At 43.7% G+C, this 144,179-nt stretch overlaps 4 protein-coding genes, 1 long non-coding RNA gene and 1 pseudogene across 7 annotated transcripts; 2 read left to right on the top strand and 4 right to left on the bottom strand.

Moving 5' to 3' along the window:
- Positions 1–2,301, bottom strand: part of LOC101598804 — an 8,165-nt pseudogene extending 5,864 nt beyond the window's left edge.
- Positions 2,302–34,687: 32,386 nt separating this feature from the next.
- C1H16orf87 (chromosome 1 C16orf87 homolog) lies at positions 34,688–72,526 on the top strand. 3 transcript variants are annotated; one of them, XM_045142198.1, is made up of 4 exons: positions 34,688–34,857; positions 48,678–48,774; positions 61,874–62,056; positions 70,628–72,526. In XM_045142198.1, exons 1-4 carry the CDS (start codon positions 34,792–34,794, stop codon positions 70,744–70,746), a joined length of 465 nt encoding a protein of 154 aa, XP_044998133.1. In that variant the 5' UTR covers positions 34,688–34,791; the 3' UTR covers positions 70,747–72,526. The 3 variants fall into 3 exon arrangements, with proteins under 3 accessions (XP_044998133.1, XP_044998134.1, XP_044998135.1); XM_045142199.1 differs by lacking the exon at positions 70,628–72,526 and adding an exon at positions 63,130–63,273; XM_045142200.1 differs by lacking the exon at positions 61,874–62,056.
- Positions 72,527–99,896: 27,370 nt separating this feature from the next.
- LOC101598210 (intraflagellar transport-associated protein-like) lies at positions 99,897–100,688 on the bottom strand. The gene is made up of 2 exons (XM_045142557.1): positions 100,684–100,688; positions 99,897–100,437 (listed from the first exon to the last, which is right to left on the bottom strand). Exons 1-2 carry the CDS (start codon positions 100,686–100,688, stop codon positions 99,897–99,899), a joined length of 546 nt encoding a protein of 181 aa, XP_044998492.1.
- Positions 100,689–100,870: 182 nt separating this feature from the next.
- On the top strand, positions 100,871–104,857 carry LOC123457754. Its single transcript, XR_006635138.1, has 4 exons — positions 100,871–100,930; positions 102,301–102,395; positions 103,301–103,396; positions 104,439–104,857. It is a non-coding gene; the product is annotated as an uncharacterized LOC123457754 (long non-coding RNA).
- A 30,467-nt stretch (positions 104,858–135,324) lies between these two features.
- LOC123453663 (heterogeneous nuclear ribonucleoprotein C-like) lies at positions 135,325–136,130 on the bottom strand. The gene has a single exon (XM_045131256.1). The coding sequence runs from the start codon at positions 136,007–136,009 to the stop codon at positions 135,335–135,337; it is 675 nt and encodes a 224-aa protein (XP_044987191.1). The 5' UTR covers positions 136,010–136,130; the 3' UTR covers positions 135,325–135,334.
- A 3,012-nt stretch (positions 136,131–139,142) lies between these two features.
- LOC123456463 (protein FAM126B-like) lies at positions 139,143–140,966 on the bottom strand. The gene is given in 3 exon segments (XM_045139733.1): positions 139,143–140,544; positions 140,547–140,697; positions 140,699–140,966. Coding segments are annotated over 3 exon segments (1,587 nt in total). The 5' UTR covers positions 140,798–140,966; the 3' UTR covers positions 139,143–139,207.
- Between the last annotated feature and the right edge of the window lie 3,213 nt (positions 140,967–144,179).

Raw genomic sequence — 144,179 nt, 5'->3', positions numbered from 1 at the left:
GGGCGCGCCAGGGCTTCCAGCCTCTGCAAACGAACTCCAGACGCGTGCGCCCCCTTGTGCATCTGGCTAACGTGGGACCTGGGGAACCGAGCCTCGAACCGGGGTCCTTAGGCTTCACAGGCAAGCGCTTAACCGCTAAGCCATCTCTCCAGCCCCTGTTTGTTATTTTTTGATGCCAGGCTGACTTTGCCCCATGCTCAACAAACTGATCCCTAACCCTCTCTGCCAAGCTGAGGCAGCATTTCAAATCCTTTCAACATTAACTTAAGTGTAATTATTAAAGTGAGTAGTTTTGAAGGATTATCTGTGCTGTTGCTGTCCTTTTTACAAAAAAAAAAAAAAACGCTTAAGAATGGCTGAGAATTTCAGAAACATGTTCCTGCCTCTGTCTCTATACAGCCCTTGAGTCCTAGTTTTGTCTTTGATCACAGATCTGCCTGCTACATTAAAGAATTACAAGTGACTTTTTGGCTTGGCTTTTATTAGGCTCTTGAGATCATTTTGATTTGGATGCATTATGACTCAAATGACAGGGGATGGAGACATGGCTCAGTGGTTAAAAGCACTTACTTACAAAACCTGCCAGCTGGGGTTCGATTCCCCAGTCATCATGTAAAGCCGGATGTACATCATGTGTCTGGAGTTTGCTTGCATTAGCAGGAGGCCCATACTCTCTTCTTCTCTCCTGTAAACAAATAAATAATTATGATTCAAATGACACAAAAACTGTATTATTGGCTTTTAAAAGCCATATATTGAGCCAAGTGTGGTGGCACATGCCTTTAATCCCAGCACTCGGGAGGCAGAGGTAGGGGGATCACCATGAGTTCAAGGCCACCCTGAGAATACAGAGTGAAATCCAGGTCAGCCTGGACTAGAGGGAGAACCTACCTTGAAAAAACAAAACAAACAAACAAAAAAAAACTGACCAGGTGTTGGTGGTCCATGCCTACTATCATTCCTGCTACGAGGGAGACTGAGCAGAGGAATGACACATTTCAGATCAGTCTCAGCACAGAAAGACCTTCTTAAAATTCAACAAGCAAGGACTAGAGATGTCAGATGGGTGGTAGGTCATGTGTCTAGCACGACTGAGACCCTGGGTTCACTCCCTGATACTACTAAGAGCAAACAACAACAAAGCCGGGCATGGTGGCACACGCCTTTAGTCCCAGCACTCGGGAGGAGAGCTTGGAGAAGTGCCATGAATGTGAGGCCGCCCTGAGGCCCTGAGAGGACATAGTGAATTCCAGGCCAGCCTACCTCAAAAAACAAAAATCAAAACAATAAATAAATAAACAATCGCAGCCCTTGGGATGCAAAGGCAAGAAAACTGCTGCAATTCAAGGGCAGTCTAGGCTACGTAGTGAAACAGCCTCCCCCCCCCCCCCCAAAGAGTGGTTAAGAGTTATACTGTAAGGTTCAGGAGTGACCAAGACCATGCTGAGGCAAAGATGGACGCTTTCATTCAGGAAAAACATGAGCTGCCAGGACTGACTCTCAAGAGCAGAACAGTCAACTTGGGGTTACAGATAGTGGGCTTTATAGAGCTCTTTAGTTGGGGGAAGGTGAGGAAGGGGGAAGTAAGGAAAAGATTTTTTTTAAAAATATTTTATTTATTTTTTTATTAATTTATTTATTTGAGAGTGACAGGCATAGAGAGAAAGACAGATAAAGGGAGAGAGAGAGAGAATGGGCACGCCAGGGCCTCCAGCCACTGCAAACGAACTCCAGACGCGTGCGCCCCCTTGTGCATCTGGCTAACGTGGGACCTGGGGAACCGAGCCTTGAACCGGGGTCCTTAGGCTTCACAGGCAAGCGCTTAACCGCTAAGCCATCTCTCCAGCCCAAGGAAAAGATTTCTTTAGGGGAGGTCCAAGATAGCCAGGGTGTGACACCAGAACAGTAACCTAGTGTCCTGAGACATAAGGGGGCAGGACACCTAGACCTGGGGCATTGTTAGGCAAGGAAGGGATACTGGCTGGGTGGTTCCTTGAAGAATGTAGATGACCCACTCCCTGGTATCTGTCGCCCTCCTGCTGTCCTTGATGATTCCATTTTGTCCTGACCCAACATTCCGTCCTTTTGATAATGATAAGAGATGAAGGTTGGTTCTTTCATGCTGACCATAAAGGCGATGAGTTCTTATGGGAGAGGCAGTCGATGGACCTCTCTTCCGGGCAGGTGACGAGGAGGCCGTTTCACGGTGGCTAGAGGTGGCAGAGTGGTGAGATGGACAGCGCCAGTGTAGCACGTTGTTACGACTTGGTCTGAGTGTAGCAGAGACTTCTCTCGTACCATCCCGGTATTGAGCTGGCTTCAGGGCAGTCACTGGCAGACACCTGCTATAGAGAAGGTGAGGGAGATGGGCTCGGTGCACTCTGTGAGAAGACAAGGGACAACAAAGGAGCTTGTTACTTTTGTCAAAATGCCAGGTGTAAAGGGAGGATAAACATTCAGAGGCGAGAGGTAGAGGGCTTGGGGCAAGAGGAGGCAGAGGGGCATTTTGGGATCAGAGGAAGAGTAGGAACACAAGAGAGTTTAAGTTTGAGAGTGCCCATTGGGCTGGCAGTGTACTTATCCCTGGATGAGATACGTTAAGGGCTGAGGAAGGAGGGGGCCCGAGGAAGAGCTCTGATTCTGGCTAAGGCAAATGGGAGGAGCTGGGGTCAGGGTAGGTGAAGTTAATCTGGGACAGGCAGAAGACTTGAGTTAATATTAGAGTCTACTATTGTAAGTCAGCAGTAAACAGGGGAGCCTATTTGTCTGAATCACTGTTTATATTGTAGTTATATTTTTCTTACTGGGTAAGGCTGCCAGAATTGACTATATATTTTGGAGGTCAATAATGGTGCTGTAGGAGAGACTTCCAGGGACCTGTTAGTTCTTTGACTCTCAGCATTGTCATGTGCTAGAATAAGGTTAGGCTGTGCTGACCAAGTGGCCCTCCCTCTTTTGGGAAGTTTGGAGGATTGATTTTCCTTTGATGTGACTCTCCTGTTGCAGATACGCTGACTTGGAACTTGTTTCTGGGTCTCCACAGCCTCTCCAATCAAGAAAACAGATAATTTACCAGAGGCTAGAAGTTCAAGTGTCCCATCATCTCCTGTGGCCTTCTGACCCAGGAACAGGAGCCAAAATATTGGTTAGTCTTTTAACTCCAATGTTTTCAATTGATTTTGGCTTCTACATATGGTTATTATTCACTCAGAGAGACTGTACGTATCTGATTAGATTAGTTAAAAAGGTGCAGAACATACCTGGTTAGCAAAGCAGATCTGGTTAGAGAATGACACTAAAATCATTCTTATTAGCATTTAAGTTTAGTTGTCAGGTGACAGTGTGAGCTACATCTGGGACATAGAGAGCATATGCATTCTATTTTTTAAGTATCTGTCAGTTATAAGTATAGGCATAACATTTTAGTAGCCCTGAAAACAATATTTTATCAATAACTTTAAGGCAATTGATTTAATCTAGAAATTGTGTACCAGGAAATAGACAAGACAGTATAAAAACTTGGCATCTGTGTTTAAAAACAACTTTGGTTAGTCTGTATGCCAATATAAGTACCAATTACCCCCCAAACTGTAAGCAGAACAGCAATTTAAGATTATTTTTCTAGGGCAGGAAACATGTTTTAAGAATAAATATCTCTATAAGCAATGAATTTAAGATATCAGAAATGAGACAATTAATTAAGTGAAACCTTGACTGAGACTGATTATACATAGCTCAAGAATAAAACAAAACTTGGTCATTGTTGAGTTAAGCAAGCCTGCATTAGAGAAAATATGACAGACACAAAACAATTTCTTAAATAAGTACCTTTTACCATTGAACAATTTTAAAGCTTAACTAAAGAAATATTTATGACTGTTACATGAAGCTTAGACAAACTATTAACATTGTGTACAGTAGGTTTTTCTAAGACATGGGGAACTTTTTTAGTTTTTCTAAGAACAAAATCACAATAAGTCATTTTTTTTTCGGGGAGGGTGGTTGAAGTACGGTCTCACTCTAGCCCAGGCTGACCTGGAATTTACTATGGAGTCTCAGGGTGGCCTTGAACTCATGGCAATCCTCCTACCTCTGCCTCCCAAGTGCTGAGATTAAAGGCGTGAGCCACCACGTCCAGTAAGTCACTTTTTATAAGACTTAGAAACCTATATTATGAAATTAGAAATCTATATTATGGGCTGGAGAGATGGCTTAGCGGTTAAGTGCTTGCCTGTGAAGCCTAAGGACCCCGGTTCGAGGCTCGGTTCCCCAGGTCCCACGTTAGCCAGATGCACAAGGGGGCACACGCATCTGGAGTTCGTTTGCAGAGGCTGGAAGCCCTGGCGCGCCCATTCTCTCTCTCTCTCCCTCTATCTGTCTTTCTCTGTGTGTCTGTCGCTCTCAAATAAATAAATAAAAATTAAAAAAAAAAAAAGAAATCTATATTATGTAGTAACATTTTTGGTTTAAATATGAAGACATAAAGTTATTTTTAAGTTTAGAGGTGGGATACCTTTATATAATATATACATGCATATATATTGAGGAGACTTGGCACTTTAAAAAGCTTAATAAGATGTCCATCCAATCTATAAGTCAGTTTCTGAAATTCATTTAGCTATATTTAACATACCCAAAGAACAGAGGAACTGGATTAAACTGACATGATCTAATGAAAAAGGAGACAAGTCTCATGGAAAAAGAGGGCATGGGCATGCCAGGGACACTTGCCACTGCAAACAATTTCCAAATGTATATTTCACTATGCGCATCTGGCTTTGCAAATAAGCATCTTTAACTGCTGAGCCAAAATGAAATATTTTTAATCTCTTAACATACACAAAATTTTATGACATAATCTTTAACCATTTGAACCTTAATCAATTCTATAATTCTGCCTGTGATAATTTGGTAAACTTGTTCAGTAATGACATAAGTTAAAATTAAAGTATTAAGACTGATTGTTGGAAGAATTGAGGAATTATGTCTTAAATCACAACATAACTTTATTTAGAATTTCTTTTTACTGTTCACTATGAAGTAAATAGTTTTCAAGTGTGTGGCAGATAAATACTGTTTAATGTTTTAAATGTGGTCTATTTACCTTAAAAAATAGGGGAAAAAAAGAATAAATAGTTCCTCTGTGATTTTTTTTTTTTTTTGAGGCAGGGTTTTAGATATAATAACCTTAGGAGAGAATTAAAAATTAATGAGTCAATTTTAACCTTCACATTTAGTTAAAAGGTTGACAAATAAAGGAACCTAGTTAACTTGGTTGGGTACTCTAAATTCAGTCTTTCATAACCATTATTATGACCAGATTAACATAAATGAGTTAAAGTTAAATTTACAATCTAAATTCCATAGCATCCCGCTACCATCCAGGATCATACTTTGTTAGTCTGATGCAAGCCCTGAACTAAGTCATTTTGTATCTCAAAAAGTCTGTAATCTGCGGGAGGCAGAGGTAGGAGGATCGCCAGGAGTTCAAGGCCACCCTGAGACTACAGACTGAATTCCAGGTCAGGCTGAGCTAGAGTGAAAAGGGAGTGGGGTGGAGGGGGTGGGGTCTGTAATCTGAAAAAATTCTTTGTCTTTAACCTGTTTAAACTAACTCATACCTTCATCTACATACTTTTACCTTTCAATCCATGTAGCCACTCTGTAACAATCTTTTCATCAAACATTTAACATCCAACATATAAAGTTTTCTCTCCAGTTTATCTTTTTCAGTTAGTTCATCTCATAACTACCTATGACCATTTTTTCCCTCAAAAGGCCTTTTGAAATAACTTTTTTAAAGAAAGAGTAGATCAGATTTGACTAATGCTAGCTACCCAGAATAAACATACAGATTTTGAAACCCTGTTTCTTATAACTTTCCTGAAATGCATTTTTAAAAATATGAATTTTTTTTACAAATTTAGTATCAAGTCCTTTTAAATTTAAACGTAAATCTCGAGGCTATTGTCAGTAGTTCCATATAAGCATAGAAAGATAAAGTAAACATGAAGCAGTTACAAATTTCTTTTAAGAAGTCCCCATAGCGACTTGGCGTTCATTCATCACCATGCTGGGGCCAGGATCCTGGGATTCCCTGCAAGGCAGGGAAGCTAATAAAGAGCCCTTGTATCCCCCTAAGTTCCATGGAGAGGTCCCTCAGTGCTATAGGCTGCTTTCCATCCTGCCATTTTACAACTCTTTAAGAGTAGGAGAATCTTGTATTTTTTTCTATGATCTTAATTACCTTTAGTGTTCCTTATGGGGAACACTCAATAAAAACTGGCTATGCTGTCTCATACAGTGGGCTTGGTGGAAAACATCCCCACAATGACATGGCACTGCTCAGAACAGAAATCATTCTACTGCCTTAGGGCTGCGAGCCACATACGTACTCTCTCTCTCTCTCTCTCTCTCTCTCTCACACACACACACACACACACACATACACACACACATTCATTTCAAGTGCACTTTTCATATAGACTCTAGACAACCATTCCCCCTTCATATATTCATTCATTCATTTATTCAGAAGTTATGCATTCCATTTAAAATTTCTATTCTATTAAAATCAAAGCTTGTTACCAGGCAGGTGTCAGGAGAGGCTGAGGGAGCTGGAGGGAGCCGGAGGAGCTGTTGGGGTCAGGTCCTCTGTGGCGTCCGGGTCAAAAGCAGAGGGTGAGGATGAATATGGGGGAGGGGTTGAGTGAGAGCGTATTCCTGAGACCTTGGCTAGAAGGGCCTCGTGAGAATGGCAGGTAGAGCAGAGACAAGGCCTTGCATACAGAGCGAAAAATAGGTTATTTCGGACCATTTGCCTGTACATTGGCAGAAGTATTTTTAAATCAGTGAGAATTTGGAAATCAAAAGCACCATTCCCAGGCTATTTGGACCCATTGTCCAGTTTATGGATGTGGCCAAGCAGAGTTGCAGAGAAAGAGTCATAGAGGCTTTAAGTTCTTAAGGAGACAGGGACAGACCAAAACAAGGGTGAGAGGAAAATAAACCAGGGCTCAAGCTGGGTTTACACAGAACACCAATATGACCCCCTGGCCCGTTAGGGTGAACGGGGCCTGCACCTCCCACGTGGGCAGAGGCCGTACAGGTCACAACTGTTGGCTGTTTAGCCTGTTAGTGGGCAAGGAGGGTGACTGTGCTCCCAATGGCGAAAGCGGCTGGCATGGAAGATGAAAGTTGGTGATGGTGCACCAAAAGGTGCCCCTTAGGGTACAGTAGACCAGAGAGAGAGAGAGAGAGAGGGAGGGAGGGAGGGAGAGAGACCTGAGATGCATCTCTGTGGAGACTTGGGGTTGGGACCTAGTGGCTGAGGGGTGCAGCCTGGCATGCTGGCATGGCTTCCACAAGGAGGGGTGAAACCTGAGCACAGGCCAACCCGAGAGAGAGGGACACTTACCAAGAAAGAGGAGGAGACAGAAGAGCAGTGAGGCCAAATCGTTGTGGGTGTGAGAGCCTGTATCAGGCAGAAATGGTCCAAGGCCTTCAGAGGGTCGAATGGCAGCTTGGTGATCTGGTCAGGGGAAAAGGAGGGCTGGCCATCCAAGGGGGCAACAGGGAGCCTCATCAGAGTCACGGCACCAGATGTAAGGTTCAGGAGTGACCAAGACCATGCAGACCACTCTGAGGCAAAGATGGACGCTTTCATGAGCTGCCAGGACTGACTCTCAAGAGCAGAACAGTCAACTTGGGGTTATACAGATAGTGGGCTTTATAGAGCTCTTCAGTTGGGGGAAGGTGAAGAAGGGGGAAATAAGGAAAAGATTTCTTTAGGGGAGGTCCAAGATAGCCAGGGTATGACACCAGAACAGTAACCTAGTGTCCTGAGACATAAGGGGGCAGGACACCTAGACCTGGGGCATTGTTAGGCAAGGAAGGGATACTGGCTGGGTGGTTCCTTGAAGAATGTAGATGACCCACTCCCTGGTATCTGTCTCCCTCCTGCTGTCCGCAGTGACTCCATTTTGTCCTGACCTAACACATACATAAAAAGAAGGATTTGGAGGGAGGGTCCTCATGTACTTTGTTCAGCCCAATCTCAGGGGGCCCTACACTCCAGAAATCACGTGTTGAGGGCCCTGCTACAGAACCTGCGTCCTTCTCTCTGTTCTGCATTTCCACGCATTTTGGCTCCCCAGGGTAGTCTCCCCTCACAGCTGTAGAGGGCTACTCCTCATGGCACCCAAGCCAGGGAAGATGAGAACTTGTTTCCTCTGGAAGCCCAGGAAACTGCTCCTTCATAGCTTGCTGACCTTTATTGCATCACAGTCCCAGCCAGAGCCAATCACAGAGCCCAGGGGAAGGCTCATGTGCTGATCGGCTCAGGTCTGGCCGGGGCTTCACTGCCACTGTGAGCAGTGGAGAATGTAGCTCCGCTTGAAGGAGGAGGGGAGGACTACCAGGTATGGTGCTGTTAATGGCTTTTCCTCCAGACACAACATGAAACCATCTTGGAATAGAGAATGGCTTTGCCTGGTAGCCATGACGACCGCTGGAGTGACAGCCAGGTTAATAGTAATAGGATTATTGATGCTCCCTAGTAGCTGGTGGAGGGGAAGGTCATATATGGGATTCCAGAGATTGTTCCCTCCTTCCCACTTCCCAGCTGCAAGTGACCTTGGCAGAAGCTCAAAGTTTAACTAGAAGTGGGACTCCATGATTCAGCTCCTTATCAACCAGGGTGGGGTGGAACTGTAGGGCCATGCAGTCACCCACGTTCCTGTAAGTAACCTCAATAAACTCATTGGTTCACCAACTTGGACTTCAATGTCATCGCGCTTTTGTCTATCATCTGAACCCTATCTAGAGTGAATAGCCCTGTTTGCTTCTCCCTAGGGGGAAAAAGACACACAACACATGGTTATCTGGGAAGACCTGTGACAGTCAGGCCTTGGCTCCGTGTAGATGGCGCCCTCTCTTAAGAAGCAGGATATCCCAGTGCTTGAGAGACTATGGAGTCGAATACTGACTGCTATATAAGGATGTGTGACCTCAGGTACATTACCAAACCTCTTTGTATCTCTGCTTCCTCACCTGTAAAATGGGAGCTATTACCTTTCTCCCTTGACATTATTGAGACACAAAGTTGACTTAATGTGCCCAGAATATTTATTGGCATGAGACAAAATCTGGGTCTTTGCCATTGTTGATACTGAGCAAACCCTAGGAGGGATCAGGAGAAATTCTCAATTCATGGGAGTTCAGTGAAGGACTGGCCTGAGGCTATGACGGAGGACTGAAAATGACACCTCTCTTCACCTGCATTTTTTTTTTTTTTTTTCCCCTAGAATCAGTAGCTTCTACGTACAAGCCATTTTGCAGGCTGGGGTGTGGTTTATTTTGAGGCTAGCCTAGAGTTGAAAGCAGCTGATGAATGAATACCTTTAAGAACAGTTCACTGTGATGTTGACTCACAAGCACTGTTCTTGAACTTAAGACTGATTCAGTGTTGCTGTCAGCCTGTGCTGTGCGATACAACACGCTGATAACCATTTATAGCTTTCCTTGCCAAGCAGCCCAGCTCTTCTACAAACCCAACTCACAGCTGGAGGACAACTTTGGGATTGCTCTATATTTAAGTGTAAATTGTCCTTTTTAAACAATCCCAAGTCTCAAACGTAATAATTAACCTTGAAAAACAAGAGACTTGTGTTCCAGGTCTTCATTTTAAAACCCATTTGAATTCTCTTTGCCTGTGTCCTGGCTTGGCATCTTATTTCCCTCAACCCTCCTCCCATACCATTCCCTCAGATCCTGGCTTGTGACCCTGGGTGTATTTTTGTTCTACACAGGCAGGGTTATATAAAGCTTCCTGTTTCAAGTCATTTCTTTTGCCCTTTACTTCTTTTATGTATTATTAGGAAAGGAATCCCTATTTAGTTACATCCTTGGTTAGATTTGGTCTCTGTTTTAAGCAACACATGCTGCTTTTTATTCAGGCATTCACATATTTACAGAGGACCTATTATGTAATAATCATCCTATCAGGCACTGATAAAATCACAATGCCAGGGGTGGGGACTGGGACAGAAATTTCACTGTCAGTCTTTCTCCATCTGAGCCCTTTTGTCCCTCTCCCTGTAACTGGGAAGTTCTTTCTAAGACACCCCCACCCAGGTGAATCCCCAAGGTTAATGCTAAGAGAAATTTTAGGGCAGAATTGGTAACTTTAAAAGAAGTATTTTGGACTGGACAGATGGCTTAGCAGTTAAGGTGCTTGTTTACAAAGCCAAAGAACCCAGATTTGATTCCCCAGGACCCATATAAGACAGATGCTCAAGGTGGCACATGTGTCTGGAGTTTGTTTGTAGCACCTGGAGGCCCTGGTGCCCATTCTCTCCCTCCTTTTCTCAAATAATAAAAAAAATTATTTATAAGGAGAGAAAGAATGAGAAAGAGAGAATGAGAATGATCCCAGGACCTCTAGCCACTACAAAAGAGCAACAGAAGCTGAAAGACCCAGAAACTAAATTAACGCCATGAAGGGATTCAGTAAGGTGCTGCCCTGGCTGGGCCTAACTTTCAGGTTTTCCATTTAGGCAGAAGGCAACCCCCCTGACATATGGTTAGGGAAGGTGCCCACCCCCAAGGCTGGAGTCTCCCCTAGCCTAGACATGCCCAGGACATGCCTGAGGCCTGTCTTCTCCGCTCTTTCTGCCCCAGCCAATCACAGTGAAGACTACCTCATCTGCCTGGGGTTCCCCTAGCTCCCACCTCCGCCCTGCCCCCAACCTTGCCCACCAAAATCTTCCTGCCTCCATCCTGCCCCCAATTTTGCCCCCCGAAATCCCAAGCCAATCAGGAGAATACTGTTTTAGTCAACCAATCATGTACCCATCCCCTTCTTCTATGTTCAAATCCCTATACAAACCCTACCCTCCCACTACTCGGGGCTCTTGCACGGATCCACTGTGTTGGTGAAGTCAAGGGACCGAGCTTAAGCCCGAATTAAAGCTCCTTGCCCTTGCATACATGTTTGGTTCTCCTTGGTGGTCACTGGGGGTGCTGAGAACTGGGCATAACAATGCATGCTCCACTTTGTGCATCTGGCCCTACGTGGGTTATAGAGAATCAAACCCAGGTCATTAGGCTTTGTAAGCAAGCACCTTTAACTGATGAACCATCTTTCCAGTCCCTTATTTCTATCTTTTAATAACAATTGGGCTGGAGGGATGGCTTAACGGTCAAGGTGTTTGCCTGCAAGGCCAAAGGACCCAGGTTCGATTCCCCAGGACCCACGCTAGCCAGATGCACAAAGGGGCGCACATGTCTGGAGTTCATGCAGTGGCTGGAGGCCCTAGCGTGCCTATTCTCTTACTCTCTCTCCCACTTTCTCTGTCAAATAAACAAATAAATAAAAATATGGTTTAAAAGATTGGGGCTGGAGAGAGGCCCAGTGGTTAAATATACCTGTTTGAAAGCCTGCCTGCCTATGTTCAATTCCCCAGCATCCACATGAAGTCAGATGCAAAGTGGCACATACTGCTTGCATTAGTTTGCAGCAGCGACACCCTGGCATGCTCATACACACGTATGTGTATACAGTGCTCCCAGGAAAGGGAAGGTAAACAGGTGAAGGCTTGTCTAAGAAAGAATGGCCTAAGAAAAGGAAATGGTACAATGGGAGCATGAGTATGGGATTCTCAGGGGAGGACTGTAATTAACTTTCTTTGTAATGTGTGTTGATGCAAAACACACAGCTCTCACTTCAAAGGGAGTAAGATTATTCTGGAGCCAAATAGGAGTGACCCTGGCCTGGGAACACAGATTCATGTTACCCCAAATTCCATGTTCCAGCATATTAACTATCTTATGAAAGTTTCATGATTATAGAATAATAGAGTCATAAATCAAGGCACTTTTCAAATCCATCAATGGACCATCAACTGAAGGGTTATAGCAAAGTGGGAAATCTCTGTTAAAGGCTTTAGATGTTATCTGATGACATTCTTAGCCTTTGGGTTGGTTGAAGCTTGTGGTCTGTTAGTACATTCCACAAAGGTTTCATCTGATCACCTGATAGGCACAAGGATGTTAGTTAGGTAAGACACAGTGGTGGTCAATGGCTATTAAGGGACTAAAGGTAGCCCAAGGTAATGTGACTGACCGTGCAACATGTCATCTCTCTGTGACCACAGAAGTTCTATCAGTCCATTAAGCCTTGTTCCAAGTAGATGCACAGCTAGCCTTTCAGGAACTTGGGTTCACCTGGGAAGTCACAAGTCTTCTGTTTGGGTGGGGATTATTGTAGGAGACGTGGGAGAAAGCTAGCTTCTTTCAAGAAGTTTCAGTTAGGAGCAGAAGTCCAAAAGAGAGAACCAGGAGATGCCACCCCACATGCCAACCCACCTTGGCAGGAATGAAACTCATGTCTGATCCAGTGCCTCCTGCTGCCCACAGTCTAACATACTACCTAGTTGGGCTGATCTCTGGGGCCTGCCCTTTAAATCTACAAACCAGCCAGGTGTGGTGGTGCATGCCTTTATCCCAGCACTTGGGAGGTAGAGGTAGGAGGATCACCATGAGTTTGAGGCCACTCTAAGACTACAGAGTAAATTCCCGCTAGAGTGAGACCCTACCTCGAAAAAACAAAACCAAACCTAACAAATCTACAAACCAATCGGGTCTTCCCTTACATACCTGAATTTGATGAAAGAATCTATTTTCAATTGACATGAAGGCTTGTCCATCCTCTTTGCCCTCTCTGCTTCTTCTTGCTCTGCCCTGTGATCTCTGGGTACATGTGAGTCTGGCTCTCCCCATACCAGCTTGGCTGGGTTGGAGGAGAGCAGAGCAGAGCAGAACAGTTTCTTGGCCTAGTTTAATTTTTTGTTTCCGTTTTATGCTTTGGAGTACCTTCTCACTTTAATTACATGTATGATTTTCCTCCCAACTCTGAATCTTCCATGAGTGCATTTTCCTTACATGCTAGATCCACTAGGTATGTAGGTATCTTCTCTAAACTCAGGGTAACCATGGGTGTAACTAGCTCTCTTTACTGTTTGCTACTCATTTCTCATCTGAACTTCTTGGTCTTTGCTTTGATATTTTCCCTCTGCAACTCTTCCTTCAGTCACCACCATTTGCTCTTTAAGCGTTCCTCCATGGGCAGCTCTGTTCACTCTATTGCTGCTGTTTTCCACCTGATGTACCGGAAGTGATGTCCAGCCTCTGCTCATGCCATGCTCTCCCCTGCCATCATGTAGCTTCCATTTAAGACTTCAAGACAAATAAAACACTTTTCTCCCAGCCTGGCATGGTAGTGCATGCCTTTAATCCCAGCATGTGAACTCCAGGTCAGGCTGGACTAGAGTGAAACTCTACTTCCCAAAACAAGCAAACACACAATAAAAACTTTCCTCCCATCAGCTGCTTTTGGTCAGGTTACTACAACAGAAATAAATTTTGTGTCCTCAAGGAACAATTTGCTTCAGTGTCCTCTTGAACCTGATCTTATAGCCAGCAAGCCCCAGGGACCCTCTTGTCTCTGCCTCTCCAATGCTGGGATTATAGGCACACACCACCCTGTCCAGTTTCTATGTAGATGCTGAGAAACTTTCCTAGAACCCTTCAATTGTGACATTCCTAGAACCCTTCAATTGTGACATTCCTTCCCCAGGCTCCCTTGAGCACACCCTTCTTACAGAAGTATTGCAGCTGGACTGTGACCATTGGTACTGTTTACATTGGTGTCTGTCTCCCTCTCTAGGAGAGAAGTCAGGAAAGGACAATGCCTCATTAGATTTTTACCTGCATTAGTCATTTTTCTTATTGTTGTAACAAAACACATAACAACTTAAGAAAGGAAAGGTTTATTTTGTTTCACAGTTGGAGGTGGGGAAATCATGGCAGCAGAAGCACTAGGCAGTTGGTTACACTGCATCTGTGGTCAGGAAGCAGAGTCATAAATGCATATGTTCAGCTCATTTTCTCTGTCTTGCTCTGCTTGTTCATTCTTTTGTTCTTTCTTTCTTTCTTTTTCTTGAGGTAGGCTCTCAATCTAGCCCAGGCTGACCTGGAACTCATTCTATAGTTCCAGGCTAGCTTTGAACTCACAGTGATCCTCCTACCTCTGCCTCCCAAGTGCTAGAATGAAAAGCATGAGACAACGCACCTGGCTATTTTCTCTTTCTTTCTACCTTCCTTCCTTCCTTCCTTCCTTCCTTCCTTCCTTCCTTCCTTCCTTCCTTCCTTCCTTCCTTCCTTCCTTCCTTTCTTTCTTTCTTTCTTTCTTTCTTTCTTTCTGGGACCCCAATCCAAGTGATGGTGCCACCTACAGTTAGGGTGGGTCTTTCCACCTTAATTAACCCAATCTAGAAACTTCCTCACAGATATGCCCAGATGTTTATCTTCTAGGTAATTTTAGATCCTTTCAAATTGACAATTCATATTAACCACCACAAGCCTACTCTGGGTGAACATGACACCCAAATATATCACTCTTAAGCCATAATTTTCCACCACTTGTCCTCATGAAGGAGGATAGGAGATAGCCAGCTTCTTTTAGGCAGTTTCAGTTAGAGATTGGGGCCCAGAGATAACCAGGAGATGCTACCCTACATGCCACCTTGCCCTGCCACAAGAACGGAACTCTTGGCAGAAATGGAACTTGTATCTGATCAAGACTGATCTACAGCACCCTTGCTGTCCACAGTCTAACACACTACCTAGGTGGGCTGGCTCTATCTGTGATCTGCCCTCCAAATCTACTAACCAATTGGCTCCTCCCCTTGCCTATAAAGGCTGCTGTCTTCTCCCTGTCACTAGCTCAGCCCCACTCTGCTCAGCTCCCCTCTGCTTTTCTGGCTCTGCTGTGCCTAGCTCTCTTTGATCAGCCACAGGGACACACGTGAGTCTAGGAGGGGAGCATAACACAGTTTTTTCAAAAAAAAATTTTTTTTGAGAGAATGAGAGAGCAAAAGAGAGAGAGAGAGAGAGAGAGAGAGAGAGAGAGAGAGAGAGAGAGAATTGGTGTGCCAGGGTATCAGCCACTACAGGCACACTCCAGAAGCTTGCACCACCTAGTGGGCATATGTAACCTTGTGCTTGCCTCACCTTTGTGTGTCTGGCTTATGTGGGATCTGGAGAGTCAAACATGGGTCTTTAAACCTTGCAGGCAAGTGCCTTAGCCACTAAGCTATCTTTCCAGCCTGCATAATACAGTTTCTTGCTCTGGAGGAACTTTTCTGTTTGCCTCTGCTTTATAGCTTGAGGTAACTTCTCACTTTGATTGTGTGTATGAATTTCCTCTGGCCTCTGAATCTACCACATGTGCATACCCCACATCTACCACTTGGGGGCTTTCACTAACTCTAGGTCTGCTACCTGTGTGATTTCCTTAAACTCAGGGTAACCACGAGTGTCACTTTCTTCATTACTCATTTCTTCTCTGGATTTCTTGGGCTCTGCTTTGATTATTTTCTCTCTTATTTTTTCTTGAACATAACCATTTGTCCTCTTAATTTCCCTCCACAGGGGAGCACAGGGCAGATGCCGTGCATGTTGTAAGTCTCCCTACATACACATCTAAGGTCCATCCTCCATGTGCTTGCAGCTCTACACCAGTATAAACCAAAAAACAAAAAAATTTCTCTTAAATGAACCTTATAAACTATGAAGTGTTTCCACATGAGAACATGTTTCCTAAAGCCCATAATTTGTGATTTCCCCCTAAATAAACTTAGTAATTCATAATTTATCTTTCTTGAGTCCATCTTTATTAATTCTTTATTAAAGGTAAGACAGAACCCAGAACTTGGGGTTCCTAAATTCTGGTGGACCCCTCCTGAACCCCTCCCCAATCCTGTATCACCCTAGGCTCATATCCATCTCATAATGCAAAATGCATTCATTCCCACTTCAAAAAAGTACCATATAGCAGATCGGGATTGCACACATCTTAAAGTAGGAGAGCTGGGCTGGAAAGATGGCTTTAGCAGTTAAGGCGTGTACCTGTGAAGCCTAAGGACCCAGGTTTGATTTTCCAGGTCCCATGTAAGCCAGATGCACAAGGGGGCACAGGAATCTGGAATTTGTTTGCAGTGGCTGGAGGCCCTGGTGTGCCCATTCTCTTTATTTCTCTCCCTCTCTCTCTCTGTCTCAAACTAAAGAAAAATAAAAATAAAGTGTGAGAGCTGAAGAAAGAGAGGAGCGTGAGGGTTTTTAAGCCCTTTAGAGGAAGGAATGGGAGAGGGAGATTGTACTGCATGGGGTGTGGGGAAGGAACCATGTTATAGCCACCCTGGCTGGATCCTCTGCTGAACTCTTTAGGGAAAGTGAGACTCTAGTGCCAAGGAGTGATGGCCGGGAGATTGTTTTCCTCCCAGCTCAGCCGCAGAAAAGCCAACTTACCATAATAGTAGGTAGAGATTCTAAGATCTAAGACCTAGTCTGTGCAGACAGGGAAGGAGGACAAGTTAACTGTCTTTGAAGTCTCAATTACCCTAATAGGAGGCAGTTCCAGACTGGCCTAGATAGGGATTGAGCTGGTGGGAGAAGGGCAGAGGCATTCTGGGAATTTTACAGGGACAAGCCTCCATGACCTCCTCACTTTTGCATCTATCACACCTATAAAACCAGTACCCCCCGGGTGCTGCTGCTAAGATATGCTGTTGGCTAAAGGTGTAGCCTGACCTCCCTTGGACCAGTTATATCCACCTCTCTGCTAACCCTAGGGAAGTACTTCCTTAGGCAACTTCCCACATCTAGGAGGCAAACCCTCCAGTAGCACTCTCAGTTCAGGCTCTCTTTCAAATGAATTTATTTACCTTTTTAAAAGATGCAAACTTCAGCATGGCCTGGTGGCACATACCTTTAATCCAGCACTTGGGAGGCAGAGGGAGGAGGATCGCCTTGAGTTCAAGGCCACCCTGAGACTACATAGTGAATTTCAGCTCAGCCTGGGCTAGAGAGAGACCCTACCTCAAAAATAAATAAATAAATAAATAAATAATAAAACAACAATAACAAAAAGATGGAAATTTCGATAGAGTGGGGTCTTGCCCTCAGGCACCTTTTTTATTGTCCCAGTTCAGGGAGCTAGATGTCTCTATAGTGTTGCTAATTTCTAACATTTATAGCTGCTTTCTCAGCACCTGTCTGGTCTGCAACTTTAAGCACATCCATGCTCCTTTCCACAGCAAACTGCACATTTTCCCCCTCTACTGGCTCTTTCTCACTTTTTACCTGGAGAATAGGAATGAGCATTAACTATTCCATGACCCAAATGCTATTCTGTCTTGAGATTTCCTATACCGAACAAGTTAGTTACTTTTGAATTCCGGTTTATTCAAGGTCTCAAAATAGGTACAAGGCAGCTAGTTTCTCTGCCTGTTACAAATAAAGTCTTGTTCTCCTCTGAAAGCTCATGAGCCAGGCCTCCTCAGTTGGCATTTCTGCCAGAATTCTGGTCTTCCAAACTATTAGAAAGGACCATTAAGCTGTGCTTACACAATTTTAGGGCTTTTCTAGCCTAAAATTATGACTTCTCCCACCTTCTTCTAACAAACTACTTCCAAAGAGCTACAAACCACTTGGTCAGATTCATCACAGCAACCACTCCTTGGCAGCAATTTTCTGTATTAGTTACTTTCCTTCTTGTAAGAAGATATCTAAATACAATTTAAAAGCTGGGCATGGTGATGCACACCTTTAATCCAAGTACTGGGGAGACCGAGGCGGGAGGATTGCTGTGAATTCAAGGCCAGTTTGGGACTGCAGAATGAGTTCCAGGTCAGCCTGGGCTACAGTGAGGCTCTACGTTGAAAACGCCAAAATAAAATTTAAAAAGAAACTTGCCAGGCATGGTGGAGCACATCTTTAATCCCAGCTGGTCATGTTGTGTCCACAGTCAGGAAGCAGAGAAAGATGAATACTGGTGTTTGTCTTGTTTCACTTGTATTTTTCAGTCCAGCACCCAAGCCCATGGAATGGTGCTACCAGCAGTTAGGGGGAACCTTCCAACCTCAGTTCATCTAATACAGAAACTCCCTTACATACACGTCAGAAGTTTGTCCTCTAAGTAAGTGATTCTAGATTCGGTCAAGTTGCCAATATGAATCATTATACTTATTGTTAGGGTCTAATTTATAATTATCTAATGAATAAATGTTATTTCTCAGTACCTTCTTTGTGCCAGTTGCTATAATAGGCTCAGAAGACATTGGGTCTTTGTCCCTTTGAATATTATAATCTAGCAAAAAGATGCAGGGCTGGAGAAATGGCTTAGCGGTTAAGGCTCTTGACTGTGAAGCCCAAGGACTTAGGTACAACTTCTCCAGAACCCATGTAAGGCAGATGCACAATGTGGCACATACATCAGGAGTTCATTTGCAGAGGCACACCCATTCTTTCTCTCTCCATCTCTCTCTCATAAGCAAATAAGTGAAAAATTTAAAAAGATGCATACTAGGTTAATAATCAACAATTGCCATACATCATTATATAATCCTGAACTACTCAGTACTTTACAGACAAAGGACAGGTTTTTAGGAGGCTATATGGTAGGAAGACCCAGAGATTAGATTAGCAAAACTTTTATCTGGAGAGAAAGCAAGAGGGAGGGCTCCCAGTGCTTTCAGATAAGTTATCCCTAGGTGTACTGAATAAATAAATAGATGAGTGAGTGGAGAAGGAACTAGCTGGCTGGCTATTGTGGACTTTTGCTAACTTACATCTCTTCACATGACAATATTTTTGCCTTTTCTGGTTTGTTTTGAGGCAAGGTCTCACACTAGCCCAGGATGACCTAGAACTCACTCTGTAGCCCAGGCTGGCTTCAAGTTCACTGCTATCCACCTATCTCAGCCTCCAAAGTGCTGAGATAAAAGGCATGCACCACTATAGGCAGCTTTATTATTTATTTTCTTGTATTTCTCATCCTGATCTCTATAACAATGGGCACCTGACCTAGTGAAGTTGGATGTGTTACTACCTAGACCTCCCCTGCCAGGGTTAATTTAGTAACGAGCTTGAACTTGAGTGAAGTCTGGTACTTTGGGCAGAGCAATGAAGAAAATCATGTCTTTCTTGGGAGACTGTGTTTGAAAGGAAAGGGTAGAAATGGATGGAGATGGATTGCTTATAATATTTCTTGAGCACCTGGATGCAGAGATGTCTGAAACTCATGTGGAAACAGCTTTACCTGAATATACATATGTGTAGCTCTTAAAGCTATTGACTACTTGGTAGTACAAGTCTGATCCCACCACTTGGGAAACTTGCAGGAGGCCAGCCTAGGCAACAGAGTGAGACCCTGTCTCCCCCTGCAAAAAAAAACCATGTATTAACCAAATAATTTTCCTATATTTTCATTTGGCTTAATATAGTTTACACAGGCTGGAGAGATGGATCAGTGTTTAAAGGCACTTGCTTGCAAAGTCTGATAGCCTGGGTTCAATTCCCTATTACTCAGGGAAAGTCAGATGCACAAAGTGGCACACACATCTGGAGTTCATTCACAGTGGCAGGAGGCCCTGGTATGCCCATACTCACTTTTTCTTTCTCTGTCTCTGTATCTGCTTCTCTCTCTCTTTCTCTCTCTCTTTTTTGGTGGTGGTGGTGGGGGTTTGGTCTAGGTAGGGTCTCACTCTAGCCCAAGCTGACCTGGAATTCACTATGTAGTCTCAGGGTGGCCTTGAACTCATGGCAATCCTCCTACCTCTGCCTCCCGAGTGCTGGGATTAAAGATGTGCACTACCATGCTCTGCTTCTCTTTCTCAAATAATTTTTTTTTGTTTTCAAGGTAGGGGCTCGCTCTAACCTAGACTGACCTAGAATTCACTATGTAGTCTCAGGGTGGCCTCAACCTTGCCGTGATCCTCCTATTTCTTCCCCACGCCCCTGATTGCTGGGATTAAAGGTGTGTGTCATGATACCTGGCTTAAAAATATATTTTTTAAAAAAGATATCTTATGGGGTCTGGAGATGGCTCAGCAGTTAAGGCACTTGTCTGCAAAGCCTAATGACCTGGATTTGATTCCCCAGTACCCATGTAAAGCCAGATGCACAAAGTGGTGCATGCGTCTAGAGTTCCTTTGCAGTGGCTGGAGGCCCTAGGGGGAGTGCACATTCTCTCTTGCTCTCTCTCCCTCTCTGCTTACAGATATATAAATACAAATATTTTTAAAAAATTAGTTTAGGGCTGGAGAGGTGGCTTAGCAGTTAAAGGCACTTGCCTGTGAAGACTGTAGACTCATGTTCAACTCTCCAGGTCCCATGTAGACTAAACAAACAATGATGCAAGCATGCAAAGTCACACATGTGCATGAGGGGGGTGCACGCATCTGGAGTTTGGTCACAGTGGCTGGAAGCCACGTGCCAATTCTCTCTCTCACTCTCTCTCTCTTTCTCTCTCACTCTCTCACCTTCATTAAAAAAAAAATTTTTTTTAAAAAGCAATCTGTTGGGCTTGTCTTAAAAAAAAAATTTTAACATCCCTGATACTGAAAACTTAAAACAGGGATAGTCATGAGCCCTAGGGGTGTAACATCTGCTGATGTCTGGAAAAATGTATATACTATGCTTATCAAATTGCCCAGTAAACACTTCTCTTAATATTTATACCCTTATATTAATGCCACTCTGATTTTGAGTAGAGAATCTTCTCTTTTCAGATGGCAGTGACTTTGGGATGACTCAGAAGTAATCATAGTGCTGGAAAGAAGTGACTGGAGTACTGAGTAACATCTCGATCACACCTTCCAAGGCTCAGGGTCTAATGCGGAAGAGGTGGCAAAAAGAATGTAAGAGCCAAAGGAAGGGCAGGACTCCTTACAACGTGCTCCCTCCAGACATAAAATGGCTTGGATATCCATGACCTCATAGTACCTGACACTACCTACACGAGACCATCATAAGAGGAGGAAAAGGTCATGACATCAAAATAAAAGAGAGACTGATTGAGATGGGGAGGGGATATGATGGAGAATGGAATTTCAAAGGGGAAAGTGGGTGAGGGGAGAGGGAGGGTATTACCATGGAATACTTTTTATAATCATGGAAAATGTTAATAAAAATTGAGAACAAAAAAAGAAAAATAGTAAATATAAAAAATAAAATTTTAAAAATTAATTTGCGGGCTGGAGAGATGGCTTAGCGGTTAAGCGCTTGCCTGTGAAGCCTAAGGACCCCGGTTCGAGGCTCGGTTCCCCAGGTCCCACGTTAGCCAGATGCACAAGGGGGCGCACGCGTCTGGAGTTTGTTTGCAGTGGCTGGAAGCCCTGGCGCGCCCATTCTCTCTCTCTCTGTCCCTCTATCTGTCTTTCTCTCTGTGTCTGTCACTCTCAAATAAATAAATTTAAAAAAATTAATTTGCACAAGGCTTCAGTTCAAAATTCCCCCACTCAAGCTGGGCGTGGTGGCACGCACCTTTAATCCCAGCACTTGGGAGGCAGAGGTAGCAGGATTGCCATGAGTTCGAGACCACCCTGAGATCCCATAGTGAATTCCAGGTCAGTCTGGGCTAGAGTGAGACCTTACCTAGAAAAACAAAAACAAAAGCAAAAACAAAAACAAAAAATTTCCCCCACCCTTACAAGGGTCTCACTCTGGAACCAGGCTAGCCTCCACTTGGGGCAATTCTGCCTCAGTTTCCCAAGTGCTGGGATTAACAGGTACAAGTCACCACACCTGGTTCAGAAGGGTGAATAGTGTACAGCTCTTTCCCTAGAGACCTAGAGCTCTGGGTTTCCATGGACGCTTTAGGAGTTCTCGTCATGGATGTCACTGAAGGAGGCAGATGGGGAGAGATGTGAACAGGAATCTTCCCAGGCCCTAGCAGGACTGTGAGGCCTAGGCCCTCAAGATGCTGAGAAAGTACAAACGGCTTCCACATTAAAAGAATGTGGAATAACCCCGACTGGGGGGTCAGAGCTCCGAGGAGAGCTGGCCTTTGTTGGATTGTGAACAGTGAACATGCAGAGAGCCTGGTGACCTGGGATTATCAAAAGTTTTTCTAAGCAATCATACTGGTGGGTCACAGTTGCCATCTAGCGCCAGATGTCGGTCTTTGCAAGTTATTTACTGACCAGCTGAAAGGACCTCTCAAGGCCATTTGAGGGGGAGGAGAGCTGTGTCGTTATTTCTACCAACAAAAAGGGAACTTTTAGGACTGGAGAGATGGCTCAGCAGTTAAGAGCACTTTCTATGCAAGCATCAGGGCCTGAGGAAGCTTGAGAGTCTGCTCAGATGCCATCCCCAGTAAACAGCTGAGCATGGCCATGCACATCTACGACCCCAGTCCTGTAGGGGAGCAGAGACTCTAGAATTGCCAGAGCTTGCAAAACCAACAAGAACCATGCACAACCCAGCAAGCTCAAGGATCATTAAGAGACTCTGGCTCAAGGAAGAATAGATGAAAACGAGGGAGTGGGACACCAAACATTCTGCTCTGGCCACTGCTCGCCAGTGCACCCCACTGCAGGCAAGTGCATGGGCACCACAGGAGCATATACCCACGCATACACCATACTTATCAGGGGCTGGGGAGATGGCTCAGTGGTTAAGGCACTTGCAAAGCCTAATGACCCAGGTTTGATTCCCCAGTACTCACATAAAGCCAGATGCACAAAGTGGCACATGCATCTGGAATTCATTTGCAGTGGCTAGAGGCTCTGGTGTGCCCATTCTTTGTCTCTCTCTCTCTCTCTCTTTTTTTTTCGAGGTAGGGTCTCATTCTAGCTCAAGCTGACCTGGAATTCACTATGTAGTCTCAGGGTGGCCTCGAACTCATGGCGATCCTCCTACCTCTGCCTCCCGAGTGCTGGGATTAAAGGTGTCTGCCATCATGCCCAGCCCTGTATCTCTCTTTTAAAAAATATTTTATTTATTTGTTTTTATTTGAGCAAAAGAAAGAGGGAGAGAGAGCGCATGTGGAATTCATTTGCAGTGGCTAAAAGCTCAGGCATGCCAATCCTCTCTATGTCTCTCTCTCTCTCTCTCTTTTTTGAGGTAGGGTCTCACTCTAGCTCAGGCTGACCTGGAATTTACTATGTAGTCTCAGGGTGGCCTGTAACTCATGGCGATCCTCCTCCCTCTGCCTCCCGAGTGCTGGGATTAAAGGTGTGCGCCACCACGCATGCCCGGCTATGTGTCTCTCTTTTAAAAAATATGTTATTTGTTTATTTATTTTTATTTGAGTGAAAGAAAGAGGGAGAAAGAGAAAGAGAGAGACAGAGAGAGAAAATGGGCACACCAGGGCCTCTAGCCACTGCAAGTGAACTCATGACTTACATGCCACATTGTGCATCTGGTTTTAATGGGTACTAGGGATTTGAACCTGGGTCCTTAGGTTTTGCAGGCAAGTACCTTAACTGCTGAGGCATCTCTCCAGCCCTTTCTGTCTCTCTCTGCTTGCAAATAAATAAATAAATTTTAAAGAAGAAAAATGACATCATACTTACCATACATATACATATACACATACCTCACACACATATACAACACATTTATATACAGAAGCAAAAAAAAAAAAAAAAAAAAAGAATTGGGCTGGAGAGATTGCTCAGGGGTTTAGGCACTTGCCTGCATAGCCTAAGTACGATGGTTCAATTCCCCAGCACTCACATAGTGCCAGATGTACAAGATGGCACATGTGTTTGAAGTTCATTTGCAGTAGCTAGAGATCTTGGCATACCCTCTCTCTTTCTATCTGCCTCTTTCTCTTGCAAATAAATAAATAATAAATAAAAATAAACTATAACCCTCCCCCAAAAGCATCATTTATAGCTGGAGAGATAGCTCAGTTTGCAAACTGTGTGCCATACAAGCATGAAAACCTGAGTTCAGTCTTCACACCCACATTAAAAAAAAGTCTGGAGCCACGTGTGGTGGCTCACACCTTTAATGCCAGCACTGGAGAAACTGAGATAGTAGAATTTTTGTGGGCTCAAGTCTAGCCTAAGGTACAGAGAGAGTGTGACTTCCAGGTCAGCCTGGACCAGGGAGAGGTCCTGCCTCAAAAAAAAAAAAAAAAAATCTAGGCATGGTGGCACATCTTGTAATTCCACCACTGTGCAGACCGAGACAGGAAGGTCCTTGGGACTCACTGACCAGCCAGTCTACCCTACTTGGCATTCGTGAGTAATGACACTTAACGTTGTCCTATGGCCTCTACCCACACATACACATGCACATACATTAACACACACACAATAAACAAAGCTCATTTATAGAGACTTTGTTCTGAATGTTAAAATCTTCTTGGTTTAGCAGTTAAGGCATTTGCCTGTGAAGCCTAAGGACCCATATTTAACTTTCCGGGTCCCACGTAAGCCAGTCGCACAAGGTGATGCAAGGCACAAGGTGCACATGTGCACAGGGTGGCACATGTGCTTGGAGTTTGATTACAGTGGCTGGAGTCCCTGGCACGCTAATTCTGTCTCTTTTGCTCTCATCTCGCTCTTGCTCTCTCACATCAAAAAAAAAAAAAAAAAAAGCATACGTAAGTACAATGACTGAGATGGGGAGGTAATATGATGGAGAATGGAATTTAAAGGGGAAAGTGTCGGTTGGGGGGAGGGAGGGAATTACCATGGGATTTTTTTATAATCATGGAAAATGTTAATTAAAATTTTTAAAAATTCAAAAAAAAAGAAAAACCAAAAACAAAAACAAAAGCAAGAACAGAGAGGGGAGCTGCGGCATCTCCTTTATCCTGGTCTCCTTGAAGAAGCCTGTATTCTAATTGGCACAGTGACTTTGGCCATTTTGGTTCATCAAGTACTGAATGCCTATCATTAAAGACACCTGACCCTCTAGTCTAACTGCAATTTGGGAGGCCAGAGCACCTACATCCACTTAAGCAAAACGCCCATGAGAGATCTTGAGCAGAATTAGAAATAGCCTCAAAATACAATGCTTCCCAACCGGGGGTCTCACCTTCTATCTTCAAGTCAAGGGCAAGGGTATGGTATCCCAAAAGCCCATTTCTTTTGTCATTTACTCTGTGGAACATTCATCATCATGCCCTGAAAAAATTAGTTATTGCTCTTCATCCTTTGGTTCTTTTTTTTTCTTTTTCTTCTTCTTTCTAACTATTTCGAGATAGGGTCTTGTTCTAGCCCAGGCTGACCTGGAATTCACTATGTAGTCTCAGGCTAGCCTCAAACTCACAGCGATCCAACTACCTCTGCCTCCTAAGTGTTGAGATTAAAGGTGTGCACCAGCACACCTGGCTATTTTGGGTGTTTTTATTTGTGGCATCCATGTTTATCTCAAGTGACTCAATTGTTAGAAACAGACCCTTAATTAATCCCCTCCTATACTAAATGAGCCTAAAGAGGATAAATACAGAAGTGATAGAATGTGGCTTCTGAAGTTAGATCATAAAAGACATTGTGGGGGTTGGAAAGATGGTTCTGTGGTTAAGGCGCTTGCCTGCAAAGCCTAATGACGTAGGTTTGATACCCTAGTACGCATGTAGAGACAGATGCACAAAGTGGTGCATGCGTCAGGAATTCCTTCACAGCCATAGAGGCCCTAGTGCACTCATTCTCTCTGTCTGTCTCTCTTCTATCTCTCTCTGCTTGCAAATAAATAAAAATTAAAAAACATATATTTTTTTGGTTTTTTGAGGTAGGATCTCACTCTATCCCAGGCTGACCTGGAATTCACTATGGAGTCTCAGGGTGGCCTTGAATTCATAGCAATCCTCCTACCTCTGTCCTGAGTGCTGGGATTAAAGGCGTGTGCCACCATGCCTGGCTTATAAAAATATTTAATAAGTAAATAAATAATGGCTGAAGAGATGGATTAGTGGTTAAGGCACTTGCCTGCAAACCCTAAGAACCCATGTTTGACTCTCCAGATCCCATGTAAGCCAGATGCACAAAGGTGAAGCAAGTGCAAGGTTGCACATGTCCACTAGGTGGCGCAAGCATCTAGAGTTGGATTTCAGTGGCTGAGGCCCTGGCATGTCCATTCTCTCCCTTCCTCTCCCTTTTTCTAGAAGAAAAAAAACCTAAAAACTTAAAGAAATAAAAATAAAAACCATGTGGACACTTTGTTCTTGCCTGGCTCATAATGCTCTGTAGAAAGCCAACTACTAAGTGATAATGGCAACGAAGTAGTCCTGTGGAAGCTCCCGTGGTAAAAAACTGAGAACTCCTGGCATCAGCCAATGTAGGGACTTTATTAATTATTAACAATTATTAATATAATTTTTTAAATTTTTGGTCATTTTAAGGTAGGCTCCCACTCTAGTTCAGACTGACCTGGGACTCACTCTGTAGCTCCAGGCTGTCTTTAAACTCATAGTGATCCTTCTACCTCAGCCTCCCAAGTGCTGGGATTAAAGGCATGTGCCACCACACCTGGCTAATTTCGTTTTTTATTTATGCTTTTTTGTTTGGTTGGTTTTGGTTTTTCGAGGTAGGGTCTCACTCTAGCCCAGGCTGTCCTGGAATTCACTATGTAGTCTCAGGCTGGCCTTGAACTCACAATGATCCTCCTACCTCTGCCTCCTGAGCGCTGGGATTAAAGGTGTGAACTACCACATCCAGCTTTTATTTCTTTTTAAAAATATTTTTATTAATTTATTTTCAAGCAGAGAGAGTCAGAAAGAGAGAGAATGAACAATGGGTGTCACAGAGCCTCCTCCCCCTGCAAGCGAACTCCAGACACATGTGCCACTTTGTGTATCTGGCTTTACGTGGATATTGGGGAATTGAACCCAGGCCTTCAGGTTTTGCAAATAAGTACCTTTAACCACTGAGCAATCTCTCTAGCCCCCCTATTTTTAAATTTCTTATCCCCGTGTGTGAGTACAGCACACACATGCCATGGCACACATGTGGGAGGCAGAGAACCACCTTGGGTGTTTGTCCTCACCTTCCACTTTATTACAGGCAGGTTGTCTTATTATTACGTGTGGCAGGATATCTAGCTCACGATTTCAGTGATTCCTCTGGTTTTGCCACTCATCGTTCTGTATGTTCATTACCCTGTCTGGCTTTACATAGGTTCTGAACTCAGGTCATCACACTGTTCCATGTGTGGCCTTGTATGTCTGGCTTATGTGGGTCCACAGGAATCAAACCCGGGTCCTTAGATTTCACAGGCAAGTGCCTTAACTGCTAAGCCATCTTCCCAGAGCCTTTTAAATTTATTTTTAAATTATATTCATTTATGTATTTACTTTTGGTTTTTCTAGTTAGGGTCTCAAACTAGCCCAGGCTGACCTGGAATTCACTGTGTAACCTCAGGGTGGCCTCAAACTCACAGTGATCCTCCTACACACCCAGCTCACCCTTGTCATTTTTTTTTTTTTTAATTTAGCCAAATGTGGTAGCACACTCCTTTAATCCCAGCACTCAAGAGGCAGCGATAGGAGGATCACTGTGAGTTTGAGGCCACCCTGAGACTACATAGTGAATTCCAGGTCAACCTGGGCTACAGTACTAAGAAGGCTGTTGCTAGAGGCCTCAGGTCAGCAAACCTGTAGCTCTGATGTCCCAGCTATTGAGGAGATGCCAATTTGCATTCTGGGTTTACTGGATGAACCTGCTTACATTGTGAGAAGGGTTTCCTAACTTAGTTTATGCAGACTCACATGCTAACTGTGTATGTTAACCCCACAGACATACCCCAAAATTATGCTTCTCTACTCTATTATTATACTTTCTTCTCCTTCTCCTTCTCCTTCTCCTTCTCCTTCTCCTTCTCCTTCTCCTTCTCCTTCTCCTTCTCCTTCTCCTTCTTCTTCTTCTTCTTCTTCTTTTGGCTTTTTGAGGTAGGCTCTCACTCTAGCTCAGGCTGACCTGGAATTCACTATGTAATCTCAGGGTGGCCTTGAACTCACAGCGATCCTCCTACCTCTGCTCCCAAGTGCTGGGATTAAAGGTATGCACCACCACTATGATCTCTCTGTAGCTCACATTGACCTGGAATTTATTATGTAGTCTCAGGGTGGTCTCAAATTCATGGTAATCCTCCTACCACTGCCTTCTGAGTGATGAGATTAAAGGCGTGTCCCCAATGCCCTGCTATAGTATTTAAAAAAATATTTTTGTTTATCTGTAAGCAAAGAGACAGGCAGAGAGAGAGAGAGAGAGAGAGGGAGAGAGGAGGGAGGGAATGCAAGGGTCTTCCACCACTGAAACCAAACAGCCGATGATGCATGTGCCACTCTGTGCATCTGGCTTTATGTGGGTAGGTATTGGGGAATTGAACTTGGGCCACAGGTTTATAAGCAAGCACCCTTAATCCCTGAGCCATTTCCCCATCCCAGTATTCTTTAATCTAGTGGAGTTGCCACAATTATGTGTGGTGTGTATGTATAATGTGGACACATGTGTGTGCCCCATGTGCATGTGTATGGACAGCAGTGGACAGTGTCAGGTGTTCTTCTGTACGGCCCTTCAGGTTTTTTTCTGAGGTAGGCTCTCACTCGAGCCCAGGCTGATCTGGATCTCACTCTGTAGTCCCATGCTGGCCTCGAACTCATGGCAGTCCTCCTATCTCCGCTTCCCTAGTTGCTGGGATTGAAGGTGTGCATTACTATGCCAAGTTCATTCTTCAAAAAAATTTTTTTAAGTTGGGCATGGTGGCACATGCCTTTAATCCCAGCACTAGCGAGGCAGAGGTAGGAGGACTGCTGTGAGTTCGAGGCCACCCTAAGATTACATCGTGAATTCCTGGTCAGCTTGGGCCAGAGTGTGACCCTACTTTGAAAAACCAAAAATAAATAAATAAATAAAAACAAAAACAAAAAAAATATTTATTTGGAGAGAGAGATGAGAGATCACATGTGCATGCACACCAGGGCCTCTTGCCACTGCTAGCAAACTCCAGACACATGTGACACTTTATGCATCTGTCTTTATGTGGGCACTAAGGAATTGAACATGGGCCAGGCAGGTTTTGCAAACAAGTGCCTTTAATCACTGAACCATCTCCCCAATCCCTGTCATTTTTTTTTTTTGAGACAGAGTCTTTCATTGAACCCAGAACTGCTTTTTTTTAAAAAAAAAAATTATTTTTAAATTTTTATTAACATTTTCCATGATTATAAAAAAATCCCATGTTAATTCCCTCCCTCCCCCCTCACTTTCCCCTTTGAAAATCCATTCTCCATCATATTACTTCCTCATCTCAATCATTGTACTTACATATATACAATATCAACCTATTAAATACCCTCCTCCCTTCCTTTCTCTTCCCTTTACATCTCCTTTTTAACTTACTGGTCTCTGCTACTAAGTATTTTCCTTCTCACGCAGAAGCCCAATCATCTGTAGCTAGGATCCACATATGAGAGAGAACATGTGGCCCTTGGCTTTCTGGGCCTGGGTTACCTCACTTAGTATAATCCTTTCCAGGTCCATCCATTTTTCTGCAAATTTCATAACTTCATTTTTCTTTACCGCTGAGTAGAACTCCATTGTATAAATATGCCACATCTTCATTATCCACTCATCAGTTGAGGGACATCTAGGCTGGTTCCATTTCCCAGCTATTATAAATTGAGCAGCAATAAACATGGTTGAGCACATACTTCTAAGAAAATGAGATGACTCATTTGGATATATGCCTAGGAGTGCTATAGCAGGGTCATATGGTAGATCAATCTTTAGCTGTTTTAGGAAACTCCACACTGATTTCCACAATGGCTGGACCAGATTGCATTCCCACCAGCAGTGTAGAAGGGTTCCTCTTTTTCCACATCCCCGCCAACATTTATGATCATTTGTTTTCATGATGGTGGCCAATCTGACAGGAGTGAGATGGAATCTCAATGTAGTTTTAATCTGCATTTCCCTGATGACTAGTGACGTAAAACATTTTTTTAGACACTTATATGCCATTTGTATTTCTTCTTTTGAGAATGCTCTATTTAGCTCCATAGCCCATTTTTTGATTGGCTTGTTTGATTCCTTATTATTTAACTTTTTGAGTTCTTTGTATATCCTAGATATTAATCCTCTATCAGATATATAGATGGCGAAGATTTTTTTCCCATTCTGTAGGTTGCCTCTTTGCTTTTTTTTTTTTTTCTCTTTGCTTTTTTGAATGTGTCCTTTGCAGTGCAAAATGTTTGTAATTTCGTGAGGTCCCAGTGATTAATCTGTGGTTTTATTGCCTGAGCAATTGGGGTTATATTCAGAAAGTCTTTGCCAAGACCAATATGTTGAAGGGAGAACTGCCATTTTTGATAAGATGGGTTGATCAGTGAGCCCTACTGATTCTTCTGTCTTCATTCTTTATAGGACTGGGGTTACAGATGGGCATGGTCACACCCAGCTTTTCTTTTTACAAATATTGTATTAGTTTATTTGAGAGAGAGAGAGTGAGAGAGAGCAAGTGCATACCAGGGCCTCTAGCCACTGCAAACGAACTCCAGAAGCATGTGCCACCTTGTATATCTGGCTTACGTGGGTCCTGGGGAATTGAACCAGGCTTCACAGGCAAACACCTTAACTGCTAAGCCATTTCCCCAGCCCTCACACCCAGCTTTAAAAAAAAAAACAAAACAAAAAAAACTTTTATTTTTATTTATTTATTTGAGAGGAAGAGAAGAGGGAGAAAGAGAGTGAGTGAGCACCAGAGCCTCCAGCCACTGCAAAGCAACTCCAGATGCATGTGCTCCCTTGTGCATCTGGCTTGTGTGGGTTCTGGGGAATTGAACTGAGGACCTTTGGCCTCGCAGGCAAATGCCTTAACTGCTAAACCAACTCTCCAGCCCCCACACTGAGCTTTTTTTTTTTTATTATTAATTATTTATTTATTTGAGAGCAACAGACACAGAGAGAAAGACAGATAGAGGAAGAGAGAGAGAATGGGCGCGCCAGGGCTTCCAGCCTCTGCAAACGAATTCCAGATGCGTGCACCCCCTTTGTGCATCTGGCTAACGTGGGACCTGGGGAACCGAGCCTCGAACCGGGGTCTTTAGGCTTCACAGGCAAGCGCTTAACCACTAAGCCATCTCTCCAGCCCCACATTGAGCTTTTTAAATGAGTGTTGGAGATCAAACTCAAGCCCTCATGCTCTTATGCTTTTGAGGGAAGAGCTCTTACCAGCTGTGGTGGTTTGATTCAGGAGTCCCTAATAAACTCGTGTGTTGTGAATGCCAGCTGGTGGCAGTTTGGGAACTGGAGCCTCCTTGAGGCAGTGTATTGTTGGGGGCGGGCTTATGGGTGTTATAGCCAGCTTCCCCTTGCCAGTGTTTGGCATACTTTCCTGCTGCTGTTTTCCATCTCATGTTGACCAGTAGGTGATGTCCACCTTCTGCTCATGCCATTGTTTTCCCCTACCATCATGGAACTCCGCCACCCCCGAAACTGTAAACCAAAATAAACTCCTCCCACAAGCTGCTCTTGGTTGGGTGTTTAATTTCAGCAATGAAACTGACTGTGACAGTAAATTGGTACCAAGAAGTGGGGTTGTTACTGCTGGAAAACTGATTTTGTGTCTTTTGGCCTTTTGTGAATGATATGAGGGAGGAATGTGGAAGGATTTGAAACCTTGGCCTAAGGGACACTTTACAGTGCAATAAATACAGTGCTATAAGGACTATTCTGGTCAAAGTTGAGAGATCTGAATGCAGTAAGAACGATGGGCTATGAGGTTTGCCTGATAAGGGGAAAAAATGCTTTGCCTGGACTGGGCTAGAAGCAGTTTGTGTGAGAGGTTTGCTGCAGTGCCTGTGTCCTGAGAACTTGTAAAGGGTTGCACTGTAGAAATGGACTCGTGTGAGTAGATGGACATGGCACAGAAAAAATGAAATCTTCAAACAATAACAACAATAAAAAAGAAAACAACAGGCTGGGTGTGGTGGCACACACCTTTAATCCCAGTACTCAAGAGAAAGAGGTAGGAGGATCACTGTGAGTTTGAGGTCACTCTGAGACTACATAGTAAATTTCAGGTCAGCCTGGACTAGAGTGAGACCCTACCTGAAAAAACAGAACAAAACAAAAAGAAATGAAAAGTTTGGGCTAAAACTGCTGTCCATTCAGATGCAATTCTTTGAGAGATTACAATCACTGAGATTGGGCCAGCTGATGTGCACTGGGGCAGCATAAAGAATGTGGACTCTTAGGTGGGTGTGGTGGTGCACGCCTTTAATCCCCAGCACTCGGGAGGTGGAGGCAGGAGGATTGCCGAGAATTCGAGGCCAGCTGAGAGTGCATAGTGAATTCCAGGTCAGCTTGGGCCAGTGAAACCTACCTTGAAAAAAAAAAGAATGTGGACTCTTTTGAAGGGGCCTGAATGCTGAAGGAGTGTCCTGCTCTTCAAAATTGGATTTATTTCCCCCTGGATTAACAATTTCATAGCCCACCTGGTACTATGGAGTATAACAAATGCTAAAAAGAGAGTCATAGAATTTGCAACACAGTTTTTTTTTTGGAAGTGGCCATGGGCAGTGTGAAGCAGGCTTGTTGGATTACCTGCATAGAGACTTGATGGAGCCATGAGGATGAACCGTGGGTTGCAGTGGAGACTCAACAGAGATGCCAGGACCATGGGATGGCTGCCAAGGAGAATTGTTGGCACTGGATGAAGTTTTTATTTTTTGGTTTATTTTTATTTATTTATTTGAGAACGACAGACAGAGAAAGAGGCAGAGAGGTGGGGGGAGAGGGAGAGAGAGAGAGAGAGAGGGAGAGACAGAATGGGCATGCCAGGGCTTCCAGCCACTGCAGACGAATCCCAGATGTGTGTGCCACCTTGTGCATCTGGCTAATGTGGGTCCTGGAGAATCGAGCCAGGGTCCTTAGGCTTCACAGGCAAGCACTTAACCGCTAAGCCATCTCTCCAGCCCTGGATGAAGTTTTTCCAGATTGTGAGTAGCCTAGCTGGAGGAGAGGAATTGGAGTACCAGAGACTCTGACAGTGGTTAGACTTATCAGACTTGGATACTTGTTACCGGTTAGAGTTGTCAGACTTGGAGCTACAGAATTTGATGTTTGCTCTATTTGTTTTAAATCTCTTATTGCTTCAATTTTTCCTTGTTATGTCCAATGCCATCTTTTGCAGTGTGAATGTTTATTCTGTGCCACCATTATTATTATTATTATTGGTATTACAGCTCAGTTAAAAGACCTTGGACTATGAGGATGTTTGAACATCATTGGCATTGACAAAAAACTACTTGGGACTTTTAAAGTTGGACTGAATTTTACATTTTACATCATGGATGGTTATCAGTTTATGGGGGCTAAGGGCAGAATGTGGTGGTTTGATTCAAGTGTCCCCCATAAACTTAGGTGTTCTGAATGCTAGGGTCACAGCTAGTGGCAATTTGGGAATTGAAGCCTCCTGGAGGTGATGTATTGTTGGGTGTAGGTTCATGTGTATTATAGCCAGCTTCCCCTTGCTAGTGTTTGTCACACTCTCCTGTTGCTATTGTCCACCTGATGTTGGCCAGGAGGTGATGTCCACCCTCTGATCATGCCATTGTTTTTCCCTGCCATCATGGAGCTTCCCCTTGAGCCTGTAAGCCAAAATAAACTTTTTCCTCCAACAAGCTGCTTTTGGTTGCAACATGAAGCTGAATGCAACACCAGCTATCTCCCTAGCCCTCTACTTTTTATTGTTTTTGCAGTGGGGCCTATATATGTAGCCCAGGGTAGCTTTGAACTCCTGATCCTCCTTCTGCCTCCCAAGTACCAAGATTACAGGTATACACCATGTCTGATATTTTGTTTTTTCAGTAATTTACTTTTAACTTAGTCAACATCAGTGATATTCAAAACCCACTACCACCACAAGAAAAACAATGAACAAGCACATTGTGAATAGTGAAGGGGTTGCATTGCTCTGTATAGAATGCTCCTTGAAGGTAGACATTTCTTAGTCAATGTGTCTGGTTATGGACCCATAGGCCGTTATTTATTGGGGTAATCAATGAACTTTTGTTATTATTTTGGGACAGGTTCTTACTCTAGTCCAGGCTGAATTCCCACTGTTGCTGCAGACTAGCTTTGAACTCTTGAACTCCTATCTTAGCCTTACTAGCACTTGGCTTAAAGGCGTGCACCACTTTGTGCTTCTGGCTTTATGTGGGTACTGAGGACTCGAACCCAGGTAGTCGGTAGTCAGGCTTTGCAAGCAAGTACTTTTAACCACTGATCCATCTCTCCAGCCCTTGAAAGAAGTGTTAACCCCTGATTCTGGGCAGTTAGGGCTTTCATCAACAGTGTCATCGTTCAGGCTGGAGCGGTTGCCTGCGAAGCCTAAGGACCCAGGTTCGATTCCCCAGAACCCACGGAAACCAGCTGCACAAGGGTGCCACATGCGTCTGGAATTCCTTTGCGGTGGCTGGAGGTCCTGTGCTCCCATTCTCTCAGCACATAAATGAAAGTATCACAGTTCCTCACTGGTTAGCATTGGTGACATGTACTGGAGGACTAAGGGTCCGCATCTGCGCTAAGTCCTTTCACCACGAAATTTTACAGAGAATTTTCACTCGTATTCTTTGGCTGAGGAGGCCAATCGGGTACCACGTGCCCAGTGCCAAGGCCCCGACCTACCTGTCAGTGCTTGCGTGGCCGTGCGCCCGCCCCCGCCCCCGCCCCGGCCCCCCGCGGCCCGCGCGGCCGGTCTCGTCTCGTGAGACTCCACGGCGAGTGGCGGTGGGAACGAGCAGCGGAGACGCCCCCGCCCGAGCGAGGCCGCGCACGCACGCGCGCACGCACGCGCACGCATGCCCGCCCGCCCGCACCCGCGCCCGCGCTCCGCCGCCGTGTGTGAGTGTGTGGGGCGGAGGCTGGAGCCGCGAGGTGCGGGTGGAGTTAACCCGGAGCGGCGGCTGCCGAGGGAGGCGAGAGCGAGAGCATGTCTGCAACTCGTGCCAAGAAAGTGAAGATGGCCACCAAGTCGTGTCCTGAGTGTGACCAACAGGTGGGGGGCCCCGGGGGCCCGGCGCGCGAGCCCGCGGGGCGGGCGCGGGGGCGCGCACGGGCGGCGGGGGCTCGGCGGCGGTTGGCTGGGGAGCCGGAGAGGAGGCCGAGGGTCCCCCCCGCCGGAGCCGCGGAGGGTCGCGGGCTCTGAGCTGCTCTGTCCGCGGCCGGGCCGGGGGCGGGGGGGGTTCGTGGGCCCGCGCGGAGCCGATCCGGGGTTCCCCGCGGCGTCGCCTGGCGGTGCCCCCCGCCCCCGGGGCTGCGGGCCGTGCCCGGGGTGCGGGACCCGGCGTCCGGGCCCCCGCCTGGCCTCCTGCCGCGCGGGGCTGCTTTGTTCCCCGCGCCGCGGCTGCCCCGGAGCTGTGGCCGCCTGGATTCGTTCGGGGCGGACGCTTAGGCGAGACAAAAGGAGCCGGCGGCGAGATGATGCTGGGGTGGTGCGGGCTTGTCGGCCGCCCCCTCCTCGCCGCTGCCCGGGAGGCGGTGTGGTTTTCCGGTCGTGTGACCTCGAGTCCTCCCTCTCTCGACGCGGTCGCTGGTGGAATGTGATCGGATAGAGTCCACGTTGAAGCCCTTCCTCTCTGGACGCTCCCCATCCCTCAATTTGGGGTATTGGTTGTAGATTTGACGTGTCTGCTTCCAGATTTTTTTTTGGGGGGGGGGAAAAACACGCCATGTGGGTTCGCGAATTTGCCATCAGGGTTGTGATTTTTTAAAATTGCACGTTTCCTCGTTCCTTTTTACAATGCAGTCAGTTCAAACTCCTGTTAAAACCTCTCTGAAGGCTCTTCGTCTTATGCCAACATACAGATGTGTGTATACCATTTCCTTTTTCACTGAGCAAATCTTTTCAAGATGACTACCCCTCTCTCCTTCTCTTCTTTTGTAAGTCAGGAGTAATTTGTAATGCAGGAAACAGTAAGCCAGTTTTGTTATTTCAGGAGCATTCTTGTAAGTTTATCAAATCTTGTAACAGAACAGGAAACGTGTGTGTATATATTTATATACGAAATATATAAATATTTTATTTATTTATTGAGAGACAGAATGAGTGCACCAGGGCCTTCAGCCACTGCAAAATCTAGATGCATGTGCCACTTTGTGCATTTGGCTCATGTGAGTACTGGAGAATCGAATCCAGGTCCAGAGGCTTTGCAGGCAAGCACCTTAACGGCTGAGCCATCTCTCCAGCCCCCTCCCAACTTATTTATTTATTTTTTCCGAGGCAGGGTCTCTTCCAGCCCAGACTGACCTGGAATTCACTCTGTATTTCCAGGCTAGCCTCAAACTCATGGCAGTCCTCCTCCTCAGCCTCCTAAGTGCCACGGTTGAAGGTGTGTACCAACATGCCCAGTCTACTTATTTTTTAAAGTTCCTGTGTGTGTGTGTGAGCGTATTTATGTGTGTAGGTGTACATGCACGTGTGCGGAGGCCAGTGGGACCTTAGGGCGGTGGTCACGAATGCAATCTCTCTTGTTTTAAAATATTTAAAAATTGTTTATTTATTTATTTGAGAGAGAGAGAGATATAGAGAAATAGGCAGGTAAAGAGAGAGAGAGAGAGAGAGAGAGAGAGAGAGAGAGAGAGAGAGAGGGAGGGAGGGAGGGAGGGAGGGAGGAGGATATGAATGGGCCCTCCAGGGCCTCCAGCCACTGCAAGTGAGCTCGACATGGGGAGTCGAACTTGGGTCCTTTGGCTTTGCAGGAAAATGCCTTAACCGCTAAACCATCTCTCCAGCCCCCCAATCTCTCTTTTTTTGAGACATGGGCCTGAAGCTCACCAATTGGGCTCTAGAAGCTGGATAGTGAGCCCCAGGTTTTTTCCTGTCTACATCTCCCTAGTGCTGGAATTATAGGCTTCTGCTAACACAACCAGCATTTTAAAAAAATACGTATTTGGGGTTGGAGAGATGGCTTAGCAGTTAAGCGCTTGCCTGTGAAGCCTAAGGACCCTGGTTCGAGGCTCAACTCCCCAGGACCCACCTTAGCCAGATGTACAAGGGGGCGCACCCGTCTGGAGTTCGTTTGCAGTGGCTGGAGGCCCTGGCACGCCCATTCTCTTATCTCCATTTGCCTCTTTCTCTCTCTGTCTGTTGCTGTCAAATAAATAAATACGTAATTTAAAAAAAATACGTGTGTGTGTGTATGGATGTATGTATGGGCACACCAGGGTCTTTTGCCACCGCAAATGAACACTAGATGTATTGCCACTTTTTGTGGCTTTACGTGGATGCTGGGGAATTGAACTTGGGCTGGAAGGCTTTGCATGCAAGTGCCTTTAGCCACTGAACTATCTCAAGTCCACAATCGTCTTTTTTTTTTTTTTAATTTATTTTTTGTTTTTCAAGGTAGGGTTTCACTCTAACTCAGGCTGACCTGGTATTCACTATGTAGTCGCACTGTGGCCTCAAACTCTGTGATCTTCCTACCTCTGCCTCCCAAGTGTTGAGATTAAAGGCTCATGCCCCCATGCCTAGCTCATAATCATCTTTTTTTTAAATAAATATTTTATTTTCATTTACTTATTTATTTGACAGAGAAAGAGGGAGAGAGAGAGAGAATGAAAATGGGCGCAGCAGAGCCTCCAGCCACTGCAAACGAACTCTAGATGCATGCGCCCCCTTGGTGCATCTGACTAACGTGGGTCCTTGAGAATTGAACCTGGGTCCTTTGGCTTCGTAGGCAAACGCCTCAACTGCTAAGCCATCCCTCCAGCCCCACAATCATTATTTTTTATGAGTTCTGGAGATTTGACTCAGAGTTCCTCATTCTTGGGATGTAAGCACACAACTGACTGAGCTATTACTCCAGCCCATACCCCATGTTACATGTTCATATAGATGATTTATGGGCAGCAGTAAAATGTTGATCAGGGAAAGGTTGTACAAAAGTTGATAGAGCTTTATCAGCATGCACTAGAAAAACAATTTAGTCATATTTTCCAAAGTATAAAGTTAGATTCATTCTTTCCACTAAACTAAATTCTAACAAAATTAGACTGTGATATATCTGTTGACAAATTACTTAATGTTTAAATCATTCTCAATTAGTCTAGGTTTACATGGATATGAATTAGGCATTCCAGGTTCTATAGGCCACAAGTCATTGCAAATCCTTGTCCTCTTTTACTTGGCATAATCTTTTGGGGAAAAACAAGTCTGATTTTACTATCTTGTTTGTTTTTCTTTTGTTATTATTTTGAGATAGGGTATGTCTCTAACCCAGGCTGACCTGGAATTCACTATGTAGTTTCAGGCTGGCCTTGAACTCCTACCTCTGCCTCCCAAGTGCTGGGTTAAAGGTGTGTACCACCACACCTGGCTTGAAGGATCTTTATATACAGTCCACTACCTGAAAGAAAAGTCAGTAGCTCGGGGGTGAGTCTTCCTCTGTCAATCCTTCCTGGAAACCTCCTCATAGACCCACTGAAGAAGTGGGTATCTTAACTGGACTCTTGACCTTTCAGACAGCTGGCAAAGATTTGCTCCCATTGCTTATCCTGTGTCTCCACTCAGTTAACTTTCCTTTGCTATACAGAACCATTTGAAAATTTCATGAGGTCCCATTTGTCCATTTTTGACCATATTTTTTGGACAATGGGAGTCATATTCAGAAAGTTCTTACCCATTCCTATATCCTAGAATTTTCCCCAACTTTTTTTCTCTAGCAAGTTTTGAGTTTCAGGTCTTTAAGGTCTTTGATTCATTTGGAGCTATTTTTGTATGCAAGGTGACAAATAAGCATCAAGTTTTATTCTTCTACAGAAAGATCACCAGTTTTCCTGGCACCATTTGTTAAAGAGGCTCTCTCTCTCTCTCTTTTTTTTTTTCTAGTGGGTATTTTGGCTTTTTTTTTTTTGTCAAAAATCAGGTGGCTGTAGCAGCATGGGTTTATATTTGGATCTTCTATTCCATTGATCTTGTGTCTGTTTTTGTGCTAGTAACAGTCTATTTTTGTTGCTGCGGTACTGTAATTCAGCTTCAAATCAAGTGTGGTGAATTGTACAATATTTTTCTTTTCTTTTGCTCAGGATTGCTTTGCCTATAGGTATTTTTTTTTAAGTTTGATTTATTTGAGAGAGCCAGAGAGAGAGAGAGAGAGAGAGACAGACAGACAGACAGACACACACACACACACACACACACACGCACACACACACACACACGGGGGATGGGGGGAATGGGCGCGCCAGGGCCTCTAGCCACTGCAGACAAATTCCAGACACATGCACCACCTTGTGCATCTGGCTTATGTGGGTCCTGGGGAATAGAACCAGGGTTCTTTGGCTTTGTTGGCAAATGTGTATTTATTTATTTTTTTTGCCTCCAAGTGAATTTTAAGATTTTTTTTTCCTGTTTCTGTGAAGAATGATGTTGGGATTTTGATGTGGATGACGTTGATTCTGTAAATTGCTTTTGGTAAAATAGCCATTTACACTGTATTCTCCCAATCCATAGCATGGAATCTGGAATATCTTTCCTCCTCCTCGTTTTTTCTAGGTAGGGTCTCACTCTAGCTCAAGCTGGCCTGGAATTCACTTAGTCTCTCAGGGTGGCCTCACACTCACAGCAGTCCTCCTACCCCTGCCTTCCAAGTGCTGGGATTAAAGATGTGTAGCACCACGCCCAGCTTCCATCTTGTGAGTGCATGCGTGCATGCATATGTGTAGGTGTGCCAGGTTCTCTTGCCACTGCAGAGTGCCCGTCCAGCTTTACATGGGTGGCTGGGGAATTGAAGCCCAGGCTGGCAGGCTTTGCAGACAAGTGCTGTAACTGCTGAGCCCTCTCCCTAGCCCTTCTTTCCTGATGTCTTTAGTTTCTCTCTTGCATGCTTTAAAGTTGTCATTAGAGGGTTGTTTGTTTTAGGCAGTTGTGAATATGCTGCTTCCCTGATTTCAGTCTTGCTACTTGTGACAGATCTGTTTAAACTATGTGTCTCTTGTTAGTTTAGTTCCAGGAATTTATATGCATCTTCACATTTACCCATTTCTTAAAGATTTTTCCAATTTAGTAGACTGTAATTTTGTTTTGTTTTTCGAGGTAGGGTTTCACTCTAGTCCAGGCTGACCTAGATTAAATTATGTAGTCTCAGCCGGCCTTGAACTCATGGTGATCCTCCTACCTCTGTTTCCTGAGTGCTGGGATTAAAGGCGTGCACCACACGCCTGGTGGAGTATAAGTTTTTAAGATGTCCTTATGATTTTTGGAATTTCAGTAATGTCTATCTTTTTTATTTTACTTATTTATTTATTTATTTGAGAGCGACAGACACAGAGAGAAAGACAGATAGAGGGAGAGAGAGAGAATGGGCGCGCCAGGGCTTCCAGCCTCTGTAAACGAACTCCAGAATCATGCGCCCCCTTGTGCATCTGGTTAACGTGGGACCTGGGGAACCGAGCCTCGAACCAGGGTCCTTAGGCTTCACAGGCAAGCGCTTAACTGCTAAGCCATCTCTCCAGCCCAGTAATGTCTATCTTAATTACCCCCATTTCATCTCTAATTCTATATAGTTGGGTCTTCTCTTTCTCTTGGTTTGGTTAAGGGTTCATCCATCTTACTTATCCTTTCAAAGAACCAAATCTTTGTATAGTCTTTTTGTTTTCCATTTCATTAATTTCTGCCTTGATCTTTATTTCTTCCTACTTATATTCAATTTGGCTTTTATTTTTCCACAACCCTAAGATGAACTATTAAGTTATTGGAGCAGTTCTTTTCTTTTCTTTCTTTCTTTCTTTCTTTTTTTTTTTTTTTGGTTTTTTGAGGGAGGATCTCACTCTAGCCCAGGCTGACCTGGAATTCACTATGGAGTCTCAGGGTGGCCTCGAACTCAGGGCGATCCTCCTACCTCTGCCTCCCGAGTGCTGGGATTAAAGGTGTGCACCACCATACCTGGCTTGGATCAGTTATTTTCTGTTCCTGGGACAAAATACCTGACCAGAAACAATTTATGGAAGGGACAAAAAAGGGTTTATTCAGCTTATAGTTTCAAGGGGAAGTTTGATCATGGCGGGGAAAGCCTTGCAGGCGGTAGTAAGAACCAGCATCTCATGGCTACATTGGCAGACATAAAGTACAAAGAGGGGAGCAAGTGGGCCTGACTAAAAACCTCAAGGCTCATCTCCAGTGACATATTTCCTCTAGCAAGGCTCCACCTTCTGAAGGTTCCACAACCTTACCCAATAGCTGGAGACCAAGTACCCAAACACACAAGCCTATGGAGAATGACATTTTACATTCAAATGACATCAGGTTTTTTTTGAGATCTCAGCTCTATTCTTTATTTATTTTTCTTTTTGAAGTATGGTCCCACTTTAGCTCAGGCCGACCTGGAACTCATTCTGTAGTCCCAGGCTGGCCTCAAACTCACAGTGATCATCCTATCTCTGCCTTGCCAGTGTTGGGATTCAAGGCATGTGCAATCATGCCCCATGAGATCACAGACTTTTTTTTTTCTTTTTATGTTTTTATTTATTTATTTATTTTGGGTTTTTGAGGTAGGGTTTCACTTTACCCCAGGCTGTCCTGGAATTCACTGTGTAGTCTTAGAGTGGCCTTGGACTCTTGGCATCCTCCTACTTTTGCCTCCTGAGTGCTAGCTTTATTTTTAAGTTTTTATTCTTATTTATTAGAGAGAGAGGGGTGAGGGAGAATGAGCATGCCAGGGCCTGTAGCCACTGCACATGAACTCCAGACATATGTGCCATGTTGTGCATCTGGCTTATATGGGTTCTGGGGAATTGAACCTAGGTTCTTTGGCTTCACAGGCAAGTGCCTTAGCAGCTAAGCCACCTCTCTAGCCCCTGTTTTTTTTTTTTTTTTTTTTTTGAGGTAGGGTCTTGCTCTAGCCAAGCTGACATGGATTCACTATGTAGCATTAGGGTGGACTGAACTCACAGTATTCCTCCTGTCTCTGCCTCCTGATGCCTGGCTCTTTTTTTCCCTTTTTTTAAAAATTATAAATTTGAGAGAGAGAAAAGAGGCAAGTAAAAAGAGAGAATAGGCATGCCAGAATCTCTAGCCACGCAAATGAACTCTAGATGCATTGCATCACCTTGTGTATCTGCCTTTACATAGGTACTCAGGATTTGAACCTGGGTCCTTTGGCTTTGCTGGCAAGTACCTTAACTGCTAAGCTATCTCTCCATCCCCAGCTTTTTTTAAATTATTTTTTATTTCTTTTTTTTTTATTTGAGAGCGACAGAGAGGAGGGCAGAGAGAGAGAGAGAAAGAGAGAGAGAGAGAGAATGGGCGCGCCAGAGCTTCCCGCTTCTGTAAATGAACTCCAGATGCGTGCGCCCCCTTGTGCATCTGGCTAACGTGGGTCCTGGGGAATTGAGCCTCGAACCAGGTTCCTGAGGCTTCACAGGCAAGCGCTTAACCGCTAGGCCATCTCTCCAGCCCAGCTCTATGGTTTTGATGTAGGAGAAAAGTTGCTTTCTTTTTTTCTTTTTCTCCTCCCCTATTTCAGATTTTTTCTTTTCTTTTCTTTCCTTTTCTTTTCTTTTCTTTTCTTTTCTTTTCTTTTCTTTTCTTTCCTTTTCTTTCCCTCCCTCCCTCCCTCCCTCCCTCCCTCCCTCCCTCCCTCCCTGCCTTCCTTCCTTTTGAGGTAGGGTCTTATTCTGGTCCAGGCTGGCCTGGAATTCACTATGTAGTCTCAGACTAGCCTCGAACTCAGGGCAATCCTCCTACCTCTGCCTCCCAAGTGCTGGGATTAAAGGCTTGTGCCACCACTCCCAGCCTTAGTTTTTTAAAAAAAATTTTAAAAGATTTTATTTTTATTTATTACAGTCGGTGGTGGGAGAGAATGGACCCACCAGGGCTTCTAGCCTCTGCACACAAACTCCAGATGCATGTGCCCCCTTGTGTATCTGGCTAAAGTGGGTCCTGGGGGATCGAACCTGGGTCCTTAGGCTTTTTAGGCCAAGGTCTTAGCCACTAAGACATCTCTCCAGGCCATTTTGGGTTTTTTAATATTAGCCTTAGTGTGTGTGTGCACATGCCAGAGTCTCTTGCCACTGCAGATGAACTCTAGATGCATGTGCTGCATTGTGTCTGTCTTTACATGAGTGCTGGGGAATCACACCTAGGCAGGCAGGCTTTGTAAGGAAGTGCCTTTAAGTGCTGAGCCATCTCTCAAGACCCCTCTCCAACTTTTTTTTTGTTTTTTTTAGGTAGAGTTCCATGCTAGCCCAGGCTGACCTGGAATTCACTGTGTAGTCTTAGGGTGGCTTAGAACTCATGGCATTCCTCCTACCTTTGCTTCTCGAGGGCTGGGATTAAAGGCATGAGCCACTGTGTCCAGCTCCTTCCACTTTTTTTTTTTTTCTTTTTTGAGGCAGGTTCTCACTGTAGCTGGTCTTGAATTCATGGCAGTCCTCCTACCCACCCAGCACTCGGGAGGTAGAGGTAGGAGGATTGCCATGAGTTGGGGGCCACCTGAGACTACATAGTTAATTCCAGGTCAACCTGGGCCAGAGTGAGACACTACCTTGAACCCCTCCCCCCCAAAAAAAGTGTACCACCATGCTTGGCCTTGATTTCTAGTTTTATTACCTTGTGGTCCATGTAACACAAGGGACTCTTTCAATTTTCCTATATTAAGACTTGCTTTGGGGCTGGGGAGATGGCTTGGCAGTTGAGGTGCTTGCCTGCAAAGCCTAGGGACCCAGTTTTGACTCCCCAGAACCCACGTAAGCCAGGTGCACATGGAGCACATGTGTCTGGAGTTCATTTGTGGTGGCTGGAGGCCCTGGCGTGCCCATTCTCTCTCTCTCTCTCTCTCTCTCTCTCTCTGCCTCTCTCATTTTTTTTCTCTCTTAAATAAACAAGTAATATTTTTAAAAAGTCTTGCTTTATGTCCTAATAGGTGATCTATTTTAGAGAAAATTACATGGGTAATTGAGAAGAATGTGTATTCTGCAGTGTTTGTGTGAAATGTTCTGGAGATGTCTGTTAAGTCCAGTTGGTCATTGTTACTCAATTCAGATGTTTCTCTATTTTTTTTGCCTGGTCGATCTATTAATTGGTGAAAGTAGGTTACTGCACTATTACTATGCTAGGGTTAACTTCTCTTCTAATAGTGTAGTATTTGTTTTATGAAATTGGATGCCCTGTCGTTATATGCTTAGAATTATAATGTCCTCGTGGTGGACTGTGCCCTTCTTCAATATGAAGGGGCCCTCTTAATCTCTCTTGAGTAGTTTTAGTTTAAAGTTGATTTTGTCAGATATTAAAATAGTAACACCTTCTTGTTTTCTTTTCTGATTTGTGTGAAAATGTTTTTTTACCCTTTCACCCCAAAGTAGCATCTGTCTTATTGTGAGGTAGTTTTCTTAGAGACAACAGCTATCGGTGAATCCTGCCCTTAATTCAGTAAGCTAGCCTGTGTCTTTTGAATTGGGAATAGTAGGTTTGGGGTTTTCATAGTCCTCTCTTTCTTTAGTATTGCTCAGTCATAATGTGACCTAATGGATGTGTTTGTCTTCCCAGGCCAGGTAACTCCTTAGAGTATCTTCTGTAGCTGGCTTAATGCTCATAAATTCCTTGGTTCTTAGTTCTGTTTTGATTATGGGAAGTTTCCCTTTCTCTACTTATGATGGGCAGCTTTACTCAATATTGGAGACTAGGTTAACAGTTGTCATCTTTCAGAACTTGAAATGGACATTTTAAGTCCTCCTAGCTTTGAAAGTTTCTGTTCAAAAATATGCTGCTGTTCTTCTGATGGTCATGCCTTTATATGTGACTTGGTGTTTCTCTCGCTTTCAATATACTTTCTTTGTTCTGAATACTTAGTGGTTTAATCATGGCATGACAAAGGCATGCTCTTTTCTGGTCTGGTCTTTTTGATGTTCTTTACCTTATTTAGGGAACTTTACTACTATGATTTCATTGAGATATTTTCTATTCCTTTATAATGTAACTTGTTTTGTTTTGTTTTATTTGTCAAGGTAGGGTTTCACTGTAGCCCAGGCTGACATTCGCTATGTAGCCTCAGGGTGGTCTTGAACTCATGATGATCCGATCCTACTTCTGCCTCCTGAGTGCTGGGATTACAGGCATGCACCACCACACCTGGCCCCCCCCCTTTTTTTTAAATGTAGGGTTGCATGCTAGCCCAGGTGACCTGGAACTCACTCTGTAAGTCTGTATTCCCGGGCTTGCCTCAAACTCATAGCATTCCTCCTTCCTCTGCCTCCTCAGTGCTGGGATTAAAGTCATGCACCACCACACCTGACCAATATAATGTAACTTTTAATTTTCTTTTATGCCCAAGATTTTTAAATTTAATTATTCCATAGTGTCCCAAATATCTTGAAAGTTCTACTCACACCCTTTTATTAATTATCTTTGTCCATTATAGAATGTTCCAGTTATTCCACCTTGCCCATCTGCTTAGGTAGTAGGTCCTCATCTTAATTCATTAAGTCAGTACAACTTTCCACAGAGCTTTTCATCTGACATGCTATGTTTTTCCACTTCCATTACCAGGTTTTTTTCTTCATTATTTCTATCCCTTCCCCGAATCCCTCTGTCACATCTTTATCCCTTTCCTCATTTCAATCAGCAGTCTGTATTCTTGTGAGCCTTTTCCAGGAGTGTATCTCTAATGGTTCTTATAAATTCTGTTCTGGGATTTCTTTCTCTATAGTCTCAGTGGATGTCGTAACTGAAGTATTATTATTATTTTTTCCATGACAAGGTTTCACTGTAGCCTTAGGCTGTCCTTGAACTCAAGGCAGTCCTCTTATCTTAGCCTCCAGAGTATTGAGACTAAAGGTGTGCTCCACCATGCACAGCCATGTATAGAGACTTATGTGTGACATTGAAATGTGTGTGCTGCTGGGCATGGTGGTGCATACCTTTAATTTCAGGACTCGGGAGGTAGAGGTAGGAGGATCACTTGAGTGAGTTCAAGGCCAGCCTGAGACTATATACTGAATTCTAGGTCAGCCTGAGCTAGAGCAAGACCTTACTTCAAAAAAACCAATAAATAAATAAATTAATTAATTAAAAAAAGAAAAAAGAGAGAACATGTGTGTGCTGTAGGTAACTGTTTCTCTTAGTAGTAAAGAGTCCTAAACCAGGTATGGTGGTGCATACCTTTAATCCCAACACTCAGGAGGCAGAGAGAAGAGGATCACTGTGAGTTCAAGGCCACCCTGAGACTAGTGAAGTCCAGGTCAGCTTGAGCTAGAGCAAGTCCCTACCTCAAAAAAAAAGAAAAAATATATATATATGGTGAGAGAGAGAGAGAGAAAGAGAGGGGGAGAGAGAGAGAATCCTCATAGTTTTCTTTTACTTGTTGCAGATAAAAGGTCTATAGTGGGCCACACATAGTTATAGTGGTGCCTGCCTTTAATCCCAGCTTTTGGGAGACCAATGTAGGAGGATTGCTATGAGTTTGAGGCTACCCTGAGACTACAGAGTAAATTCTAGGTCAGCCTGGGCTAGAATAAAACCCTACTTTGAAAACAAAAAAATCTATATTGTAGTACCAAACCCTATTTTATGTGGTATTGTGTTTACTCTTTTCTTTTTTTTGAGGTAAGGTTTTACTCTAGCTCAGGGTGACCTGGAATTCATTATGTAGTCTCAGAGTGGCCTCGAACTGTTGGCGATCCTCCTACCTCTGCCTCCTGAGTGCTGGGATTAAAGGTGTGTGGGACCACGGTCAGCTTGTGTTTACTCTTCTTGTTGACCTGGAAGTAACTAACTGGAGCTTCAGAAAGTGAAATTTATAGTACAGGCCTCATGTAAAGGAGTTTTCTGTAATATGATTATATTAGAGAATTTTTAAAAAATCAATGAAATAATTTAGAACCAAAATAATTTTGTAGCATTTTAAAAAGTTTTACTCTTCAAACAATGCAGCCTAAAATCACTTTTTAAAAAATATTTTTTAATATTTTATTTATGTATTTATTTTTCTCTCTTGCTCTCTCTCTCCTGGGCGTGGTGGTGCATGCCTTTAATCTCAGCACTAGAAGCAGAGGTAAGATTGCTGTGAGTTTGTGGCCAGCATGACACTACATAGTGAATCCTAGGTGAATCCTGGGCTAGAATGAGATAGTACTTTGAAAAACCAATAAGTAAATAAGTAAAAAAGGGAAAGGGAAAAAAGAAACTTGAAGGACTTAAGTGTGAGCCTTTTGTGGAGTTGTGTCTGTGGTCTTATGTTTCAACTCCTACATTTTGTTGCTGTTGTTATTTATACTATACTTGCCCTTCACAAGTATTCCTTTGTCAGGGAGTAATACTGTCTTCCCCTAATGCTTCTACCCACTTTATAACCAGTTGTAGTCAGTTTGGCCCAAGTCTTGTTTTTCCTGTCTGAAACATACCTTTTTTCCATTGCCATTCCCAGTATTCCATTTAGGTCCTAATAATCTTATGCTGGCATTACTTCACCACTCTCCTTTTTCCAGTTTCTTACAAATTGCATCAAGGTAATATTTTCAGAAATATTACTGTTTTATTTTTAATTTTTAAATATTATTTTTATTTATTTGCAAGCAGAAAGAGTTAGAATGAAGAGAGAAAGGGGGAGAGGGGGAGGGAGGGAGAGAATGGGCATGCACCAGGGCCATCAGCTGCCTCAAATGAACTTCAGATGCATGCACTACTTTGTGCATCTTGTCTTATGTGGGTACTGGGGAATCAAACCTGGGTTGTTCGGCTTTGCAGGCGAGTACCTTAACACTGAGCAGTCTCTCCAGCACCAGTTTTTTATTTTTAATTTAAAAATTGTTTATGTGTGTTCATGTGGTATAACGTGGTGTGTGTGGTGTTTGCAGGATGTGTGTATGTTATATGCCTATATGTGTGCCCTTTTGGCACCCCATATGCTCACCTGCAGTGGGGTTACTTGTTGCAGTGGCCAGAGTGGAATATCAGATGTCCTGCTTCATCTTTCTGATTCTGGAGCTTGCTGGGCTCTGAAGATTGTGGGCTCTCTGCTCCCCTGTAGAACTGGGGTTACAGGTATGCATGGCCTCACCCTGCTGTTTGACATAGGCTCTGAAAATTTTTATTGTGTTTTGTTTTTTTGAGGTAGGGTCTCATTTTAGCCCAGGCTGACCTGGAATTTCCTATGTAGTCTCAGTGTGGCTTGAATTCACAGCTATCCTCCTATTTCTGCCTTCTGCCTCCTGAGTGGTGGGATTAAAGACGTGCACCACCACACCTGGCCTGAAGATTTTTAAAAATTATTTATTTGTGTGACTGTGCACACACCAAGGCTTCTTGCTACTGCAATTGAATGCCAGGTACATGTACCACTTTTGTGGTCTGGCTTTACATGTGTACTTGGGAACCAGTTGTAGGCTGGCAGGCTTTGCACACAAGCAATCAAATCCCTTTAGCCAGCTGAGCCATCTTCAGAGCCCAGGTTCTGGAGATTTGAACTCAGGTAGTCTCAAACTCCCGTCAGGACCCCATGCTTGTTCAGGAAGTGCACTTCACTGCTGAGCCATCTTTTCAGTCTGAAAATGTTACCTTTTATCCTATGTATTTCCCCTCATCCTTATCCTGTTAGCTAAGGCAAATGCCTTAACTGCTAAACCATCTCTCCAGCCCAGTTCTTTTTTTTTTTTTGGAGGGGCAAAGTCTCAGTCTAGCCCAGGCTGACCTGGAATTCAGTATGTTGTCTCAGGGTGGCCTTGAACTCAGGGTGATCTTCCTACCTCTGCTTCCCAAGTGCTGGGATTAAATAAAGGCGTGCACCACCATACCCGGCTTTTAGCCAGTTCTTATTTCTCAATTTGAGGAGGAGAAATTTAACAATGGAAAAAGTAATACATTTTTTCCTTTTTTTTTTCTTGCAGGTTCCTGTTGCATGTAAATCATGTCCTTGTGGTTACATATTTATTAGCAGAAAACTTTTAAATGCAAAACATTCAGAGAAATCAACACCTTCTGCAGGTAATTGTGAAAGTTTTAACATTTGTAGATTTTTGATGTAGAAATTTCAGTTGCTTAGTTCTTTGAAGCTGTGGGTTTTACCCCTGTAATCATCATCAACAACAACACACACACACTAAAGCCATAATGCAAACCCAAAACAACAAAAAAAAAATAGCTCTTGAAAATCAGCTTGTGATGTTGGTTCATTTCATTTAATGTTGACTCCCTTAAAAGTTGATAAAGTTTGTAATGATTAAAAAATTTTTTTTTTTTTTTTTTCGAGATAAGGTCTCACTCTAGCACAGGCTGACCTGGAGTTCACTATGATGACCTTGAACTCACAGTAATCCTCCTACCTCTACCTCTTGAGTGCTGGGATTAAAGGCTTGTGTCACCACGCCTGGCAGTTTTTAAAAATTTTTATCTATTTAAAATTTTCTTTAAAACATTAGAATGGCTTAATAATAATTATGATAGTTAACATTAAGTAAATTTCAAATTTTTTAAATGTACATATTATTAAGCTATATTTGTGGGTTTAAAAAATTATTTATTAACATATCTGTACATATGAATATTCCCTCTCCACCCTTCCTTCTCCCCCTCCTGAATCCCACTCCTACTGAATGCCTTCTTTCCAACTAGGCTTTCTTCGATTTTGATGTCATCATTTTTCTCCTCCTTTTATCTAGATATGTATAGGGTAGTGTTAGCCATTGTTAAGTCATGAATACTGCAGCCCCTTTGTGGAAGATTATATTGCAAAGCACTCTGTCCCTTCTTTTGGCTCTTGCATATTTCTACCACCTCTCCTGCAAGCACCACCTTTTCTACAAGGTCCTTGAGCCTTGGCAGGTGTGATAGAGATGTCTCATTTAGAGCTGAACATGCACAGTCTTTTTTTATGTTTTTTGAGACAGGATCTAACTTGAGTCCAGGTTGACCTGGAACTCACTCTGTAGTCTGGGTTGGCCTCCAGCTCATGGTGATCCTACCTCAGCTTGCTGGGATTATAAGCATGAGCCACCATGTCTAGCTCCAGATTGTTAAATTTTGGTGTATAGATATGCTAACCAATCACCAGACTTCACCTTATTTCCCACTATTGTTTTTTGTTATTATTTGTTTAAGTGAAATCATGCATGTAGTATGTGAGATGCTCCTTTTGCCTGGCTTCTTTCACTGAGCACAATTATTTCTTAAAAATTTTTTGTTTATGATTTTTATTTATTTGAGAGTGACAGACAGAGAAAGAGGCAGATACAGAGGGAGAATGGGCGCGCCAGGGCCTCCAGCTGCTACAGATGAACTCTAGATGGATGTGCCCCCTTGTGCATCTGGCTAACATGGGTCCTGGGGAATGGAGCCTTGCACCGGGGTCCTTAGGCCTCACAGGCAAGTGCTTAACCACTAAGCCATCACTCCAGCCCATCACTGAGCACAATTATTTAAGATTCAGTTCATTCCTTTATTTTTCTTTTTTTTCTTCGAGGCAGGGTCTCACTAGTCCAGGCTGACCTGGAATTCACTATGTAGTCACAGGTTGGCCTCAAACTCAATGAACCGCCTACCTCTGCCTCCCAAGTGCTGGGATTAAAGCCGTGTGCCACCGTGGCCTGCTCAGTTCTTCCTTTTTATTGCTTAATAATTTTTTTTTGTGTGGCTATATTGGCTGGTAGATAATTGTTTTCATATTTTTGATCCCTTTCACAATATTAGTGAAGTTTTTAATAACTTAAAGTTTTTTGGTTCTCTGAGGTAGGGTCTCACTCTAGTTCAGGGTGGCCTTGAACTCATGGCGATCCTTCTACCTCTGCCTCCCGAGTGCTAGAATTAAAGGTGTGTGCCACCATGCCTGGCTAAAGTTTTTGTTTCAAACTAATAACTGGAGAACTATAACTTGATTTGATATTAACACAATGTCTTTTAAAAAATTATTTATTTGCAAGGAGGAAGGGAGGATGAGAGAGAGAGAAGGAGAGAGATTGGTGCTCTGGGGCCTCTAGCTGCAGCAAACAAACTCCAGATGCATGCTCCATTTTGTGCATCCAGTTTTATGTGGGTACTGAGGAATCAAACCCAGATCATTGGCTTTGTAAGTACCTTAAATGCTTAGCCATCTCTCCAGCCCCTAATACAATTTTTTCTTTTCTTTCTTTGTTTTTAAAATATTTTATTTTTATTTATTTATTTGACAGAGAAAGAGGAGGAGAGAGAGAATGAATGGGTGCTCCAGGGCCTCAGCCACTGCAAACAAACTCCAGATGCGTGCGCCCCCTTGTGCATCTGGCTAACGGGGTTCCTGGGGAATCGAACCTGGGTCCTTTGGCTTTTAAGGCAAATGCCTTAACCTTTAAGCTATCCCTCCAGCACTTTCTTTTATTTTTTTATTCATTATTTTTTAAAGTATTTTTATTTTTTATTGTTTATTTTAATTAATTTGTTTGAGAGCGACAGACAGAGAAAGAGAGAGAGAGAATGGGTGCACCAGGGTCTCCAGCCACTGCAAACAAACTCCAGATGTGTGTGCCCCCTTGTGCATCTGGCTAACATGGGTCCTGGGGAATCGAGCCTCGAACTGAGGTCCTTAGACTTCACAGGCAGGCGCTTAACCGCTAAGCCATCTCTCCAGCCCTCTTTTATTTTATATTGACAACTTCCATAATTATAGACAATAAACCATGGCACTCCCTCCCCTACTTTACTCTTTGCAACTCAACTGTCCATCATATCCCCTTTTCCCTCTCAATCACTCTCTCTTTTATTTTGATGTCATTATCCTTTCCTCCAATTTGATGGTCTTGTGTAGGTAGTGCCAGGTACTGTGAAGTCATGGATATCCAGGCCATTTTGTGTCTGGAGGAGCATATTGTAAGGATTCCTACAGAAGTCTGGCTTTTACATTCTTTCCGCCGCCTCTTCCACAATGGACCCTGAGCTTTGGAAGGTGTGATAGAGATGTTTGAATGCTGAGAACTCCTCTGTCACTTCTTTTCATGTTGCCTTTCCAGTCATCCCAAGGTCATTGCCATCTTAAAAGAGAAGCTCCCTAATGGAATTTTAAAAAAATGTTTATTTCTGTGTGTATGTATGTATATATTTGCATGTGTATGCACATGCATTCTCGTTCCAGGGCCTCTTGATGCTGCAAATGAACACTAGACACTTGCCCTACTTTTTGTGTCCGGCTTACATGTATGGCTTGGAAATTGAACCTGAGCCTGCAAGCTTTATAAGCAAGTGTCTTAAGTGCTGAGCTATCTTCCCAGCCTCTAATGCAATGTTTTTATATTTAATTTATTAGAGAGAGAGAGAGAGACTAGGAGTGCCAGGGCCTCTAGATTCTGCAAATGAATTCCAGACTTATGCACCACCTTATGCATCTGGCTTTACGTGGCCATTGGGGACTAGAACCTGGGTCTTTTGCCTTTGCAGGCATGTGCCTTAACTGCTGAGTCATCGCTCCAGCTCCCTAATGCAATTTTTATTGGATATCTCACAATTCTCTGCTTGAGAATATTCAAAAAATAATTTTGCTTGGGCTTGTTTCTTTTCTTTTAATGTAGACAAATTGGATTTATTCAGTAGTTATGCTTATTAGAAGATAAAATTTTGCTGGGTGTGGTAGTGCACACCTTTAAAAAAAAATATTTTATGTATTTATTTAAGAGAGAGAGAGAGAGAGAGAGAGAAGAGAGAGACAGACAGAGACATACAGTGGGTGCACCAGGGCCTCCAGCCACTGCAAACAAACTCCAGATGCATGCACCCCCTTGTGCATCTGGCATACGTTGGTCCTGGAGAATCGAACTAAGCCATCTCTCCAGCTCCCTATTTCACGCCTTTAATCCCAGCTCTGGGGAGGCAGATGTAGGAGGATCGCTGTGAAATCGAGGCCAGCCTGAGACTATGTAGTGAATTCCAGGTCAGCTTGAGCTATAGTAAAACCCCACCTTGTAAAACAACAAATCAAAAAATTAAGTTACTTGTTATTTGATAAAAGCAGATCTTTGTACAGTGAGTTAAAAATGAAAGGTTGATTACAAGTCTTAATATTGAGTACCTACTATAAGCTGTGCACCTTGGACATAAAGCAATGAATCTCTTGTCAAGCAGGTTCACTGCTATGAAGTTTACACTCACAAGCATGTGAGGTGCACTGTGAACAGATAGGGAAAATAGTCACTTGATAATAAATGCTTTGTAGGAAATGAAAAGAAGGTATAATCCTAGCATGTGACTGGAGGCTGCTATGGATTCCAGAATCTAAGGACATGGCATTTAAGCCCAGTCTGACTAGGAAGAAGGAGATGGCTATGAGAAGATCAGGGAACAGAACATAATTATTTTTTCCTTTAGGAAAAAAATTCAAAAAACGTTATTGTAATACAATTTATATTCCATAAAATTTATCCTGTTAAAGTGTATCATTGTCTTTAGTTTGCTCACAGAAAGCTAGAAACAGGAACTGAATATTATTGACAGATAAAAATAGTGAATGAGGGCTGGAGAGATGGCTTAGCGGTTAAGCGCTTGCCTGTGAAGCCTAAGGACCCCGGTTTGAGGCTCGGTTCCCCAGGTCCCACGTTAGCCAGATGCACAAGGGGGTGCACGCATCTGGAGTTCGTTTGCAGAGGCTGGAAGCCCTGGCACGCCCATTCTCTCTCTCTCCCTCTATCTGTCCTTCTCTCTGTGTCTGTCGCTCTCAAATAAATAAATAAATAAAAATTTAAAAAAAATAGTAGATGAAAGAAGGCTGAAGCTTATGTATATTAAGATTTTAAGTCAGTTGTGATATGCACTTCAATAATCTCAATACTCAGTTGGTAGAGCCAGGAGGTTACCCTAGGCTAAATAGTGAGACTTTGTCTCAAAACAGTTTCTTGCTTTTTGGAGCATAAATGACCAGTGTGGTGGTTGTTGATAGTTAAGAGGAAGAGAGTGAAAAATGAGTTTCCAGGCACAGACCACATTATGTAGACTTGTAACCTAGAGTATAGATTTTGCTTATAAAATAAGAGGAGAAGCTATTCTTGAATGTCATTTATAATTAAATTTATTAAAAATTTTTTAAAAGTCAGTTACTTTGGAAATCCTTAGTTTATAGATAATTTAAGAGTATATATTTTAAAAATGTAAGTGATAGTGGTTGTAAATGTTTTTGAGTTGCAGCATAATTTGCATTTTGTGTGAGACATATGACCATGTTTATTGGCATTTACATTTCCATAGACATTTATCATTTCTGTTTTAAAAATCTTCATACTCATAGTCATGTTGACATAGATTATAAATTATTATAGGCTGTAGTTACTATATGTTGTAGAACATTAGAATTAAATTCTTCTATCAAAGTATATTTTGGTACTCATTAGCTATCCTCTTTCTATCCTTCTATACTATCTTTTCATGGCCACAGTAGGAGCAGCCACCTGATTTTTTAATACTCTATTTATTTGAGACAGAGACAGAAAGAGGCAGACAAGGGGAGTATGGGTGTGCCCAGGGACTTCTGCTACTGTAAATGAACTTCAGATGCATGTATCACTGTGTATATGCCTTTATATGGGTACTGGGGAATTGAACCTGGGCCATCAGGCTTTGTAAGCAAGTTCCTTTAACCACAAACCCACCTTTCTAACCCCTACCTGATGGTAATTACCATGCCTTCCCCACTGTAATAGATTGTATCCCTTCTTTTTTTTTTTTTTTTTTTGTGGTGGCGATGTGGGGAGGGTTCGAGGTAGGATCTCATTCTAGCCCATGCTGACCTGGAATTCATTATTGTAGTCTCAGGGTGGCCTTGAACTGAAGAATGATCCTCCTACCTCTGCCTCTTGTGCCCCCCCCAAGGTGCTGGGACTAAAGGCATGTACCACCATGCCCAGCTGTATTCCTTCTTGAGCTATGAGCCCTTCCCTCATTAAGATATTTTGTCACAGCAACAAGAAAATAAACATATACCCCCCAGTTTTATCACACTGCTACAAATAATAGGAGATCATTTTATTTACTTATTTGAGAGAGAGAAAGAGAGAAGAAGAGAATGGGCACACCAGGGCCTCCAGCCACTGCAAACACACACCAGACACATGAGCCCTCTTGTGCATCTGGCTTATGTGGTTGTGGAGAATTGAACTGGGATCCTTTGGCTTTGCAGGCAAATGCCTTAACCGCTAAGCCATCTCTCTAGCCCAGGAGATCATTTTTTAATGCATGAATATTCCATTACACATACCACATTTTATCAGTTTATCTATTGGACATCTGGGTTGATTACAAGATATTTTTATTCTCTATTATCTTAGTACTTCAATAAACTGGGCATACAAACAACTTGTTAATTGATATATTGACTTCATTTGCTTTGGATATGCACCCAGTAATGGGGTTGCTGGATCATATATGGTAGAGACCTCCATAGTATTTTACATAGTGGCTATACAGGTTTTCAGTCCACCATCAGCTTATGAGTTCTTTTCTTCTTCCCAGCATTTGTTACTTTTTTTGTTCTTACACTAGTCATTCTCACTAGGTGTTTTTGAGGATTAGTGATATTGATCATTTTTCATTCTGTTGTGGGATGGGGTCTCATGTTGCTCCTTGAACTTAGTATGTGTTTGAAGTGAGTCTTTTTTTTTTTTTTTTTTTTTTTTTAGGATTTTGGTTTTTCTGAGGTAGGGTCTCACACTAGCCCAGGCTGACCTGGAATTCACTATGTAGTCTTAGGGTGGTGTTGAACTCACAGCAATGCTCCTACCTGTCTCCTGAGTGCTAGGTGAAGTAAGTCTTGAACTAACTAGTTCTTATGTCTCTACCTCCCAGGTACTAGGTTTCCAGGCATGTTCTAGTATGCCTGGCTCATTTATAGGTCTTCTTTGGAGAAATGTCTATTCAGAGCATTTGCTTGTTTTTAAAAGTCAGTTGTTGCTATTGAATAGTTTGAGTATATATCCCTTTTGGGGTATGTTGTAAATATTTTACTACTTGCTATAGGTTTTCTTTTCACTCTGTTGATGATTTTCTTTGTTATGAAGAAGTAATTTTAGTTTGATTCAATCCCATTTACCTAATTTTGCTTTAGTTACCTTTGTTTTTGGGATCTTATATTAAAAAATATTATTGCCGAGATCAGTATACTGAAATGCTTCCCCTATTTCTTCTAGTAGTTTCAGAGTTGTATGTATGTATGTATGTATGTATATTTATTTATTTTTTTTTGGTTTTTCGAGGTGTAGGGTCTCAGTGTAGCTCAGGCTGACCTGGAATTCACTATGGAGTCTCAAGGTAGCCATCCTCCTACCTCTGCCTCCCGAGTGCTGGGATTAAAGGCGTTCACCACCATACCTGACTGAGTTTTATATCTTTTTCTTTGATCTATTTTGAGTTATTCTTTTGGATGTCTCCTGTTTCCCCAGCACCATTCATTGAAATGTGAACTAAAGTTCTTAGAAAGAAGCCATGCCTGTGCTAAGCATTCAAGGCTGATGGGAACACCAGTGATTATTGGGAGGTGGAATGTTGCAGGTCCAGAGCCAGTTTATCTTGGACTAAACATTTTAGCTCTTTAAGTAGCCAGTCATTGCCCATCTTTGTGTATGACCTAACATCCTGTGACTCTTAGGTAAAACCTTTGGAATGTACAAATAGCCCCTATCTTCCACCAACCCAAAAGCTAAGAGCATGATCAGATAGCATCTTAAGTCTATATCAGATACTTCCCCACCCTGCATCACTTGCTTGCCTGACCAGTATATATATTTTTCAAAGTTTTTATTTAATTTTAATTTAGTTTATTTATTTATATGTATATGAGAGAGGGGGGAGGGAGGGAGGGGGAGAGGGAGAGAGAGGAGGGAGGGAGAGAGAGATGGATACAGCAGGGTCTTCAGTTTCACTGCAAATGAACTCCAGACACATGCACCACTTTGTGCATCTGGCTTATGTGGCTACTGGGAAATTGAACCTGAGTCCTTAGGCTTCACAGGCAAGGACCTTAACCACTAAGTCGTTCCACCAATCCTAGACCAGTATATTTGAAAAATGTTTGAATTTATGATTTTCTTTGTTCTGTTACTATAAAAACTGTTGCCACTTTGGAACATGGACTTTGGGGTAACCTAAATCTGGGTTCCTGTGCCATGGCTACTCATATTTGCCTCTAGAATAAACTCTTTTTTCCTTTGTGGTGAGAGCTTTGTTTTTTGTTTTTTTTGTGTGTGTGTTTGTTCACTCAAGAGATTGCCCTTCCTACCATTTATGTTTGTGTACTGTGTTGAAAATTAATTTGGCTATCTGAATTTTATGATTTTTTTTTTTTTTTTTTTTTGAGGCAGAGTATTACTTTAGCTCAGCCTGACCTAGAGCCCACTCTGTAGCCCCAGGCTGTCCTCAAACTCTCTCTATGGTTTGGTTACCTCAGCTTCTTGAGGGCATGCTCCACCATACCTGACCAGGTTTTTTTTTTTTTTTTTTTTTTTTTTGGTGAAGAATGTCATACTGGTATTTGATTGAGATTGCATTGAGCTTGTAGATCATTCTAAGTAGTAAGGGCTACATTTTCAGATGAGCAATATCATTTTCAGTTCCTTTTTGCTTTTTGTATTTTTAAATATTTTATTTATTTGAGAGAAAGAGGCACATAGAGAAAGAGCAAGAGAGAACAGGCTTCTAGTTGCTGCAGACTCCAGACACATGTACCACCTTGTGGATCTGGCTTATGTAGGTACTGGGGAACTGAACCTAGGTCCTTAGGCTTCTCAGGCAAGCGCCTTAACCACTAAGCCATCTCTCCAGTCCTTTTTTGTTTTGTTTTGTTTTTTGTTTTTTGAGATAGGGTCTCACTTTAGCCCAGGAGGACCAAGAACTCACTCTGTAGTCCCAGACTGGCCATGAGCTCACAGTGATCCTCCTAACTCTGCCTCCCTAGTTCTGGGATTAAAGGCATATGCCACTATGCCTGGCTAGTTCTATTTTATTTATTCTTTATTTTTGTTTCTGTTTCTTTTTTTGCCCTTTACATGTTATACATTGAAAAAACTGCCTTATTTGATCCTTTGTTTCTATTGTATCCTTATCCTGTAGGTTGACACTTTACTTAAGTGACCTGTTTTTTTATTTAATTTATTCATGTAAGTTGATGAGACAATTCTTTAGCTTTTTATGACTGCTTAATAGGTAGTTGATAAATACTTATGTCAGTAGGCACTTAAAGTCTGCTTAATCAGTTTTTTCTCTTTCATTGTAGGTTAAAAAGTGATGGTATTCTGACTTAATCATTCCTTCTTTATTAGCTTTAGTTGTCTTTTCTGTGTGTGTACATACGGAGATAAGAGGACAACTTGGGTCATTCTTCAAGAATGTTTGGGTTTTTGTTTTTTGTTTTATTTTATTTTTTCTGAGGTAGGGTTTTGCTCTAGCCCAGGCTGACCTGGAATTCATTATGTAGTATCAGGGTGGCCTTGAACTCATGGCAATCCTTCTACCTCTGCCTCCCGAGTGCTGGGGTTAAAGGCATTTTTTTTTTTCTTTTGAGATAGGGTCTCCCTCTAGCCCAGGCTGACCTGTAATTCACTATATAGTCTCAGGGTAGCTTTGAATTCATGGCGATCCTCCTATTTGTGCCTCCTGAGTTCTGGGACTAAAGGTGTGTGCCACCACACCCGGCTCTGTTCTCCTTTTTCTGAATGTCTAGTTGGCCCGAAGCTCTCTAATTAGGGCTCTAGCTGGCTAGTAAGCCCAACGACCCACCTGTCTCTGGCTTTCCAGCTGTGAGAGTACAGTATGTTATGTAGATTTGAATTTTGCTGAATTTTCTGCTTTTCCCGTATGGGTATAGGGAACATATAGCCATAGTTTTACAAAATATGCTAGGAAGCATACACTAGTATTATTTAGAAAGTTTTGCTAAGCCTTAGAGTATATCACTTTTATTCATCCATACAGAAATCAAATATGAGGCCAAGAAGAAGTGAACAGAGTTAAGAGTTAGGAGAAAGAAGTATATGCTGCCATACCTGGCTTTTTTTTTTTTTTTTTTTTTTTTGGTTTTTGTGGTAGGGTCTTGCTCTAGCCCAGGCTGATCTGGAATTTACTTTGTAGACTCAGGGTGGCCTTGAACTCGTGACAATCCTCCTCCCTCTGCCTCCCGAGTTCTGGGATTAAAGGTGTGCATCACCATTCCCAGCTTTTAAAAATATTTTTATTTGACAGAGAAAGAGGGAGAGAGAGAATTGGTATGCCAGGGCCTTTGGCCACTGTACACGAACTCCAGATGTGTGCGCCCCCTTGTGCATCTGGCTAATGTGGGTTCTGGGGAATTGAAACTAGCTCCTTTGGCTTTGTAGGCAAACGCCTTAACCACTAAACCATTCCTCCAGCCCAACCTCTCTTCATCTCCTCTTCAGATACTAAGTGTGGTATAGTTTGAATAGGGGAAAAATAGATAGGTATAGAAAAATAAATTGGTATAGTTGCCAAATAGTTTGAGATTTTAAATGTCATGTTGAGACTTTAAAGATATTGGATGTATTTCAGTTTATTATAGTTACTGTTTTTTTTTTTTTAATTTTTACTTTTTGATATAGGAACTCATTCTAGCCTAGGCTGACCACATCCCGCTGTTTTTTTGTTTTTTTTTTTAATTTTTTTTAAAAAATTTTTAATTTATTTATTTGAGAGCGACAGACACAGAGAGAAAGACAGATAGAGGGAGAGAGAGAATGGGCGCGCCCGGGCTTCCAGCCTCTGCAAACGAACTCCAGATGTGTGCGCCCCCTTGTGCATCTGGCTAACGTGGGACCTGGGGAACCAAGCCTCGAACCGGGGTCCTTAGGCTTCACAGACAAGCGCTTAACCGTTAAGCCATCATCTCTCCAGCCCTTTGTTTTTTTTTAATTGTTTGTTCATTTTTTATTTATTTATTTGAGAGCGACAGACACAGAGAGAAAGACAGATACAGAGAGAGAGAGAGAGAGAGGGAGAGAGGGAGGGAGAGAATGGGCGCACCAGGGCCTCCAGCCACTACAAATGAACTCCAGACGCGAGTGCCCCCTTGCGCGTCTGGCTAACGTGGGTCCTGGGGAATCAAGCCTCGAACCGGGGTCCTGAGGCTTCATAGGTAAGCACTTAACAGCTAAGCCATCTTTCCAGCCTTTTTATTTTGAGGTAGAGTCTTGCTCTAGCTTAGGCTGACCTGGAATTCACTACTATGTAGTCTCAGGGTGGCCTTGAACTCTCAGTTATTTATTTATCTGAGTGTGTGTGTGTTTGTGTGTGTATACACCTGTGTATGGGCACATAGGGGCTCTTGCTGCTGTTTGCCTTTATATGATTGGTGACTGGGGAATTGAACCCTGGGTCAGCAGGCTTTGCAAGGAAGCACCTTTAACCACTGAACCATCTGCCCAGCCCATAGTTAATTGTTTTTATTGGTGTTCAGATTGTCTTATGTCATTGTTCTTGGTGCTACTATTACTATTTTGGCTTTTCAAGATAGGGTCTTGCTGTAGCCCAGGCGGATCTGGAATTCACTGTGTAGTCTCAGAGTGGCCTTTAACTCATGGCGATCCTCCTACCTCTGCCTCCTGAGTGCTGGGAGTAAAGGCGTGCGCCACCATGCCTAGAGGTACTCTTTTGAATTAGACTCTATCTAGGTCATCTCATAAGTCCCTGATTGTCTTGCATTATGGAACAATTTAATGTTCTTGTATCGTCCAGTGTATATGGAGTCTCAGGCTTCAAATTAATTATCTTCTATTTGAACTGTTTTGAGATCTGGTCTCACCAGTGGAGCTCACGTTGACCCTGAACTCTGTACTCTCTGCTTCAGCTACTCCACCCAGCGACTGTGTTGCCTTTTTTTTTTGTTTGTTTTTGCCTTAAGCATTTGGGGAAATAGCTTTCTGGCATTTGAATTCAGATATGTATTAAAGTATATGTTGTTTGTATATTATGCTAGCAATTTGATTTGTTTGGGATGAAAGGAGTGGCTTCATGGAGTAATTAGATTGCATTTAGCAAAGTTACTTATTGTCATTCCATTTATGGAACAATATCTCTCTCTCTTTTTTTTAAAATTTTTATTTATTTATTTGAGAGCGACAGACACAGAGAGAAAGACAGATAGAGGGAGAGAGAATGGGCGCACCAGGGCTTCCAGCCTCTGCAAACGAACTCCAGACGCATGCGCCCCCTTGTGCATCTGGCTAACGTGGGACCTGGGGAACCGAGCCTCGAACTGGGGTCCTTAGGCTTCACAGGCAAGCGCTTAACCGCTAAGCCATCTCTCCAGCCCCCCCCTTTTTTTTTTTTTTAAAGATTTTTGAGGTAGGCTCTCACTATAGCCCAGGCTGACCTGGAATTCACTATGTAGCCTCAGGGTGGCCTCAAACTCATGGCAATCCTCCTACCTCCTACCTTTGATCCCTAGTGCTGGGATCAAAGGCATGTGCCACCACGCCCCACATAATTTTTTTTTCTCTTTGAGATAGGGTTTTGCTGTAGCCCAGGCTGACCTGGAATTTACTTTGTAGTCTCATGCTGGCCTCAAACTCACAGCAGTCCTCCTATCTCTGCCTCCTGAGTGCTGGGATTAAAGGCGTGCACTACTACGCCTGACTTATTTTTTGTTTTTAAATATATTTTCGATGGATGCTCTACGGTTGATTGGTCTTAATATGTTCTGCCTAAGATCAATTTTGCTTCATTATATTTGACATACTTCAACCTATAATGTTGAGGTAGAGAGCAAAAAGGAATGAAACATTTTCCTCTTTTTGTATATTTCACCATTTAAGTTGGAAATAGGATGAAAAGTGTAGAAAGGTTGCTGTGGAATTGTTTAAACTTACAGAAGGTGAAATCAGAGCTGTTAAATGAAGAATTTTTTTTTCTTTTTCCCTTTCAAGATTCTTCTTACCTTGTGTGTTATGTAGATTTAAATTCTGGTGAGTTTCCTGTTTTTCCTATATGGGTGTGGGGAACATATGGCCATAGTTTAAAAATATGCCAGGAAGCATACTTAGTATTACTTAGAAAGTAAAAGGAAGACATGAGAACTTGGGCAGACAGTTTTTTCTAAAGCCCTAAAATCTATCACTTTTATTCATCCATACAGAAAACAAGCATGAGGCCAAGAGGAGGCGAACAGAGAGAGTTAGGAGAGAGAAGATAAACTCTACAGTAAATAAAGATTTAGAAAACAGAAAGAGGTCTCGAAGTAACAGCCATTCAGATCATATCAGACGAGGACGAGGAAGACCTAAAAGTACATCTGCCAAAAAACATGAGGAAGAAAGAGGTATGAATAATCCCAGCAGCTATTTGCAAGTATTAAATTGATCAGAGATCATAATTAGATAGTAATAAGGATAGTGGAGGTCTTAAGATCCTGGAGTTATAATCAGAATTCATACTTTACTTTAAAAGCACTTTTCCCTTATGGTAGAACCTTAGTCTTAAGGATTTTTCTTTGTTTGTTTGTTTGCTTTGATTTGCTGGATATTGAAACTAGGGCTTCACTGAGCTACATCCCCAACCCTTAGCTTACTTAAAAATTGAAATAAAATACAGAAAATTTTATGGGAAACCTAGAGGCTCGATTTAGGTAGAATTCACTTTGCTATAAACTGATGATGATAACAGTTCAGAGATAATTGTTAAACCTTTGAGATATCTTCAAAATTTATTATATTTTTGTTTTTAAAATTAAGATCTGAGCCCAGTGTGGTGGTGCACATGTTTAATCCCAGCACTCGGGAGGCAGAGGTAGAGGATCACTGTGAGCTCAAGGCCAGTCTGGGACTACAGAGTGAGTTTCCAGGTCAGCCTGAGCTAGAGTGAGACCTTACCTTGAGAAAACTAAAACCTTAAAAAAAGAAAAAGAAAAGAAAGGTTGTTTTTCATGGAAAACTTAAATATATAAGAGAACAGGAATAATAATATAATGAACTCCTATAATACCCATGGTTGTCTTTTTTAAAATTGAGGCTTTTAAGCCAGTAATTGATAGAAAAAAAGAGTTAGTTGCTCTTTTATAATTTAGTACCTTCAATGAAACACATTCAGGTTTTTAGTTAATTGTGAGTTATGCCTTGCCTTTCTTCAGATATTCAGTCTCACCTTCTATGTAAATGAACATTTGTTATTGAGGCACATGGTATTCTCCCTGTTCACCATTTCTCTGTGCTTTTATTTTAATAAAGTTAGTGGTGTTAGAGAAAATAGCTTGATTATTGCAGCTGTTCCTAGTTTTTATGAAAATTAAAGGTATCTTAATATTGTAAGACTAAAGGAATAAGAAGTTAACTATGTACTCCTTAGTTCTTTGGGTAATTTTACCTTTTTTTTTCCTCTTCTATTTTGCTCTTCCAGTGAGTTTGGGTTATTTACTTAATTTGAATGTGCTTCTTAACAATGGGATCATCAGAAAATCTTATGTCAAAGACTATTTTGGAAGGGAAACTGGGTAAAGAAAAGTAAACAGAAGAAAGAAAAGAAGAAGGCATGCTTCTGAGTGTAAGAACTTAGAAAACAGATAAGGATGGTGTTTTTCATTGGGGAAGAAAAGGCTGTATTGTGTATATGCTTTTCTATATGCAGTGTCAATCTTTTATTTCATTATCTTTTCAGTTTATTCTGGAATAATTTTTTCCCTCCCAGAGGTAGGGTCTCATTCTGTAGTGTAGGCTGGCCTAGAACTCAGAGTAAATCCTCCCACTTCAGCCTCCCAAGTGCTATAGTTAAAGGCATGTACCACCATGCCTGGCTTTATTCTTAAAACTTTTAAAAAAAAAATTTTTTTTTATGTATTTATTTGAGAGCGACAGACACAGAGAGAAGGACAGATAGAGGGAGAGAGAGAGAATGGACGCTCCAGGGCTTCCAGCCTCTGCAAACGAACTCCAGACGTGTGCGCCCCCTTGTGCATCTGGCTAACGTGGGACCTGGGGAACCGAGCCTCAAACCGGGGTCCTTAGGCTTCACAGGCAAGCGCTTAACCACTAAGCCATCTCTCCAGCCCTCTTAAAACTTTTTTGTTTTGTGTTTTTCAAGGTAGGATCTCACTTTAGTACAAGCTGACCTGGAACTCTGTAGTCCCAGGCTGGTCTCGAACTTACAGTAATCCTCCTATACCTGTGCCTCCTGATTGCTGTGATTAAAGGTGTGTGCCACCACGTCCAGCTGGAATATCAAGAAAGCTATTTTTAGAAAAAGATATGCTTTTTCCCCCTGTCCAGTTCTGAAAATTGAACCCAGAGTTCTGTACATGCTAGTCAACTGCTCTCCCATTCAGCTACATCCTAAAAAGCCTACTTTAAAAAAAAAAAGCTTTTGCTTTTGGTATAAATTATAAGAAATGGAAAAGTATAAACTGTATTTTTTCTTTTCTTTTTTTATTTTTGAAAGAGAGAGAAAGAGGGAGAGAGAAAGAGTGGGTGCTCCAGGACCTTCGCAGCCTGCTACGAATTGAACTTCACACGCCTGCACCTCTGTGTGCACATGTGCGACATTGATCACTTGCATCACTGTGCATGTGGCTACATGGGATCTGGAGATTCGAACATGAGTTCTTAGGCTTTGCAGGCAAGCGCCTTAACTACTAAGCCATCTCTCCAGCCCAAGATTTTTTAAAAAATTTATTCAAGAGTGAGAGAATTTGAGAATGAATGTGAATGATATGAATGGGTATGTCAGGGCCTTCCACCACTGCAAGTGAACCCCGGACATGTGCACCATTCTGGTTTTACATGGGTACTGAAGAGTCAAACCCAGGCCTTTAGGCTTTGAAAGCAGGCAATTTTAACTGCTGGGCCATATCTTTAGTCCTGAAATAGAATCATTTTTTAAAAATAATTTATTTATTTACAATGGGGGAGAGAGAAAGGAAGGAAGGGAGGGAGGAAAGGAAAGGAAGGATGGAAGAAAAAAAAAAAAAGGAAAGAGCCGGGCATGGTGGCGCACGCCTTTAATCCCAGCACTCGGGAGGCAGAGGTAAGAGGATTGCTTTGAGTTCGAGGCCACCCTGAGACTCCATAGTGAATTCCAGGTCAGCCTGGACTAGAGTGAGACCCTACCAAAAAAAAAAAAAAAAAAAGGAAAGCAAAGGAAAGGAAAAGACAAGACAGACCGTGCCAGGGCCTCTTGCCATTGCATATGAACTCCAGACACATGTGTCACTTTATTCATCTGGCTTTACGTGAGTACTGGGGAATTGAATCCAAGCTGTCAGGCTTTGTAAGCAAGTGCCTTAACCACTGAGACATCTCTCCAGTGCCCCTGAAGTAGAATCTTATTACTGTAGACTGGGGCCTTAGCAAACAGTAGTAAATATTTTATGTTTTGTGGACCATAAGTTCTCTGTCTCTACTATTCAACTCTGTCTTTTAGCTGGAAAGCAGCCATAAACATGATCATAGCTGAATTTCAGTAAGATTTTATAAAAACAGAAGGTGGGTAAGATTTGGCATCCCCAACTGTAGTTACCATTGCTTGATAGATGATTGTTCTGTAAATGTAGTCAGGATTGAAACTCTGAGAGTTTGAAATGTCTGAAGATAGAGGAGAGGGCTCACAGGTTGAAGGCTCTCGCTTCCAAAGCCTGATGGTCTGGGTTCCATTCTCCAGTACCCATGCAAAGCCAGATGAACAAAGTGAAATATCTTTGTATTTTACAGTAGACTTACTTGTAATGCTTCTTAGGTCTAAATATTTATTCTTGGCTTTTAGGAGGGTTCTTGCTGTTTAAGGCACTTAAAATTTTTTGGTTTTGAAAAAATAGGAAAAAGGGTAATGGAAAAGTGAAGTCCCTTGACCCCCAAATTGATCTTTTGTAAGGGATAAGATAAAATAATCTTGGGATTGAGCATGGTAGTACACATCTTTAATCCCAGCACTCAGGAGGCAGATATAGGAGGATGGTTGTGAATTTGAGGTCAGCCTGGGACTGAGACCCTACCTCAAAAAAACAAAACAAACAACCCCCAAAAACAGCAACAAAGCTGGGTGTATGCCTTTAATCCCAGCACTTGGAAGGCAGAGGTAGGAGGATCATCATGAGTTCAAGACTACCCTGAAAGCACATAGTGAATTCCAGGTTAGCCTGGGCTAGAGTGAGACCCTATCTTGAAAAACCAAAAAACAAACAAACAACAACAACAAAACCCCCCCAAAAGTTTTGGTCTAAGGGATGGTAAGGTACTGTTGAAGGCTAGGCTTGGTAAATACTAATGGTAAATAAATACTAAGTTCTTTGGCTAGGTGTATGCCTTTCAGGTAGAAAAGAAAGGATATAATTTTTAGAGAATGTGAAAAAGCCTACAGTAAACATATTATCATTAGTGAGTTCTCAAAAAAAAAAAATGACCTGATAATCCTTATAACTATAGTTAGGCTCCACATATGTGCACATACCTCTAACTCATCTTTTTTGTTCACACTTTTATTTATTTATTTTTTGGCTTTTCTAGGTAGGGTGTCACTCTAGCCCAGGCTGACCTGGAATTCACTCTGGAGTCTCAGGGTGGCCTTGAACTCATGGCAATCCTCCTACCTCTGCCTCCTGAGTGCTGGGATTAAAGGCGTGCGCTATTGTTCACACTTTTAAACATGAACATATTAATAGGAGTTACCCAAATCTCTGGAAGAAAGCATCTAATATAAAAGGCTGAGACTAAATCAAGAGAGAAAATTGGAGTTTTTTTAGGTTTTTGTAGGGCAGAGAAACAAAGTGATTATTATTATCCTTAACAAAAGAAGACATGATAATCCTGACACAAGAACAAGATAATATTTGAAAGGCAGTGCAGAGGTCAGAAAAACACCAGAAAAATGATCTTCAAAGTACAAACTTTTTAAGTCGGAAGCCAGGCATGGTGGCACATGCCTTTAATCCCAGAGGCAGAGGTAGGAGGATTGCTGTGAGTTTGAGGCCACCCTGAGACTACATAGTGAATTCCAGGTCAGCCTGAGCTAGAATGAAACCCTGCCTCGAAAAACAAACAAACAAACAAAAAAATTAAGCTTGGCGTGGTAGTGCACGCTTTTAATCCCAGCACTCAGGAGGCTTGCTGTCAGTTCAAGTCCAGCCTGAAGTTACAGAGTGCATTCCAAGTTAGCCCAAGCTCAAGTAAGATCCTATTTCAAAAATAAAGAACAAAAATTAAGTTTAAAACTAGATCAGAGTTGAGGATATGGCTCAGCAGTTAAAGGCTTTGCTTGCAAAGCCTGCCAGCCTGGGTTCAGCTTTACAGCACCCATGTAAAGTTGGATAGACATTTGCTTGCAGTAGCAAGACACACATGCACATACATACACGTACGCAGTCAAATTATAAAAAATAAGAGTTAGTTTATCATTGTTTTTTTATCTATTTATTTGCAAGGAGAGAGGGAGTGTGTGCACACGTGTGCATATGCCCATGCATCAGGGCCTCCAGCCACTGCAAATGAACTCCAGATGCATGCACCACTTTGTGTACCTGACTTTACATGGGTACTGAGGAACCAAACCTTTACAGGCAAGTGCCTTAACCACTGAGTCACCTCTCAAGCCCACAAGTGCAGAGATAATGTTATTTTTTTCTTTTTTCTAGTTTTTCAAGGTAGAGTCTTGCTGTAGCCCATGCTGACCTGGAATTCACTATGTAGTGTTAGGGTGGCCTGGAACTCATGGCAGTCCTCCTTAACCTCTGCCTCCTGAATGCTGGGATTAAAGGTGTGTGCCACCACGTCAGCCTTAAAAATTTTTTTTTTCAAATGTATTTTATTTATTTGCAACCAGAGAGATATAGAAGAGAGACCTGCAGCCTGTGCTGATGAACTGCAGGTGCATGCACCACTTTGTGCACCTGGCTTTATGTGGGTACTGGGGAATCAGACCCAGGTTGTTAGGCTTTGTAGGCAAACACCTTAATCACTGAGCCATCTCTCCAACCCTATTTTTTAAAATTTATTTATTCATTTGCAAGGAGAGGGAGAGAATGAGTGCTCTAGGGCCTCTAGCCGCCACAAACGAACTACAGATGCATATGCCACTTTGTGTTTCTGGCTTTACATCGATACTGGGGAATCGAACCTAGGCCCTTAGGCTTTGCAGGCAAGTGCCTTAACCACTAAGCCATGTCTCTAACCTTGTATTTTATTTTAGTGTTTTTATTTTTCAAGGCAGGATCTCACTGACCTGAGTCCCAGGCTGTAGTTCCAGGCTGGCCTTGAACTCAGTGATCCTCCTTCCTGTGCCTCCCAGTGCTGGATTAAAGGTGTATGGTACTTTACCCATTTTATATCAGTCAAAGAAAAAAAAATCATTTTAGATTTTCAGAAAAAGAATCAAATAAAAATGGTGTTTGAATGGATAAAGTATAACATCTAGCTCTCCCCGCTAAAAAAGAATACTGCCATGGGCTGGGAAGATTGCTCAGTGGTTAAAAGTGCTTGCCAGCATGGGTTTGATTCCCCAGTACCCACATAAGGCCAAATGCATAATGTGGTGCATGCATCTGGAGTTTGTTTGCAGTGGCAAAGAGGTCCTGTCACATTCAAGACATACTCTCCTCTCGAACAAACAAACAGACAAATAAAATAAAATAAAATAAAGAATATTCTATAGCCAAAAACAGACTATTACTATAAGAACACTGTTGATAAATATTGCCTTCTCGTTGCTGAGACAAAACACCCAATCAAAAGCAGCTAATGTGAGAGGAAAGCATTTTCTTTGGCTTATAATCCTGAGGGGAAGTTTCATCAAAGTGGAGAAAGCATGGCAGAACAGAGACTGATCATTATATCACAGCAGCTGGGAGGGATTAGCAAGATTGAGTTGGCTAGCTAATGCCCAGTGAATTTGAATACTGAGGAGTAACCCTCAGTAACATACCTCCTTCAGCAAGGCTCCATCTCCCAAATTGTCACCAGGTGGGGATTGAGTATAAGGCTTAATCATAAACACATGAGGCTGTGGAGGACGCTTCACATTCAGACCTCCACAACCACAATGAATTTTTAAAACGTTGATCCAGAAACATTGCCCTCCCTCATAATGACTGCTGCTTTTGTAACCCATAACCCCATGGTGAATACCAGTTACCCACTGAGGCAGGCCTTCAGTGGAATGGGGGCAGGGAAGAGGGATTGGGGTCAATACATGATTTGTCCATACAAACAAAGATTTTAATTAATAAAAACTAAAAAGAATCATAGGTCTAATCCAAAAGTGTGAGGAAAAGTGCTTAATAAAGTGAACAAATGCACACACATTGACATTGAACACCATTTTTATGATGTAAGAACAAACAAAATGAATCCATGGTAATACAAATAAGTACAGGGGATGCAGGTGTAAGTAGAAAGGGATTGGCTAGAAAAAGAGCATAAGGAATTTTCTGGAGTGAAAGAAAGTTTCTTGATCTTGATTATAGTATAGATTTTATCCATTTAGTTGTCTACTTAAAGGATCTGTGTGTTATTGCATGTAACTTTGGCAATAAATTAAATAACTTTTAAGGAGATTTTGGGCTTTCTCACCACTGACAAATAGTCAGAAAATAAGTTACTTTGTTAGTAATTCTAAAGGGAAAGTCCACAAGTCTTTTTCAACCAATTGCAACTTAATGTGAACATAGACTAATGATAATTTGTGATATTCAGGGCTTCAAATATTTTGCTACCCATACTCCTTTCTCAGGAAGCTACTACAAGTTACATGCCACCAAAATGAAGACGTAGATGAAGAATACTAGAATCTAGGACAAGAGAGACGAGGAGGGTCTCCAGTGTAGTGTGAAGAAGGAGCTCAAGATGACAAGCTGCCCAGTAGGCCTAGAGAGCAGCCTTGAGACAGAGCAGGCTGGAAGACTTGGAGAGAAGTCTTCGAGAAGACAGTTATATCCAGTATGTGTAAACATACTGGCAGAAGTTTTATGAAACTAGGGAGAGTGAGTTGAATCAGAAATCAAAACTAAACAGAACAAAGAATCACCTCAGGCACATAGTCATAATAATGCAAACATTGAAAATTACTATTAACTAAAATAGTGACTTAATTATGAGAAAATGAAGGAGATATACAATGTTTGAGGTGGGAACAAGAAATGCCAAGTAGTAAAGTCCTGATTTTTTTTCCATAGTAGAAATTATATAATGCCTACAACTAAGAAGTAGCATTATATAGAAAAGTTAGTTTCTAGAAAATTAGAAAATGTGCACAGAAGGATGGACTTCTGTTTCTTGTACTATTTGCCAAAATGAATTGACTAAATTATATATAACTTTAACTCTGATTCAAGTATCAAAATATTAGAATACAAAAATTGACAGGAAAAAAGAATTTGGAAATAGAAAACAAGATGTTGTGGTTTTCGTTGGCTCATGATTTTATAAGATACCCTTTTTCTGTTTCACATTCAAATTTTCTACTGTGAACTTCGATTGCATTTGTAGTCAGGAGGGAAAAATAGCAGTTAGAAATCTTATTATTTCTTGTAGCAGGGCTAAGGTGAATATATAAATATAATACATTCATATGCTAATATTGGTGTTCAAAAGGGACCCCCCACCCTGTGGGGTGAGAGGATTAATTTTGATACAGTTAATACCAGTTAGGAGAAAGAAATACAAGAGACTCCTATAGAAATTATGTTAACTATTAGAAAGTGTCTAGAAACATACCTTCAACTTTGTCTTCATTTCAAACCTCCTTTATGGAATTTTTTTTTAAAGTTTGAGTATAGTAGTATATATAACATTGAATTGTAGAAGTAGAATGATGCATATTTTTTGTCATTTAAAGAAATATTTGAAAGTGTCAGAAATGTTTTTAAGCTATTATATCTACTGCTTTTATATTAAGCTTTCCATTTTTCTTTTAACAGAAAAACAGGAGAAGGAAATTGACATCTATGCTAACCTCTCTGATGAAAAGGCTTTCGTGTTTTCAGTCGCCTTGGCAGAAATAAATAGGAAAATTATCAATCAAAGACTTATTCTCTGATATTTGTCTACAAAATCTGTTGAACCGTTCTTCAAGATTACATCTACAAATTCTCAAACAGTTGTGGACTCTCAGGAGCATCTGACTGTTATAAGGAAGGGCTGTTGATTGCTTTTGTTCCTTCTGTCATTTAGCCTGTGCCACACTTTGTGAGCAAAGCTGTAGGCTTGGACTGTGCTTGGATTTCCTTGTTTGTCAAGGAGTATTGCCAGTGTTTTGGGATATAATTAATTATATTTACCAAACAAAACCAGAAGAAAACAAACCAGCTGGATGGATGTTAAAGAATAAAAAGGGGTAGGGATAAGGGAAGGGTGGAAATACGAAAACTAACGAAGTAAAAGTAAAATGCTTCATAGTTTTCAGTTTTGTTACCAGAGATGCAATATTTTAAATACTGTCACAGAGTGACTTTTAAATATATATATATGTGTATATATATATGTACATATATATATACACATATATTTCAGATTTTCAGCACTAGCAGATTACATATATATGATTCATTTACTTTTCATAAATTGGCACTTGATATTTTATTGATGAGGAATTAAGAATATAGTCTGTAAATGATGTTTTCAGTTGATTTTTTTTGGCCACTGTTTTTATGATTTAAGGTAGGAGTTAAATTTTCAGAAATATTTTCTAGATGGTTTGAAAATTTGGGTGCTTTATAAGAATTACATTTTAAGGAGATATCATACATCAGATATAAATACCTTGTTTTATTGAATGTTTTATTTATTAGTTAAAAATTTTGCTGTCAAGATGGTGCCTATTAACCTAAACACAAGATATATTTATTACAGGCATATATTTCTTAGCCACTTATAAGCAGTAAGGTTTTATCTGAATGGATGTTCATTTATATATATCCTGGTAATTATTTAAACTGTTACTTAATCTCCCCCTGGAAAAAAAATAAATCTTAATATTAAAAGTAGATTAGTATGGTATAGCTGCTTGTCTTAGTGAAATTTGTAAGATATATTTCTGTCTTAATTTTTCTAGTGTTATTCCTTATAATTTATTTCATGCTTTTAAGTACTTTTGCACTTTGACATGGCAGTTTAATGATCAATGTATTCAACTTTGTTAATAACTTTTTTTCTGTTTGTTTGTTTGTTTGTTTCTCCTGCTCCAATCTGTATGGAATTCCCACAGCCTTCTTAGGGAATTTAGCCATTAGACTTTTGACCTGGTTAAGGTAATCTCCCTCTGTTTTGGGGGGATTTTTTTGTATGTATTTGTTTATTTTTAATTACGACATAGAAACTTGTACATATTCATGGGCACAGGGTAGTTGGGGTATTAAATATTTAAAGTTTTAATAGCTATTTTGAAATGTATAATTGTCAGTTATAGTTCCCTTCCAGTTTCAGTAGTAACATTGTCAGTTTCATTCTGTCACCTCTCCAAAGAAGATAGATCTGCATTTTTTTCTCCTTGATATAAATTGACAGCTGACAGAGGGAGCTTGAGAGATTCTTTAGATGGATATAGAATTTTCTTCAGATGTCTTTCCTCTTCTCTGTCTCTCTTATCTCTCCCCATTTCCTCCTCTTTTTGAGGCAAGGTCTCCCTATGTAAGGTAGCTCCGGCTTTTTCAGCATCTTCTTGAATATTGGGATTATACCAAGTGCTGGGATTACAGGTGTGTATCATGTCTGGCTTCCTTTTCTATTAATTGCCATATATACCTGCAGATACTACTATAGTTACATGCATTTTAATCTCTTAATAATAAACACATAATAAAAGGTTCCAAATAATACAATTCTGTCTCTGAAGCATACTACATAAAAACTATATATATATATGGTTGTTTTTTTTTTTTTTGAGAGTGAGAGACAGAGAGAGAGAGAGAGAAAGAATGGGTGTGCCAGGGCCTTTCAGTCACTGTGAATGAACTCCAGTCGTGTGCACCCCCTTTGGGCATGATGACATTGCACGCTTGCATCACTGTTGCATCTGGCTGTACATGGGATCTGGAGGATTCAAACTGGAGTTCTTAGGCCGCCTCGCTGGCAAGCACCTTAACCACTAAGCCATCTCTCCAGCTCCCTGAAAATTATTTTGATTTCTTTTTTTTGGGTTTTGACTAAGAAAGCTTAAAACTAATATTTATAAATCCTTGTACATACATACATACATATGCCCTCATAAAAAGCAAAACTGGGGGCTGGTTAAAGGCACTTGCTTGCAAAGCCTGAAGGCCCAGGCTTGATTCTTTATTGTTCATGTAAAGCCAGATGCATAAAGTGACATATGCATTTGGAGTTCATTTGCAGTGGCAGAAGGCTCTAGAGTGTGCCCATATTCTCTCTGCTTGCAGCTAAATAAATAATAATAATAAAAACAAAGCCTGAGAAAATGGCTCAACAAGGTGCTTGGTTTTAAAAACTATTTTATATTTATTTATTTATTTGACAGAGAAAGAGGGAAAGAGAACACTGTGTGTGTGTGTGTGTGTGTGTGAGAGAGAGAGAGAGAGAGAGAGAGAGAGAGAGAGAGAGAGAGAGAGAAGAAGGAAGGAAGGAAGGAAGGAAGGAAGGAAGGATGAATGAATGAATATGGGCATGCCAGGGCCTCCAGCCACTGCAAACAAACTCCACATGCATCTTGTTAACATGGGTCCTGGGGAATTGAACCTGGGTCTTTTGGCGTTGCAGACAAACGCCTTAACTGCTAAGCCATCCCTCCAACCCAAGGTGCTTGATTTTAAAGCTTGTCAGTCCACTTATAATTCCTAAGCCACCCACATAAGCTGGCTGTTTGCTGTGGGAAGAGGCCCAGGTATGCAAATAATGTGTACAAATATACAAAATAATTTTGTTCGGCAAGCCCAACAGAAACAGACTGACCTTTTTAATTTATGTTTTACTTTTGTAATAGAATTGGCTCGTCTGGGCCTCCAGACACTACAATTGAGCTCCAGATGTGTGCGCCACCTTGTGTTCATAGGCGACCTTGTGTGCTTGCGTCACTGTCCATCTGGCTTATGTGGGCTCTGGAGAGTCAAACATGGGTCCGTAGGCTTTGCAGCCAAGCACTTTAACTGCTAAGCTAAGCCATCTCTCCAGACCTTGACAATTTTCTTTTTTTACTATTTGTTTATGTGTGTATGCATGTGTGCATTATGGCTCCAGAAATGTACCACTTTTGCCTCTGGCCTTAACCTGGGTACTGAGGAATTGAACCAAGACTGGCAGGCTTTGCAAGCATGTACCTTTAACTGCTACGCCGTCTTTCTAGTCCTCTAAAGAACTATTGCTTTTAGAGTTCATTCATTTAAAACTGAATATTTTTAGAGAAAAGTCCTTAAAATTTTACTGGAGCCAGGCCTTGTGTATGCCTTTAATCCCAGCATTTAGGAGGCAGACGTAGGAGTGATTGCTATCAATTTGAGTCCAGTCTGGGGCTACAGAGTGAGTTCCAGGTCATCCTGGGCTACTGTGAGACCCTACCTCAAAAAAAAAACCCAAATAATAAAATTTTACTGGATATAGTAAAGGAGGGTACTGACCTGAGGTTGCCATGTTGAAAAGTAATTATTTAAGCACTCAATAATGTTAAATTGTTGAGTTATTTAAAAATTTCTTTGGCAGAGAAGCAAATTGGATTTTCCCTGTTTACAATGTAACTCATTTAGTCCATTTCTTTAAACCTTGTATTCTCTGGTACTTAATATTTGTAAGCTACCTTCTTATAAAGCTAATAAATTTAATTTGCCAATGTGTGTCATAATGGTCCCAGAAAATATTTTTATCTCTAGTGTTGAAGAAACCTCTCTTGTCAGCAAATATCCTAAGGGCTTTTTAATTACTTAATCCCAAATTTTCTCCTGTTCTCTTTTGTGTAAATGATATGATTATTTAGGATTTTCTGAAATGGATCAATGATTAGATTATGTTTAAGACATTTTCAAATGTGAGCAAGATTATATAAAAGTAATTTGGAAGCCAGACGTTGTGGTGCACACCTTTAATCCTAGCACTCGGGAGGCAGAGGTAGGAGGATCGCCTTGAGTTCAAGGCCTCTCTGAGGCTACATAGTGAGTTCCAGATCATCCTGGGCCAGAGTGAAACCCTACCTCGAAAAAAACAAACAAACAACAACAAAAAGTAATTTGGAGATGGCCAGGTGTGGTGGTGCATGTCTTTAATCCTGGCACTTGGAAGGCAGAGGTGGTAGGATCACCGTGAATTCAAGGCCACCCTGAGACTACATAATGACTTCCAGGTCAGCCGGGACTAGGGTGAAACCCTATCTCGAAAAACAAAACACAAAGCAATTTGGAGGTAAGCTAAACTATACAAATTTGTACTCTCCCCAACTCTGTGGTATTCCAAAATATTTGGGGGAGTAATTTAATGCTTGAGGTTTGATTTTGTTCTTGATCAGTTTTTTAAAAATATTTTGTTTTCAAGCAGAGAGAGAAAGGGAGAGAATATGGATATGGCAGGGTCTTTAGCCACTTCAAATGAACTCCACACACATGCGCTACTTCAGCATCTGGCTTTATGTGGGTACTAGGAAATCGGACCCTGGACCTTTGGCTTTTTAGACAAGCTCCTTAACTGTTAAGCCAATTCTCTGGCCCTTTTTAGTAGGTCTCCCCCCTTCTCTTTTTATTTTATTTTTCTTTATTTATTTGAGGGTGAGAGAGAGAGAATGAGAATGGGCATGCCAGTGCCTCCAGCCACTGCAAACTCCAGATGCATGTACCCCCTTGTGCATCTGGCTTACGTGGGTCCTGGGGAATTGAACCTGGGTCGTTCGGCTTTGCAAGCAAGTGCCTAAATCACTAAGACATTTTTTCCAGCTTTTTCTTTCTTTTTTTGGTTTTATGAGGTAGGGTCTCACTCTAGCTCAGGCTGACCTGGTATTCACTATGGAATTCACAGTGATCCTACCTCTGCCACCCAAGTGCTGGGATTAAAGGCGTGCACCACCACACCCGACTTCCAGCTTTCTTTTCTTATTTTTGAGGTAGGGTGTCAATCTAGCTCAGGCTGACCTGGAATTCGCTGTGTAGTCTCTGGGTGGTCTTGAACTCAGAGTGATCCTCCTACCTCTGCCTCCTGAGTGCTGGGATTAAAGGCATGCACAACTACGCCCAGCTAATTACCAGTTTTCAGTGAAATTTGTTTTTTTCTTCCGTATGTATTGGCATGATGTTAAGTAGGTGATCTTCCTACCTATGCCTCCCAATTGCTGAGATTAAAGGTGTACACTACTATACCCGGCTAGTGTGTGTTTTTATACTTATTGTTTTCTAGTTCTTTCCTGCTACTTTATGCATTCATTATAGTTTGAATACTAAATGTCCATTGTCAAAGAATGCAAGTGTAATAACAAGTATTCTAGTTTACAAAGCTGACTTTTCATTATTAAGAGTATGGTAGCCAGGCATGGTGGTGCACGCCTTTAATCCCAGCACTCAGGAGGCAGAGGTAGGAAGATCACCATGAGTTTGAGGCCACCCTGAGGCTACATAGTGAATTCCAGGTCAGCCTGGGCTAGAGTGAGACCCTATCTTGAAAAACACACAAAAAGTATGATAAAGGCACTAGGCTAGACCGGAATAATCCCTTTTTTACTATGTCAGAAATTTTACTTTAGTATTCATCTTCTAATTAAGAGGTTTGTTTTGTTATTTTGATCAATTTGTGTCCTTTTTCCCTTTGTACATGTTGAAATGGATTGATGGGAGAAAAACCTTGCGTTAATTACTTGCAGGGAGAAAAACACCCAGTTTTACACCACTAAGTAGGGTATTAGCCATAGTTGGTTTTGTAGAAACTGCAAACAAACTTCAGATGCATGTGCCCCCTTGTGCATCTGGCTTATGTGGGTCCTGGAGAGTCGAACTGGGATCCTTTGGCTTTGCAGGCAAGTGCTTTAACCACTAAGCCATCTCTCCAGCCCTAAAAAAACAAAATTTTATTTATTTGCGCATGTGTATGTATGTATATGAGAGTGCTAGGGTCTCTTGCCAAGGTCATCCAGCTTCATATGGTGCTGAGGATTTGAACTAGGTTTCCAGTTCAGCATGGCAGGCTTTGTGAGCCATTGTCTTTACCTGCTGAGCCTTCTCTGCAGCTCCTTAGCTTAAAAAAAAATCATTTGAGAGAGTGAGAAAGAATGGATGCCAGAGCCTCTAGCCTCTGCGCATCTGGCTTTTTGTGGGTCCTGGGGAATTGAACCTGGGTCCTTCGGCTTTGCAGGCAAATGCCTGAACTGCTAAGCTATCTCTGTAGCCCTGCCCCTTAACTTTTAATTGAGTTTTCATACATGTGCATAATGCATTTTGAACACATTTTCCTCCCATTACTTACTCTTGTCCCCTTCCTCAGTCTCTTTCCCATTGTACCCTTCTAACTAATCCTTCCAAATGTCTTGTGTACGTTTTTTAAAAATAGTTTTTAAAAAATATTACTAAAATTTGAGAGAGAGAGGGAAAGAGAGAGAGGATGGATGCACCAGAGCCTCCAGCTGCTCCAAACGAACTCCAGAGTCATATATTACCACTTTATGCATATGGCCTGCGTGGGTCCTGGTGAATTGAATCCAGGTCATTAGGCTTTGTATACAAGCACCTTAACCTCTAAGCCGTCTCCCCAGCCCTCATGTCAGCTTTATCATGAATAGATGGTGAGAAGTATCTCATTCTGTATTTATTAAGAGAAAGAGAAAAAAAGAATTGGCACAACCAGGGCTTCTTGCAAACAGATTCAAGATGCCTGCACATTTTTGTGCATCTGGCTTTTGTAGGCACTAGGGAGTTGAACCTGGGCCATCAGGTTTTGCTGCAAGGAAGTACCTTTAACCACTGAGCTATGTCTCCAGCACTCTGTTCTGTTTTCTGAAAGAGACTCTGTTAAGTTGTACTGTTGCTTAATTATTTGGCAAAATTTACCAGTGAAGACATAAGAGCCTTGAGATTTCTTTGAGAGGAATTGTACTATGAACTAAATTTATTTCCTAGTTACTGAAAAACTTATGTGATCTGTTCCTGTTTGGATGAGTTTAAATTTTAAAGAATTTAATCTGTTGAATTTATTTGTTTGTGTTCATTTAATTGGATTATTTCTGTGACCATTTCATGTGTTCAGCACAGTGGTCCTCCCTTCTTTCTGCCTTTTCTCTCCCTTCTCCCCCCTCCCCTTCCCAAATAAAGTCGTACTTCTTTGGAGATAAAGATTTTAATTCAGGAAAACATACTCATGCAATCTTGAAAATGTTCTTTAGCCCTTCAGACGTTAATATTCAGTATTTTCAATGTAAAGTTTTGTTGTAATTTCATCCTTGTTCAACTTAGAATATTTTTCTAATTTTTCTTTATACTCTAATTCTAGTTGTCTTAAAAAAGTTTAAGTTTTAAAAGAAACTTTTTATTTACAATTTCCATAAATATAGACAATACCATTATCATAGTCCCCTTCCACCAACTTTCCCTATTCCCCCTCCGCTGCATCCTTTCTTTCTAGCTAGTCTGTCTTCTCCTATTGTATATGGGTCTTGTGTAGGCCACCTCAGGAATTCTCATGTATATGTAGGTCACTTTGTGTCTGGAAGACAGTATTGTAAGCAGTCCTCCCCTTCCTTTGGCACTTAACATTCTTTTTACTACCTCTTCCACAATGGTTCCTGAGCCTTGGAAGGTGTGATAGAGATGTCTCACTTAGTGCTGAACACTCCTATCACTTCCTCTGAGAACTTTGGTGAGTTGTGGTTTACCCCAGTGATCACTGCCAGCTGAAAAGATAAGCTTCTCTATCCAAAGGTGAGACTAGCATGAATAAATGGGCACAAATAGAGGGCAGTTTGGTGGGTATAATATATGCATTTAGCCAGAGAGCAGCAGTAGTTTAAAAGGACAAACTTGAACTATGATCTTTTGCTACTGTGTTTGAGACCGGATCTCTTTCCTCTGAGAATGAATGTTAGTCTAGCTGGCCTGTGAGCTTTGGATTGTCTTGACTCTGCCTCCCATTGTCTTAGGTGCATTGGTATCGCAGATGCATGTGCCACTTTAAGTCTTTTGTCTTTTTTTTTGGAGGTAAGGTCTTGCTCGAGCCCAGGCTGACCTGGAACTCACAGCGATCCTCCTACTCCACCTTTCAAGTGCTAGCATTAAAGGTATGCATTACCACACCTAGCCTAAGTCTGGTTTTATGTGGGTGCTGGGGAGTAGAACCTGAGAAGGCAGGCTTTGCAAACAAGTGCCTGTAATCACTGAACTGGCCCTGCAGCTCTGTTGTGATTTAAAAAAAAAAAATTTTTTTTTGTTTTATTTATTTATTTGAGAGCGACAGAGAGAGAAAGAGGCAGAGAGAGAGAGAGGGAGGGAGAGGGAGAGAGAATGGGTGCTCCAGGGCCTCCAGCCACTGCAAACGAACTCCAGACGCGTGCACTCCCCTGTGCATCTGGCTAACGTGGGTCTTGGGGAACTGAGCCTCAAACCAGGGTCCTTAGGTTTCACAGGCAAGCGCTTAACCACTAAGCCATCTGTCCAGCCCCTGTGTTGTGATTTTGACACTTATCTCTTTGTACACTTTTTGTTAATGTTTATTCTTGGAATTGTCATAAACATGTTTAACTTTTATAGTTAACTTAAAATCAATATTTTAAGAGTGGGATGTAGAGCTCTCAACACCATTAATATCTTTTGCTCTCTCTGTTTTTTTTTTGTTGTTTGTTTGTTTTTTGTTTTTTTTGTTGTTGTTGTTTGTTTTTCAAGGTAGGGTCTCACTCCGGCCCAGGCTGACCTGGAATTCACTATGTAGTCTCAGGGTGACCTCGAACTCACAGCAGTCCTCCTACCTCTGCCTCCCAAATGCTGGGATTAAAGGCTTGGCACCACCATACCCATCTTGTTCTCTCTGCTTTTTAAAAAAGATGCTTTTATTTACTTGAAAGAGGTAGAGAGAGAGAGAAAGAATGGACACACTGGGGCCTTGAGCTTCTGGAAATGAACTCCAGATGCCACTGTGTGCATCTGGTTTATGTGGCTCCTGGAGAATCGAACCTGGGTCCTTTAGCTTTGTAGGCAAGTGCCTTCACCACTAAGCCATCTCTCCAGCCCTGCTTTCTTACCTTTATAGTTGTATTATAAACTATGAAATTCCTCAATGCTGAAGTTGTCTACAATTATTATATATTGTTAAAATATTTTTTTATTTGTTGGGAGCAGAGAGAAAGAGAAGAGAGATAGAAGGGGTATACCAGGGCCTGCAGCTGCTGCAAATGAACTCCAGATGAATGCACTACTTTGTGCATCTGGCTTTACATGGATACTGGGGAATTGAGCCTGGATTGTTAGGCTTTGTAATCAAGCACTTAACCGCTGAGCCCTCTCTCCAGCCCATAATACTTTTTTTTTATTTGTTTTTTTGTTTTTTTTTTGGTTTTTCGAGGTAGGGTCTCACTCTAGTCCAGGCTGACCTGGAATTCACTATGCAGTCTCAGGGTGACCTCGAAGTCATGGTGATCCTCCTACCTCTGCCTCCCTAGTGCTGGGATTAAAGGCATGCGCCACCACGCCCAGCTTTAAAAAAAGTTTTTTTTTATTTATCTGTTTGCAAGCAGAGAGGGCGTTGATGGGGCACCTGAGCCTCCTGCCACTGTAAACAAACTCCATACACATGCATCACGTTGTGTATCAGGCTTAACATGGGTACTAGGGAATTGAACCCAGGCAATTAGGCTTTGTTAGCAAGCACCTTTAGCTGATGAGTTATCTCTCCAGCTCTATTGTTATTTAGTTACTTACTTATTAGAGGGAGAGAGGCAAATAGTATGGACACATCACAGCCTGCAATCACTATAGGCTAACTCCAGACATCTATACCACCTTGTGCATCTGGCTTTACATGGATCCTGGGGAATCAAACCCAGGTCCTTAGGGTTTGCTGGCAAGTGCTTAACTGCTGACCATCTCTCCAGCCCTGTTGTTGTTTTTAAAATAGATTCCCATGACCAGGCTGGCTCTGGTGCTTCCTATATACCCAGGTCAGCCTCAAATTCCAGATCTTTTTTGCCTCAGCCTACTGAGTTCTGGGATTACAGGCATTCTGAATTTATAAGCATGTTGCAGCAAGAAGTCAGCACTCTCTTTGGGACAGTACTCTCTTTGTGTCCAGTACCACATTTTGGCCTGGGCACACCTATTGACTCCACCACTGTACTGTGGAAAGAGCACACAGTTCTTTTTGAAAAAAAATTTTTTTTTTGAGGTAGGGTCTCACTCTAGCCTAGACTGACCTAGAATTCACTATGGAGTCTCAGGGAGGCCTTGAACTTATGGTGATTCTTCTACCTCTGCTTCCCAAGTGCTGGTGTTAAAGGTGTGTGCCATTATGCCTGGCTACCATATTTTTAATAATGGAAAGACAGCTTGGTAAGCTAGAATACTTGTTATTACACTTGCATTCTTTGACAATGGACATTTAGTATTCAAACCATAATGACTGTATAAAGTAGCAGGAAAGAATTAGAAAAACAATAAGTATAAAAACATGCTAGCCAAGCATAGTGGTGCACTCCTTTAATCCCAGCACTCAGGAGGCAGAGGTAGGAAGATCACCATGACTTTGAGGCCATCTTGAGACTACATAGTGAATTCCAGGTCAGTCTGGGCTAGAGTGAGACCCTACTCAAAAAACAGACAGGGTTGGAGGGATGGCCTAGCTGTTAAGGTGTATGCCTGCGAAACCTAAGAACCCAGGTTTGATTCTCCAGGTACCACATAACTAGATGCATATGGTGGTGCATGCTTCTGGAGTTCATTTGCCGTGACTAGAGGCCCTGGCACACCTATTCTCTCTATCTCTCCACCCCCGGTATCTTAAATTAATTAATTAATTAATATATAAAATAAAATTAAATAATAAAAATCTAAAAAAAATGAAAAACATTTACTTATTTGAGACAAGGAGAGAGAGCATGGGCATGCCAGGGCCTCTCACCTCTGCAAACCATCTCCAGACACATGCACCACCATGTGCATCTGGCTTATGTGGGACCTGGAGAATCAAACCTGGGTCCTCAGGCTTCACAGACATGCGCCTTGACCACTAAGCCATCTCTCCAGCCCCCAGCTAAGTTTTTTTTGAACTCAAGAGTTACATTCATCCATGTGTTTCTGTTATTTTAATGTTCCAAGTTTATGCTGGGTACCATCCTCTTTCTATCTGGAAAACATTTTAGAAGTGGTCTGCGAAGTAAGTTAGATTTCTTAATTTTCCTGATTTTAGGACTTATTGTTTGTTTTTGAGGTAGGGTCTCACTCTAGCTCAGGCTGATGTGAAACTCACTCTCCAGCCCCATACTGGCCTCAAACTCACAGCAATTCTACCTCAGCTTCCCAAGTGCTGGGATTAAAGGAGTGTGCCACCACATTCAGCTTGAGATATTTTTTGCTGGATATAAAATTCTTTGTTAATAGTAAAATATCATGCTTTTTTAGTCTCAATGAATTCTGATAATAAATGTATAGTCAAATAATTTCCCATTACCTGAGACGTATTAATGTATTTGGCTGTTTTCAGGAGGGTTTGTCTTTTGTTGTTGATTTGGTTAGGATAGATTTACATGTGGAATTGTTGAACTTTTGGTTTTGCATTTGCTGACCTTAAATGTTTAAGTTTATGTGTTTCATTACATATATAATTTTTTTATTGCTAAATGAAGGCAAAGTTTTAATTGATCATCTTTCTTAAGTAGAAAATTTGTTTGGACACATCATGTGTTAGTACCATCATTTCCTTCCTCCCTGCCCCCATCCCGCTGAGGGCCTTCCTCAGTGGGCCTTCCTCAGTGGGATTGCTGGTATTTCCCCTTTGGCCAGGGTGATGGAGACAAACACTTAGGATACTCAAATGTACCAAAGCAGAAATCCAGAAGCTGCTGAGAGTACACCACTGAAGTAAACTTAGAGCACACCCACCACAGCTCAAGGAATTTTCAGAAGAGAGGGCAGAAAGCTTGTAGGAGCCACAGAGTGGAAGGGAATGTCCAGAGGCACTGCCCCTGCCCCTTACAGTGACTGCTACTCTCACTGCTCAGAACCCACAAACAACTTTCAACCATTCAGGCTTTTCTTTTCGTTTCACTTTCTCCTTTATTTCTGAGAGTCTCATGAGACACAATGTTAGACTTTTTTTTTTTTTTTTTCCTTTGAGGTAGTATCTCCCCAGGCTGTCCTAGAACTCGCTCTGTAGTCTCAGTCCGGCCTCCAACTCACAGCGATCCTTCTACCTCTGACTCCTGAGTGCTGGGATTAAAGGTGTGTGCCTCTATGCCAGACTACACTTTTTGCTTTATTTCACAGACACCATTCAATTGTTTTATTCAAGTAATTATTTCAGTTAAAATAAGATTGTGTCTTTTTATAGAATGTAATGCTTTATACATTACCATGTATACTTAGCATTTTTTTTGTGAATAGAAACTTAAAATGTACTCTTAGCCATTTGTTAAGTATATAATAGTAATGATGTTACTAACTATAGTCACCATAATGTACAGGTCATTGAACTCAATCCTTCTTCATAACTGAAATGTTGTATTCTTTGAGAAACATCTACCATTTTGTCCTTCCATTTTCAACCCTGTCTTATTTCACTTAATATTCTCCCGGCTTGCTTGTTGTCACCAATCATAGAATCATAGAATCTTGTTTGTAAAGGCCAGATAGTACTCTGTTATATATACATATCATGTTTTATTTATCCACTTGTTGGATAGGTAGATTCCGTATCTTGGCTATTGTGATTACAACTACAGTGAACCTGGAGGTACAGATAACTCTTCATGGTGGTGATTTCATTTTCATTGGCTACATACTCAGAAGTGGGATTGTTGGATTCTATGGGAATTCTCTTTTTCTAAATATTTGCTTATTTGCATACACAGATGTAAGAGAGGGGGAATATGGCACCCCAGGGCCTCTTGCCACACTACAGACAAACTCAACACATGTACTACTTTGTCTGGCTTTATGTGCGTACTGGGAAATAGAGCTTGAGACAGCAGGCTTTGTAAGCAAGGACCTTTAACTGCTGTTATAGACAATTCTAACATTGATGGGATGAACATCCAACCAAAAACAGTTTATGGGAGGAATGGATTTATTTCAGGTTATAGATCCAAGGGAAGTTTCACCAATGGTAGAAGAAGCTGGCTCCCATTCATAAATTCAAGCAGAGAGAAAAACCAGCAGTCAGCCAACACAAAAATCCACTGAAGCTCAGACTGCTCTGCCTACCTCTGGGCTGGATCCTAGGATCCACCCCCAGTGACACCTCCTCCAGCCAGGCAGTGAAAACCCAAGTTATAAGCATTAATTAAACACCTAAGACTATGAGGGACATACATTCAAACTACTACAACCTCGGAGCCATCTCCCCAGCACAGTAATTCTACTTTTAGGTTTTTGAGGAATCTCTATATAGTTTTCCAAAATGACTGTTTGTTAGTACTACCATGGCACATAAGGGTTCTTTTTTCCCCATACCCATGCCAACACTTATTATTTGGTGTTGGCAGGAATGAGATATCTCATTCTAGTTTTTTTTTTTTTTTAATGTCACATCTTTTTTTTTTTAATTAATTAATTTATTTATTTGAGAGCGACAGACACAGAGAGAAAGACAGAGGGAGAGAGAGAGAATGGGCGCGCCAGGGCTTCCAGCCTCTGCAAACAAACTCCAGATGTGTGCGCCCCCTTGTGCATCTGGCTAACGTGGGACCTGGGGAACCGAGCCTCGAACCGGGGTCCTTAGGCTTCACAGGCAAGCAATTAACCGCTGAGCCATCTCTCTAGCCCTCATTCTAGTTTTGACATGCAACTCCCTGATAATGGCATTGGACAACTTTTGATACATCTATTGCCCATTTGTATGTCCTGTTTTGGGGGGGGGGGGCTGCGTGATTCAATGTAGGGTCTTGCTCTAACCCAGGCTGACCTGGAACTAACTGTAGACCCAGGATGGCCTAAACCTCAGCAATTCTACCTCTGCCTCCTGAGTGCTGGGATTAAAGATGTGCGCCACCACGGCCGGTTTTGTGTCATCTTAGGAGAAATGCCTGCTTTCATTATTTTGGGGCATGGAGTAATGGGGGGGGGGGGTTTGAGGCAATTTCTCACTAGTCTAGGCTGACCTGGAGCTCATTGTATAGCCCAGGTCAGCCTTGAACTAAGTGATCCTCCTACTTCAAAGGAGCTGGGGTCGCAGGAGTGAACCATCACACCCAGCCCTTTTATTGCTGTTTCCTTTTGTGTTGCCACATACATATGTGGAGGCCAGAGGACAATCTCTGGTGTTATTCCGTAAGCACTGTCTACTTCATTTGAGACAGGGCCTCTCAGTGGACTGGAGCTAGAGCCAGGAACTCACTTGTATCTTCCTCCCAGTGCTGGGATTATGAGCATGTTCCTCTTTTCCCAGCTTTACACACAGGTTCTGAGGATTGAACTCCATTCTTAGCAAGCACTTTGTTTCCTCATTCTGCTTTGTCCATGTTTTAACCAGTTATTTATTTTCTTACTGTTGACTTGTTGGGGTTGCTTATGTATATTACATATTTAACTTAAATTTATGTCTTCAGGTATTTTATCTCATTCTGTGGGTTATCTTTTCGTTTGTTGTCTCCTTTACACTACAGAAGACTTTAATTTTTTATTTTTTATAATTAACAACTTCCATGATTGTAGATAATATCCCATGGTCATGCCTTCCCTTCCCCCACTTTCCCCTTTGAAACTCCACTCCATCATATCACCTCCCCCTCTCAGTCAATCTCTCTTTTATTTTGATGTCATCATCTTTTGCTCCTATTATGATGGCCTTATGGAGGTAGTGTCAGAAGCTGTGAGGTCATGGATATCCAGGCCATTTGTGTCTGAAGGAGCACGTTGTAAGGAGTCCTACCCTTCCTTCGGCTCTTACGTTCTTTCTGCCAGCTCTTCCGCAGTGGACCCTGAGCCTTGGAAGGTGTGATAGAGATATTTCAGTGCTGAGCTTGACTTCTCAGCACCATGATGCCTTCTGAGTCATCCCAAGGTCACTGCCATCTGAAAAGAGAAGATTCTCTACCAAAAGTGAGAGTAGCATTAATATAAGGGTGTGAATATTAAAGAGAAGTGCTTACTGGGCAGTTTGATGAGCATAGTATATACATTTAGCCAGACAACAGCAGACATTACACCCTTAGGGCTTATGACTACCCCTTTGTAGGTTTTCAGTATCAGGGATGTACTCCCTCCCGTAGAGCGGGCCTCCAGTCCAATTAGAGGGCAGTTGGTTTCCCCCATAACAGACGTGCCACTATTGTAATAGTTGGCTCATTTGGTCTGTTTGGCCAAATATAAGGCTTGCAGTGTCCACTGTGGAGTGTCTTCACTGATCTCTCTCTCTCTCCCATTGAGCTGCATACAGCATGGCTTTTTCCAACTTTCTGTCAGCTAGTCTACATGGAGGTGGTTATCAGCTCAGTTCCAGCAGGATTTCTCAGTGATCTTGCAGCCCAAGTATGTGCAGTCTTCAGCAATAGGGTTTTACCATCTATTCCTGGTGGGAAACCAAGGGCCTTGGCAATGACATATAATGTTTCGGGGCATCAGGGACCTCCCTGGCCAATAACTCACTGGCAGGTATCTCATCCCTGGCACTGAAAATTTTCTACTAACATTCTCTGGCTACTGTGTATTCCATTGTCTAAAAAAGTAGGTTTCCATATTTATATCTGCTTAGATTTTGATTAGCCTCCTTCCATCTTTTCCTTTACTCAGTCTCTTCCCCTAACCTCACTTAGGCCTTTTCACCCCCATTAATCTATTCTTCTACTTACATATACACAATGCCATCCTATTAAGTCCTCCTCTCCCTTCCTTTCTATCCCCTTTATATCTCCTTTCTGGCTTACTAGCCTCTGCTACTGAGTTTTCTTCCTACTCACACAGAAGTCCAGTCATCTATAGCTAAGATCCACATATGAGAGAGAACATGTGACATTTAGAAGCCTTTAAATTTGATGTAGAGCCCTTTATTCCTGATGTTGTTGCCTGCAATACCAAAAAATCATTGTCAAAGCCCAATGCCAAGGAGCTTGTCCCAGTCATCTTCTAGTAGTTCTGTGGTTTCAGATCTCTGTAATAGTCCATTTGAGTTGATTTTCACTTATGATATAAGATAGGGGATCATTTAAATTCTTTTGGTGTGTGTATCTAGTTTTCCCAATGCCATGTGTTGATGGCATTACCCTTATTGTATCTTCCTGGTGGCCTTATTGAAAATCATAAACAGGGCTGGAGAGATGGCTCAGCAGTTAAGGCACTTTCCTGAAAAAAAAGCCTAACAACCTGGATTCAATTCTCCAGCATCCATGTAAAGCCAGATACGTGAAGTGATCCATGATCTGGAGTTAGTTTGCAGCAGCTAGAGGCCCTGGTGCACCCATTGTCTGTCTCTCTCTTTCTCCTTGCAAATAGATAAATAAAAATAATATTTTAAAAAGAAAATCATAAACATACCTTTGAGACATTACAGCTTCTATTTCAAACCACTGAAACAGAATGAATATGAAAATACACAATTTTCTTTTTGGTTTTCTAGTGTTTATAAAATTTATACTATCATAGTCTTAAGTATTTCATAGCATTATATCTGAAAATGTATTTACCTTAATGTAAAAATACTTTATTGCTAAAAATTCTAGTGATCATTTGTGCCTTTTTTAGTGGTTTTTCTAGATAGGGTCTCACTCTAGCCCAGGCTGACATGGAGTTCATTATGCATTTTCAGGGTGGCCTCGAAACTCATGATGATCCTCCTACCTCTGCCTCCTGAGTACTGAGTTAAAGGTGTGTGCCACCACACCTGTCCACCTGAGAATTTATTAAGTTACTTTTGCTAAGTAACTGTTGATCAGGATTATGCTTGCTATAGGTTGGGGTATCACTGACAACTTCTAAGATTGTTGTGTGCCGTGAACCTTTTTTTTTTTTTTTTTTTTTTTTTTGAGGTAGGGTTTCACTCTAGCTCAGGCTGACCTGGAATTTTCTATGTAGTCTCAGGGTGGCCTTGAACTCATGGCAACACTCCTACCTTTGCCTCCCGAGTGCTGGGATTAAAGGTGTGCACCACTATGCCTGGCTTTTAAGTCTTTTTTAAAAAAAGCTATTATTTATTTTTTTGAGTGAGAGAAAGAGGGAGGGAAGGAGAGAGAAAGACAGAAGAGAGAAAGAAATGGGCCTGTTAAGGCCTTCAGCCATTGCAAATGAACTCTAGACACACACACAGCACCTTGTGCATGTGGCTTATGTGGGTACTGGAAAATTGAACCTGGATTCCTTGGCTTTACAAGTGCCTTAACTGCTAAGTCATCTATCCAGCCCCCTTGAGTCTTTTCTGTTGAGAGATTTCCCCTTAACTCACAGAAGAATTTCCTTCAAAATTGTAATTAGTACTCACTAACACTGCTACTACTTTATTAGTTTACATCTGTATGTATTTAAACTTTTCTGTTATCATTTCAACACTGTACATGATAACTTTACCTGTAGATTTCATTAAAAGAAACCACTTGCTTTGCTTAGCCATAGGAAGCAACTCCTTAGCCCTGGAAGTTTTATCTTGTGATTGTACTAGTTCAGTCATATCGTCAGGTTCCACTGCCATCTCTACTGCATCTGCAGTCCTTCCCTCTGCTTAAAGTCTACCAGGAAAGATGGAATACTGACATTTTGTCTAGCTCCTGCAAATAAATAATGTCCAAAATGGCATCTGGATGGGCAATCTCCTCCAGGAGCTTTTCACTTTCTTTTGCGTAGATCCATTAGTAGAGTCAATATCTGTGGTGGCTGTAGCCTTATAAAATTCCCAAGAGCTGAATGTCACAATGACTTGTAATCCATGGGCTGCAGAATATATATGTAAACAGGCATGAAAACATTATCTTGAACATTTTCATCAGAATGAGCAGAAATATTTTGAAAGCAATTTTTTTTTCTGAGCAGCATTTCTCAACAATGGGCTCAAAATATCTAATAGGTCATGTTATACACAAATGTACTATTGTCTAGGCTTTGTTCTACTTACAAAGTACAGAGTAGATTTAGCATTTCTGTCTTGGGCCCTAGAATTTTTCAGAATGAGCATTGCCTTAAACTTAGTCACCAGTTGTGAGTGCCCCCAATGTGAGCCATCAGGTCCTTTGAAGGCCAAGTAAAAATGTCTCTTCAGCTTTGAAAGTCCCAGGCTATTGTACCTATACTGAAGCTGAGTTAGTAGGCAGGCATAGTGGTGCATGTTTTTAGTCCCAGCACTCAGGAGGCAGAGGTAGGAGAATCTCCATGAATTTGAGGCCAACCTGGGACTACAGACTGAGTTCCAGTTCAGTCTGGGCTACAGTGAGATTCTACCTCAAAAAATGAAAGAAAGATAGGCTGGAGAGGTGGCTCAGCAGTTAAGGTGCCTGCCTATAAAGCCTAAGGACCCAGGTTCGATTCTCCAGGATCCGTGTAAACCAGATGCACATGATGGGGCATGCATCTGGAATTCATTTGTAGTGGCTACAGGCCCTGGCATGCCCATTCTCACTCCCACTGTCTCTCTCTCCCTTTCTCTGTCACAAATAAATAAATAAAATAAGAAAGGAGGAAGGAAAAACAAAATGGGTTTAGTGAGCCACCTTTTTGGAAGGGTTTAGCTAAATCTGTAACTTGCTACGGTATTTCCCTCAGCACGTGCTGCTTCCCCTGGTGCTTTATGTGTGGGATGTGGATGAAATGTCATTAATCTGCCTCTGCTAGCTTCAAACTTTCCTTTTTCCATTCTCAGCCTTCATGAAACTGAAGAAAATTATTTTGCTCTGAATTAGGTTTTGGTTTAGGAAATATTTGATCTTTTGTTGAGACCACTAACACTCCATATTAGTAGTCGGCTGTTTTTTGCTTGCATTTTATTTGCTTCTGTACTGAAACAGTACCTTTAGAGTCTTTCATGAACTTTTCCTTTGCATCACAGCTTGTCAGCTGTCTCTGAGAGACCTAATTTTCAGCCTGTCTGGCTTGATTTTCAAGGTATTTTCATCTAAGCTTAGTCATTTCTAGCTTTTGATTTGAGAAGCGTATGTCTCTCCCTTTCACTTGAGTGTTTAGAGGCCATTATGAGTTGATGGGCCTAATTTCAGTACCATCTCAGAATAGTGAGGCCCAAAGAGAAGGAGCGTGAGGGGAACAGCTTAATCTGTGGCATAGTAAGACCACATTGTTTGCCATCTTAGATGGATGTGGTTGTTATATCCCAAAACAATTGAAACAGTGGCATCACAGATCACCCCAACACACCTAATAGTAGTAAATGAAGGGGTTGGAGAGATGGCACGGTAGACAAAGCATTCGCTGCACAACTGGATCCCAGACCCACATAGACACACTAGCTCGCATATGTAATCCCAGTGCTCCTGTGAGAGGGGAGGTGGGAACAGGAGAATCCCTAGGCCAGCTAAGCTTGGTCTACACAATGATGAACAAGATACCTGCCTAAAGCAAAGTGACAGGTGAGGACGAACACTGGAGATTGTCCTCTGACCTCCATCCACATGGGCACCTTGGCATGCATGTGCCCATACTCATAGACGTGTCATATACTTGCAAAGATTTTTAAAAAACTTTTTTAAAAATATTTTTTAAAATTTATTTATTTATTTATTTGAGAGCCACACACAGAGAGAGAGAAAGGTAGAGGGAGAGAGAGAGAATGGGCGCGCCAGGGCTTCCAGCCTCTGCAAACGAACTCCAGACGCGTGTGCCCCCTTGTGCATCTGGCTAACGTGGGTCCTGGGGAATCGAGCCTCGAACTGGGGTCCTTAGGCTTCACAGGCAAGCGCTTAACCGCTAAGCCATCTCTCCAGCCCTAAAAAACTTTTTTATTTATTTTATCTATTTGAGGGAAAGAGGCAGATATAGAGAGAGAATGGGCGTGCCAGGGCCTTCAGCTGCTGCAAATGAATTCCAAAAGCATGCGCCACCACGTGTATCTGGCTTACATGGGGCCTGGGGAATCCAACCTGGGTCCTTTGACTTTGCAGGCAAGTGCCTTAACTGCTGAGCCATCCCCCCAGCCTACTTGCAAAGACTTTTAAAAGTAGTCAGAAGAGTTTGACATACTAGGGAAATCACTAAACTAGGCTAGGGAGATGGCTCAGTGAATAAAGTGCTTGCTTCATAAGTGTGAGGACTAGTGTTCAGATCCCTAGTACCCATGTAAGTGCAGGTAGATGTGGCAGCCTACCTGTAATTCCAGCTGTTGTGAAACAGAGATGGGATTCTTAGGCAAGGTGGCTAGCTATACTAGCTGAATTGTTGAGTGTTATGGGAAACTTTCCCCCTGGGGTGACACAGACACATCGATTCACCCCAGGTAGGTAGGACACAAATGACAGACCAAAACCAGGTTTGCACCAGTGAGTTCGCTGGGGTAACTTACAGAGCAGGGTGACAGGTTGCTTGTCGGAGCAGGGAAGACTGAAAGGCAGCCGCATCACTGCTAAACACACGCCAACATAGGTGACGACTCAAGGAAGCTGCGTCTCCAGAGCTCCCTGCAGAAACTGTAGGCAGCTCAGCTGATTAGAGTCTTGAGCACACTACTGGGCTTGCAGGCAGCGCAGTCGGAGTGTCTCATCCTCAAGCAGTTGTTTTCCTTTATATTGCCTTAGGGAGGGGTCTTGCAGCCTTTTCCCCGACTTCCTGAGACTTCTGAGCTTCCTTCCATCCCAGGAGGGAATGTTTCAATTTGGAGGACATTGACGTATAATAGCAAGACCTGTCTCAGTACAGTGGGTAGCAGGGGGCTGCAGAGGTGGCTCAGTGATTAAAGGCACTTTCTTGCAAAGCCGAACAACCTGGGTTCAATTCCCCAGTTCCTACATAAAGCCAGATACACACAGTGGTGCATACATTGGGAGTTGCTTGTAGCAAAAGGTCCAAGCATACCCCCTCTCTCTCTCCTTGCATGATTTTTTTTTTTTTTTTAATTTTTTGAGGTAGGATCTCACTGTAGCCCAGGCTGACCTGGAATTCACTATGGAGTCTCAGGGTGGCCTCAAACTCGTAGCGATCCTTGGGAAGTTCTGCCTCCCGAGTGCTGGGATTAAAGGTGTGCACAACCACACCTGGCTTCATATTTTTAAAATTTTTTTGGTTTATTTTTATTTATTTATTTGAGAGCGACAGACAGAGAAAGAGGCAGAGAGAGAGAGAATGGGCGCGCCAGGGCCTCCAGCCACTGCAGACGAATTCCAGATGCGTGCGCCCCCTTGTGCATCTGGCTAACGTGGGTCCTGGGGAATCGAGCCTCGAACCGGGGTCCTTAGGCCTCACAGGCAAGCACTTAACTGCTAAACCATCTCTTCAGCCCCATAATAATATTTTTAAGGGCTGGAGAGATGTCTTAGCAGTTAAAGGCACTTGCTGGCAAAGTCTAAAGGCCTGAGTTCGAGTCCCCCAGTAACCACATAAAACCAGATGCACCAAGTGGTGTATGCATCTAGAGTTACTAGGCCTTGGTGTGCCCATTCTCATTCTCTCTGCAAATAAATAAAATTATTAATTTTTTTTAAAGTGGATAGTGCTGGGTATGGTGGCACATGCCTTTAATCCCAGCATTTGGGATGTAGACATAGGAGGATTGGTATTGAGTTCGAGGCCAGCCTGCAACTACAGAGTGAGTTCCAGGTCAGTCTGGGCCAGAGTGAGACCCACACTGAAATCTCACTGCCCTCCAAACAAGGTGGAGTACTGATGTTGCCTACTGATAACAGTTTCCCCCTTTTAGACTTGTCAGTAGCTGCTTTATATACTTAAGCACTTGGTGGTGAGGTACAGTTCTAAATCTTCATATTGCATTGACCCTTCTATTAAATCACCCTTGTTGTTTAAGTACTTGGGTTAAAGTTTACTTTGACTGATAGGAATATGAATACATACACACACACAATATGGAATATCTGTTTCCATCATTTTGTCTTTGTAGTTTTGGGGATTGAACCTAGGTCCTTTTACATGCTAGGCAAGTGCTCTTCCACTGACCACTTCTAGCCCAATATTTTTGTTTTGCTTTATCTTTATCTTTTGTGTAACTCCCATTGGTTTTGTTCTTTGTGGTGATCAGGGGCTTACATAAAATATTTCCTAGTTATATCAATGTATTTGTTTTCAAGGTATACTCTCACTCTATCCCATGGTGACCTGGAATTCACTATGTAATCTCAGGGTGGCCTTGAACTCACAACAACCCTCCTACCTCTGAATCCTTAGTGCTGGGATTAAAGGCATGTGCCACCACACCCGACATATAAAATCTATTTTAAGCTGATAATTGAACTTCCTTGAATGGAAGCACTGTCCTTTCATCTATCTTCCACTTTACCATGCTGTTGTTATCTACACATTATATGCCCTTTAACATAATTTAGTATAGTTGTTTTTAGCACCTTTATCTTATATGATAATTTTAATGGTAAGATTTTATATAATCTATCCACCATTGTTATAGTATCCAGTTCTATGACACTATGTCTGGCATCTGAGATCGGTGATGAGGTTCTCTGGGCTTCAAAGGTTTGGGAAACCCCACTCCTCCAGGGGTGCTGCTGCTGTCTGAACCTGCAGATTTCTTTGTCAGCTGTCCTATACTTCTGGTATCTCCAATATCCTGAGGTCTCCACTTCAACTCACGGTTCATTTTCACAGATTCATACCATGGCTTTGAAGTTATCTCAACCAACCCTCATTTCACACCCAGAACAATGTCTGCTTCATGACGTTCTCTTTATGGCATCTTATTGCCTCTACAACCAGTACCAGGTAAAAGATGTTGCCAAAATTTGTTAATCAAGGGGATAAAAGCTGACTTTGAGGCTGGGTGTGGTGGTGCACACCTTTAATCCTGGCATTCGGGAAGCAGAGATAGGATTGCCATGAGTTCAAGGTCACCCTGAGACTACAGAGTGAAGTCCAGGTTGGCCTGGGCTAGAGTAAGACCCTACTTTGAAAAAACAGAAAAAAAAAAGATTGACTTTGAGGAACAGGAAATTCCTTCAATACTTGTTGGTCATATCCCCTTCTTTCAAGAAACCCAGTATTCCTGTTGTCCCAATACAAAGCAGCTGGCCCATCTTTAACTGTTCTAATCTAAACAATTGCTTCAGCTTCTGTGTGCAAAATCCAAACATGCCCACATTTTCTCAACCAAACACACCAGCCCACTACTTTTTTGTTTTGTTTTGTTTTTGTTTTGAGATAGGGTCTCACTCTATCCCAGGCTGACCTAGAATTCACTATGTAGTCTCAGGGTGGCCTCAAATTCTTGGCAATCCTCCTACCTCTGCTTCCTGAGTGCTGGTATTAAAGGTGTGCTCCACCACTGCCAGGCTCAGCCAATTACTTTTAGATATTTTTAAAAAAATATTTTATAGAGAGAAAATTGGTGCACCAGGGCCTTCAGCCACTGAAAACGAACTCTAGTCATGTGCGCTCCTTTGTGGCATATATGTGACATTGTGTACTTATGTCACTGAAGATTCAAACATGAGTTCTTAGACTTCGCAGGCAAGCACGTTAATTGCTAAGCCACTCTCCAGCCTTCTGTTTACAGTTTGGGGGGGAAGTTTCATCATGGCAGGGAAAGCATGTCACTGGTTGTAGATGTCAGACTTAGAGCTATAGGATTTTATGTTAGTTCTGTTATTTTAGATCTTGCATGGGTTTATTCATTCCTTGTTATGCCCAATGTCATCTTTTGCAGTATGATTTCTTTTGTTTGTTTTTCAAGAGTCTCTCTCTAGCCCAGGCTGACCTGGAATTCATTCAAGGATGGCCTTGAACTCATGGTGATCCTCCTACATCTGCCTTCCAAGTGCTGAGATTAAAGGCATGTGCCACCACACCTAGCCTGCAGATTATGTTTTTGCTTTTACAGGCTCACAGGTAAGCAATCTTGGACCATGGAGATGTTTTGAACAGCCTTGGGATTGATAAAAACTGTGGGGATTTAAAAAGTTTGAATGCATTTCATCTCACATCATGAATGGTCATCAGTTTATGGGAGCCAGGGGCTGAATGTGGCTGTTTGAATCAGATTTCCCACATGAGCTCATGTATTTGGAATACCTGGACCCCAGCTGGTGGCAATTTGGGAGGTGGAGCCTTGCTGGAGGTGCTGTGTTGTTGGGGGTGTGCTAGCTCACTCTCCTGTTGCTGTTTACAACCTGCTGAGGCAGAGGTGATGTCCAGCCTCTGCTCATGCTATGCTTTCCCCTGCCATCATGAAGCTTCCCCTTGAGACTGTAAACCAAAACAAAACCTTTCCTCCCATCAGCTGCTTTTGGTTAGGCAATTTGAACCAGCAAAAGGAAGGTAACTGAAATAGTACCCATTACCTTTTCATTGCTGGGACAAAACATCCAACTGAAAGCAGCTTAGAAGGAGAGTTTATTTCAGCTTACAATTTCAAGCTGAAGTTTCATCAGGGTGGGAAGGCATGGCTTGAGCAGACATCTGGTCATCACATCTTGTCATAAAGGCAGAGAGGAAGCAGAAAGAGTGAGTAAAGCAGTAGGACTGGGTTAATAAACCTTAAGGCCCACCCCCAGTGACATACCATCTCTAGCAAGGCTTAATCTCCCAAAGACTCCATCAGCTGGAGATCAAGTAAGAAGCTTAATGACAAACACATGAAACTATGGGGATACTCCACTTTCAGATCACCACAGCCTGCAAACTCTGCATGCTGTCTCCTGCCCCAGCTGGGCCCCAGCTATTGGCAGCAGCCTTCACCTTCTATGGTGGTCTGAATGTAAAATGTCCCTCCTTGGGAAGGTGGAGTCACTGAGGGTGGGCCTTGGTGTTTATTCAGCGTTAGCTCGCTTTTGCTGTCCTCTCTGCTGCTGATGTGTGAGGATGTGAGTCAGTTGACATGCACACAGTGCAGGCACCCTCCATAGACAGGCCTGCACTTCCTGCGTACACTTAAGAGCATCTCTATGGAGCAACAAGCAGGAACCCCACTCTTCTCTCTTCTCCAGTTGCTGACTTTGTTCTGTGGGGACCCAAGCTGTGCTGGGATGCTGCATCAGAGGAGAAGTTCACAGGCAGGAGCTTGGGGACGTTGGCTAGGCTTGAGCCTCTTGGGCCACAGGACCACATCCTGGCCATCAAGGAGGAAAACCAGGGTTGGCCCCAGAGCCTGGGCCAGAGCTAGGCCAACAAATGCCTTGGCTGTCTCAGCCTCCACAGCCCCAGATGATTTGAAGGAGGTTCTGGTTCTGGAGGTGTTGGACTCTTCCCAGATAAGCTCTAGCTGTAGACAGCTCCCTGTGGGAAATTGTCAAAGAATAAATGTTAAGAATGTAAACATTAGGGGCCTGGAGAGAGAGTTCAGTGGTTAAGATACTTGCCTGCAAAGTCTAATGATCTGGGTTAAGTTCCCAAGTACCCATATAAAGCCAGGTGCACAAGGTGGTGGACACATCTGGAGTTTGTAGTTGCTGGAAGCCCTGGCCCATTCTTTCTATCTCTCTTCTCACTCTTTGATCACAAATAAATAAATAAAAATATATTTTAGGGTTGGAGAGATGGCTCAACAGTTAAGGTGCTTGCCTGCAGAGCCTAACAACCTGAATTCAGTTTCCCAGTACCCATGTAAAGCCAGATGCACAAAGCGGCATGTGCATCTAGGGTTTGTTTGCAGCAGCTAAAGACCCTAGCACATGTGTGCACTGTCTCTCCTTGCAAATAAGTAAAATATTTTTTAAATGTATTTTTAAAATATAAACATTATCTGAGCATGGTGTTGCATGCCTTTAATCCCAGCACTTGGGAGAGAGAGGTAGGAGGATTGCCATGAGTTTGAAGCCATCCTGAGACGATTATAGTGAATTCCAAGTCAGCCTGGGCTAGAGCAAAACCCTACCTTGAATACAAAAAAAAAATATATATATATATACACACACACACACACACACATACATACATACATTAAATTTAAGTGAAAAATAATAAAAACTAGAGGGAGTGATAACATTGTAGGAGGTAAAGGTATTTAAATGTTATTTCATTTTGCTTTTTGAATTTTCAAATTGCATTTGGTCCATGGAAATGAGGTTAGTGTAGAATAAACTAGTTGTGTATAAAGGAGCTAAACAAATCTAGAATAGTTATAAAAGATGGAGGAATACTATATTTTTTGTGTATAGTTACATGATAATTCATTTTGGTAATTGTCTTAAAGAGTGGTAGACCTCCAAGTGATAAGAGTTATTAATAGGAGTTTTGGTGATTCAGAGTAAATTATTTCACACACACACATAATGATTATGTAGTTTGAGTTGAATTGATACAGTTATTGTTGCAGTCAGGTTCACATTGCTTGCAGAAATCACCCAATTAAGAGCAGCTTGTGGGATAAAAGGTTTATTTTGGCTTACAGACTCAAGGAGAAGCTCCATGATGGCAGGGAAAACAATGGCATGAGGGCTGAAGAGATGGCTTAGTAGTTACAGTGCTTGCCTGCATAGCCAAAGGACCCAAGTTCAATTCCCCAGTACCCATGTAAGCCAGATGCATAAGGGGACACATGCATCTGGAGTTCGTTTGCAGTGGCTAGAGGCCCTGGCACACCCATTCTCTGTCTATCTTCTATCTCTCTCTGCTTGCAAATAAAATAAGTAAATAAATAAATAACCAATGGCATGAGCAGAGAGTGGACATTACATCCTGGCCAACATCAGGTAGACAACAGCAACAGGAGAGTGTGCCAAAACTGGCAAGGGGGCACTTGCTGTAAAGCCCATCCCCCAACAATACACGGCCTCCAAGAGGTGTTAATTCCCAAATCTCTGTCAGCTAGCAACCTAGTATTCAGAATACCCAAGTTTATAGGGAACACCTGAATCAAACCACCATATTCCGCCCCTGCCTCCCATAAACTGATAACCATATGTGATGTAAAATTCAATGCATTCAGTCCAACTGTCAAAGTCCCCATAGTTTTTATCAATCTTAATGATCGTCAAGCATCCCCATAATCTAATGTCTTTTAGCTGAGCCATAATACCAAAAATCCCCCCCAAACCCATAATGACACAAAAATAAACACACTGCAAAAGATGGCATTGGGCATAGCAAAGAAATATTCAGCAATACAAGATTTAAACAGGGCAAGCATCAAATTCTGTAGCTCCAAGTCCAACAACTATAGTCAGGGACAATTTTCCAAGTCTGATGATTCTAACCACTGACAAGTCTCTGGAGTTCCAGTTTCACCCCTCCAGCTAAGTTACTCACAGTCCTGGAAAGCATCTGGGGCCAGCAGCTTTCATTAGCAGCCATCTTGTGGTCCCAGCACCTCCACTGGGTCATCACTTCGACTCATGGTCTATCCTCATGGTCTATGGGGTCTCTCCATGCAGGCAATCCAGCAAACCTGCTTCACACTACCCGTGTCCATTTCTAAAACACAAGACTGTGTTGCAAATTCAGTGACCCTCTCTTTCCTGCATTTCTTATATTCTACAATACCAGATAGGGTGCCAGTTTGTTAATCTAGAGAATAAAGCAGACTTTGAAGAACAGGACATTCCTTCAGCATTCAGGCCGCTCCAAAAGACTGCATTCTTTCTGTTGTTCCAGTGCAGGTCAGCTGGCCCAATCTCAATGGTTGTAATTTCTCAATTGCAGCTGAATGGGCAGCAGTTTCACCTAAAGATTTTACTTTTTTCTGTGTCATATCCCTCTGTTCACACCAATCCATTTCTGTACAAAGCAATCCTGAACAACTTCTCAGGACACGGCCATAACAGCAAACCTCACACAAACTGCTTCTAGTCCAGTCCTGGCAAAGCTTTTTCTCTTACCATAATAGTCCATCAAGCTGTACTTATAACATTGCAAGGCATCTCTTAGGCTGAGGTTTCAAATCTTCCCACATTCCTCTTGAAAATCAGCTCCAAAAGGTCAAAGTCACGCAGTCACATGTCTAGTAGCAAATGACACCACTCCTCAGAACCAACATTAATTACTGTTGCAGTCAGGTTCACATTGCTGGCAGAAATCACCTGACCAAGAGCAACTTGTAGGGAAAAGGGTTTATTTTGGCTTATAGACTTGAGGGGAAGTTCCATGATAACAGGAGAAAACAATGGCATGAGCAGAATGGACATCACCTCCTGGCCAACATCAGGTGGACAACAGCAGCAGGAGCATATGCCAAAATTGGCAAAGGAACACTTGCTATAATACCATAATCCCACCCCCAACAAATCACTGCCTCCAAGAGGTATTAATTCCCAAGTCCCCAACAGCTGGGAACCTAGCATTCAGAGTACCTAAGTTTATGGGGGACACCTGAATCAAACCACCACAGTTATAAATATTGAGACAGTTACTATAGTTGAGAGCAGGAGATTAGTATTACAGGTGGGGCATATATATATAAGTAATAACAACTGTTATTCATTGTGTATGTGTGATGGAAGAGCTGACCTTCAGCTTAGGTGGTCATGGCAGATGTCTTACTCCATAGCTCTGCTATACCTTCTTATTTTAGCCAGTGTCCTCTACTGATCCCAGAACTTGCCTTTTTTTTTTTTTTTTTTTTTTTTAATATTCTTAGGTCTCTGCTCCCCTGCAGGACTGAGATTACAGACACCTGTGGACATGCCAAACAGTTTTATTTGGATCTTGGGGATCAAGCTCTTAGGCCTCCTCAGGCCCTCACACCTGAAGAGGAGTATTCTTTTTTTTTTAATTTTTTTAAATTATTTTTTTTGTTATTTTTATTTATTTGACAGCGACAGAGAGAGAAAGAGGCAGATAGATAGAGGAAGAGAGAATGGGCGTGCCAGGGCTTCCAGCCACTGCAGACGAACTCCAGACACGTGCGCCCCCTTGTGCATCTGGCTAACGTGGGTCCTGGGGAATCGAGCCTCGAACCGGGGTCCTTAGGCTTCACAGGCAAGTGCTTAACCGCCAAGCCATCTCTCCAGTCCCTCTTTTTTTTTTCACTGTTGGTTTATGTTTTATTCTAATGTGGCTTGAATAAGAAGGAATTTTTTTTTTTAAGCTGCCTATTGACTCAGTCCTGGGGTTTCCCTAAATCTGCGTCGCTGTCCTTCCTCTCTTGCTTTGATAGCTCTTTGAGGGTCTCTATCTCTTCAGCAGTGAACTTGGGGGTGAGAGTCAGGTTGTCATAATCAAACTCTTCATCAAGAGAGAAGAGTTGAACCTCATCTCCAAGTAGCTCCTCGCGTTGGCTGTGTGTTCTTTGCATGCTGGGCTTCGGCTTCACCCCAGAGGCGAGCCTGGTCCACGGAGGAAGCACGGGAGGAGCACTGGCGCTCACATCCGGCTCCCCTTCTCCAGGGAGCAGCCGCAGCAGGTCCTTGCTCGTTTGGGGCTCATTCTCTTCATCCAGGTCCAAATCTTCTAAATCTGGAAAATTGTCTACCTTCACATCTCCTGCCTGCACCAGATCACCTTGAAAGGAACCGCCAACTTTTTGGCTTTCATTAATCAGTATCTGTTCCACTTCTGAATATTGTGATGAAGCATGAAGAAAGATGACTGTATTTCTAAAACAATGTCCATTCGATCCATTTTTCTCCTCCAGGAGACTCCTATTCCCAATTTGCTGTCAACTGGGGACCTAGCATTCAGGACACATGATTTGAAGGGTGGCATCTAATTCAAGCCACCACCACAGGGGTCTGAAGCGTGATAGGCTGACTAAGGACCCAGAGTCAAGTGTCATGAAAATGAATTTAACAGGGGCAACATGAACTGATGTGTCATAGGCTGAAAAGGGAATCAATCATGCCTTCTGAGGTATCATATTCAGACAAGGAGATTGAGAGGGGTCTGACGTCATGGATTAACCATGGCTACATAGGGATGGAGGTATCATAGGCTGACCATCAGCAGAGAGTTAAGGGTTACTAGTGGAAATGAACATGTGACTTTTTTTTTTTTTTTTTTTTTTTTTAGGTAGGGTCTCTAGTCCAAACTGACCTGGAGTTCACTATGTAGTCTCGGACTGGCCTCGGACTCACAGTGATTCTCCTACCTGGGCCTCCTGAGTGCTGGGATTAAAGGTGGAAGCCATCATACCTGGTTAGTAACATGCGGGCACCTAGTCATGGCCATGAGCAACAGAACTGACCGGTTCAGCATGTGGAAAACGAGAAGGAAAGCAAAGAACATTCTACACCACTTTGAAAAAGTCTTGTTTTAAAGAGAGTCTCAGAAAGAGACACAGGAAATGACCTCACTTCCTCGACTATAGAACAAACAGAACTTGGAATGTTGATAGTTAACTGCATGTGGCAGTTTACTGCTCACTAGACAGTGCTGAGAGAAAGATGTTTTGTTGTCCCTCAGACAACAACAAAGAGCAAAAGGAAGAGCAGGCTGGCGCAGGCTTGGAGATGATTTGTACACCCTAAGTGGCGCAGACAGTGGCAGTTTGAACACTTTCCCCCAAAGCTCTGCCAGATTTTTTTCCCTGAGTGTTTTTTGAGGACTTATGTCAAAAGCTCAAAATGACCATGAGACTGGAGCAGTGTGCCACTATTTCCCTGCCCCAGACTTCCTGTCTTGTCCCTCCCCTGATTGAAAGCACAGGTGCCCCAAACAGGGAGGAGACACACTTGGGCAAGCCTACTGCATATAAATGAGTGCGTTTTTGGGTGTGAGTGTCATTATTGAATAGGAATATAAGTGGAGTTATGGCAATGTGCTTGGAAGTCCAGCAATGTATTTGTACAGTCTCCCTGACTAAAGGCCACCTGCTTGTTCTACCCTAGGGCCACCTTGAATTGGCCAGCACTTGCTGGCCTCTTGTCCTGGATGCATGTGGCCTTCAGTGGCCTGGATAGCTTAGATGTAGCAAGAGTCAAAGAAGAGTGCCCCTTACCGCCATGGTTTCGAGTGTGGCGTTTCTTGTTCCTCCCCTTAAAAATGAGAGCGTTTTGGGGCTTGAGTTTGATTATTGAATAGGATTATATATGTAAGCCTGGAAGTATGCTTGGGAATCCAGAGAGTTTGATACAATCTCCCTGTTGAACTCACCTCTTTATTCTGCCACCGAATTCCACCACCTCCTTGAGGTGGCCAAAACTTGCTGCCAGTTGGTGGGCAAGTTTCGGCAGCGCTGTGCATATAGTCTTGTCCTTGCAAGACAAGCCTCAGGTCAGGTAACTAATTGCCCCTCCGGTGTCTCCTCCAACTCTTATTTGGACGTGTATTGGAGTTAATGTACTGGATGCCTCAGTTATACCATCCATCAAAGAGCAGTTTCTCTCACCACCATTTGTTTTGTGTGTGTGACACTTTTGTGTCCATCACCATGCAACTGAATGCGTTTTTGTGCTTGAGCGATTATTAAACAGAATTACACATATGGTTCTGGCATGTAACTGGGAGGCCAGAAAGAGCTTGGTACAATCTCCCTGACTGGACTTCACCTCTTTGTTCTAACATAGAGCAACCTGAGGTGGCCCACTCTCCGTGCCAGCTGGTGGCCAAGTTCAGTGAGGAGACTCTGTGCCATCTCAGTCTGGAGGACACGTTAGGCCAGGTAAGCAATCACTCCCTCAATGTCTTCACTTACTCTTGTCCAGGATGTGTGTGGGTTTGAATCATCTGGACAGCTCAGATATAGCAAGAGTCAAGGAACAGTGTCCCTCACTGCCATTATTTTTGTCATAGCACTTTCTTGTTCCTCCCCATATACATGAGTGTGTTTTTGTGCTTGAATGTGATTGTTTTTTTAACTTTTTTTGGTTTATTTTTATTTATTTATTTGAGAGCGACAGACAGAGAAAGAGGCAGAGAGAAAGGGGGGGGGGGAGAGAATGGATACGCCAGGGCTTCCAGCCACTGCAGATGAATTCCAGATGCGTGTGCCCCCTTGTACATCTGGCTAACGTGGGTCCTGGGGAATCGAGCCTCGAACCAGAGTTCTTAGGCGTCACAGGCAAGCGCTTAACCGCTAAGCCATCTCTCCAGCCCTTGAATGTGATTATTGAATAGGAATATATGTATTGTTCTGGTTTTGTGCTTGGGAACCCAGAGACAGTTTGGTCTAATCTCCCTGACTGAACCTCACTCTTTGTCCCCCTAGAGCCACCTGGTGGTGGACAACACTCACTTCCAGCCGTCAGGCTAGTGCCAGCAGGGCTTTTCATGCAAACTGGGCATTGAAATAATCTCAAGTAGGTAACTGACCATGCCCTCCAGTGTCTCCATCAACTCTGCTTTGTATGTGTATTTGAGTGTATGTACTTGATACTTTAGTTATACCATGAATCAGAGAGTTTTTTTCACCACTATTTGTGTGTGTGTGACACACCATACAACTGAGTGTATTTTTGTGCTTGAGTTGATTGTTAAAGAGGGTCACATATATAGATCTGCTTGGGAGTCCAGAGACAGTTTGGTACAATGTCCCTGACTGGACTTCACCTCTTTGTTCTACCCTAGAGTCACCTTGTTGCGGCCCACACTCCCTGCCTGTGGGTGGACGAGTTCACTGAGGAGACTCTGTATCACCTCAGTCTGGAGGGCACCTCAGGCCAGGTAAGCAACCATTCCTCAAGGTCTTCACCTACTCTTATCTAGGATGTGTGGGTTTGAATGACCTGGATACCTCAGGTATAGCAAGAGTCAAAGAACGCTGTCCCTCACCACCATTATATTTCTCTGTGACATTTTCTTGTCCCTCCCCTTATAAATGAGTGCTTTTTTTTTTTTTTGTTTTGAGTGCAGTTATTGAATAGGATTATATGTATAGTCTGACACTGTTCTTGGGAGTCCAGAGAGACTTTGATTCAATTTCTCTGATTGAACTTCACCCCTTTGTTCCCCCCATAGCTACTTTGAGGTGACCAGTTCTCGCTATCAGCTATGTGTAGCCTGGCTCTAGAAGATACTTTAGGCCAACCAGTCATTTTTGTTTGTGTGGGTATGAATGCCCAGAATATCTCAGAATGAATGTATGTCACAGAGCGGTTTGCCTTACCAACCTTTTCCACTGTGTGATTTGTCCTTTCTTTCTCTCTCCCCACCCCGTGCGTGCGTGCGTGCGTGCATGTGTGTGTGTGTGTGTGTGTGTGTGTGTGTGGTGGTTTGACTCAGTTGTCTCCCATAAACTTAGGTGTCCTGAATGCTAAGTTCCCAGCTGAGGGAGATTTGGGAATTAATGCCTTCAGTGTATTTTTGGGGGCAGGCTTATGGGTTTTATACCCAGTTTCCCCTTGCTAGTGATTGGCACACTCTCCTGTTTCTGTTGTCCACCTCACGTTGACGAGGGGGTGATGTCCACCCTCTGCTCATGCCATCATTTTCCCCTGCCATCGTGGAGCTTCCCCTCGAATCTGTAAGCCAGAATAAACCTTCCCCCCTCTCCAAAAGCTGTTCTTGGTTGGGTGATTTCTGCCAGTAATACGAACCTGACTGACATAGTGTGCAGCATGGGTGAGTCTGAGTCTGGATGTTAGGTAAGCACTCTTCTCCCTTGGCTCTACCACTTTTTCTTCTGAATGTTTGTGAGGGTTTGTGTCAGGAGTAGCTCTGAATGACCTTGAGACTCTAGCAGTGTTCCACCTTTGTCCTGCCTTAGACTTCCTGTCTTGTCCCTCTGTGGACGAATGTGTGGGTGCCCCGCCTGCGCAGCAAACTGAGTGGCCTGTCCTGCAGACCCACGCGTGATGACCCACGGGAATGTGGAATAGCTGTCCTTTTCAGCCTCACTCTCGTGAGGCCTCCTCAGTTGCTCCTTACTCCTGAAGGTCTCGTGTGTTTGCTACTGGGAGTATTAACCTGCGCAGCAGCCTGAGTGACAGGAGCCCGCGAGTCATTGTCTTCCGTGTGGCGTTTCCTCTCTTCGCCCCCGCGGGCTGCTGTCCATCAGCTGTGAACCCAGCAGTCCTCCAGCTGCCAAGATCATGCCGTCACTTTGCAGTCGTACATGAGTGTGTGAATCCCCATCCCCTCCAAAACCTTGCACGGAGTTTTGTGTTGATTTATATCATTTTTAACTGATCTTCCTAACTATTAAATATTAATTAAAAATTGTTTGTGTAACCTTTATAAGAGGGGAGTAGACTTGTTTATTCACATCCGTTATGTCCCTGACAGCAGTGATGACACTGACTATTTTTGGTGAATTAATATGCTTATTGTGGCTAAATACAGACCTGTGTGAGGCGTTGCTTTCAGGAGCGATGTTCCTCAAAGGCAGCTGCGTTGCTGAAAAGCCTTTCCCCACATGGCTCGCTTTTTATTTCCTGAACTCGAGCTATACTTGTCTCTAAAGAAAATTTTAAAAAAGTATTTTAAAATGATGAGTGTATTCCAAGTGGTTATTGGATAACTGTTTATATGCCCAATTTTATTGATTTTTTAATTTACCATCAATATCAAGTGAACTTCATTTGAATTAATTTTTAAAAATAAATTCTTTCTTTCTTTCTTCCTCCCTTCTTCCTTCTTTCCTTCCTTCCTTCCTTCCTTCCTTCCTTCCTTCCTTCCTTCCTTCCTTTCTTTCTTTCTTTCTTTCTTTCTTTCTTTCTTTCTTTCTTTCTTTCTTTCTTTCTTTCTTTTTTTCACAGTAGGGTCTCACTCTAGTTCAGGCTGACCTGGAATTCACTATGTAGTCTCAGGGTGGCCTCAAACTCACAATGATCCTCCTACCTCTGTCTCCCAAGTTACAGGATTAAAGGTATGTGCCACCACGGCCAGCTAATAAATTATGTCTTTATTTGAGAGAGACAGAGGGAGAGAGCAGAGGAAGGGAAGGAGGGGGAGAGGAGAGAGAGAATAGACATGTCAGGACCTCCTTTCACTGCAAACCAAATCCAAATGCATGTGCCACTTCTTGCATCTGACTTCATGTCGGTGCTGTGAAATAAGTGCATTTAATCTGTAAGCCATTTCCCCATTCCTAGAACTGTTTTCTTTTTTTTTTTTGGTTTTTCGAAGTAGGGTCTCACTCTGGTCCAGACTGACCTGGAATTAACTCTGTAGTCTCAGGGTGGCCTTGAACTCATGGCGATCCTCCTACCTCTGCCTCCCGAGTGCTGGGATTAAAGGCATGCGCCACCACGCCCGGCTCTAGAACTGTTTTTAAGATTTACTAAATATACTAAGATTACTGAATAATTAATTGGACCCAGGGCCTCATACATGCTAAGGAATTTCTCTACCACTGAGCTCCATGTTCAGCCCTGAAGCATTTTTTGTTGGTATACGTGTCGTGTGATAATTTAAAATTAGTCATATCAATACAGCTATTTAAGATTAAATAACTGAATAGAATGAACAGTCTAGAACATTGTGATTTTTACATTAAAATTTTCCTTTTCCTCCAAACACCCCTATATTTGCATAGTGGTCTTAAACAGTCAGTCACATGCAGCTGGAGTGACGGCTTAGCAGAGGTGCTTACCTGTGAAGCTTAAGGATCCAGATTTGTCCCTAGTACCCATGTCATCCAGATGCACAAGGTGGTTCCTGCATCAAGAGTTCGTTTGCAGTGGCTAGAAGCCATGACATACCTATTCTCTCCCTCTGTCAAATAAATAAAAAATATTTTTGAAAAGCCACATGCCTCTTTTCTCTATTAGAAACCTGAATAATAGAATAAACCTCTGAGCTATAGAATACTATTATTAGCAATAATAGTATTCTGAAAGATCAAATAGCTTACACTGTTTTTATTTATTTATTTATTTATTTATTTATTTATTTATTTATTTGAGAGCGACAGACACAGAGAGAAAGACAGATAGAGGGAGAGAGAGAGAATGGGCGCGCCAGGGCTTCCAGCCTCTGCAAACGAACTCCAGACGCGTGCGCCCCCTTGTGCATCTAGCTAACGTGGGACCTGGGGAACCGAGCCTCGAACCAGGGTCCTTAGGTTTCACAGGCAAGTGCTTAACCGCTAAGCCATCTCTCCAGCCCTCTTATACTATTTTTTAATCTTTAACTTCCTCTTGTTTTTCATCTTGCTCAATTAATTTGTATGATTATTCTTTTTCTGAACCTTTGGATATATAATTTTTTATGTGAGACAGAGAGAGGCAGAATTGGTGTGCCAGGTCCTTTAGCCACTGCAGTCGAAGTCCAGACATATGTGCTCCTTTGTGTGCATGTGTGACCTTGTGCGCTTGTGTCACTGTGCATCTGGCTCACGTAGGACATGCAAAGTAGAACATGAGTCCTTAGGCTTCACAGGCAAGCACCTCAACTGCTAAGTTTTCTCTCCAGCCCTGGATATATTAAAAAAAAATTTTTTTTTCAAGGTAGGGTCTCACTCTAGCTCAGGCTGACTTGGAATTCATTATGTAGTCTTAGGATGGCCTCAAACTCATGGCAATTCTACCTCTGCCTCCCGAGTGGTGGGATTAAAGGCGTGTGCCACCACACCCGGCTAAAATATTTTAAATTATTTATAAGCTGGGGAGGGGGGGGTGGGCACACCAGGGCTTCTTACCACTGCAAATGAACTCCAGATGCTGGTACCACTTCGTGTATCTGGCCTATGTGGGTACTGGGGAGTAAAGCCCAGGCTGTCAGGCTTGTTAAACAAGCACCCTTAACTGCTGAGCAATCATCATTTTCTCTCTTATTCTCATATCCTCAACACTCAACATATGTACATATATATGCATATACATACATCCATGTACATGTCCATACACATACTATGTACATCATATATATAAATATAAATATATATGTGTATATATATATATATATATATATACACACACACACACACACACACACACACACACACACACCCACACACACAGCTAGGTGTGCTTGTGCACACCTTTAATCCCAGCACTCGGAAAGCAGAGGTAGGTGGGTGGCTGTGAGTTTGAGGCCAACCTGAGACTATATAGTGAATTCTAGATTAGCCTGGCCTAGAGTGAGACCCTACCTTGAACCCCCCAATAAATAAATAAATAAATAAATAAATAAATAAATAAATAAATAAAAAATATATATATATGCATATATATACATATATGCATCCGTGAAATAAAAACAAGGTATATACTTCCAGCATATAATGGCACAGAGTCATTTCCATTGTGAACAGGTGTAACAAGGAGAGACTAGACCAATACAAAATCTATAACCATTAGGCAAACATCAAACACCTGCCCCTCAAGTCTGACATCCATAACCAGTGATGACAGTCTGGATTTTCAGCTCTGCCCCTTCAGCTGGCCACAGTGTCTGGGGAAAACTTCCATCCTGAGCCACTAGCACTCCATGGTAACCTCTGTACAGTCCAGGCACATATAAAACATCTTCACGTCTCCACTGCAACCAGTGCATGGAACCTTGAGGACCTGGGACAAGAATTTGGGCATCCCAGCACAGGCAGCGCTGGCCTGCAGGACAGCAGACAAGCCCAAGGAGCAGCAGAGTCTGTGTAAGGAGCACCACTGAGATGCAGTTTTGCTTGCGAGGAGCCATTGTCAGGTCTGGGGAAAGGCATGGCTTTCAGACTGATGCATGAAGGGTCCTGGGAAACCTGGAGAAGTGGGACAGTGAGTGAGAGAAGGAAGGACAGACTTCCAAGGAGATGCTCAGGGTGACTGCAAGGAAGCAACAGCATCAGCCACCAGTAGCTGACAGAAGCAGCCAACCCCAGTGTGGAAGGGGGAACCAGGAGGCTGCTTATTTATTTGAGAGGAAAGAGAGGCACATAGAGAGAATGGGCACACCAGGGCTTCCAGCCACTGCACATGAACTCCAGGCACATGCGTCACCTTGTGCATCTGGCTTAAGTGGGTACTGGGGAGCCAAACCTGGGTCCTTAGACTTTGCAGACAAGTGCTTAACCACTAAGCCATCTCTCCAGCTCCCAGGATGCTTTTGAGTCATCTAGGTGAACCTGAGGGCATGCCAGGCCTTACAGTGAATGTGGCAGGACCTGCCTGGAAGGCTGGCCTGCCAAGCCAGAGCCCCTCAGCTCTGTCCTGTCAATGACGCAGCCTCAGGGAACAGATGCACAGGTAACCCCAGGGGAGTGGGGGCAACCAGGGGTGCCCAGCCAAGGAGCCTAGAAGACACCCAAAGCCCCTTTCCTCCCAGCTGCACTGTGTAGATGGAGACGATACCAGCATGAGGGGTGCCCACCCTGAAGTCACCACCCACATTCTCTTAGAAAGAATTGCCTCTGTTTAAAACAACTTCACAAATCCTCCGTCACAGGGCAAATTAGCACTAGTTCTGAGGTATGCAAAACCACTCCAGTACAGACGGGGTGTGGGAATCAGGCCTCTCATATCTAGAGGGCTCAGGACTCACAAAAGCAGAACCATGTGAGTGAGCCCCAAGGTCATTGTAGGTAAGGAAAATCATTCCCCCTCCCCCTTTTTTTCTTTAAGGTAGGTTTTCACTCTGGCCCAGGCTGACCTGGAATTAACTATGTAGTCTTAGGGTGGCCTCGAACTCACCGCGATCCTCCTACCCTTGCCCAGTGAGTTATTCTTATTTATCTAAGTAGCAGGTGGAAATATTTAGCAAGTAATCTTTTCTTTAAAATATATTTAAGGTGGAGAGAGTGCTGTGGAGATGGTTCGGTGGTTAAAGGGCTTGATTGCAAAACCTGTGGGACTAAGTTTGGTTTCTCACTACTCACATAAAGTTTGATGCACAACATGGCACATGTGTCTAATAAAGTTCATCTGCAGAGGCAGGAGGTACTGGCATGCCCATACTCTTCCTCCATCCCTCTCTTTTTTACAAATAGAAAATAAAATTTTATAGCTGGGTATGGTGGCACACGCCTTTAATCCCAGCACTCGGGAGGCAGAGGTAGGAGGATCACCATGAGTTCAAGGCCAGCCTGAGACTACATAGTGAATTTCAGGTCAGCCTGGACTAGAGTGAGACCCTACCTCAAATCAATCAATCAATAAATAAAAATGTATAATAAAAAATAAGGTGGGGGCTGGAGAGATGGCTCTGTGGTTAAAGGTGCTTGCTTGAAAAATCTGATGACGTGGGCTTCATGCATGTGCACATGCATTCACATGACACATACATACACATACAATAAAGGCATGTTAAGAGCCAAGCCTGGAGGCTCAGGCCTGTAATTCTAGGCACACAGGAAGCTGAGGCAGGAGGATCACAAATTAAAAGACTTTTGTGGGCAACTTACTATGACCCTGTCTCAAAGCGTGAAAAGAGGGCTGGGATGTGGCTTAGGGGCAGAGTGCTGGCCTGTGACCTCATCTGAATGATCACACCTGCAAAGTCCCTATGTCCCTGTGGCCCCCAGCATAGCTTTCAGAGAGGCAGGATGTAGACACCACAGGGTGCCACGTGGGTGGGGCTGCGCAGGGACTTCTCTTGGGAGGAAGTGATGATTTTAAAGGTGGCAGCATGTCAGCTCTTCTGTAAATCTTCACCAGGAAGCTGACTGCTCTGGCAGGCTGAAGAAGGAAAGCAAAACACTTCTCTTGCCTGGAAAACTGGCCGCCCACGGGATGGAAAACTTTCTAGTCTAGCTGGGAGAACAATGGGCAAGTATTGGTGGTGAGCGTTTGCTGGGTGTCTACCATGAGCTGGGTGGCAGGCTGGAGGGGTACCGAAGTGCTGAGAGCAGAGTGAGTACATTCGGTCTTAGCTCAGAGACTTGATGTGACCTTGGATAAGAGATGGCACTCTGCAGGTGGGCTTTCTTGAGCATGAAATGAGAACCACGCAGAACTCACCTCCAAGCCCTGGTGTGGTGGACCAAGCAAGTGACACCGCTAGAGAGCTCACAGGGCTTTCCTGTAAACACAAAATGAATGTGGTCATGACTCCTTCCACCAGGGCCTGGTGTGCAGTAAGCAGTTAATACACGTCACGCAGCTAACACCAAATCTCACCTGCAAGCAGCAGCATGGTAGGCCCTAGGATCAGTTTCTAAAAATTGCCCTTTGATGTCTGCAGGGAGTGTGCTGCCCTGCCTCTGCCTCCCCCACCCCCACCTCAGCCCAGCACCTTTCTAGCACTTGAGAACAATCCACATTGTTCCTTGGCTTGTAGCTGGAACACTGGTTTGTCTTGGTCATCACCTGGTCCTCTGGCTGGGCATCTGTGCATCTCTTTTTTATTTTAAGTACTTTTTTTTGTTTATTTTTATTTATTATTTGAGAGTGAAGACAGACAGAGAAAGAGGCAGAGGGAGAAAGAGAATGGGTGCACCAGGGCCTCCAGCCACTGCAAATGAACTCCAGACGCATGCGCCCTCTTGTGCATCTGGCCTACGTGAGTCCTGGGGAATCGAGCCTCGAACCTGGGTCCTTAGACGTCACAGGCTAGCGCTAAACTGCTAAGCCATCTCTCCAGCCCCCTGTGCGTCTCTTTATGGAGACCTCCCCCTGGGCTCACACTAATGACCTCACCTTCACCAATCACTTCAATCACATGTCACATTCTGGCGTCCTGCCAGGCAAGGATGTCAACACAATTTAAGTCATAGCAGCCCTAATGACATTTTTCCGATAGGTGTCCTCGGGATTACCTAGTGTGTTCTCAGCATCCTACTGACCCAACACACCCCAAAGTCCTGCCCTAGCTGACGCAGAACCACCCTGGGTGAGACTGGGAATTGGAGAATAACCAAGAACTGGAGGGGGATCCTCAAAGTTGAAGAACTTCCATGAAGGGAGGGGAGGCTTGCCCACCCTGGGAGCACATGGTCTTGGGCCAGTTCCTAAGGCTCTGCCTGGTTATATGACAGGTGTGCAAGATACCCCTCGAGGGGACAAAGGAATGACGACATGAGCAAGCTGGAAACACACCAGGGTCCTTGACCCAGCTGCTCCTCCCCAAGGACAGGGCTCTTGGGCAGTACCATGGCCCCCTCTTATCTGGTCTTCCCCAGTGACCTTGTCTTCTGCAGAACTTGGGCCACACTGATTGTTTCTGTCTAATGGTGCGCTGAGCGGCAGGGCTCTGTGGGGGCTGGTGACCATCCAAGACTGCCAGCAAATCCTGGGAATCAGCCTGGACACCCTGATTCTCACTGCTTCTAATCCAGTACTGGAGCCACGGTGTCCCATTCCTGTGTAGCCAAAACCTTCCTTCAGACTAGACCTGTGAGCAAAGAATGTCCCCTCTGCGCTGGAGCCTGTCCAGCTCCTCTTGCCTCCCAGACGTCCCAGCTGCTCACTGTACCTAGACCCCAGCACTCAGCCCTGCCTCCTCCCTCCCCGACCCACATAATCTAACTGTTCTTTTTAGCGTTCCCAGAACTAATCCCCTGTCTGCCTGGTACCTAGAGCCCTGGAGGAGCTGATCCCTCTCACCCTGCTTCACTCCCGTCACAGAAGGCCATCTGCCTGATTATTTGGATGCAAGGGATCTCGGTGTCTTCCTGACCCCGCAAAGCCCATTCCCCACCCCAGCACACCCTTTCTCTCCAGCCTCTTCCCAGGGCTTCTGCCCTCACATCCAGTTCTAACTTGAACAAGTTGGTGCCAGGGTGAACACCACAGGGCCCTGGGCTTCCCTCTGCGACGTGGCCTTTCTTCCTCCATTTAGAGTTAGCACAAAGGGAGTGAGAAGGGCAAAAGGGCAGCCCTTGCGCATCTGCCCTGGAGACCCCTGCCCTGAACTCTGCCACTCTGGCTGTTCAGGTTCAGTGTCTTAGTACATTTGGGCCACTGTAACAAAACACCTGAACCTGGGTAAATTGTAAAGGTCAAAAATATTTTTTCTCATAGTTCTGAAGACTAGAAGTCCACAGGCAAGGTGGGGCAGGATCAGCGTCTGGTAAGGGCAGCTCTCCGCTTCCAGGATGCTATCTTTTTTTGGGGGCGGGGGGGGGTTGTTCAAGGTAGGGTCTTACTCTAGCCCAGGCTGACCTGGAATTCACTATGGAATCTCAGGGTGGCCTCGAACTCATATGCACACACACATATTTGGATCATATATTTATATTTGAGGCTGGAGAGATGAGTTAGCAGTTAAGGTGTTTGCCTGCAAAGCCAAAGGATCCTGGTTCAACTCTCCAGGCCCCATGTAAGCCAGATGCACAAGGGGCACACGCATCTGGAGTTCATTTGCAGTGGCTGGAGGCCCTGGCATGCCTATTCCCTCTCTCTGCCTGTTTGCTCTCTCAAATAAATAAATAAATAAAATTTTAATAAAAAATATATTCATTTGAATGGTGAGAGGAGAGAATGGGTGCACCAGGGCCTCTTGCTAGTGCAAACAAACTCCAGACATGTGTCACTTTGTGTACCTGGCTTTACATGGGTACTGGGGAATAGGTCCCAAAGCAGCAGGATTTGTAGGCAAGCACCTATAACTGTTGAGCTATTTCTCCAGCCCTACGAATCTTTTCTGTTTGGTCGGTCAGTCAGGCTGGACGTCGCCTCTCTATGTAACCAGGATGACTTTGAACTTCTGATCCTCCTCCTGAGTGCTGGGGATGTAGTGGTATGCCACCATTCCCAGCACCACGAAGCCAGATGTATGAACATCTTGGTCCAACTCATGAGGGAGGAGCCTCTTGGTTCATTCTCCCTCTGGGCCTGACCCCAGCACCGTCAGCTTTGCAACACCTAGATTTGGAAGGGGTCTGTGGCACTGAGCTCCCACACCTGACTCTTCTTGTCCCAGCCCTACCTCGAATGCTCCCCAGTGGCTCAACCCGCCATCTTTTGTCTCCCCCAGTCCTTCATGCACTCTCTCCTAAAACCATGAGGACCAGGGCTAGGTATGCTGTGGAAAAGAGTCAGGCCTCCCAAATCCTAGGGACCCAACTCAGCTCCCAGCTTTGACCTTTAATCTGAATCCTTCAGCCAGGGGGTTTCTGTGAAGAGGGGTGCCTCCATGGTCACCCCAGAGCCTAATTTGGAGTGACAGCTTATTTGGAAATATGTTTAGGTGGCCCTTAAGGGTTGTGAGGCGTGACTGCTGTAAGAGAAGGTTAAGGGCATGGGAGAAGCAGGAGAAATGCACGTGAGGACTGGGCAGCGAGAAGTTATGCTTCTACAAGGACCTCCAGGGACTCCAGGAGCCAGAGCTCAAGAGAAAGGCTACATAGGTCCTCTCTCAGAGTCCACAGAAGAGACCAGCCCTGCCAGACCTTGACGGCAGATTTGGCCTCCAGAGCTGGTATATGACATCGGTGTGCTGTTTAAACCACTACTCTACTGTGTGTGTGTGTGTGTGTGTGTGTGTGTGTGTGTGTGTGTGTGTGTGTTTAATGGTGGCCTCAGGGCACAAACTCAGCTAATGCGAGGTGTTCCTCATTATTTTACACCACACAGTAGGCATGAGTGCCCATTATATAGGTCAGAACACTGAGGGGAAGGACTACCTCCTTGCACAAAGCCTCACAGCTGGAAGAGGCACAGTTGATTGGGACAGAATTCAGCTTCATGGACTCGATGGAGAATCCAGCGTCAGTTCACAGTTAAGACCAATGCAAACCCCCCCCAAGGGGCAGAAGCAAGTGTTTTAGCAAGCCGATGTCCCAATACACTTCACTGACGCTTTCAGATCGAGGTCCCTCGGGTAGATGGTGAGCGTCCTGAGGACGAATGAAGTCAGGGTGACAAGGGTCCTGGTCAGGTGACTCACAGCTTCTCTTAGCACTGACGTTACCATAGGTGGCTGGCGGTCATTGTCCACCCACGGGACAGAGGAGTTCTATCTATCCCTGCTGTGCAGCCTGACTCCTGGGCAGGAGTAGAAACCCTGCCCATACTTTCAACGTGACAAATGACCCCTGTCACACCCAGGCAAGAGACTGCCTGAAACCGGTCGGAACTGGTTATCCCCCAGCAGGGGACTGTGTGTTGGCAACACACAGTTGCCAACAAGTAAGACCTGGCAGGAGATGCAGGGTGCTGGGCTACGCTGCTGAATCCAGTCCGAGAGCCATGACAAACAGCCCTGTTACCCTCCCACTGACCTTCTTCAACCCAGCTTGGAGCAGGATTCAGGGCAGGACTCTGAAGAGACCTGGGCTTTGAGCCTAGAGCTTTATTGTCAGCCATGATTTCACACAGAGAAACTGAGGCACAGAAGATGCGCATGTGCATTTTAATGGCCTGCAGCTGGGAAGTGTCAGGTTGGGTGTGGAGTCCCCAGGGGCTTTTTCCGTATGTGACCCTCTGTGTCCTCCCTCTGGCAACCTGGCTTGCTCTGATGGGGAAAGTAAGCCTTGTGATGATGTCACTGAGAAGGACCCAGGCTTAAAGGACGAGATGCCCACAGGTTCACCAGCAGCGTAGACAGGTGTTTTACCATGTAGAGCTGAGCCGTCAGTACCCAACCTCACCACAAGGGGACAGAGTGTCCACGTCCTCATCTGTACAGGGACACGTTACGGGCTTGGCTCTGCCGTACTGAAAAGCAACAGGGTCCCCGAGCCAGCAAGTGGGGGAGTGATGGTGGAGGTGGAAGGGCCTGCAAACTCCAGAAGAAGGGCAGTTCCACAACAGTGTGTCTCTGAGGACGGAGGCCTGCTGTCTTCCTGCCATGTACCACTCCCTCCCTGCCTCCAGCCTAAACCATGGTGCCCCCACAGGCTGGGTTCTATTCCAGGGCCGACCCCAAAACCACCACCAGAGGCAGATAAGCACTACCTTTGGCCCTATTCCAAGACCCTCAATATGAAGGCATGCAGGAAACCTGCGGGGTCACCTATAATCGGCCTCAGGAAAAGGAAGCCCAGCCGTGGCTATCTTTGCGGGGGAAACAGCTTGGCAGTGATGAGGACCACGTGTCCCGGACCCCATTGTCAGGTGCCTCCACAGGCACAAATGCCCAGGTCTGAACCACCAAAGCCTTCATGCCTCCCACCATCTGCTTCAGGAACTGTGCCAGGCATTCTCTGTGCCCCTTAGTCCTTGTTCCCAGTCCTGGATGACCGAGTCTTCGGTGGGCCCTAGAGTCACCAGCTCAGGGAGGCAAGGGGAGCACCCAAGTCTGCTCTCGTGCCAGCCAGGTACAGCAGGGAGCCGTGGTGTGTGACACCACAGGATGGTACCTAATGGCCTCTGTGGGCTTTGGGGGAATCAGCCTCCACCCTTGTCTCTCGGCCTCACATGGTCTTGGAGTTCTGTCCAAAAAGGAGACAGCCAGACGTACGGACAGGGACTGGCCCCAACAATCTCTGACAGCGTGGAGAGCTGGCCCCTGCAGCTTGGAGCAGCTTTTTTTTTTTTATTTTTTTTTTTTTAGGTAGGGTCTCACTCTGGTCCAGGCTGATCTGGAATTCACTATGTAGTCTCAGGGTGGCCTCGAACTCATGGCGATCCTCCTACCTCTGCCTCCTGAGTGCTGGGATTAAAGGCATGTGCCACCACGTCCGGCTCTGGAACAGCTTTTTGTCAATAATGCCGTAAGTGTGTCCACATGTCCTGTCCTTAAGCCTCCTGAGCAGGAGTGTGCTATTTTACAGATGAGGAAGCAAGCTCAGGGCTTAGGGATCAGCTCAAGGTCACCCTCTGGGAAATGGGACTTCAAGCTATCTGTTGCTGTAAGTTCCAATGTAGAATCATTTAAGACTCATTTGAGGCCAGCATTTCCAGACACATCCCCACTCTGGGCCTGCTTGGACCTCAGCTGTCCCATCTGAAAGATGGGGAACTGAATTAGCTGATTTCTGGAAACTCTCAGAAGCCTCATCCTTTCCACACCGCCGTCCACAAGGCTGTGGGGCCTCTCTACCCTGCAACATTCCCTCTTCCTCTGAGCCACAGGCTCCCTCATTCTTCCCTCCTGGCCTGAAGAGGGTGCTGGGTCCCGGTGGGAAGGTGCAGGGTCAGCGATGCCACAGGCGTGGAAGCATTCATCCCACCAGCATCTGACTGACTATCTGTGCTGGGGACTGAGGAGTTAGCCAGAGCTGGTCTCCACTTGCCTCATGCCCTGGCTCCCTGCCCCAGTCAGGGACCACAGTGAGCAGGAGTGGGAGGAGCCACAGAAACCGCTCACTGTCTGGAAGAGCTGTCCACCCTCGCTTACTGTTCACCTCGTGGTGTACCTGTCACACTCGCAGCCCCAGCACTGCCCTGCATGTGGCCGTGCCAGCCCATAGGGTGCCCAGCCCAGGCTGAGCAGCAGGAGAGGCTTGTAGTAACAGGATGGCCTTGGTTCCCAGGTGTTTTTTTTTTTAATTTAATTAATTTATTTATTTGAGACTGACAGACAGAGAAAGAGGCAAATAGAGAGAGAGAATGGGCGCCAGGACCTCCAGCCACTGCAAACGAACTCCAGATGCATGTGCCACCTTGTGCATCTGGCTTACATGGGTCCTGGAGAATCAAACCGAGGTCCTTTGGCTTTGCAGACAAGCGCCTTAACTGCTGAGCCCTGCGAGCCACTTTTGATTCTGGCTGTTGCCCTGAAGCCACAACATCCTGGCAATAACCAGCCTGTGTCTCTGCAGTTGGACAGACCTGGGTTCAGCTCTCAGTGCCTGTGGGTCCTCGGGCAAGGTGCTCAGTCCTCAGAGTGGAAAGAACCCTTGTCTTCACCACGTTAACCCTACCCGTACCCTGGGCGCCCACATAGCGTCTCCCAGGCATACCAACTTCTATCTCTTTAAACTCCTGTTTTCCTTTCATCGCACTTGAGGCCGAGGCCCTGGGCTGGAAGCGGTTCTCTTCTGGGCACTGCATGCATAGGCTTCCTCATCTGTGAAATGGGTAGAGCATCATGCCTGCTGTGAAGTTCATGAGGGAGGATTTCCCAGGGCTCAGTGCCATCACCCTGTCATCATCACTGGCCTTTACTGAGCACCACTGTGTGCCATGCACTGCTCTGAGGGGTTTTTAATCTCATCCAGTTGGCACCACAGGGCTTGGGAGGCAGCCTTTTCTCTGAGCCATGTGGCCATTAGTCAGGGTCTGGCATGGCTCCTGTCTGGGAAGAATAGAGGTAAAGGCCCGGGAGGAGAAGTAGAAATAGGAAGTACCCGACAGCCACCTTCTGAGAGCTCTGCCTGTGACTCCCGCTCTGCTCCCATGCCCCTTCTGCCGACTCGGGGCCCCTCGACACCTACATCCTTCCACGTCCACTTATCCCCGGCTGACTGTGCTTGTCACCACGCCAGAAAAGTGGCCAGGACAGGCAGGCCATCGTACAGTTACCTAGAGGACATTGCTGCCAGGCCATCCAGTACATGCTGGGGAGAGCAAGTTGACTTTAAAAGTCCATCAGAAGCCTGGCGTGGTGGCGCACGCCTTTAATCCCAGCACTCAGGAGGCAGAGGTAGGAGGATCGCCTGTGAGTTCGAGGCCGCCCTGAGACTACATGGTGAATTCCAGGCCGGCCTGGGCTAGAGAGAGACACTACCTCAAAAAACAAACAACAACAAAAAAGTCCATCAGAGCAGTGGCCAAAGTGGGTCCACCCAGCGAGTCTCAGTCTCCCCCTCTGTGAAGAGACCCTCTGCCTCTTACTCACGGAGGAGGGCGAGCTTCCCACCGTATGCAGTGCGCCAGCTTGGACCATCATGTGGGAAGACAGATCATGGAGTGGAAGCCGGGTCCCTTTCCAAAGTGCTGGCCATGTGAGAGGAGGACTCTGCCAGTGTGTTTCCGTGAGGCAAGGAGAAGCTGGGCAAGTTCTTCGGCCTCTCTTGCCTCAGCTTTCTCTTTTGTAAGGTAAGAGCAATGCTCTTGCTTGCCCCCTGACGCAAGAGCCATTGCCTTGCAGGTGCCTCACAGGGACGGGTGCTGACCTCCTTTCCCTTGACTCTGGGGGCCACAGGTTCCGTGCCACAGTGCCCTCACTGGGACTGAGTGCCCCAAGGGGACATGTACACAGAGTACCTAGCCACAGGGATGTGTGCGCACAGTGATGGCATTTATTGCCTCAGACAGGGCCCCAGGGGCCGATGCAGGTAAGCCAGGCCCCAAGCTGAAACCAGCCAGTGGGTGTCTGGGGGTGGAGGGAGGGAAGACCAGAGCCACGCTGGGTCCATGGTTTTGTGGACCTCTCCCCCATGCTGTGACCACAGCTGTGGGTCCTGTGCTCGGAGCCCCTGTCCCCTCATTCTGAAAACCAGGGAAGGCTGATGTCACAGTGGAATTGGACATGCATTACTTCTGCATTCTGCATGTTTACCAGGCTCAAAACACTTCCCATGGCTATTCAGTGTTTCCCAAAACCTCTGTTAAGATAAAGGCTCCCAACATAAGAAGAGGACAAGATCATGACATCAAAATAAAAGAGAGACTGATTGAGATGGGGAGGGGATATGATGGAGAATGGAGTTTCAAAGGGGAAAATGGGGGGAGGGAGGATATTACCATAGTATATTTTTTATAATCATGGAAGTTGTTAATAAAAATTTGAAAAAAAAAAAAAAGGCTCATTTTCCAGCTAAGGAAACTGATAGTTAAAAGGTTCTCAGACCAAGTCACCACTGAGGACGTGGCAGAGCTGGGGCTTGAACCTGTCACCCTGTACTGCCCTCGCATGCAGAGAACAGGCCAATTTCTTAGGAGCCCAGCGCCACCTGATCCCAGCTTTCCATCCTGAGTCTGACTTCTCTGTACATCACCTCCTGCTGCTGTAGCCTCTTTGTCTGTGAAGTGTGACACATGCAGAGTGACCCATCATTTGCCTGACGGGTTCAAAACGGAAAACCCTGGGCAGATGGGACAAGCTGGTCTCCCCACACATGTAGAGTTCTCCTGTGCACAAGGCCTCAGGTTCCCACACCCTGCCTTGGTCTACACACTGGTCACCTGGCACTTCTTACTGTCCCCTTGTTGTCCCGCCTAGCCTTCCTCCTGTCCTAATAGAGGGTGGGTGTATCTCCCATCTCCCTGTCTGTGGTTATCCCAATCCCATGAGTGGCCCATGCCTTCTGTCACACAAAGACAGGAATTGCATCTAAGCTATGCTTTTTTCAGGAAGCTAATCCACTGAGCAGAGTGGACTGGCTTCCCAGAGTCTTGTCTTGCTGGGATCTCCTTCTTGTCAGCATTTTCTAGAGAGCCAGAACAAAGGCCATGTTCAGAACTCAAACTCATCTCTCCACAAGCTCACTTGCTTCAAGATCCACAGTGTTGGTGATTTTCCTTGACATCTCTGTAGCAGGAGGATTCTGCTTTCCCTCATTACTGCCTTGGTGTGGCCAGAAGGTCTGCAGTCAAAGCCGCTTGGATTCCTTCCTGAGCCACTGTCTGGATGACAGGAAGGTTTAAGCTGGACTCAGACCAAGCCAACCATTACCGCTGTGTACACTGGACCGTTTCCAAGGCATGTGCACAGATTCCTTCCCATGGGCTGGGGGTGAGTCCCCATGTGCTCTCATAAGACAGAACTTGCAATACCCCACAGGCAGACTCTAGCTAGGGCTGGGACGATTGGAGCCCCTCCCCCAAAGATACCCGTTTGGTGTGAGGCTTAGTTACAGAGAGATCTGTAACTTAGGCTGCAATGTCATGGTCAGGTGAGGCAGTCAATGTGCTTTGTTCCCCTGTGATGCTCATGTCATTCCCGTGCGCATGAGAGGTCTCGCTAAGCGGGGAGTGAATGGAGAAGACATGGAAAGACGAACCAGGCAAATGGGGAGCCGCAGCCAATGAGGGAGGCCGGAAAGTGCTCAGGGTGTTCAAGGACCCGGGGAGGCTAAATGGAGCAGAAAGGGAGCCCTGGCCCACGCACTAGACCCCTCGCAAGCCTGGCCAGCCAGCTGGACGTCACCCTCCAGGCTCGGGAGAATTCTCCAGTTCTTCACAGCACCATGCCCTCAAAAATTTGGAGCCAGGCTTTACAAGATGGATGGCCTTGGGCAGGTGGCAATATCTCCCTGGGCTTCATGAGTGAAGTTAGCTGACAGTGGGTGATGTGGCAGGGGAAATGGCACCTTAGCTACCTGAGGCACACCCTGCACTCCCTTCTCACCTCCTCACTCTGGGCAGAATGCAGAAAGACTGCCTGCTCCTCAACTGCCCTGTGGGCTCTGGAGGGCCAGGTCTCATTTGTCTCAGTTTCCCCTCACTCGGAGGTGCTCAGTGAGTCAGGTGGTAACGAGTGATGCCTGTTCTCTGTGTAGACACAGGGTCTGTAGCCCACTTTGCCTCAGTGCACAGCCCGCTGGCCTGGACAGTCAGTTCCACCGTTACCCTGACTGCTGGTTCCCCAGGAGCCAGCATCACAGATGAGTAAGGCCACCCGGTGCCTCCGCGGGTACAGATGTGATTCCACTTCCGCATGGGCCTGGGCTCTGCAGAGTCATAAAGAGGCACTTTAACAAGGGCCTGAGGTGGAGTGGGGTCCAGGCTTCTCCCTGCACTTGGAGAGACAGCCATCATGAGGTCGACATCTTCGCACTCCCTAGAGGAGCAAGAGGGAATAGAGAGGGAGCAGGGAGAAGCAGGATGAAGACTGGGGAGGAGGAGACACAAGTAAACAGAAGTAAACAAAAGGCCTGGGGCTGACAGATTCTAGAGGAGGACCCAAAATGCAAAGCCTAAGCCAGGGGACTTCTGTCACATAAAGCCTAGAGACCTCTACACTACTTGCCAGGGATGATGGCTCATGCCTGTTATCCCAGCGCTTGGGAGGCTGAGATAGGAAGATGACTATAAATTCTAGGCTAGCCTGAACTACAGAATAGGTTCCAGATTAGCCTGGGTTAGAGTGAAGTCTTGCTTCAAAAACAACCACAAAGCCGGGCATGGTGGTGCATGCCTTTAATCCCAGCACTCGGGAGGCAGAGGAAGGAGGATCGCTGTGAGTTCAAAGCCACCCCGAGAATACATCGTGAATTCCAGGTCAGCCTGGACCAGAGTGAGAGCCTACCTCAAAAAAAACCAAAAACAAACAACAAGAACAAAAACTAACCACACAAACAGCAACAACAAGCACACACACACACACACAGAGAACTCAGCACATCCCAGGGGGCAGAGGGATGCCCTGTCTGAGAGGTGGGGAGTACCCCATCCCAGGAAGGGTGTAAGCTGAAGCTTACAGAGGTGGCTGGCTGGCTTCAGGTCCAGAACTACACCAAGAACCCCTCTGCCTAGGACCTGCTGATCCTGACCACTATCCCAGGCTTCAGTTACCAGCATTACATTGTTAGGCCCACTGCTGGCCACCAAATGGGCACCAGAAAGCCAGATGCCTCCGTGGCCAGCATCCTCCAGTTTAACCACAGGCTGAGGATGCATGCTGGCCAGAGGGGCCGAAGCCTGGTGCCTGTGGGGAATGACTGCTACACTGAGTTGTTTGACCAGAATACCAACCTGATGCACAGTATTCAGGAGAGGAGAGGCGCAGCCATCGCTGGCTCTGTGAGGCACACGTGGGGTTGGAACACGGCAGATTCTACCTGGTGTCTTTTTGTGTTCACATACCTGAAGGGAGGAACAGACAGCAGACAGCCTGCTCCTGTTCTTCTGATCTTTAATTCAGGATAGGAGCCTAGGCCAGTGCACAAGGCCTGCGTCAACTTTCTCATTCCTGAGTTGTTGATCCATAGACAGGGGCTCATTAAGGAACCTTGGGGAGACACGTTCAAGCTCTCCAGTTCCATAAACTGACAGACACAGAACCTTTACTGGCTAGTTATACCACCTTTAAAATAAGAAGGGACCTTCAGAAACTTCTATTTCCCCCACCCATTCATCCACGCACCCACCTACGCATCCATCTGTCCATCCATCAACCTGCGCTACAGAGTGGGTTCCAGATTAGCCTGGGCTTCTGTCTATCCACCTAGATAGCCATCCACCATCCACACGCTCATCTGTCACCTGTCCATCTAACTATCCATCTGCCCACTCATGTATGCACGCATCACCTCACCCACTCATTCACCAATTCACTCATTCATGCAATTGTCCATGCAGCAGCTGTTTCTAGGCAGCACAAGGGACAGTTGACCCCCAGGGGAAAGCCTTCCCAATTGGTGTGGGCGGACCTCGTCCTTCCTCAGGTTATGCCCAATGCATCTGTCATCCCAGCCTAGCCTCCCTCTGCCAGGACACCCACTCTGTTTCCTGACACAACCTCAACAGAGGGCACATGTGGCAGCAGAGTGGGCTTACAGGAAATGGGATGGGAGGCAAGCAGGGGAGGAGGAGGAGCTCGGGGGCCATTTGGGCTGGGGTGAGTCCGGGGCTGTGAAAGCCAGGTCAAAGTCACTGTCTGTGGGTGTAGCTCAGCGGTAAAGCACTGGCCTTGCTCCCTGTGACTTTCTCGGGCTCCTCCAGGACAGTCACTTCCCTCCTAGTTCTCATTCTCATGGTGCCTGGAGCCGGGGTTTTAGCCTCGTTACAGGTCAGTGACGTGTGTCCGTGAGACCTTGTCTAGATGCCTAGAGGTGACTGTGCCCACTCCGCGTGTCTGTGAGGGAGCTTATAGAGACGATGGCTGGGGGACAGCAGCGAGTCGAAGGGAAGGGCCCACCCTGCGTGCAGGTGGTGCCATCCGGAAGTCTGGAGACACGGGTGGAACAAGTTCTATTGACTCTTCTCCAGAAGGTTCTAATATGGGGTTGAGGAGGTTGTTGAGGGGTGATAGAGCAGCCTGAGAAATCATGGGTCGTATAAATCCTCTTTTGTTAAGGAGATCATAAAAGAATCACGTTTGGAAAATGACCTTTTTCTTTTCATTTTTGGTGCTGGGATGCAAGCCATATTAGGAACGTGCTAGGTAGGTAAAGGTTCTCCCACAGATGTCCACCCCCAGCCCTGGGAAGGTGAGATGGAGTGTTTGGGCCACCTCTAAAGTATCCCGGGACCTGAGCTCCGGCTAGTTTGTTGTTACCTTCTCATTGCCAGAACAGAGCACTCAACCAGGAGCTGCTGATGGGAGGAATGTTTGCTTCCGGTTACAGTCTCAGTGGGGAAAGCTTCGTGATGGCAGGAGAAAGATGGTAGAGCAGAGGCTGGACGTCACCTCTGTCATAGCAGGTGGGTGACAGGAGCAGGAGGCTGAGCTGGCTGGAACCATAACCCTGCCTGTTGCAGTCAGGTCCGCATTGCAGGCAGAAATCACCCAACTAAGAGCAGCTTGTGTGGAAAAAGGGTTTATTTTGGCTTACGGGCTCGAGGAGAAGCTCCGTGATGGAGGGGGGAAACGATGGCATGAGCAGAGGGTGGACATCACCCCCTCACCAACATCAGGTGGACAACAGCAATAGGAGAGTGTGCCAAACACTGGCAACTGGGCCTAATACCCATAAGCCCACCCCTAACAATACACTGCATCCAGGAGACGTTAATTCCTAAAGCTCCATCAGCTGGGAACCTAGCATTCAAAACACTTAAGCTTATGGGGGACACCTGAATCAAACCACCACACTGCCCCTAACAACACGCCTCCTCCAGCAAGGCCCCACCTCCTGAATTGCCAGCAGCTGAGGACCAAGCCTTCAAAACGTAAGTCTGTGGGGGACACCTGATTCACACCACCACAGCTACTCAGGCCCTGGATCCAACTCCAGCCCTGTGGTATTCTGACCTCAAAGTAAGCTCTTCCATGGCCCAGCCAGCTCAAGCTAGGCCTATCTCACTCACTGCACCAATAGAGAGCAGAGTGTGGCAGGAGGAAGGACACACCAAACCCTCCTGTGCAGCAAAGATCCTGGCCATGAAGGGGAGCCATAAATCCCTCAGGACAACATGCAGCAAGGGGTCAGGAGGTGGCTTCACAGACTGCCTCAGAGCCTGTGCATGTGCTCAACCCACGGCAGATGCATGGCCTCACTCCAGAGGCCCCTGTTGCTATGAGTCCATGTTCAGTGTGGCCAGGAAGAGTGTCCTTGAATGTAACGTGTAGTTGCAGATGTACTCGGGTGATGGCATTGGTCTGGAAATCAGGTAGGGCTTTGCTGCATCTAGTAGCATTGTTGTCCAAGCAGAGGACGGGCTACCTGCTTCGGTCACTGATAGTCCTCAGGATGGCCTCACGGTTCAGTTCCTGGGGACCCACATGGTACTCCTGTTCTATGAGGTGGCAGAGCAGCTCCCCAGTGAGGCCCTTCCTTCCTGCACACAGGGTGGGATGCGGGGAGCCTGCCTGGGTCACAGGACAGTAGTTTCAGGTACTTGCAGACTTAGCAACACAACCCGATGAACATGGGCTTTGTGGAGTTGCTGACCTGGAATTCACTCTGTTGTCTCAGGGTGGCCTCAAACTGACAGCGATCCTCCTACCTCTGACCTCCCGAGTGCTTGGATTAAAGGCGTGCACCACCACACCAAGGCTGTCTCTTCTTTTAATTTATATTTTTCTCTGAATTTTCTCTCTGCTTAGAGACATGAACCTCCAGGCTGTCCTGACTTGACTCCATAGCTTTTGTGACATTTTTTTCCTGATAGATTGGCTATTTGGCTGTGCCCTCCACTTATATGTTGGTCTGTAAAGCTTTCTATGGAGTCTCAGGGTGGCCTCAACCTCACGGTGATCCTCCTACCTCTGCCTCCTGAGGGCTGGGATCAAAGGCATGCGCCACCACGCCCGGCCTTGTAAAGCTTTCTAGATAGAGCACTACTGCAAATAACTAGCTAGCTGATTAATGGTACCCAAGGTCATTCTTATTTACCATGTAACCTTGAACAAGTTACTTGACCTGTCTGCACTCGTAACATGAGGATGCTAATTATAACTAATTCATGCAGTTGTTAGAGAACTAAACTAATGAGTGTAAAGCTCTTAGTGTCCGGTACGTGTTGGGGGTGTGAGATGTAGGTGTGATTTTACAGTTGCTGCTACTGCAAAATACTTTGACTTAGAGACTCGCCCATAGCAGTTTCTCTCACCGACACCAACTCTTTGTCTATAAAAGCTTGTCTTTTAAAAAAATTAATTACTTTATTTTCAAAGGTTATACTCATATCCCTTTTCCTCAACCCCAGTTCCCCTAACGGCCTTCCTCGGTGGGGTTATTGGTATTACTGTGGGGTTATGAAGGCCTCAGTCAGTCTCTGGTGGTGGGGTGGACCCATGCCTCAGGATATTCCTACCCACCCTTGGCTCTTGCAATCTTTCTACGCTCTCTTCTGCAGTGCTGCTGAGCTTTGGCAGGCCTGTTAGCAGTCTGACTTCGTGTTGAGCTCTCGGTAGCCTCTGGATTTCTGCTTTGATGAGGTTTGAGTGATCACAGTGTCTGTTGCCATCTCTCTGGAGCTGGTTGTCCGGCTAGTTGTGAGGGCAGTGCTTGTGTCCTGGCCCCAGTAGATGTGGTAGAGGTGATGCAATTCGTGGTAGGCAACTGGCTATCTTTTCTTCTTCTTCTTTTTTTTTTTTTTTAATTTTCATTTATTTGAAAGTGACAGAGAGACAAAGAGGCAGAGAGAGAGAGAGAGAGAGAGAGAGAGAATGGGCGCGCCAGAGTCTGCAGCCACTGCAAACGAGCTCCAGACACGTGCGCCCCCTTGTGCATCTGGCTAACGTGGGTCCTGGGGAATCGAGCCTCGAACCGGGGTCCTTAGGCTTCACAGGCAAATGCTTAACTGCTAAGCCACCCCTCCAGCCCATCTTTTCTTCTTGTATTGATGGATCTCCCCACTATTCTCTGCCATCTGTAAAATAAAACAGAATCAGAGCCGGGTGCACACCTTTAATCCCAGCATTTAGGAGGCAGAGATAGGAGGACTACCATGAGTTCATGGCTACCCTGAGACTACATAGTGAATTCCAGGTCAGCTTGGGTTAGAGTGAGACCTTACCTTGAAAAACAAAACTAAATAAATGATAAATAAATCAGAATCTTCAACCAAAAGTGAGGGCAGCTTGGGTTAAAGGGTATATGCATAGCTATTTGGGCCTCATATCCAATGTGAGAACAGTTGGTTACCTGCATAGGCTATGTGCCACTATCACACAGGTGTGCACATCTTACCCAGCTGGATGATTTTGTAGCCTACAGGATCTCCTGCTTTTTCCCAGTGTCTGATGACCATTATCCCCCAGGAGCTCTCATAGAACCTTCCAGCACTATTAGAGCTAGTCAGGAGGGAACCCAGAAGCCCTTCTTTTTGTCTATCTTTCTTCTTTAGCAAGTCCTTTCTTTGTCTGGCAGTCTGTGTGTTGAGGTCTAGAAAATTCTTGTTATCTTATTTTTATTTTATTTATTTAGTTGAGAGAGCGAGAAAGGGAAAGAGGCACAGAGAGAGAGATAGAGAGAAGAGACAGAGAGAGAATGGGTGCGCCAGGGCCTCAAGCCACTGAAATGAACTCCAGATGCATGCGCACTCTTGTGCATTTGGCTTATGTGGATCCTGGGGAATTGAACCTGGGTCCTTTGGCTTTGCAGGCAAGTGCCTTAACTGCTAAGCCATCTCTCCAGCCCCATGTTATCTTATTCTTGTGTTTATTATGCTGAGTATGTCCCTCCAATATTCATGGGGGTGGGGTGAAGGGATGAAATTACCAATCTAGTCACAGCAAAATAAAAAGGAAATGTCCTCCTAAAGAAAATCTTGGGGAGAAGAGGCTCCCAAGCACACTCCTAGGACTTGCAAACCCAAGACATGTGTGGGCAAAAAGGGTGTGAGGTGCTGGCCATAGAGCCAAGACCATAAGCAAAAGGGCTGGGCATGGCTGTGGTGTCCACAGAGGAGCAGGGATAGCCATGACCCTGTGCACGGGGGCCACCTGATGTGGACTTCTCAGCCATCACCTCATTCACCTCGCAATCACTCACCCTCTTGCTTCCTGCTGCTCACCTCCTGTTTTCTCTCTTCACATCAGGTCTCAATGGCTGCTACAAACTCGCCAAAGCTCCAGTGGCACCAGGTGACCCCTGCTCCCCTTACAACCACCCTGAGGCTCCCATTGGGATTGAACTCTCACACGGTACCAGGAGCCAGAGGGTCGCCAGGCGTGAAGTCAGGGGGAGGGTGGTGGCCCTCTGTCGCTCTTAAGTGCTGCCTGGGTGACCCAGCTGCTTTTCTACCTGTGGTTGTTCATCTCCGGTTGTCAGCTTGACAGGATTTAGAATCACCATAGAAACATTTTTTTTTTTTGGCATGTTTATTAGAGGTTTTCTAGACTAGATTAATTGAGGTGGGAAGACCCCCTTAACTGAGGCGGCGCCATCCCATGAGGTGGGGATCCACGATTGTGTAAAAAGGAGAAAGCGAGCTGAGCGCCAGCATTCATTGCTCTGATTCATGACCGTGAGTGACGCGCTCCTGCTCCGTCATGCCTTCCGCACCATGGCATACTTCCCCTTGAAACTGTAAGCCAAAAATAAACCCTTTCCTTTCAAAAAAAAAAAAGAAAAAAGAAAATCCTGAAGTTTAAATCGAAGATGCCACTGTTTAATGTAACAGTAATAAGTGTTCTAGCCGGGCGTGGTGGCACACGCCTTTAATCCCAGCACTCGGGAGGTAGAGGTAGGAGGATCACTATGAGTTCGAGGCCACCCTGAGAATACAGAGTGAATTCCAGGTCAGCCTGAGCTGGAGTGAGACCTTACCTCGAAAAACAAAAACAAAAACAACAACAACAAAAAAGTGTTCTAATTGCCTTTAGAATTCTGAGTTTATGCTTATTTAAATTTATTTTAGACTTATTTAGACATTGAAATGATGACACAATGTGTCCAAGTTCACTCATGCGCAATGTTAACTACACCACAGCCACTGCTGGGCCATCATATGCCATTGATTATGTGGTACATATGAATTTCAGGGATAAAATGTGAAAGGAAAAAAACACACCTTGGCCTAGAGATATGGCTTAGTGGTTAAGACCTGTTGCAGTCCGGTTCACATTGCTGGTAGAAATCACCCAACCAAGAGCAGCTTCTGGGAAAAAGAGATTCATTTTAGCTTACAGGCTTGAGGGGAAGCTCCACGATGGCCGGGGAAAACGATGGCATGAGCAGAGGGTGGACATCACCCCCTGACCAACATAAGGTGGGACATAGCAAGAGGAGGGTGTGCCAAACACTGGCATGGGGAAACTGGCTATAAAGCCCATAAGCCCGCCCCCAACAATACACTCCCTCCAGGAGGCATTAATTCCCAAATATCCATCAGCTGGGAACCTAGCATTCAGAACATCTAAGTTTATGGAGGACACCTGACTCAAACCACCACAAGACCCTTGCCTGCAAAGCCAAAGGACCCAGGTTTGATTCCCCAGGACCCATATGAGCCAGATGCACAAGGTGGCACATGCATCTGGGGTTCCTTTGCAGTGGCTGGAGGCCCTGGTATAGCCATTCTCTCTCTTTTTCTACCTTTTTCTCTCAAATAAATTAGTTAAAAATGTTTTTAGAGGCTGGAGAGATGGCTTAGTGGTTAAGCACTTGCCTGTGAAGCCTAACGACCCCGGTTCGAGGCTCTATTGCCCAGTACCCACGTAAGACAGATGCACGAGGTGGCGTATGCGTCTGGAGTTCATTTGCAGTGGCTGGAGGCCTTGGTGTGCCCATTCTCTCTCTCTCTTTGCTTCTTTCTCTATCTGTCTGTCACTCTTAAGTAAATAAATAAATAAAATATTTAAAAATTTTAAGTGCAACTTAAAGTTAGTGGAAGCTGGGTGTGGTGGCCCACACATTTGACCCCAGCATTTTGGAGGTTGAGATAGCTGGATCTCTGTGAAGTGAGTTCCAGTTCAGCCTGGGCCATAGAGTACGTTCCAGTTCAGTCTGAGCTCGAGTGAGACCCGGCCTCAACAAAGAAAAAAATGAAAAAGAGAAAAGTCAATGAATCAGGCAGGATGTTTTCCTTCAGCTGGTCCTCTAGAATGTAGAGTCTTTATTTCTCTTAAAATAGGTTCGTATCTTTGATACATGAATTTCTGTAAAATAATTTCCTTCTATCCAAGACTCCTGGATTTAAATATTTTTAGTGTTAAGAGAAAATATTTTGTTAAGGTAAGGGTTTATGGTTGATTCTTACTTTAGGCAACAGCAGAAGCTCTGTGATTGAGCTGTTATGCAAACATATTAAGTACTTGAGACCCTTGGACACCTGGCACCCTCCGGCACCGGGAAGATCTGGATTTGGGAGCATGTTTTGACCATAGTCGGAAACGTACAGCTGCTGCAATGTTCCAGGTTTTATTTAGGGGAGTCTTTATCTCGAGTGCCAGAAGGTAGCTACGAACCGAAGCACAATCCAGCAACTGTGCTTTGTTATTTATCTTATAGCAAGCGATTAAAATCTACTGAATGTTGTCTTGATACATATAATTGTTGTATACAGAGTCACAGTGCATTTTTGTCAAAAGGTGATTATCTCTTGGCCTTTATTTTACAGTGATTAATATTTCCTTTTTTCTCTCTCTCTCTTTTTGGAGGTGGGGTCTCACTTTAGCCCAAGCTGACCTGGAATTCACTATGTAGTCTCAGGGTAGCCTCTAATTCACAGAGATACTTCTACCTCTGCCTCCCGAGTGCTGCGATTAAAAGCATGCACCACCATGCCTGGCCTATAGCAATCTTTTTTTTTAAAAAAAAATATTTATTTATTTATTTGAGAGCTATAGATAGAGAAAGAGGCAGAGAGAGAGAGAGAGAGAGAATAGGCGTGCCAGGGCTTCCAGCCACTTTGCATCTGGCTAACATGGGTCCTGGGGAATCAAGCCTCGAACCAGGGTCCTTAGGCTTCACAGGCAAGCACTTAACCACTAAGCCATCTCTCTAGCCCCTATAGCAAACTTTTAAAAAGCACTTTCTTTCCTTCCTTTCTTTCTTTCTTTCTTTCTTTCTTTCTTTCTTTCTTTCTTTCTTTCTTTCTTCATTCCTTCCTTTCTTTTTTTTTTTTTTTGGGCGGGGGGAATGTTTTGAGGTAGGGTCTCACTCTAGCCCAGGCTGACCTGGAATTCACTATGTAGTCTCAGGGTGGCCTTGAACTCACGGCAATCCTCCTACCTCTGCCTCCCAAGTGCTGGGATTAAATGTGTGTGCCACCATGGCCAGTATAAAAAGCATTTTTTTGTTTGTTTGTTTTTGAGGTAGGGTCTCACTGTAACCCAGGCTGACCTGGAATTCACTATGTAGTCTCAGGCTGGCCTCAACTCAGGGTGATCCTCCTATCTCTGCCTCTCTAGTGCTGGGATTAAAGGTGTGTGCCATCACACCTGGCCAAAAAAACACATTGTTTTCTACTTAAGACATTGCCTAGTTTAAGAATTCTTTTTTAAAAGATTTTTTAATTTTTATTTTAGAGAGAGACAGAGAGAAAAGGAGAGATAATTGGCACACCAGGACCTCAGCCACTGTAATTGAACTCCAGATACTTACATAACCTAGTGGTCATATGCAACCTTGTGCTTGCCTCACCTTTGTGCAACTGGTTTATGTGGGACCTGGAGAGTCGAACATGGGTCCTTAGGGTTCTTCACAGGCAAGCACCTAAACCACTAAGCCATCTCTGTGAGAGAGAGATTAAGAGAGAGCAAGAGAGGGTGAGCTAGAGAAAGAATTGGTGTGCCAGGGCCTTCAGCCACTGTAATCAAACTCTAGACACATGCACCATCTTGTGCACTTGTACAACCTTGCGCTTTCCTCACCTTTGTACATGTGGCTTACATGGAACCTGGGAAGTCGAACATGGGTCCTTAGGCTTCACAGGCAAGCGCCTTAACTGCTAATCCATCTTTCCAGCCCTAGTTTAAGAATTCTTGGGGGACTGGGGTGCATGGCTTGGCACCCTGGTGTACCCATATTCTCTCTTTTTGCAAATAAATAAATAAAGGTTGAAAATTAATTCTTTGGACTTCTTTGGTTGTTTTAAATCAAACAGCACAAATTCATCCAAAAAGAGAAGGAAAGAAGGCAAAGCTTGGTAGAGCAGGAGGGTCCTGAGCAGGCCATCCTCTTTGAACCTTTGTAAAAGCAGTCTGAGTCTTCATGAAGCTTCAGGTTGTGCTTTGTAAAGTTATATTTATTCTAAAAACGATGTAATGCCCCATGAGGAAATTCTGAACAAGTCCTTATTTTTAGACACTTTTTACTCTGAACTAGTGATAAAGTTCTTTAGATTTTCATTTTGCAAAGCAGTTCCATACTTTATTATTTTTATTTTTGCTTTTTTTTTTTTTGAGGTAGGATATCACGCTAGCCCAGGCTGACCTGGAATTCACTATGTAGTCTCAGGGTGAACTTGAACTCATAATAATCCTCCTACCCTGCCTCCTGAGTGCTAGGATTAAAGATGTGCACCACTACACCTGGTTTAGTTCCATCTTTTCTTTTTATCTTTTAATTATTTTATTTTATGTTGAGATAGAGTCTCACTCTGTAGCCCAGGCTGGCCTGAATTCATTGTGTACACTAGACTGGTCTTGAACTCGTGGAAGTCAGCCTGCCTCAGGTGGAAATAGGTGGAAATCACCATGCTTAGTTTTATCTTTTTAAATATTTTATTTTTACTTATTTATTTGAGAGAGGAGAGGGGGAGAAAATGGGCATGCCAGGGCCTCTAGCCACTGCAAATGAACTCCAGATGCATATGCCACCATGTGCATCTGGGCTTACATGGATTCTAGGGAATCAAACCTGGGTCCATAGGCTTTGCAGACAAGTGCCTTGACTGCTGTGCCATCTCTCCAGCCCAGCCTCATCTTTTGAAATAGCAGATAATTCATGGCTTCTACTTGTTAAAATATAAATACACACTACTTCATTGAAAATTTCAAGATTAACCCAAAATAGGCCTGGAGAAATGGCTTAGTGGTTAAGGCACTTACTTTCCTGCAAAGCCAAAGGACCCAGGTTTGATTCCCCAGGACTCACTTAAGACAGATGCACAAAGTGATGCATGTGTCTGGAGTTCCTTTGTAGTAGTTGGAGGCTCTGGCACACTCATTCTCTCTCTCCTCTGTCTCCCTCCTCCTCCTCCTCCTCTTCCTCCCTTCTTCTCTCTCTCTCTCAAATAAATAAAAATAAATAAATAAATAAAATAAAAATGAACTGGTACCCTAGAAACCTTTCTCTTTAAAGGTAGACTAACAGATTTAACCCTCAGTAGGTGTATAGGGAGAGCATCTGAAAAGAATGGCCCTGGAGATGGTAGGATGAAGCCTAACCTTAAAAAGTTTTGGCTCTGGCCGGGCGTGGTGGTGCACGCCTTTAATCCCAACACTTGGGAGGCAGAGGTAGGAGGATCACCGTGAGTTCAAGGCCACCCTGAGACTACACAGTGAATTCCAGGTCAGCCTGGATCAGAGTGAGACCCTACCTCAAAAAAAAAAAAAAAAAAAGTTTTGCTCTCTGAGGGCTAGAAAGATGGCTTAGCAATTAAGGCACTTGCCTGCAAAGCCTGAGGACCTAGGTTCCCCAGGACCCGCATAAACCAGATGCACAAGGGAGCGTACACATCTGTAGCTCGTTTGCAGTGGCTGGAGGCCTTGGCAGGCCCATTCTCTCTCTCTCAAGTAAATAAATAAAAATAAAATATTTTTTAAAAGTTTTGGCTCTGACCTGTAATTCTCAGTACCAGAAATCAGTGCTACCCACATTGAACTGTTGATGGGAGAGAACTATGAGGTCCCCCAAACAAGACAGGCTTCTGTCAAAGCACCTGATTACCCACCTGAGGGAAAAGGTAAGACCCTATTGCTGAAGACAACATATGCTACCAACCCAGAATGCCTGGCTGGAATCTGGAAGAAAGTCAGTCCCTAGGCAGCCTGTCTAGTGCTGGGAAGTGCTACATAGCTACTGGGGGAAAGTGGTCAATGGTGTGAGCAAGCCGGGGTCTACGCTACTCAGAAGCAGCCAGCCTGAAAAGAAGTACACACCAGTATAGTGGTGGCCCACAGACTTGGTGTGTAACCAGTGGCTTTTTGGGGGAGGGGGCAAGCCCAACATACTGGCTTTTTTTTATGCAAGAGAGACAGAGCAAAAGAGAGAGAGAGAACTGGTGCACCAGGGTCTCCAACCACTGAGATCCAGCTCTAGACACATGCACCCTCTTGTGTGCATGTGCAACATTGTACGCTTGTGTAACCACGTGTCTGGCTTATGTGGGACCTGAAGAGTCGAGCGTGACTCCTTAGGCTTCACAGGCAAGCACCTTAACTGCTAAACCATCTCTCTGGCCCCCAGTGGCTTTCTGATAGGCTGAGAGCCACTCAGTGAAAAGGAACCCATATCTGGAACTGGGAACAGGTCTGAATCCTATGGGGACAAAGATTATGCTCTTCAATGTCAAGCTCCAAGAGGTCTTTGGCTAAAAGAGGGGCTAGAGCCTTTAAAATCTCCCTAAACTAATAACTCTTATCCCATTTAACCCATGCTGACTTCACACTCTGTTGGAGAATCTGTTTTTCCTTTTCATTCTTTTTTTCTTTCTTTTTTTTTTTTTTTTTTGAGGTGTGGTCTCACTCTAGCCCAGGCTGACCCTGGAGTTCACTAGTCTCAGGGTGGCCTCAAACTTACAGCAATCCTACCTCTGCCTCACAGTCCTGGGATTACTGTGTGCCACCACTCCTGTCTATGTTTTTCTTTTCTTCAAAATGTTTTTATTTTAATTTTTATTTATTTATTTATTTATTAGAGACAGAGAAAGGGAGGGAAGAGAGAGAACAGGTGCGCCAGGACCTCTAGCCACTGCAAGCGAACTCCAGATGTGTGTGCTACCTTGTGCATCTGACTTACGTGGGACCTGGAGAATTGAACCTGGGTCCTTAGGCTTCGCAGACAAGTGCCTTAACCACTAAGCAATCCCTCCAGCCTAAGTTTTTCTTTTTCCTCCAAATTCCTGGTTTAATAAGGACTGTTTATTTTGAGAAAAAAAGGTCCCAAACATCAAGATGTTCACAAAATAACCCACAGTATCAACTTTAGAAAACAAGTATTAAGACTATTACACTATTTTTCTAAAGGATGCCTTTGACATGCCAACTCTCATTCACAAAAATACATTGTTACATATGTGTTGAGTACTCAACCCCAGAGTACATGGGGAAGGTCACACATGTACTGCTAACTCAAAGATGCTCTGATGCTACAAGTAAATGAGAATGCTTTTGCAGTCAGGGAAGCAACTATTGAAACCATGTATGAATGAAAGAACTGTACTCCCTGCATAACAAGAGATTATTTTGGAGATAGCTGATTAAAAACCATACACTTTATTGTTAAGTCATAAAGAGGTATCAAAAGCAAAAATTACAGGGTAAGACTTAACACAACTACTTCGAGCGTCAAAGGAAATGAAAATGGAACTTGGCACTGGGCAGTATAGCATGAATTAATGAACGTGGGTAGGACAAGGAAAGGAAGAACAACAGTGAAAATGTGCTGAAGATTCTAGGGGAGTGAATCTGGTGTAATTTTGATCTTGGACGAACGCCTAGGTAAAGAAACAATCGGTAAGATTTCTAAAGCCTGCTAGGTGCGTAAGAGTCATCCTCTCCTTCCTCAGCCTCTTTTTCATCATCTTTGATCAATTCCAGCTGGTCTTCTCCCCGATCTTCATTATCATCATCATCCAGCAGATCCCCTTCCTCAGCAGAGTCGTCTTCACCTGCCTCGACTCCACCTTCTCATTAGTCTCCTCTTTCTTCACGGAGGGGCTAGTCTGCTCCTCTTCAGTCTTTTCATTCTTTACCTCTACTGGGGTTGATAAGGACAAGTCTGCTTGTTTGCTCTGTTCCTTTTCTATTTTTTGCCAAGCTTTCCAGTAGAGAATCCACTTTTTGTTTTATCTGGGTAAGTTCCTTCTTAATGGCTTGAAGGTCATCTCCTTTTAACTTTCCAGACTTAGAAGATGATCCTCGCTGTCCACTCTTAGAATTAAAGCCACTTTTGCCCCTTCGTGAAGTGTTTCCGGATACCCGCTGGCGTTCAGAGGGCACCACAGCACGGGCAATAGGAGGAGGAGGAACACGTGCTGGATAACTGTACATCCTGTCGTCATAATCACGCTGAAAGTCATAATCCAAGTCACAGGAGGAGCCGTACATCTCCGCTGCAGATCGTTTCACACCTGCTTTTCCTCGGTTCACTTTTGGCTCTGCAGCCAGATTAATACCTAAAACCTGGCCAGCAATCATTCTCCCATCCTCTCCTGCCACAGCAGCGCGGGCATTTCTCTCATTAACATACTGGACAAAGGCAAAGCCCTTATGAACAGAGCAGCCAACAATTTCGCCATACTTTGAGAAGATGGCCTCCACATCAGACTTCTTGACCACAAGAGTGTTGGGATTCCCAATGAATACACGGGAATTCATAGAGCGAGGATCTGTCTTGTTGGTAACATTGCTAGTCATTTTCTTTGAAGTTAAGGTTCTTTACAAAGCTGAAAAATGTAGCTGAAGATCAAAAACATCTCACAGAGTGAAGGAGATGAGATTCGACCCTGAATCTCCTACTCGGGAGTCCTACGTGAAGAGACTGTGCAGGCCAGAGTCGCGCACACAACCGTCCTGACTTCGTCTCTTCACAAAATCTAAGTTTTTCTTTTTTCTTTTTCCCAACACCTTCAGATATTTATTTACCTTTATAGGATCTAGCATGAACGACATCAAAGTGTTTCATTATAGAAAAGAAGTATTTTCTCCCTAGATATCATTTATATAGACAGGATAGACTTATAGAAATTACGAAGTATCTTGTTGAAGTTGTCAAAGAATAAAGTGTGGGTATTGCTGGCTTACATTTGTAACAACTATTGTATGTAACTAACACAAGATTTTTAAATTAAATGCCAAGGGGATTAAAAAACAGAAAAAATTGACATTTCATTAACTCATTCCATTTCAACTATATCTTATACAGAAAGACCCTGAATGTAAAGTTTAAACTAAATGAAATATTTTTCAATGGGGCCAAACAGATCATTTCAAAGAATCGAAAACAAATATTTCAGGGTCATGAAATATTAATGGCCATGTATATATACAAAAATCTACACATATACACATACATATAAATGAAATCCTCTAAGATGAAAAAAATCTTAAAATCATGTTTTCAGTTACAGAATTTCTTTCCTTCCTGCTCTTTCTTTCTTTTTCTTTTTCTAGAGGTAGGGTCTTGCTCTAGCCTAGGGTGACCTGGAATTCACTATGTAGTCTCAGGCTGGCCTCAAACTCACAGTGATCCTCCTACCTCTGGGATTAAAGGAAGGCATTTCCCACCACACCTAGCAGTTACAAGATTTCTAATCAAAGAAATTTTTCTTATATTTCTTTCAGCTTTTTCCACAGTTTGAAATTATTTGGTATTTCTTCAATGCTTTAACTAAAATTATGAATGATTTAGATTCCAGCGTATGCATAATTGGATTAAAAACAGCCTCTTATCCTATAGAAACTAGGCATTTCTGCTACAAAATGACTGAGCTGCAGCCATAGTTGAGATCTCCCTTTATGTACTAGAACGTGCTTTCTTTACTATGCTAGAAACACATTTACTTCACTTATTTTGGCTGTTCAGAAATTCTTTTCATTTACCTAATACCCTTTGGTTAAATAAAAGGAAAGAAGAGATATCTAAAGTATGTCTTTGTGATAAATACATATATACACTAAACACATATACACAAAAATTAATAAATCACCTACTAACCTTAGCTTGACTACAAACTTTGGCAAAACTGTAGATATTAGTTCAGGTTTTACTGCTCTGTTTTCATAGGTGCTGAAAAATGTTATAAGCCACCAAATACAAGCAAGAACCTCACTATTCTTATGATGATTCTAATATAAAGCCCCTTTAAAAGAAGCTCTTCCAAAGACATGGGGTGGGGAAAAATTTACATGTGATAAAGACACATTTTTCTGGTTATTTATCAAAATCTATTGTAATTGGTAAAGATAAACGTTAATAGGAGAATACTTGCTTTCTATAAACTCAGTATATTTTTCTTCCATAATAACAAACATGTCTAAATGTACACAGATATGTTTAACCGATATATTTGTTGGATGAAAAATTTGCAGCAGTTCAAGTCACAATACTGATTTTCAAAAACCCAACATATTCTTTTCTTTTCAAACATTAGAGCCTGAGACCCAGAAGGGGTTATAGGAAAGTCTTATCCAATCAAAGCAGAACAAAGAAATTTAAACCAATAAAGTACTTTTGTTCCCATTTGGCAGTTACTAAATGCTACTTACATACATTCAACATCTAGCTTACTGGCATGATTTCAAAGTTTTATAAAAATGAGAGACTTTGTAGATATGATTAGAAGATACACAAATTGCATTGAACACAAAGGCAGTGTGGTCCTTGTAGGAGAAATCAAGTCAGTACCCCCTGGTAGAAATATTCTATAAAAATGTGTCACATTGAAGCATCAGTGTTTTCAGCTAATTATCTATCCCTGATGTATTTCCTTGGAGTATATGATCTATCAGAACTTTAGGTTTCTTAATCCAGTATCTGACTGAATTTAGGTACATCTAGAAAGCAGCTGAAAGGGTTTCTCCAATAGTCTGACATCACACAAAGTGGACTGAGAAATCCCCCTCTTTACCTGAAGACATACAATTCTACTTCAGTCATCATCAGCTCACAAAGGGGGAAAAAACAAAAAACAAAAAAACTTCCCCTCACATACAATCCCACACAAGCTAAACAAAAAGCGCCCCTCCCCCCACGAAACCCCAGCACCAAAGTGTCTATCATTCCTGGAAATAGAGCATGGCCCTTGGATTCTCTGATTTGTTAGTTCAAACTTCAAGGACAAAAATGCCCTTAAATCCTTGTGGGAAGAGGGAAGACATGTTGCTAATGACTAGAGAGCCATTGAGAAAGTGCATTATCAATTACACAACCAACTTAGAGCCCCACCCTCCAATAAAGGTGGTCACAAATTGATTCAAATGCCTCCATAATTAAATATTTATGTCCTAGGGATAAAGGGAAAAGTTGGGGAAAAAAGAGCTACCCTCATTTTAATGAAAAGTGCAGCAGTCTACCACCTTTCCCCATGCTTCTCAATAATATACAATTGCACAGACTCAGAGAAGTCCAAAGTCATAGCAGAATCTTTGAGGCACTCCTGGTTAACAGAGAAAAAAAAATATGATCCAGTTATCTTCATAGTTCCATAGATTATGTGAATAAACCTGTTTTGTTTTTAAACAAAAGCCAAAGAATCATTTCATAGGGATCATATACACCATTTCCTCGAACATATCTCAGTCTCACAGTGTTGAAATGGGACTGATCAGCCTACGATGGATTGCACATCACCCAAGGAGAAAGGAAGGCATGGAAAAGGCAAACATTTTATACTGCTTCACAAACACATTTACAAGGAATAGGTAAAGAAAGGATATAGGAAGGAAGGAAAAGAAAACCTTATTGCTGTTTCCATACAAAATACAGTATGAAGATACCTAAACTAACTCATATCTGATTACAATCCAACAATATTTTCACAATGTGGGATGAAGTGTCTTGCACAATGAAATGTTCAGTCTAGACAGTTAAGCAGAAAGGAGAGGATGTCAGAACTACACCTGGGATATGAGCTGCATATTGAAACGTGGGGATCGAGACTGCTTGGTTAAGGGGGCTCCTGGGCTGAGGAACTCTTTACCTTCTCCAGTTTGACCTAGCCGGTCTTCCTGTAGACTGATAGTTGAGTATCGATTAGTATTGTTAGCTGCTAGATTAGTAGCTCCCTCAGTGCCAACCCCAATGCTGGTACTTGCTTGACTGCCATTTACATAGTCAAATGATTTACTTGAGGAAGCACTGGCTGTCCAGATTAGACTTAAACTACTGGTTTTTGGCACCACCTGGCCAGCAGGCAGGCTCAGGTGTTTCTTCATTGGTGTCAGCTCAATTGAATCTACACTAAGATCAGCTGGTTGCTGTACAAACTGCTTGCGAACTCCTGAATCTCGAGGGCTGTCACTGGATTTGATGGCAGATGCTGTTTCTTTGTCTTTGGCTGAACACCCAGTTGCTACCCTCCATAGGCTTCCCCTCTGAGAAGAGGATGGTTTGGTCCCGATTGGCTGGCTGCTGAGGGAAGCCCCAGATGAAAATCCTTCATCTGCATCATTCAGGTTTACAGACTCCTCTCCTCCATTTAGACCTTCTGCACCTTCTCTCCTCCATCTGTGACGGCGGATTGAAGCAGTTGTAATTGCCGTCCGGGAAACCTTCGGTACTGTAGGAGTGACTTCAACCTTAAGTACTTTCTGGCCTTCTTGTGAAGAATCAGGAGCATCAAATGGTAGTGAGTTTTTCATGACATTGGCTACCAACAGTGGTTGAGAGAAGAGTTCTAGTTGAGCTCTATAAATGATGTCATCAAGTACTTCCTGGCCAAGGTCCCACTGACCATTATACATGGCATAATAAACTCCTGTGAGAAGTTGCACCATAAATTCAGGATCCAATACTATTCGACCACAGAGTTCCTTCCATTGTTTTTCATGTTGCCGTGGAAACCCACTCACACAAACCCTGGAGCCCATCCGATAAAGAGACTGGTAAGATGAGGCAGGCATATATACAATAGCAGAATTATAGCATAGCAGGAGAAAACTCAAGACTTCAAACAGGTTTTGTACAGTAAATGTTTCCCTCTGAGGATGAAGATCACTATATACAACTCTGAGGAGATCATGTTGACACAATGCCCCTTCTGTCAAAGCCATGGATCCAATTGTTGAGGGTTCATGGTATATTGAAGGCTTGGATAAGGAGGGGATAGTGAAAGACAGCACTTTATTGTTTCCATCTTTATCAGCAATTTCCAAATTATAAATTCCTAGCAGAAGTGCTTCAATGCAGCCATTACTCTGTCTGTCTCAGCTAACTGTAAGCCATAAATAAACCACATCAATTCTGGTAAAAACTGTAGCGTGAACCTCTTAAGTCGAACTTCAGAGCTACGGTAGAGCTCAAACAGCTGATGGCAAACAGGTTCCAGGAGCTCATTGTCTGAATCTTGAATAACTTTATAGAGGGCTGGCACAAGCGTTTTTTTCCCGGCATAAAGTTGCTGCATAATTGGTAATCTGAGTGTCAGGTAATGCCTTGAATTCTGATAACCATTCTTCTATAACACCACGTTCTGAGCCCAGCATCTTCCTTTACCTTCTAATCTTCTCTCTCTGTTTTGAGATCAGTTTTCTAAAGGAGGAGGTGGCACAGGAATGAGGCAGAGTTCAAGTTTGGAATTCATTTGTTGAGAATTAAATATTTTCCAAGTCTGTCTGAAACGGGGCTCCGCCACCACCGACGATCCCGCTACCGCCTTCGCGGCTCAGCTGCTCGCCATGCTTTCTGTCACCCCACTGCCTCCGGCTTCCTACCGCCACCGCCTCCTGCAGCAGCCTGCCAACTGCAGCGCAATATGTTGTCCTCTCATTGGGGGATAGTTTTTCTTTTTGATACACTTTTTAATTATTTATTTTGAGAGAGAAAGAGGGAGAAAGAAAGAGAAAGCAAGCGAGAGAGACTGAGAGAGAGAATGGGCATGCCAGGGCCTTTAGCCACTGAGAATGAACTCCAGACATGTCCACCCCTTCAGAAGATAGCGAGACCCGAGGAGATGAACCACCCTTTGTATATCAGTCAAGGCCCATGTGAGACCACAGAGGAACTGGAGAAATGAGCAACAGTCCTGCTTCTAGGGGGAGCCTGACAATCAGAGCCAGAGTGAAGGAGACAGACACTGAGGATAGTCAACACATACCAAAGCAGAAATCCAGAGGCTCCTAAAAGCTCATTACTGAAGTAGTCTTAAAATACATCCAAGGGCTGGAGAGATAGATTAGTGGTTAAGGCGCTTGCCTGCATAGCCAAAGGACCTCAATTTGATTCCCTAGGACCCACGTAAGCCAAATGCACAAGGTGGCGCATACATCTGGAGTTCGCTTGCAGTGGCTGGAGGCCCTGGCACACCCATTCTCTCTTTCCTTCTCTCTCTCAATTCCTCTGCCTCATTCTCTCTCATCCTCTCTCTGAAATAAATAAATTAATTAAAATTTTTTTTAAAGAAAGAAGAAAAAAAAAAACCCACATCCACAAACTGGTTGTGTGTGGTGGCACACGCCTTTAATCCCAGCATTTGGGAGGCAGAGGTAGGAGGATTGCCATGAGTTTGAGGCCACTCTGAGACTCCATAGTGAATTCCAGGTAGGCCTAGTCTAGAGCAAGACCTTACTTAGAAAAACAAAAAACAAAACAAACAAACAAACAAAAATCCACCAGGGCTCAGGGAATTTTGTGGAAGAGGTGGTAGAAAGATTGTAAGAGCCACAGGCTGGGACATCATGCCCAGAAGCATTGTCTCTCCCCAATAATTGACTGCTGCTCCCACAGTGTGCAACCCACAGCCCCATGGGGAACACCTGCAGCCCCAGTGGAAGGGGGTCAAGGAGGAAGGCAAAGATGGCATCAACACATGATACATCTGTACAAAGTCTGTGCTTGATAAAAAAATTTTAAATATTTAATCAGCAAAAAATTAAAAAGAAAAGATTAACCAATATAAAGTGTTGGTGAATGCAACTGTTGAAATATTGAATATCTTTTTCTATTTAATATTTAAAATGAATTTACATGATTTGATTTCAAAATGTTTCTAGCCGGGTGTGGTGGCATATGCCTTTAATCCCAGCACTCGGGAGGCAGAGATGGGAGGATTGCCACCCCGAGACTCCATAGTGAATTCCAGGTCAGCCTGGGCTAGAGCAAGAACAAGACCCTACCTCGAAAAAACAAAGAAACAAAACCAAATACAAAACAAAACAAAAATAAACCTTTCTAGTTAATAAAAACTTCTTTTTATTTATAAAAAATGCATTTTCAATTCATGTAATGGAAAAGATGACTGAAAGCTTCTATCTCTCCTAAAGAGTTGTTTTTATTTTTATTTTTAATTTTTTTTGGTTTTTCGAGGTAAGGTCTATATATAATTATATTTATAATTATTATATAATTGCCAATATATATTTATATATAAATATATATATTATATAATTGTAAATATCATATAATATATAATATTATATAATTTATAATTATATAATGTAATATATATATATATATATATATATATGTGTGTGTGTGGTGTGTACCACCATGCCTGGCGATAGAACTTTTTTAAGAGCAAGACCCTTTCTATGAGAGAGAGAATGAATTATAGCATCCCCAAGCTTCTAATCTCTTGTTTAAAAATGTTTTTATCACTGGGCTACAGTGAAACCTTACCTTGAAAAAACAAAAAACAACAAACAAAATGTTTTTATTTGTGCACACACCAGAGCCTCTTACCAACCCAAATGAACACCAGATGCTTCCATCACATTTTGTGTCTGGCCTTATGTGGCCTTTGGAGAATTGAACCAGGGACAATAGGTTTTGTAAGTAAGCCCTTTTAACCACTGCGCCATCTCTTTACCCCCTGGACTACTTTTTTATAGGTTGTCCCTTCAGAAATGCCAAGATGATAACTAATAAGGCAAAAAAACCCCTATATTTTGTCTTTTCAAGGTAGGGTCTCACTCTGGCCCAGGCTGACCTGGAATTAACTATGTAGTCGCAGGGTGGCCTCGAACTCACGGCAATCCCCCTATCTCTGCCTCCCGAGTGCTGGGATTAATGGCGTGCACCACCACACCCAGCAAGAGTTTATGCTAATAAATGTCATGTTGTTGTATGATAAGGTATTTGTCAAAAATAATGAAAGGCTGAGAAGGCAAAAAAAATTTTTTTTGATAGTTTGAAAAGGATTTTGATGTAGGAATGTAGTTGTGACATAGGAATTGTGGTTTGAATGTAAAATATCTCCCATAGACTTATGTGTTTGAACACATGGTCCCCAGCTTGTGGTGCTGTTCAGGAAGGTTGTGGAACCTCTAAGAAGCCGAACCTTGTGGGCGAAAGTGGAGTTACTGGAGCCTTGAGGTTTTGTAGCCGGGCTTTGCTTCCTGTCCGCTCCCTATTTCTGGGCTGCGATGTGACCAGCTCTGTTTCCTGCTACTGCTGCCATGCTTTGCTGCCTTGAGACTTCCCCCGGCAACCCTAGTCCAAAGTAAGCTTTCCTGCTGAAGGATGCTTCTGGGTTAGGTATGTGTTCTTAGTAACAAGAAAACAACTACTATGGGAAGTTATTCCTAAAGGTTAGGAATGGGTGATTTAATTCATTAATCAATGCAACGTCTATTAAGCACCAACTTAGTGCTAGGTACTCTACTGGGCTCTAGGAACATAGGAGTAGAGACTGCAGAGAAAGTCCCTGTCGTGACAGAGCTTACACTGGGGTATAGGTTGGAATACACATTACAAGGTAAACAATTCATGCAGGTGTGGTAGTGCTTGCTTGCAAAGCCTGATGGCCCATGTTCAAATCCCTGGTACCCATGTAAAGCTAGATGCTCAAAGTGGCAGCTGGAGATTATTTGCAGAGGCAAGAGGCCCTGGTGCAGCCACATTCATGTTCTCTGAGTCAAAATAAACCTC

The sequence above is a fragment of the Jaculus jaculus genome, chromosome 1 (assembly GCF_020740685.1).
Source record: "Jaculus jaculus isolate mJacJac1 chromosome 1, mJacJac1.mat.Y.cur, whole genome shotgun sequence".
NCBI lineage: Eukaryota > Metazoa > Chordata > Mammalia > Rodentia > Dipodidae > Jaculus > Jaculus jaculus.
This window is presented reverse-complemented; position numbering and strand designations above follow the sequence as displayed.

What these genes read in the sequence shown, in the direction of transcription:
- C1H16orf87 (XM_045142198.1), top strand. Translation starts at nt 34,792, where the DNA reads ATGTCTGCAACTCGTGCCAAGAAAGTGAAGATGGCCACCAAGTCGTGT. An exon ending in GTCCTGAGTGTGACCAACAG is followed by an intron (nt 34,858 to 48,677) that starts GTGGGGGGCCCC and finishes TTTTTCTTGCAG; the next exon opens with GTTCCTGTTGCATGTAAATC. An exon ending in AAAACATGAGGAAGAAAGAG is followed by an intron (nt 62,057 to 70,627) that starts GTATGAATAATC and finishes TTCTTTTAACAG; the next exon opens with AAAAACAGGAGAAGGAAATT.
- LOC123453663 (XM_045131256.1), bottom strand. Translation starts at nt 136,009, where the DNA reads ATGACTAGCAATGTTACCAACAAGACAGATCCTCGCTCTATGAATTCC.